At 26.1% G+C, this 102,234-nt stretch overlaps 16 protein-coding genes across 16 annotated transcripts; 7 read left to right on the top strand and 9 right to left on the bottom strand.

The window, feature by feature from the left end:
* Window positions 1-2,316: 2,316 nt before the first annotated feature.
* Window positions 2,317-5,795, top strand: OCT59_001463 (uncharacterized protein; the record flags this gene model as incomplete). The annotated part of the gene is made up of 11 exons (XM_066139591.1): window positions 2,317-2,720; window positions 2,805-2,951; window positions 3,030-3,410; window positions 3,483-3,787; window positions 3,863-4,228; window positions 4,294-4,317; window positions 4,398-4,751; window positions 4,819-4,919; window positions 4,985-5,094; window positions 5,189-5,483; window positions 5,559-5,795. 11 exons carry the CDS (start codon window positions 2,317-2,319, stop codon window positions 5,793-5,795), a joined length of 2,724 nt encoding a protein of 907 aa, XP_065988984.1.
* Window positions 5,796-6,417: 622 nt separating this feature from the next.
* OCT59_001462 (uncharacterized protein) lies at window positions 6,418-6,870 on the bottom strand (the record flags this gene model as incomplete). The annotated part of the gene is made up of 1 exon (XM_066139590.1): window positions 6,418-6,870. The coding sequence occupies one exon, from the start codon at window positions 6,868-6,870 to the stop codon at window positions 6,418-6,420; it is 453 nt and encodes a 150-aa protein (XP_065988983.1).
* Window positions 6,871-13,603: 6,733 nt separating this feature from the next.
* OCT59_001461 (uncharacterized protein) lies at window positions 13,604-17,129 on the bottom strand (the record flags this gene model as incomplete). The annotated part of the gene is made up of 12 exons (XM_066139589.1): window positions 13,604-13,610; window positions 13,703-13,797; window positions 13,868-14,162; window positions 14,240-14,349; window positions 14,426-14,526; window positions 14,607-14,960; window positions 15,042-15,065; window positions 15,144-15,503; window positions 15,585-15,919; window positions 15,997-16,395; window positions 16,466-16,612; window positions 16,696-17,129. The coding sequence occupies 12 exons, from the start codon at window positions 17,127-17,129 to the stop codon at window positions 13,604-13,606; spliced, it is 2,661 nt and encodes an 886-aa protein (XP_065988982.1).
* Window positions 17,130-30,326: 13,197 nt separating this feature from the next.
* On the top strand, window positions 30,327-33,490 carry OCT59_001460 (uncharacterized protein; the record flags this gene model as incomplete). The annotated part of the gene is made up of 3 exons (XM_066139587.1): window positions 30,327-30,454; window positions 30,586-32,009; window positions 32,301-33,490. The coding sequence occupies 3 exons, from the start codon at window positions 30,327-30,329 to the stop codon at window positions 33,488-33,490; spliced, it is 2,742 nt and encodes a 913-aa protein (XP_065988981.1).
* A 3,379-nt stretch (window positions 33,491-36,869) lies between these two features.
* OCT59_001459 (uncharacterized protein) lies at window positions 36,870-37,196 on the top strand (the record flags this gene model as incomplete). The annotated part of the gene is made up of 1 exon (XM_066139586.1): window positions 36,870-37,196. The coding sequence occupies one exon, from the start codon at window positions 36,870-36,872 to the stop codon at window positions 37,194-37,196; it is 327 nt and encodes a 108-aa protein (XP_065988980.1).
* A 245-nt stretch (window positions 37,197-37,441) lies between these two features.
* On the bottom strand, window positions 37,442-38,716 carry OCT59_001458 (uncharacterized protein; the record flags this gene model as incomplete). Its single annotated transcript, XM_066139585.1, has 1 exon — window positions 37,442-38,716. One exon carries the CDS (start codon window positions 38,714-38,716, stop codon window positions 37,442-37,444), a length of 1,275 nt encoding a protein of 424 aa, XP_065988979.1.
* A 4,197-nt stretch (window positions 38,717-42,913) lies between these two features.
* OCT59_001457 (uncharacterized protein) lies at window positions 42,914-45,241 on the bottom strand (the record flags this gene model as incomplete). The annotated part of the gene is made up of 4 exons (XM_066139584.1): window positions 42,914-43,488; window positions 43,601-44,356; window positions 44,489-45,001; window positions 45,103-45,241. 4 exons carry the CDS (start codon window positions 45,239-45,241, stop codon window positions 42,914-42,916), a joined length of 1,983 nt encoding a protein of 660 aa, XP_065988978.1.
* A 4,443-nt stretch (window positions 45,242-49,684) lies between these two features.
* On the bottom strand, window positions 49,685-50,182 carry OCT59_001456 (uncharacterized protein; the record flags this gene model as incomplete). The annotated part of the gene is made up of 1 exon (XM_066139583.1): window positions 49,685-50,182. The coding sequence occupies one exon, from the start codon at window positions 50,180-50,182 to the stop codon at window positions 49,685-49,687; it is 498 nt and encodes a 165-aa protein (XP_065988977.1).
* Window positions 50,183-58,630: 8,448 nt separating this feature from the next.
* Window positions 58,631-60,628, bottom strand: OCT59_001455 (uncharacterized protein). Its single transcript, XM_066139582.1, has 3 exons — window positions 59,879-60,628; window positions 59,319-59,776; window positions 58,631-59,218 (listed from the first exon to the last, which is right to left on the bottom strand). The coding sequence occupies exon 3, from the start codon at window positions 59,209-59,211 to the stop codon at window positions 58,936-58,938; it is 276 nt and encodes a 91-aa protein (XP_065988976.1). The 5' UTR covers window positions 59,212-59,218; window positions 59,319-59,776; window positions 59,879-60,628; the 3' UTR covers window positions 58,631-58,935.
* Window positions 60,629-61,446: 818 nt separating this feature from the next.
* OCT59_001454 (uncharacterized protein) lies at window positions 61,447-61,871 on the bottom strand (the record flags this gene model as incomplete). The annotated part of the gene is made up of 3 exons (XM_066139581.1): window positions 61,447-61,495; window positions 61,574-61,652; window positions 61,766-61,871. The coding sequence occupies 3 exons, from the start codon at window positions 61,869-61,871 to the stop codon at window positions 61,447-61,449; spliced, it is 234 nt and encodes a 77-aa protein (XP_065988975.1).
* Window positions 61,872-62,097: 226 nt separating this feature from the next.
* On the bottom strand, window positions 62,098-62,796 carry OCT59_001453 (uncharacterized protein; the record flags this gene model as incomplete). Its single annotated transcript, XM_066139580.1, has 2 exons — window positions 62,098-62,389; window positions 62,603-62,796. 2 exons carry the CDS (start codon window positions 62,794-62,796, stop codon window positions 62,098-62,100), a joined length of 486 nt encoding a protein of 161 aa, XP_065988974.1.
* A 4,903-nt stretch (window positions 62,797-67,699) lies between these two features.
* On the top strand, window positions 67,700-69,912 carry OCT59_001452 (uncharacterized protein; the record flags this gene model as incomplete). The annotated part of the gene is made up of 4 exons (XM_066139579.1): window positions 67,700-67,755; window positions 68,568-68,586; window positions 68,667-68,718; window positions 68,789-69,912. 4 exons carry the CDS (start codon window positions 67,700-67,702, stop codon window positions 69,046-69,048), a joined length of 387 nt encoding a protein of 128 aa, XP_065988973.1. The 3' UTR covers window positions 69,049-69,912.
* A 12,201-nt stretch (window positions 69,913-82,113) lies between these two features.
* Window positions 82,114-82,919, top strand: OCT59_001451 (uncharacterized protein; the record flags this gene model as incomplete). Its single annotated transcript, XM_066139578.1, has 2 exons — window positions 82,114-82,213; window positions 82,459-82,919. The coding sequence occupies 2 exons, from the start codon at window positions 82,114-82,116 to the stop codon at window positions 82,917-82,919; spliced, it is 561 nt and encodes a 186-aa protein (XP_065988972.1).
* Window positions 82,920-91,733: 8,814 nt separating this feature from the next.
* OCT59_001450 (uncharacterized protein) lies at window positions 91,734-93,621 on the bottom strand (the record flags this gene model as incomplete). The annotated part of the gene is made up of 6 exons (XM_066139577.1): window positions 91,734-91,902; window positions 92,159-92,182; window positions 92,260-92,480; window positions 92,546-92,644; window positions 92,787-93,400; window positions 93,471-93,621. The coding sequence occupies 6 exons, from the start codon at window positions 93,619-93,621 to the stop codon at window positions 91,734-91,736; spliced, it is 1,278 nt and encodes a 425-aa protein (XP_065988971.1).
* Window positions 93,622-94,521: 900 nt separating this feature from the next.
* On the top strand, window positions 94,522-94,785 carry OCT59_001449 (uncharacterized protein; the record flags this gene model as incomplete). The annotated part of the gene is made up of 1 exon (XM_025325239.2): window positions 94,522-94,785. One exon carries the CDS (start codon window positions 94,522-94,524, stop codon window positions 94,783-94,785), a length of 264 nt encoding a protein of 87 aa, XP_025182073.2.
* A 5,714-nt stretch (window positions 94,786-100,499) lies between these two features.
* Window positions 100,500-101,152, top strand: OCT59_001448 (uncharacterized protein; the record flags this gene model as incomplete). The annotated part of the gene is made up of 3 exons (XM_066139576.1): window positions 100,500-100,573; window positions 100,648-100,834; window positions 100,955-101,152. The coding sequence occupies 3 exons, from the start codon at window positions 100,500-100,502 to the stop codon at window positions 101,150-101,152; spliced, it is 459 nt and encodes a 152-aa protein (XP_065988970.1).
* Between the last annotated feature and the right edge of the window lie 1,082 nt (window positions 101,153-102,234).

The following is a 102,234-nucleotide window of genomic DNA, read 5'->3' as shown; positions in this document are numbered from 1 at the left end:
AGCATATGAAACGAAGGCAATAAGGAATTTAAAGGATGTGAAATTTGCGTTGAATATACTTAAGCTACTGGAATTATTGAATAAGATTTTAAAGTTTGAAGATCGGACTATAAACATTAGAACCTTATCTTAGACAGGTAAAATTAAATCTGCTGGTTAATTAACTTTTGTTGAATTCAGTAATTTAATTTACTTTAACACTTCGTGTCTCTTATGTCTTAATAGATCTATTCATTCTATTGTAGTGTGATGATAAGTATATAATACACAAATCAAACACACGAAAAAAATTACAACGGGATCACAAGACAAACTATTAAAATATGGTTGGCTGCTGATGAGAAATTCATAATTCTAATGCATATGCGACATTCCCAGCATTACATATGTCAATACCAATGGTAAAAGAATCTGAACGATTATTAAGCTTTAAGTAATACGAATTAACCTAATGATTCTTGTCGAAAAATAAAATTTTCGAATTAATGTGGATGAGTGGTTTTTTTCGATCAATTATTAAAATTATTAAAAAAAGATAAAAACATTAAAATTGTAACAATATAAATTTTTCTCACAATAATTACAAAATAGATTTATTGAGGAAGAATAATTAATTATATAAATAATAAATTATATAAAATTTTTTCGTCTAAGTAAAAATATTCCTTTAAAAAAAATGAATTACCTCCAATATTTAAACACTAAAATATTTTTAAATCTTACAGTGTACAAACTAATAATAAGAATATATGAACCACTAAAGAAGTTATAAAAACCTTTTACAGTTAGTATTAGGCATTATTAATAAATGCAAATTTACCAAAAAGATTATATATATATAAACTTACTTTACCTTAATTATTAGAATTGAAGTTGTATATTTTGTATTATGTGAAGCGTTAGGATCCGATTAGTACTTAGTACCAATCACAGTTTATGGTTATTGTTTACGAATGATTGTAATGATTGCAATTCTTCATTTTAAGATCCAGAAACTCAACATAACAAATATACCATTGACTCCTTCCTTATCAAATACAAATATGATTATTTTCTATCTTGTTAAGAAAAAAAATTCAGTTCGTCCAATATCCATGATCTGTAGCTATGCTAGTCGGCCTGCTTCTTATTCTGCTACTTTAAATTCTTAAAAAATTGGGCAAATAGGAGAGATATCAATTTCTTTTTGGAGATAACTTTAGTTACAATTTGATTGAGTCTTACTGACCTTCATTCTTCGTCCTTTGTTAGTGTATGATTTTAAACTTCCTTCTTTAATTTAATATGCTTAATTGATCAAATCCTTATTTCCTCCTTTAATCTATAATCTCTGTGATGAAGAAATCAAACATTATGAGTAAAATTTATTCATCTGCACATTCAAAACTAGAATTAATTACTTATTTCCGACTTAACCTTAATCTGCGCTCCCTTTTTTGTTAATAAAAACTTCTCCTTTTCTTTTTAAAAAAAAGGTGGAAGAACAATTCATAAATAAATAAATAAATAAATAAAATACATTTTTTTAAAATAAACAAATGATAAAATGAACATTTATCGAGTTCCACTGAAACATAAATATTAAACTACGTCAAATCATATTCTTTATAATTTATAATTTTACACATTTAAAAACAATTAATTTTTTAAATTATAGTATAATTTAAAATTTTTAACTTTGTTGTTTTTAATATGTAATATAAAAACTTTTTTAGCTTATTATTTACTATTTATAAATAATATAAAAATCGCTTAAATTTTTGTGATTTTTTTAAATTGTTTTGTAGTGATACTGTGATACATCTTCAAGTTTGTATTTTCGGTGTGAAACAACATCAATAGAAAGTATTATTATTATCATTCAAACAGTTTGAAAAAAAATATTAAGAATAATAGCGAACATAACAGCGAAGTAAATATTGTTTTTTTTTGGCATTAGCCGTCACAATCACGTGATTGGTGAGATATTTCACATAATGAAATTCTTTATAATCCTTTGTTATCGCTGCATATTAATAAAAATATTTTACTTCGTGATTAAGAAAGACTTGTGATCAAAGAAAGTTTCACATCCGAATATTAAATGGTTAAACCGATTTGGAAAGCTTATTCATTATCCTTTGACTTTTTTTTGCGTTACACAAGAAACACAGCTCAGGGTATCGTTTGGAAATGGTAAGTTTCATTCATGAAACATTCTTTGATGTACAACAAAGGCAATCTTACTACATACATTGTTTAACATCTTACACTAGTGTTACTACAAATTATATTTAAATTTGATTATTTTAGCTTTTTACTCTTAAAATCTAAAAAATGAATTTGTTGACAAATTTATTTTACTTTATCTTATTATTCATAAATCCGTTGACTGTATATTCTTATGATGTGATATTACATAATGAAACTGAACCTGGATTCAAAATCTATAAAGTACTTAGTTATAGAGATGGGATAACGGTTGTCCATTTAGTTAAACCAATAAATGAATCTTGTATTGAACCACGAATTGATCTTCGCATTTTACATCCAAATGGTACTATTGATAGTGCTAAAGTTGATTATCCGATCCCAGAATATAATTTTTGTCTTGGACCCCATAGATATTATTGGTTTGACATTAACCGTTCCCTTCCAAGATCTATAAATATACTTTATTTAGATATCGCTTCAGCAAGTTATTATGTATTATCTATTACTCGATCAGGATATGTTCTTAGGTTTGTTACGCATCCATGTATATTATGTTTTAAGTATATACTGATATATGTATATTAGCTTATTAAAATTTTTATATTGGCAAGCAATACATACGTGGCACCTATCTCTATAATAAATGGAAGTATATACGCCGACGGCTATCTCACAACTCACACAAGCGAAGAGTGCGGTTTTATGTTTGCTAATTATGAAACTGAGAATATTGTAATGTGGAAGTATTTCAGTAGACCGTATGCACTATGTTTATTTTAATAATTTTAATTGTAATAAAGTAAATATGAAAATTAATTAATCTTTTTGATTATTAGGGACGATAAAGGAAATTTTAGTCTATTAAACGAAGGAAGACATTATCTGCAAAGTTCATCTAATTATTATTTCATATTTCCCTCAATTGATGGAAATTTTGGTATTGTAAATGCAAATTCAACAGATATCAATATAAAATCTAATGAATTCATCAATCCGTCTAAATTTACATTTAAGGTTTATGTCAGTTTTATTAAACCTGTTATGGAGAGTGTGGATGGCCCTTTCTTAATTTACCAATCAGCGATACCTCATTTTGAACTGGATTTCTTTTGTGATACTGCTTTTTCAGGGATCGGCAATACTTGCCTTTTGATGTTTAACAGAGCAGAAGATAAAAATACGTCAGAAGTTATAAAGTTGTCATTTCAAACTTCGGGGTTCGTTATATTGTTTATAATATTTCTTATAACCTTAATTATATATCTAATGATTGGTTTTTTTATTCTTAGTTCTGTATTTGATATGAGAAAACTTGGTGATAAATTTGTTAATGCAGAAATAGTAACTTTTAATGGTTTATTTCAAGGAGGATATTTAATAACTTTACGTGATAATCAACGTAAGACTATTGAAGGAATAATACTTGATAATGATGGAAAATATAATGGCACTTGGGGATTTCCACCAGGTTTGAAATCATCTGGTTCTTTTGGAGTGACAGCCTCCCTAAATGGGTCACTGCGCTTAGTTACTTTCGAGAATGAAATGACTTTGAAAATTTCTTTTACAACTTTACCTAAATTTTTCTCTAATGGTAAGCATAATATAAGTTGTTATATGCAAATAATTATTTTTTTTAGTTAAAATTAATCTTTCTTTATTTCTTTAGATCAAGGATATGAGAATCCGCATATTAAATCAACTTATCCATCAATTGACTCAAGTATACCCTTATCAATCACAAACATAAATATTACATATCATTTGTCTGTAACGATATCAACCAACAACGTTTCAATTTATCAATATATTAATAATGACGATATTCCTATACTGCGTCAATTTGTTCCGGGAAATTCACCATATTTCTCGTATAGTTCTGATAAAAAGACAATAAATATGAAAGTTTTGGAAAGTACATTTAATCAACCAAACTCAAATTATTATATTGTTATTGATGGTAATATGGTCAGGGATTGGAAGTCAAATAATCCACTATTAGGTGTTGTAAGAAATCGTTGGAAATTTAATACAAGTAAGCATTTTTAATATCCTAAATTATACTGGTTCTTTATTAATACCAATTACAATTCCTTTTAGTAAATATCCAAGATAATTTTGCAGGTAAAAAAAATTTTTTTTAAAAAAAAATTATAATTAATCAAATTGATTAATATTCAATTTTAATGTTTCATCTTATTTAGAGGAATCTATTGGAAGATTTTCTTTAACGGAAGAAGGAACAAAATCTTTTGAGAAACTTTCATTGGATGGACGGAGAGGATTTTTATCACAATTAAGAATTGATTTAGCAAAATCAATACCTGTCGACATTAATAGATTAGATTATATAAAATGTTGTGAATATGATTATAGCCAAAAACCTCCAAGAATTCTTTTATCATTACCTATTAAATCGACAACAAGTCCACATGAAAGAAATGTTGATCATATTATAAAAGACTTAGATATTTTGATTAAACACAAAGAAGTAACTCCAATTTCATGGTTTGGTACAACAAATAATCTAGAAGCTAGCTTTGGATTTCGGAGATATAGTAAATATAATTATTATTATAAAAAATTTTTTATTATTTAAATTTTAATTCTTTCTTTATTATTTAGAAAATTTATTGGATGATTTTAAATTCCATTTAATTGGTATTGTCATTGGAATAGTAATTTTAGGATTCCTTTATTTTTATGCCAAGAAGAAATATCCTTTGGTAAAGTACATCATATACTTTTTATTATTATTATTCGTAACTAATAATATATTACTTATTTATAGGGTGAAAATATCGTAATATTTAAATTTCCTTTAATTATTTTAAATTTTATCATGAGTATTATGTTTATTTTGAATAATGGAAAAAATGTTCCACAATTATTTATTCCAAGGTATGATCCATCTTTTTCATCTTTATTTTCAAAAATTTTTTTATATTTTAAAAATTAGATTTTTTTTAATTTTTTGCAAAAATTTTTATTATAGCATAATTTTTTGCGTGATACCAACAATAATTAATTTTGTTATGGGTGTAATTATAATGCTTCAAGAAATTAAAAAAAACAGATATTTCTATGAATGGTTTAAAAACAATGTTGATATAGCATCATTATTTACTATATTATCTGGTGCTAACCTTGAAATGTTAAATATACTTTCTTCTCAAGTTGCTGGTATAATGTTATTCAATGCTCCTCTATCAGAAGTAATTCAATTTTATATTTTTTGGGGAAGTTTTATTGGATTTTTTATTAATGATGTCCCCCGATTTATTATTCAGGTTTGTGTAAAATTTTAACATTATTATACACTATTATATTAAACTAAAATATCATTGAATTTTAAATACATTTAGGTTTTCTACATAAAGTTAGTTGTTAATTATGATATAATTCCTTTTCTCACTCTTTCAACAAGTTCAATTATTTTAGCAAATAATATAATTTCAAAAATATATCATGCAATAATACATTTATATTCAAAAAAAAGGAAATCTATTATGATATTACAAAATAAAAAAATATCATGTAATCTAGCAAATGAAAATTCCAGTATTACAGTTCCACGAAAAATAAGAAAAACTGTTAAATAATTATCACAATGGTAAATAATATAGGTGTAAATAAATTTTAAAAAATTAAAAAATCAAACTTTTTGATGGGTTTTCAAAAAATAAATATATACTGCATATTTTTTTTAAAAAAAATTTTTTTTACAAATTTTTTAGTTGTATTATAATATATAGTAGCCTTTAAAAGAAACTAATCAAACCCTTTTAAAGTAAATAATTGCATATATTCTTGTAATTTTATTTTTTTTTTTTACAAGGTAGTACAATTTGTGAGTTTATTAATTATATAAAATACAGAAAGTTCTGTTATATATTCTTGTAATTTAAATACCAATTAAAACAAATTTAGAATGTAAATATTTTATTATTATATATACAATTTATTTATATATATAATAAGGTATCAAGATACTTAGCTAACATAAAATAATTTTAAAATATATATTTTTTTTTTTTTTTTTTTTTCTATGTAAAGGCGCGATCATGTTTATTGATAATAATGTTGAAGTAATACAATATATTTACAAAAGTTAAATAAACTAAAGTATTCTAAATAAATTTAAACATTATCAATACACTGCCCCTCCAAAAGGAAAAGACCGACCTGTCACCTTGAGGTCAAAGGTGACATGTCATGAAAGACCTAAAAATTTGACCAATGACCTCCTTTCTCAAAAACTAAGCTATTCCATAGCTCCCAACGTGAACTTACTATTTTATCTAATTTGTTAGCCACTAATTTAGACTTGTTGGCTGATTTTTTTATCTTAGCATTGATCCCTTTCTGATGTTCTAAATCAGCTAATTTAACATTTCTATACTCCCATATAAAAATTTTAAAGTCAAAAATTAATTTATTAACCAAACCATCTAATAACTTTGTCTTATCTTTATCTAATATTTTATAACTCTTAAATAAGTTAATCAGATCTATATGTATAAAACCTTTTGCTAGCATAGACAAATTATATGCTTTATTAAAGTCCCAAATCCTACAACGCAAGATTTCTTTAAAAATATCATCAGAATTTACATTTTCCACTTGACTATTAGCTAATATCAGTTCATGTAAGTGTTGCTGAAATTTACCTATCATATTCCGGTTTCAGTTACTTGTCCTAAATGTTCACATTTCCATAAATGTGTATATGTTTCTTTGTCTTTTAAACACATAGGACATTTTAAAATATATATAAGAATTTATAAATGCTTAATTACTAAATTTATTGTTTAATCAATAGTTTATTATATTTATAAAATGATCATTGCAGGTTGCAGAATAATACAGTTATTTGATAGGGTATTAAAATATCATTTAAACTGCTTCTCTATCAAATAACTAATATATATGCTATTACGCATCATGTGTAATTATGTATTATTGGAAAAAATCAGATTAGAAAGATCAGCAAAGTTTTATAATTTTGTAAATTTATGAGAGTTTATGATATAATATTTCAAAAAATTTTAAAATATTATATAAGTTTACAATTTCATAAAATTTATATAATATTATGATTAAAATATTACACAAGTTTTCAATAACATAAAATTTATGTAAAAATATTTTACAAATTGACGGTCATATAAACCTGCATAATATTACAGTTAAAATATTTCAAAAATTTACAGTTTTATAAACCTGCGTAATATTATAGTTAAAATATTTCAAAAATTACAAGACGATAAAAGGACCCCGAATATTACTAAAACAACTCAGATCCCGTATAACTAAAATTTCAAAATGCAATATCTCGGTCAATATTACACCTAAAAAGATGAATTATATATCAAAATGTTCGTCTCGTTGAGACGAATCTAACAAGCTAAAGATCATTAAAATCCTATCACTGGATCCCGAGATAGCAAAATTTGAGTCTAAAATCTACATATAACTTTATACATTTGGAACAGAAATTAATTATAAGGTTTATACAAATTCAGATCTGAGTTTTTTTAGTAATATTCGGGTCCTACTATAAACCTGCATAATATTATGATTAAAATTTCAAAAATTTATAATCTGTAAATTTGTGTAATATTATAGTTGAAATATTTTAAAATTTTACAAGACTGTAAATCTATAATATTATAGTTAAAATATTTTGAAAATTTATAAGACTGTAAACTTACATAATATTATTATTTGATTAAACAAACTTATAAAAACTGCAGTATACAGTAAAATATATAAAAAAGGTATATAATACTATTGAATAATCAAAAATGATATAAATACCTTTTTTTTTTAAGTTTAAAAAGTAAATTTATTTTTATTTTTTTTATTTAAAATGTATATAAATACAAGCGCTTTTAATTAAACTAAAGATTAAATAACTATTCATCACTCTATTTAGAAATTCCATATGACCATATTATTACTAACATCTATTATTTATTAATAAATAATTTAATCTCTTTTTATATTATAATACTAGTATTATGAAATAATAATCTTATTAAGATTATTACTGAAGAAACTAAAAGATTTCAGCAAATTGATAAAATGCTAAAATAGTGAAACTTTATTAAAATTATATTAAAAAATTGTTAAATTTTTGGAGAAAAGTAAAACCTGATAAAATTTATTATGAATGCTAAAACTGCTAAAATCTTGCCAAAACTATAATAAAATTATAGTAAAATTTTAGAAAAACTAATTATAGAATTTTGGTGAGATTTAAACAAGTAATTTTAGATTTCCTTAAATAATATGCAAGTAATAGTCATTTAAACAGAATAATAAATCTTTTAAAGGCTTTGTAAGAAATATTAAAAGAACATTAAAACTTTTTATTGAAATATGTGACTATACTGCTATACATATTAATTTACCATAATAACAATTTAACTATTTTAATCTTTTAATTTTCATAATTGGTGAAATCAAATTTATAACTTCATCATAATTAGACTGGTTTAATAACTGCACTTTTAAAACTGATTAGATCTAATAAATTTAAAAATATGCAAATATTAATTTTAATTATTTTTTATTTAATATTTTATTTTTTTATAACAGAATTAATATTAATAACTTCAAATAATAGTATAAATATAGTTATATCTTGTAGTAAATGTAAAATTATAACTGAAATTTATAAGTAATAAAATAACTTTAGAAAAACTTGATGAAATATTAAATTAAGTTGCATTATCAATCAATAATAAAATTGATTTATTTAACAATAATAATATTGAAGTCAATTTTGAAGATATTAATAAGATAGAATAAACTATAGAATTAGAAAAAGTGAATAATAATGAATTAGAAGTTGAAAATATTATTGATTTATCAATAAGTCTTCTATATAATAAATATGGTGAACAAAATAAAATAAGAATAATGGATTATAGAAATTTAAATTTTAATGTTAATTAATAAGTTTTTTATGTTTTTATTTATTTATTATTTTATAAAATTATTGAAATAAAATTTAGTATAACAAAAAATTATTGTAATAAAATATATAAAAATAATTTTTCAACAATAAAAAAATCAAATTAATAAATGGGATATAGGATGGGATATGAAAGATGAAAGATAGGATATGGATATAGGAAATGAGATTGGAATGGGATTATAGAAAATGGGATGGAATATGTAATAGAATGGGATGTAAGATTTTTTCAATTCCATTAATATGAATAGCAAGTATAATTACATTTATACATATGTATTTATTTAAATAATTATATAAAAATAATATTTAACCTTTAGCCAAACAAATTCTTTTAGTTTACCCTAATATAGAATCCATTTGTAACATATAATTTTTTCTTTGAGAAAACTATACCTGTTTTCCAATCATTTCATCTTTTTTGATCTTTATTCATTTCTAATATAAATAATATACTTTTATCTTGTGAAATATCAAATAAATTCATTAAGAAATAGAGTTTTTTATTATAAAGTATTTGGAAGCATGTGATTAATTGCATTTGATTTATAAATATATTTCAATTTGTTTATAACGTTTAAGCATTATCATTATTTCAAGTTTTTTCCTATTAAATTTGCATTTATAATCAAAGATGCCAATAATCAAAACAATCTGATTTAATAATTTAAACAAATGTGTAAAATTTCTTCCAATTTATTATTATTGCACAGTTGCAAAATTAGTAGTTAGCATCGCGTGGTGAGTCAAGAACAAACATTTACTGCACAGTTTACCAAACGGGATTACGCTGAAAAAAAATGGATAAATTGATTCATCAGGATCATCAAACGTCATGTTACTTTACAAAACTTCAGTGCATTATAGTCATACAAAAATGACCTAATAACTTGATATTCATAATATAAATGAGGATCAGCTTTGGAGTTTATTGGAACTTGTTAGGAAGAAGTCTGATTTCATTTGCTAGTAGATCTTAGGCTTTAAATCTAAACTCTGAAATTTTCTGATGCGATAATTATAATGAAACAGAAACTTTAAACAAAAAGGTAAACTTGGCATCTATGGCATTCTTTAAAAGCTGCTGTTTGCAATGCCTTACGAATATATAGTTGATAATGAATTCTTGAGAATGGATTACACCTACATATTACGTTTATGGTTGATATGATGATATCATTAGACAATCAAAATCAAATGATTGATGTGACAAAATGAATTTGGAAGAATGATAAATGAACAGGTTATTTCCAAACACTGATGTAATGGGATGTCATAAAATGAACGCAAGAAGTATTATGGATCAATACACGACAATTAAAGAACAATTCGATGAATTCAAAGACAACTTACTGGAATTGTCAGTAGTATACAATAACAGGACGGACATGCATTATATCACAATGTTGATCACTTACCGATCATGATATAAGTGATATTACGTTAAATTTAAAGCTTTATTCTAAGCAATAAATGTTCTGACAATTTATGTTAAATTATTTTATTTAATAGTTACATTTATCAATAATTTAATATAAAAGTATTGTGGAAAAATAAGGTGTGTTTCCAAAGTTAGATTTTACATCAAATTTTCAATAATTAATATATATGCTATATATATGCCGATTATCTGCTAATTTGACTTTAAAGCTTCGGGCGAAGCCACAGATCTTTGGGTGAAACTTGAAACTTTTACAGTATATTATTTAGATATTCAAGAATCAATGGCTAAAATAAACCTGGACAATTTTTGATAACCCAAAAGTTATCATTAAATAAATGTTTACAATTATTGTAAAATTAATATATGTTTAATATTTAACAAAATCTTTATGAATTATTTTAAGAACTAATTTATTAACAATAAATAAATAAAGTAAATAAAATTGAAATTTTATACATTATTATGTAGAATTTGTGAAAAAACTAATTCAACAGTATTTTTTTATGTGATAATATTGGGATGTTTGCCCTGTTGTATACAACTAACTTTAGCAAGCCTTTTATGACAATGTAGTCATTGATGATGATCTTATAAAGGATTGCTTCTTTCGTAAGTCAAGAAGGTAGGAAGATGGCGCAATTAAGCTGGTGATTCGTTAGCTATTTCATTTTAATTTTTTTCCTTTTTTATACAATTCGCAAACAATCTATGCAGCAATAAAAGTTGAAATATAATCTAATAATTGAAGATGAATAGTTATATAAAAGAATCTTAAAGATTTATTAGGTGAGAAAATTCATTATTTTGAAAGAATATTTTTATATTCTAATGAAAAAATTTTGTAGAATTTATTATTCTTCCTAATAAATTTATTTTGTAATTATTGTATGAGACAAATTATATATATTATTACTTGGTATTTTTATTTTTAATAATTGATCAAAGATCAAAAACAGCAATAAGTAATTTTCTGGTAATATATGAAAATCTACCTAGTATATACGAGCATAGCGAACATGCTTATTATCACATGCTGATCATTTGCCGATCATAATATATGTGACATCACATTAACTTTGAAGCATTATTTCAAACCATAAATATGTAAAAAAATCACATTAAATTATTTTATTTAATAGTTTAAAGTATTAACAGTTTAATATAAAAATTTTGTGCCAAAATAAAATGTAATGCCAAAGTTAGTTTTAGGCCAAATTTTTCAATTAATTAATATATGCTGATCATCTCCTAATCAGACTTTGAAGCTTTGGGCGAAGCCACAGAAGTTCGGGTGAAACTTGAAATTTTTATGAGTTATAGATTAATGTCTTTAAAATTAATGGCCGAAGTAACACAACATAATTTTAGGTAACACAAAAGTTATGGCCAAATTAATATTCGCAATTATTAATACTAATAATATTACTATTTAATTTAGTACAAAATTTTAAAATGCAATAACTTCGCCAATATGGATCTGATGGCAATGATTTTACTACCATTCGAATCCTCTCACTGAGACCAATCTAATAGTATATAATTCATTAGAATATGTTCACTGGATCTCAAGATTATAAAATTTGAATTTTCATTTTATTTATTAATTATAAAAATTTACATTTATTGATATAATTTCTGTTAATATTGATCAATTTTACCCTCAAAATTGTCAAATCAAACATCATTTCAGCTTTATATATTAACCAGATAGTATTTTTTTATGTGACAATATTGAAAAGATGATTAATAAATGATCGGCAAATGATCGGCAATAATGTGACAATATAAGGGATGTTCGCTATGCTGTATATACGTATAAAAAAAAATAACAAAAAAAAACAAATTTCCAATAATCGTAAATCAAAGGAAAATGATACGAACAAAGAATCTAGGAAATTAATTTCTTCTAACTGAAGATATCGGGAACTGATATAAGAAAGTAAGACATGATTTTGTTCATCTATCAAATGAGCAGTAGCCGATAGCCCGTACCAAAGAGGAATGGTAACGAAATATGGATCAAAGAAATGAGAATAAGTTCTTAACAGTTAAAGAAAGTTACTACAAATGATCGGGATATATTAAATAGTAATATAAAAACAGATTATATTTTCGGATGATATAATAGATCACGCCCAACAGATTACAAAAGCATCAATATGAAATGATGAATTTCATGCAAGGCCTTAATCTTGCAATTCGTTTGTGGGTAACATCCAAATATTATAAGTCTAAAATATAATTATTGAGAACAGTTGATGATATATACTCCAAAACTCGAAATTCCTTCCTTTTTTTGCGCTTACAACCTGAAGAAGACACAAAAGACAAAAGATCCGACTCTTAACTACATTTATTAATATCAATACTTTAGCATTAAAAAGCCCTTCAAAGGTTTTTTTGATTTGACTTCTTTACTTATATAATATTTATCAGCACCATCTAGAAGTACAGATGGTAAATGGTAAATGTATACCAATCTCCATATGGGACTCTCTTCCGTCATGATAATTTCGTATTTGGACAAGCTTACGCAGGAAACAACTAGGTAAGAGCCGCTAAGAGGTCATAACATTAATACGTATTTTGATCAATTAATCGATTAAATACGACTAATCAATTTTTGATCGATCATGGACCACTGAAACCAATCAATCAATCTATCAAGAGATTTGGGAATCAAATTCCCTAGATGAAATTATATTTAGATTATTTAGATTATGAACTACTTCGATGTTGGATATATTATTGATCTAATTAAAATTATTTTAAATTATTACTATTTACTCTCAGATTCTTTATATAACTTGTCATGATGTAGAAATTTATTTTCTTTTAAGAAGATAATATTATATTACAATTACATTTATTATTATTAATCAAAAGGTTTAGTAAGAAAAAAACAAACCAATTTTACTTTTCACATTATTTACATAGAATGTCTATAATACACTTTGGCTGCTTGCGGAACGGTTAAACCGTTCTCAATATCTGAATCAAATGTCATTTTTTGATCAATTGGCAATATCATAACGGATATTCTTTTTTTTGTATGTAAATGTACTATTATTATATGATATAACCTAGATATTATATTAATTGTCAAAACAATTGAACTTGTTAGAAGTGTAAGAAAAGGGATGAAATCATATGTAACTGTAAATTTCACGTAGAAAATCTAAAAGTGTTAAAAAGGTCAGTAAAGCTTTTTATTAGTCTTTTAAAGCAAAAAAATATTAATTACATACCTGAATAATAAATTGAGGAATATCTTCTATAAAAAGCCCAACAAGACTCCCCCAAAAAATATACAATTGAGTCTTTTCTGACATAGGAGCATTAAATAACTTAATACCACCGACTTGTGAGGAAAGCGTGTCTAATACTTCAAGATCAGCACTCGCTAATATAGTAAATAGTGCTGCTATATTCGTATTTAATTTAAACCAATTGTAGAAAGATTCATTTCGTGTGATCTCTTTAAGTATTATAATCATGCTCATTATGGAATTAGCCGCTATTGGTATTGAACAAAAAATAATACTGAAATACAAAAAAAAAAATTTAGTCTTAATAAATAGATATGTTACAATTAATAATAATTGATTAATTGATTATACCTGGGAATAAATAACTGTGGTACATTTCTCCCATTATTTAGAACAAACAATATATCCAATATAAAATCCATAATAATTAAAGAAATTTTAAAAACCATAATATTTTTACCCTACAAATCAAATAAATTAATGAATGGAAATCACAAATCATCGAAAACGTTATAAGATAAGCTTTGAATACTTTACTTTAGGATGTCTTCTCTTAGCATAAAAATATGATAATCCTAATATTATTATTCCTATAGCAATACCAACTAAATAAAATTTATATTCATCAAAGAGATTCCCTATACAATTAATAAATATGTAAATATTATATATACATATGTATATTTTTCTACGCACGAGGATTAGCGGTAAAACTTACTATTTTTCTGGAATCCAAAATTGGCATCTAAAAACATTGTTGTATTAAACCATGAAATTGGAGTAATGTCTTTTTCCTTGATCAAGATATTCAAATCTTTTATGATTCGATCAACGTTCCGTTCATTTGAATTTCTTGTCGATTTAATAAGTAATGATAAAAGAATTTTTGGAGGTCGTTGACTTTGATCAAACTTATAAAATTTAATATTGTCCAATCTATTAATATCAATGGGTATTGATTTTGCTAAATCAACCCTTAATTGTGATAAAAATCTTTTTTGATCGTAAGTCGAAAGGCCTTCATAATATTCTGTTCCTTCTGTAGTTAAAGAAAATCGACCAATCGCATCCTCTATATTTAAATTAATTATCAATATTATATTATCAACTAATAATTTGTTTAAAAAATATTAATCGATTAATATTTAATTACCTGCGAAGATATCTCGGTCATCAGCTATAAAGAAAAGAAGTTTGTGTAAAAATGTTAAAAAAATTTTAGTTTTTTTATTTACCACAGATATTATTTACTTACTAGTATTAAATGTCCAAATATTACTTTCTAAACCTAATAAAGGTTGATTTGTTTCCCAATCTTGAACAAAATTATCATCAATAACAATATAATACTTTGCATTTGGTTGATTAAATGTACTTTCCAAAACATTTAAAATTAAAGTTTGATTATCAGCACTATGGGAAAGAGATAGTGAACTACCTGGAACTGATTGTCTTAATATAGGATTTTCATTATTATGTTGATAAATAGAAATATTATTTGTGGATAACGTAATTGGTAATTTATAAGAGATATTAATATTAGTTGTTGAAAGTGATATAATAGAATTAATTAACGGAAAGGTAGATTGAATATATGGACTATCATAATCATTATCTAAAGATACAAAGAGAATGTAAGTAAGTTTAAAATATAACGAATAAAAATAATTTTAAAAACTATTCGGCATAATATTACCATAATAAACGAATTTTGGATATTCTTCCGAGTAAACCTTCCAAGTATATTCGTTTTCTTGTTGAGCGATAATAAAATTGCTATCTCGAAAACCCGGCATTGCGAGATAATTAGAGGCTTCCAAATTTTTTGGAAAGTCCAAAGTGTTGTTATAGAATCCATTATTATCAAGAATGATAGCTTGAACCGTTTTATGGTTATTTTCTGAGTTTTTGGAATAAAGTACTAAAAAGCCCCCATGATATAAACTTTCAAATATCGTAGTTTCCGATAAATTGTTATATAATTCAGTATATAGTTCGAGATTCGAAAATTTTTCAACATCAATAACTGAGCTATATTAATAAGGAAAAATACGAATCAATAATGACAATTATTAAATTTTATATAATTTTATATAGAAATTACGAACCCAGTATTTTGAAATGTTATTTTAATTAAATAATTTTTAGATTCTTCTTTAGGTTGCACTTCATTCATATTTAATATGCAAAAATAACCCATAGTCGTATAAATGGAATTACATTGAAATACTATCCGTAACGTCGGAATTGCGGTTTGATAAAGCAAGAAAGGTCCATCAACAGCATCTTCACTCGGCTTAATGAATGTTATATAAAGTCCAAACATAGGTTCGGTTGGGTTAATTAAATCAACATTTGGTTGAAGTTGGATTGAAGCGTTTGTATTATAATTACTAGTAACCAATCCAAAGGTTCCATCAATGGCGGCAAATATATTAAATCTGTCTAACGGATTTAATAATTCAAACTGATTACTATTTATTGGCTTAAAATTACCATCTGAATCACTAAAGACGATTAAAATATCATTAATATTAATTGATTTATAGAAACAAAAAATTTAATGCACGGACTTACGGTTTACTAAAGTAAATCCAACGTATTTTAGTTTCAGTTATGAAACTCCAGAAAAGAAAGCCATACTCTTCGTTAATGTGTGGTAGAATGTCTCCGGAGAAGGATAAAGTCCCATTGATTGTGGAAACGAGTGAGAGAAAAGTATTGCTTTAAATTAATGGATTATACGTAGTGTTAATTATGGTACAAATAAAATATTAACAATTAAGGGAAAAAAATATATATAAAACCTAATAACGTTTCCTGTGCGAGCATTAACAAGCAATGCATAAAAACTTGCCGAATTTATATTGGTAGAATTTTCATAAAGGATAATCACATTATCTTGCATATTACCAAAAAGTTTAATATGCAAAGACAAATTATTTGGCTTAAGACAAAAATTAAAATCTGGGATCGGATGGTGAACTTTAGTAATATCAACTGCGCCATCAGGTCTTATAATGCGAAAATCGATACTTGGTTCGTTGCAGGTTTCGTTTATAGGTTTGGTTAAATAGATGACTGATGTACCATCGTGATTGGTTAATATTTGATGTACTTGATATCCAGGTTCGCTCTCGTTATGAGATAAGATTTTATAAGAATGTATACCAAATGGATTTATAAATAAAATAAAAATTGCTACAAAGTATAAAAAAGAATTAGTTCCTGACCAATTCATCTTACAATTTTATCGAACTTTAAGAGCCAGCTAAAAATTATAGGGTGCATTTCAAGTGTGCTTTTATATACAATCCAGTAAACAATATTATTTAAATATATCGTTATAACAATGTAACTTTATTTAATAACAATATATAATACAATATATAAATAAATAAATAACAATATAATTTTTTGGTAAAACAATCTAAAAATAGAAACTATAATACTAATACCTTTACTGTACTAGGACTAGAAATACATAAAAAGGTAACAATCCAGGGGGTTCTACTGTACTACTGTAGTACTGTTTAAAACATTGTAAACATTGTGGAGATCACTGGCCATTAAATAAATTTCTTAATGGATCTAACCTATAAATGGTATCTCCGTATCTTAAATATATAGATAATCAAACCCTATTATTGAAATTAGAAATTGATTTTCATATTATACATCCAAAATCCAAATAATATCAATAGCTAAAGTTGATTATTCAATTCCAGAATACAATTTTTGTTATAGACTTTGAAGTAGAGTTTGGATCCACATATCCGTCTATCCATGGATATGTACTATAATAAAAATTCAATATCTGTAATAGGACCCCGAAGAATATATATAATACTGGAATCCAATTTTGTATAAATTTACTATGTAATTTCTTATGTTTGAAATTGTATAACCAAATAGCAGTTACACAAAAAGTCAGATTTTTATTTGTATAACAATAATGATTTTTACTATAAGTAAGGTTTTCATTTTGTATAACAGATATTAGAATTATTTTTATATACGTTTAAAATGTTTAAAATTTTTTAAAGTTTTTTTTTATTTTTTGTTTAAGATATTTTAAGATATTTTTTAATAAAGAGTTTTTTTATTTGTTTTAAAAAACACTTGAAATATTTTTTAATAGAAATTGTTTTTTGTTTAAAAAGTTTTTAGGGGTTCGTTTAAAGACATTTTTTTAATAGAAATTAAGAATTTTTTTTAAAATTCATTTACAAAATTAGTTTATTACATATCTCGGCATTCAGTAATTATAGAGACAAAATACAGCTTATTAGATTCGTCTCAATAAGACGAGTCGAATGGTGGTAGTTTCATATTTCTAGGTGTGATAGATGCCAAGTTATATGATAAAATGTAAAAATGTACAGTGAACGAAAATACAAAGTGTCAATGTATACTATAGCTTAACATAGAAACACAAAACTACTACCATTTGATTTGTCTTATCAAGACAAATCCAACAAGCTGTATTTCATCTTTTTACGATCACTGGGTGGTAAGATATATAACAAAATGTATTTTCTTTTATTTTGGTAATATACAGTACATCCAAATTTTTGCATAAAATTTACTATATTATACATATTGGGCATAGCATAGCAGACATGCTTTTATCACCTTGCCGATCATTTGTCATACAGTGGCTTACATAAGTAACTGACCAAACATTTTTTTAACTATTAATTTTATATATTGGACTTAAAATATATTTAATTAACATAAAATTTAAAATATAAATTATTTATTACTATATAACCTATTAAAATAATAAATTTTATACAAATTAGTTGATTAATTTTCCAAATATAATACATTTTATTAAAAAAGGATGGTCATTTACTTTTGTCACTTTTTGTATTTATAATAAATTAAAAATTTTGTAAAAATTAGTAATATGTTTATTATAAATTAAATAATAAAAAATATATTAAATAGTTTAAATTATTAATTAATTTAAAAAAACCAATAATTTTAATAGTTTATTAATTTTAAATTTATTTAAATAACAAATTTTATAGTGTTATGTATATATTTATAAATTAGTATTAATATTATTAATAGAAAATATATTTTAAAAAGGTTTTTATAATAAAATTATTAAATTTTTTTAACTGTTAATGAGGATCATTTTTTAAAAAAATTTCGTCATGATTGGTTAGGTAGATCTGAAATAATTAATTGTGTAATGATCATCATTCTCATATATTAAATAATGTTTTATTAGCTATCTCTGCATCCAGTGCTCACAAAAAGATGAAATACAGCTCATTGGAATCGTCTCACTGAGACGAATCCAATGGTGGTAAATTCATATTTTTAGGTACGATAGATGTAGAGTTATGAGCAAAAATGTAAAAAATCGTCATTCTTATTTTGGTAGTTACTGTATTACGCGAACATTTTGACATTTAACTCCGCATCTAGTGATTGTAGGAAAATGAAATACAGCCCATTGAAATCGTCTCACTGAGACGAATCTGATGGTGGTAATTTCATAGTTCTAGGTACGATAGATATGGAGTTAGACGCTAAAATGTTCGTGTAATACAATAACTACCAAAATAAGAATGACGATTTTTTACATTTTTGCTCATAACTCTACATCTATCGTACCTAAAAATATGAATTTACCACCATTGGATTCGTCTCAGTGAGACGATTCCAATGAGCTGTATTTCATCTTTTTGTGAGCACTGGATGCAGAGATAGCTAATAAAACATTATTTGATATATGAAGAATGATGATCGTTACACAATTAATTATTTCAGATCTACCTAACCAATCATGACGAAATTTTTTTAAAAATGATCCTCTTATTAACAGTTAAAAAGAATTTAATAATTTTATTATAAAAATCTTTTTAAAATATATTTTCTATTAATAATATTAATACTAATTTATAAATATATACATAACAATATAAAATTTGTTATTTAAATAAATTTAAAATTAATAAACTATTAAAATTATTGGTTTTTTTTAAATTAATTAATAATTTAAACAATTTAATATATTTTTTATTATTTAATTTATAATAAACATATTACTAAATTTTACAAAATTTTTAATTTATTATAAATACTAAAAAGTGACAAAAGTAAATAACCATTCTTTTTTAATAAAATGTATTATATTTGGAAAATTAATCAACCAATTTGTATAAAATTTATTATTTTAATAGGTTATATAGTAATAAATAATTTATATTTAAATTTTATGTTAATTAAATATATTTTAAGTCCAATATATAAAATTAATAGTTAAAAAAATGTTTGGTCAGTTATTTTTGTAAGCCACTGTATATTATATTACTTCTACTTTGAAAACATCGGGTAAAATCATAAATACTCAGGCAAATTATACTAATTATTTTTTTTGTCAGTTTAATTTATGAAAAATACATTATAAAATTAGAAAATTTCTAAGTTTACACGGGTGTTTGTTAAGGATGGTCATCGGTCCTACTGGTCCTACTCGGTCCTGGACCGGTCAGTCCCAGGACTTGTAGGACCAGACCGCGGTCTTGCATTTTTTTGATGGCCAAGCAAGAGGACTGTCCTCTTGTCCGACCAGTCCTCGTACCGGTCTTTATATAATAAATGATTTTTATATTGAATAAACCTATTAATCTGATAAAGGTCTTCATAAAATAATATAAAGACCGGCCATTTCCAAACCAATAAATAATGACAATCACTCTTCCCATTTGTAGAGTTGCTTGTCAAAACGCTGAAACTCTGATACTTCAAAAAAAGTTTAAGCGGAATATCTCGTCATCCAGTGATCGAAAAGGATGAAACACCACCATTCGAATCGTCTCAGCGAGACGCGTCGAATGGTGATAAATCAATGTTTCAGGATCGATAGATAGTCGGTAATTATTGAATTTATTATCAAATAATTTTGCCAACGTAATATTTTTTTTATTGATTATAAAATCATGATTTTGATACCATTCGACGCGCTGCAGCGAGACGATTCGAATGGTGGTAAAATCATCCTTTTACAATCACTGGATGGTGAGATATTGCGTTTTGAAGTATTTTTTCTCAAAGCTTTAAATTTTCGAAACTATGACTTCGAAAATTTCAAAAAAAAACTTTAAAACGTAATATCTCACCATCCAGTGATTATAAAAGGATGAATTTACCACCATTCAAATCGTCTTACTGAGACGTGTCGAATGGTATCAAAATCATGATTTTAGAATCGATAGAAAAACAATTACGTCGGCAAAACTATTTTATAACAAATTCAATAATTGTTGGTTATCTATTGATCCTGGAAATATGGTTTAGTCACCATTCGATGCGTCTCGCTGAGAGGATTCGAATGGTGGTGGTTTCATCCTTTTCTGATCACTGGATGACGAGATATTCCGCTTAAACGCTTTTTTTAAAGTTTGGAGTTTCAGTGTTTTGACAGGCAACTCTGCCCACTTACATGCTTATATTCTTTCAAAAAGAATTTCCTAATGCTAATTTATTAATTTTTAAGATTATTTGTTCATTCTGAAATTTAGTAATTTATTCATTTTTTATAAATGTTAATTTATTTTTAATGTTAATAATAAATACATATATTTTTAAAGAGAATACATAAAAAGTTAAAAAATTTATACAAAAAAAATAAAATAAAAGATTTTTTAATTATATGAAAGGATAAAATATCAAAATTTTTTAATATTTTATTCAATTTTTCCTTGTTCTAACCAAGATTTTAAGCATAAACATGCTCGTGCTGTATTAGCATCAATTCTGTTACGTGTTTGACTAAATTGGTTTCCTGCAATTGAAAAAAACTGTTCACAAGGAACAGACATTGGCATTATGGCTAAGTAGTCCTTTGCCATTTTTGATAATGTTGGGTATTCCATAGAATGGTTTTTCCACCATTCTAAAGGTACTATTTCATCACCTGGTGAGTTAGAAGTAAAATAAAGTTCCAATTCATTTAAAACAGGCTGCGGAGTTTGATTTGGTGCTATTAAATTGCGAAAAAAATTTCTTGTTTCAATTGCTGATAAATTCATTAAATGACGCTGAGAAGCCTGAATGGGTTGAGATGGTATATGAGTATCATCAGATTCTCTATAATTGGCCATTGCTCTACGAATTGGTTCAAAAATATTATTTTGAGACATATCACCATATGCTAATTTTTTATAACGGGAATCAAAAAAGGCTGGAACATGTAATGCCTCACTTATTTCATCAAAATAATTTGTAAAAACACGGTTCATTTCATCTACTTGGTCTTGTAAAATAAAATTTTCACCTCGAGATTGATTTAAATGCATTCTAATACCTTCAAAAAGTAATTTAACTTCACCAATAGTTGGATAACTAGAAGCAGATATCACTCTTGTTACTGATGCAAAAGGAGCTAATAAGTCTGCTAAAATAGTAAGTATATTCCATTCTTCTTCATTTGGCCAATTATTTGATAATGATGTAAGATTTGATACTAAATGAGCCAAAAGAGGTTTAATTTCTAATGCTCGATCTATCATGTAGAATGTATAGTTCCATCTTGTAGTACAATCTGGAAGTGGTACTTTAAATTTAATTTTTTCAACTTGAAAAAACTCCTTTAACTTATCCATTTGTTTAGGTGAATTTCTTACTGTACTAATAAATATACGCAACTTTTTGACACAATTAGGAACTATACTTGTATTAAGTGCTGCTTCAACAGCAAGGTTTAAAATATGTGCTGCACAGCGATAGTGGCAAAATTCTGATAAATTAAGATCTTCTTTAATCAGTCGAGTCGCAGCTAACATCTTTGCTTCATTGTCACTAGTAATTCCAATTAATCGATCTGCAATATTTAATTCTGAAACAATTTTAATAATAGAATCTTTAATTGCTAAAGCTGTGTGTGGTGAAGGAATATACAATACATCTAATACAAAGTGATCAAACTGCCAATCATCTTTTATAAAATGAATTGTTACTGCCAAAATACCTAATGAACTAATTGTTGTCCACATATCCATTGTTAACGAAATTTTGGAAGTTGAAAGTTGAAGGTAGTTTTTTATTTGAATTTGTGCATTTTCAAACTTTTTCATTATCATATCTTTTATTGTGTGTTGAGATGGAATTTTGTATTTTGGTTGAATAGATGCTATAAATTTTTTAAAACTTTGATTTTCAACAATGGTAAATGGTTGCTGGTCTGTGATAATCCAATTAACAAAAAGATTATGCTTTTCTTGTTGTATATCAACTGTCCAGGGTTTTGCATTAGATTCAACTTGACCTAAGTCTTTATATACATCAAAATGTTTAGCTTTTAAATGACGTTCAAGAGTTGTAGTAGAATTGCTTTGCAGAATAAAATGGCCTTCACAAATATGACATAAAATATAAGTTTCAGTTTGTTCATCATCTTTTTCAATTGTCTTTTTTTCAAAATGTTTCTAAACTCGAGCTTGTCTTAATTCTTTAGATCTAATACTAGAAGTTTCAGTTTCAGTTTCAGTAATTTCAGTTTCTCTTTCAGCCATTTCTGTTGTTATTTCACTATCTCTTTCTTCATATTCCTCATCCTCATAATCAATAAAAATTTGATCCTCTATAAAGGATTCATATGGAAAAGAGTTGTAATTATCCTCTTGTTCTTATTCTTCAGCCATAATTCAAAAAGAAAAAAAAAATTTAATAAAAAAAAAATTGCGATGGGAAAATTTTTTAACTACTGTGCAAGTTTGAACACAGTGATGCATTTTTGCATAAATACAACTAGTTTTATCATGCTTAACTCATATTTAGCTAAAAGGTTATGATTACCAAGTGTTTGATTAAACGAAAATGATCATATGATTGTCACTAATACAATAATAGTAAGTGCATGACGTATGTGATGATCATAAATCCAGGTGATTTGTAAAAAAAAAAATTTATATTAAAAATCATCCCAATTAGTGTTCATTTATAAAACAAGGCTATTCCTAATAAAGTTAAGGAAGAAAATCTTTTTTTATTTGCAAAAAAAGAAAAAAGACCGATCAATCTTAAAAAGACTGCGGTCCTTAAAAAGACCGACGGTCTTATTATATGTGATACAGGACCGAAAGACCGCGGTCCTACACTAAGACGGACTGGTCCGTCTTTTTATGGTGTAGGACCATAGGACTGTGGTCTTCTAGGACCGATGACCATCCTTAGTGTTTGTACACGGGTCATATAATTATAATTTTTAATAGACTAATTTTTTGTTTTTTAATTTGAAATTGAATGCTACCGACATTATACTCTTTGACTTTTTATTCTTATTATATTACAGATAAATATATGTATTTTTACCTGCTCTGCAAGTTTATTTAAGGCATTAAAGAAGGTTTTGAATGCCATTTTTAATCTACTAATATGACCCATGTTTAAACATTCTGTTCCGTATACAAATAGAAATTGCCATAAAATTATTATGGTAAAAAAAAATGTATTGCCAAGATTAGCCTTAAATCAAAATTTCCAATAATTTGATAATTGCCAATCATTTGCCAATCATCTGCTAACCTGATTTTGAAGTTTTGGGTGAAGCCACAGATTTATGGGTGAAACTTGAAATTTTTAAAATATATTATTTAGGCAGTATTGGGTTTTGGACTTGTCCAATTGGTTTTTTTAATTGGACAATTTTGGACTATCTAAAACCAGTTTTAGACATAGTTTTGGACATAGTTTTAGACAGTTTAAAACTGCTCAAGAGTTCTAATATTTATCAACTGAAACTAAAAATAAAATAAAAATATAATGTTAAAATTAAATATTTAATATAAATTAAATGATAAAAAATTAATATAAAATCAAATAATATTAAAAATTAATATTTAAAGATTTTTGAAGTAATTTAATAATTGAACTAAAATTAAAATTAGCCAAAATTAATCATAATTCTGGCCAAAATTAAATTTTTTGTCATGTAATCTGTCCAAAACCTGTCCAATGAAAAAAAGGTTTTAGTTTTGGACAAGTTTTGGATAGGTTTTGGACAAATGTCCAAAACATCCAATTGTCCAATTGCCTAACACTGATTTAGGTATTCAAGAATTAATGGCTAAAATAAATCAGCAGAATTTTAGATAAACCAAAAGTTATTATTAAAAGAATGTTTTAAAATATATATTAGGAAAAAATTTTGGCAAAATTTTATGAACTGTTTAAAGAATTTTTTTTGTTTTATTTATTTAAACAATAAATTTGATCATTAAAAATTATATTGTTCATTTTTTTATAAATAGTCTTTAAAATTTTGTGAAAAAATACTCATAAAAACACATTTTATTAGAATTTAAAAAGTTATTACTAGTAAAAGTTGCCCAATAATGATGCAATCTTGATAAAATTTAATATGTAGTAAACTTAAATAAATATTAAGCTGACTGTAAAATTTGAGTACATATTAATATGTAGAATTTTCAACTAAAGCCAATCAATTTAATTATAGTGAAGAGATAAAATTGAATAAATGATAAAATCCCAGACATCTCTTATAGAACTCACAACTGACTTATTGCCAAAAAAAACCCATTTGCTCTTTTTTTATTTTCTGTTTTTTGCGATTATCTCAGTATTCAGTAATCCAATTCATGCGGATTTTTTTTATTTTGTAGAGCTCAATGAGAGCTACAAAACAAAAAAAAGTTCGTACAAATTGGACTACTGGATGCTAAGATAATCGCAAAAAACTGATTTTTTTTGTGAAATTTAGGTCAATCTGCAAAAAAGTTGCCATTGAGTTGTATATGTAATGTCCGGGATTCTTAAATGATCGATAAATGATCATTAAAATTATTAGTGTTCAGACCCGTAAACCGTTATTAACGGGTTATAACGGATATCCGTTAATATCGGGTTGACAGTTTTAAATTTTAACTAACAGGTTCAACCCAGGTTTGAAAATTGACTATCGGGTACAACTGGTTTAACCCGCCAAATGATATCAGGTATCAGTTTTGTAACGGATTATTGGGTTAACGGTTTAAACGGGTTAGCTAAATGGGTTGGAGAATTTTCATGTGAATATGTGATCATTGTGATGTGTTTGTCTAATTGTCTATAACCTGATAGATCGGAATCATCGGAATCATCGGATCATCAGAAATCAGAATCATTAAATAAAAAAAAAATCGTCAAAAAAAAAAAATATTTTTTTTTAAATTTTTTTTATCTTACATTTTGTATTATCACACACATCAAATAAAAAAAATCGTCAAAAAAAATTGACTATTTTTTTTTAATTTTTTTTATTAATTTTATATTACGTTTTATATTAATATATTATCACACACATCGTTAATTCTTTATAATTATGAGTGATATCACTGATATAAGGCAAGATCATTCTCGTCCTTCAAATCCTGAAGAAGTGCCGCAATCAAAGAAAGCAAAAAGTAGTCGAAAAAAATCAAGTTGGACGTGGGAATATTTTGAAGAAGTAGATATTAATGAACAAACAAGTGATAAAGGAGAACCACTTAAGAGGTGTAAAGTTTTAAGTGCAGATGGAAAAAAATGTGAAGCTATTCATGTTAATGATGGTTCAACCGGTAACGTGATTAATCATTTATCATCGGAACATGATATAACAAATGATGATAGAATGAAGAATGTTGGTATTTTTCTTAATCTTTTATTATATGTGGATTATGTGCTGTTAAAACTAATTAATAATCTTATTATAATATAGAAAAATCAGTCAACAATTACATCTATTGTTCATACTTATAAGCATAAAGAAAGTCGGCAACGTAAACTTCGCCAATTTTTGACCAACTGGATAACTGAAGATCTTCAACCATTATACGTAGTACAAAGTCTTTCATTTCGTAAATTGATTAATGAATTAGATCCAGCTTTTATAATTCCAGATGAAAAAGGAATTAAGAGAATTATTTCGAAATCCTATAAATCCACATTGCCAATATTAATTGAAAAAATTAGGGTGGAAGCAAAGAGTGTATCATTAACCACAGATATGTGGATCGTGAAAAATGGGCAAGGTTATATTGGAGTAACTTGCACCTATATTGATTCCAATTTTGTACTTAATGAAATTACCTTAACAGTTAATCGTATTCGTTATCTCCATTGTACAGCATATTGCAGAAAGTTTAGAAGAAACATTAGAGGAATGGAAATTACGAGAAAAAGTCTTTGTAATCACCACTGATAATGCTGCCAATATGAAAAAAGCCATTTCGGATATGAATTCAATTAAATGGCAAGCATGTGGGGCACACACTTTACAACTAATAATTGGAAAAGGGCTAATCCCAGCAAAACCATTAATTTTACGAGTGAAAAGATTAATTGATTTTTTTATGCGTCCCAAACAATCTGAACGCCTAGAAGATATTCAAAAAAAATATCCAAATGCAAATAAAGATGAAAATTTAGAATCTAATGAACAAATTGTAAGTTTTAATAATAATTTATAAATTCTTATATATAATTATAATATTAAATTTTAATTTTTTTAGAGTGCCAAAGATACAGCCAAATATCTTCGATTAGTTAATGACGTGGCCACTCGTTGGAATTCAAGTTATCTTGCCTGGTCACGTTTAATATATTTGAAAGAATGGATTAAGCTTTTATCTAATACTCTTTCAATTAGTACAGATTTAGATACAAAAAAAGAAGCTAAAAGATTAAAGCAAATAATGATTACAGATGAGGAATGGGATTTTCTTGCTGATATAATAGAGGTATTATCAACATTTGCAGATGCAACAACGGAATTAGGAGGAAGTAAATATGTGACAAGCAGTTTACATTCACGATTAATAATAGAAATAATTAAAATACTTGAAACTGATTCACAAAATATTAATAGAGAAGAAACAGGTGATGCATTTGATGAGGAGAATCAAGATGAAATACCAAATGATGATATTAATAAATCAGTTAATACTTATGGTTTAATTAATGAAATTAAATCAATTTTATATACAAATTTAATTAAGTATTATCCTACAATTACTACTGATGCTTTAATTTCTTCAATACTTGATCCTAGATTTAAAAGTCTTGATTTTACTTCATCAATTCAAAAATCTCATACTGAGCAGCAGTTACGAACTCTATTTGAACAAGAAAAAAATAATCAAAAAAATACACCTGAAGCATCTGGTACATCTGATGCATCCAGTACATCTGGCTCATCCAGCACATTCAAAAGAAAATCACTAATGGAACGACTTATTAAAGATAATGTAATAGCTCTTGATGAAGTTGGGGAATATTTACAACTTAATGAAATTCCTTTTGCGTCAGATCCACTTGTATGGTGGAATGGAAAACAGGATAAATTTCCTATTTTACGTAACCTTGCACAAAAATATTTAGCAGTTTCTGCAACTTCAACTGCGAGTGAACGTCTTTTTTCTGATGCCAGAAATTTATTAACAAATAAAAGAACACGTATGAAACCAAGTTTATTCAAAAAAATCATGTTCTTAAAAAGAAATGCATCAAATTTTGATACAATTTATCCAACTGATGAATAGAAATTATATTCTATTGCAATATTACATTCATTGGATGTTTAAACTTAAATAAATAATAATAATAGTAATAAAAATATTAAAATAATAAATGATTTAAACGATAAAAATTTTGCTAAGAAACCATTATTAACCTGTTAAACCCTTTAAGTAACCCGCTATCCAACCATTAAAACCCGTTAAGCAACCCACTATTCATAAATTAGGTAAAAGCTTTGTCAAACCTAGTTAGCCAACCGTTAGTCGACCGGTTATCAACCTCGTTAACCGAACCGATAAAAGCAAAGGGTTAAACTTTCCTTAGCGAGGTACCAACCCGGGTTTTTATTTCTCTTAACAGGTCAACCCGTGTACCCGTTAAGAACCTGGGTCTGAACACTATCGCAAGCAGTGCCATGGAATAGGATCTAAAAAGAAAAGTGAATTGCTAGCCATATTACAAGAGGTACGAAATTTGCAGAGTATAGATAGTGAATTAGATGATATAGATGTAGTTTAGGCGAAAAAAATATATTTTTCAAATACAGAAATAAATTAGAAAAAATAATAAAATTATCTAAGTTTTATCATTTCGAACGATCAATGTAGCGATGTCAGTCATAGAATATTCTGATCAACATTCTTTGATCGGCATATACAAAAATGGTAAGATCACTACCAATCAAAATGCTTAAAAATGATTCCATTTATGATAAAATCCCAGACTGTAATAGTAATTTTTTTTTTTTTTTAGAAAAATAACTATTTATACAAATTATTTTAGTGTGTAAGATTTTTATATTATATATTTTTTTTCACGCCTGCAATATGTCGTATCTTCCTTTTTTGGTAATTTTATATATTAATTATATCGATCATTTTGATCACATGATTTCGTTAAGATTTTCCTTTTTTTAAAAATCCTGATGTGAGACCTTATGCACTTAACGCATGAGCATGTTATATCGCCATGCCGATCATTTTGCTGATCGTATATATTTTTCAAACTTCAATAAACAATATCTCGAAATTCAGTCATCCAATTTTGATAAAGTTGTGCTCATTGGATTCGCCTCATCGAGACGAGTCAAATGGTGGTATTTTCATTAATTTTGGATCACTAGATGCCAAGATATTCACGATTTTGTATTTCTATTATGAATTATCACATTATATAAAATCGGCCGATCTGGCTTGGCTACACCGATATACATTCGGCCGGGCTATAAAAATTGATAAATTTAAGTTTTTTAACGATATAGAATAAAATAATAAACCTTTTTCATTACTAAAATTGATATTTATTAATTTTATATATAAATTTTTAGTATTTAATTAGGAAATTTACTATTTTTAGACTTTAAAACTTTGTACAAAGCCACAGACTTTTAAGCCAACTCTGAAATTTTCATCATATATTTGTTAACCATTTAGAAATATATGGTGAAAAAATGGCATCCTAATTCGCTTGAAACCAAAAGTTACCTATATACTATATTTAGTCAATTTTAATAAATTTGCAATTTTTAGACTTCAAAGTTTTGTACAAAGCCACAGACTTTTAAGCCAACTTTGAAATTTTCATTATATATTTGTTAACCATTTAGAAATATATGGTAAAAAAATGGCATTCTAATTCGCTTGAAACCAAAACTTACTTATATGTTATATTTAGTCAATTTTAAGTAATATATGATTATTTGATTTTAAAACTTTATATATTTTCTAAAATTTATTTTTGTTTACTATTTTAAAAATATAAGATAAAATTAATTATTTTAAAAGTTTTCTATGTGTTATATTTAATCAGTTTTTTTATAAATAGACAAAAAAATTGCTTTAGCAAAATTAGAAAATCCAATCCAATTTAAAATAAAAAAACAATATTTTTTTAAATACTTTCATAATTTTTAATATAAAAAATGGATAACACTTCTACTTTTTCAAATATTTGCAATTTTGATTCCATTGAATGTAATGGAAGAATAAAGCCAATCACTTATAACACTAAAATACCAAAATCTACTGAATTAATTATTTCAGTTGGAATGTATTTATGCCAAATACATTACAATCAATTTATTTTAAATGAAACTAGAAATATTAATTATAATAAGAGTTGTGAGCATCCAAAACATGATGAATATAAAAATCAATCAAAAAATACAAAAAAAAATCAAGCAAACTTAATCTTAAAAAGGTTCCAAAAAGATTAATTGAAGTTTTAGAATTAAATGAATCTTCAGAAATTTGTAGTATGTGTAGAAATAAAACTGATAAAGATTCTGAATATTTACAAAATGAAAAATACAAAGCACCTATTCCAATTAAAAAAAACAATTTAAATGATAATGATAATTTACAAGATGAATCAATAGAAACTATACAAGATGAACTAATAGAGGCTATACAAGATGAATCAATAGAAGTTATACAAAATGAATCAATAGAAGTTATACAAAATGAATCAATAGAAACTAAACAAATAAAAACTTGTCAACATCCAAAACATGATGAATACTTAAATCAATCAAAAAATACAAGCAAACAATTTAGTCTTCAAAAAGTTCCAACAAGATTAATTAAAGTATTAGAATTAGATGAACTTGCAATGATTTGCAGTATGTGTAAAAAAAAAACTGATAAAGATTCTCAATATTTACAAACTGAAGAATATAAAGCACCAATTTCTAGAAAAAATAATAATGACAATATATCAAAAATAGGAAATCATACTTATTTATTTAGAAAAGATATCTTATATACTGGAGAAGAATTACAACAATTTGAATCAGATTATCAAGAAATTATGACACAATTAAAAATTTCAAGTGAAATTAAATTAAGTAGTAAAATAATAAAAATGTCTAATATTCTTTATAATAATCAACATAGATTAAATCTTAAACCTATTTATGATCCAATAGCTTTTAAAACTATGTTAGAAACAGCTGATAAAGATTTAATTGGATTTTTTGATGAATTATATGCTGGAACTAATCCTAATACTAAATCTGAAACAACAAATAATAACAACAAAAAAAAATTAGTTTCTTTATGTTATTTTTTAGCTAGCATTAATAATAAATATATTAATGGAATTAAAGTTGATATTGGATCATACTTGGAAACTTCTGGAGCTTCTTCTTCTTCTATTGATACATTGGCAAATATAGGAGTTTCAGTAACAAGAAAAACAGTAAATCGTAAAAAAAATTTTATTTCAAATGAACACCAACAAACTGTAGATAATTATTGTTTACAAAATATAGAAAATATGTTTATTCTTAATATAGATGATTACCATAATATTCATAGGCGTAATCAACCAACATTGTTACAAACTCACAATATTTATCATTTTGTAACAATATTATTGAATACAAATACTAAAATTCCAAAAATACCATTTTATTCATTAAATAATTTTTCAATACATAATCCTAAAGGAATTGATTCTGGATTAATTATTAATAACATTAAAAATAATTTTATGAATCAATTAGGTAAAAGTTATTATATGCAAAAAGAATTATGGAAAAATTTTTTAATTGAAGATTCTTATGAAAATAGAGTTGAACTACTTAATATTCATAATTATGATGGTAGAATTCAAAATTACCATGAATTAAGATCAATGTCTAATAGCAAATTAGTAGACTTTATTTTGCATCCTTTACATAGTACTAAGGATTATATTGAATGTTTAGATTATGTATTTAAAGCATTTGAAAGATTAGAAAATATTGAAGAAAATTATTTAAATAATTTTATCATTCCTGTAATTGCTGATTGGCCAGGACAAGTAAATATAAGAAGAGCTATAACACTTAGAATTAAGAAAGGCATTAATTCTGGAGTTCCAGAGCAAGTGTTAAATTTAATTCCTATGATAGGTCCACTTCATGTCTCTTTAAACAGCAGAGAAATACTATTTCAAACATATCATTTCTTTTTTGAGATGCTATATCATAACTTATTTGGAGATAAAAAAATATTATCTCAAAAACCAAAACAAACAGTAATCAATCTTATTTTACATTTAACTTATCATGGATGGAAAAATATTCGTGATATTGTTACAAAAAGATTTGGAAATTTAAAAGATGCAGAATATCAAATGATGATAGATTTATTAGATAATTCTATTCCACTTACTTTGGATATATATGCAATACTTTTTAGAAGTGGATTTTTTGAAGGATATTTAGAAAGTACTGTAAAAATTTGGATATTATTTCAAAGATTGAGAAGACATAATTATAATAAAGCACCACTTATGTTTTTAAGTGATGTATTTTATTGGACTTCAAAAAATCATCCAATAATTAATATTTTAAAAAATAATTTACCAATTTTTAATGATTATTTTGTTGAAAATTTTCATAGCTCTTTAAGGCATCAAACAGCAGAATCAAATTCAGAGTTACAAATTATACAAAAAGCAAAAATTATTGATGCTGAAAGAAATAATAATCCTTTTAAAAATTCTTTTGTTAATTTGAGAAATCCAGCTAAGTCTCAAATTAAAGAATTAAAATCTTTAGAAAAAAAGGTTTCATTATTTTTATTCTCAATATTTGATAAGATTCATCAGAATATAGGAAATACAAAACAAATTAATAATGATAGATATCCAAAATTTTATCTTCCAAGTTTTGATATTGAAGTGGATGTAAAGGTACTTCCTTTAGGCTGGAATACACAAAAAATACCAGCAGATGATAAATTTTGTGATGCAAATAATTGTTTATTATCAAATAGTATAGATTTATCTAATGGAATTGTTTTACTTTGTGGACACAGTTTTCATAAAGAATGTTTAAGTACTTTATATGATGATAAATGTAATTTTTGTTTTGATTATTTATCATCCGGAATTGAGAAAAATATTAAGAGTTTGGATCAAAGATTGTCGACATCATTAAAAGAAAATGAAATCCCTTTATTTGAAAAGGAAAATAATAATGATGATGAAAATGATGAAGAAGAGAATATTGAAAACATATTAGAAAGAACAGAATGTGATGTAGAAAATCAATATGATATAATGTATCAACAATGGTTAAATTATAATGATATATAATTAGTATTAATATAATAATTTTTATTAAATTGCAAAAGTCACTTTATTGAAATTTTTTAATAATAAAAATTAATATTTTATTTTGATTAATGAAAATTAATGAATTATAATTGTATAATTACTCCAACTAATAAGATAAATTATATAATAAAATAATTAGAAGATTCCGAATGCAAATATCTCAAGATATATAACTCCAAATTTTGTAAAATAAAGATGATCGGATTCATCAAGTTCTAAGTTTTCTAACAAGCTAAAAATCATAAAATTCTGATCACTGGATGCTGAGATAACTGAGATTAACTTTAAAAAAAATCTAATATTAAATGTGATATGATAAAATAGTGATCAACAAATGATCGGCAAATGATCGGCAAAATTGTGATAAAATAGGGATGTCCGCTATGCTATGCACTTACTACGTATTATAAGAAATCTTATACTATGCGTATTTTTGACCGCTCTATAATATAACAAAAGGGATTTAGAATGTTATTTTTGACTTTTATATGTAACATATTATAGGAGTGCGACATAACGCAGGTGCGATAAAAAACAAAACCCTTATAAAAATCTAAATTTAATTTTATTTTTTCGTTAAATTAATTTCTGGTACTATATATGATTATAAATCTATTAATGATTATATGGATTTTGGTTGATTCTTCAAATGTTAAAATATTAAATAATAACTAATAAAGTATATAATACAAGAATATAATAATATTAATAAATCAAATAATATTTCTATTTAAATATTAAATAATTACTTATTCTAAAAGATAAAAATATAGGAATCTTTCAAATATTTAGCTGTATTTTCTTATGATTTAAATATTAAATTTGATAAAAAAAGCTATAGCATCATCTTAATAATTTATAATTAATGCTAAAGTATTGAATTGATATTATACATTTATACATATTAAAAAATAAGCATCAGTCACAGCAGGATCTCAAAGAATATATATACAAATCAGATCCAGATCTAAAATTTTAATATAACTTTATACACCTAATTTTATTAGAAGTTTTATACAAAATCATCATATAAGTTCAAATTTTATTATAAATTATACAATTATCCCTTAAATGGTAAAACATTGCAAGCAAATTTGGCTGCAATTTTACTGAAAATTTAGTTTTCATCTAATTTTATGAAAAATGAAGTTATTTTAATGAAATTTTTTTTCACAAAGAACTTAAATCATAATTTATGTGACAATAATCATTATTTATTAATTATATATTATATAAAGATGGTTATCGGTCCTAGAAGACCGTGGTCCTATGGTCCTACATCATAAAAAGACGGACTGGTTCATCTTAGTGTAGGACTATGGTCTTTTAGTCTGTATCACATATAATAAGACCATCAGTCTTTTTAAGGATTGCAGTTTTTTTAAGACTGATCAGTCTTTTTTCTTTTTTTTGCAAATAAAAAAAGATTTTCTTCCTTAATTTTATTAGGAATAGCCTTGTTTTATAAATGAACACTAATTGGAATGATTTTTAATATAAATTTTTTTTTACAAATCACCTGGATTTATGATCATCACATATGTCATGCACTTACTATTATTGTATTAGTGACAATCATATGATCATTTTCGTTTAATCAAACACTTGGTAATCATAACCTTTTAGCTAAATATGAGTTAAGCATGATAAAACTAGTTGTATTTATGCAAAAATGCATCACTGTGTTTAAACTTGCACAGTAGTTAAAAAATTTTTCCCATCGCAATTTTTTTTATTAAATTTTTTTTTTCTTTTTTTGAATTATGGCTGAAGAGCAAGAATAAGAGGATAATTACAACTCTATTCCATATGAATCCTTTATAGAAGATCAAATTTTTATTGATTATGAAGATGAGAAATATGAAAAAAGAGATAGTGAAATGACAACAGAAATGGCTGAAAGAGGAACTGAAATTACTGAAACTGAAACTGAAACTTCTAGTATTAGATCTAAAGAATTAAGATAAGCTCGAATTTGGAAACATTTTGAAAAAAAGACAATTGAAAAAGATGATGAACAAACTGAAACTTATATTTTATATCATATTTGTGAAGGCCATTTCTCTGCAAACAATTCTACTACAACTCTCGAACATCATTTAAAAGCTAAACATTTTGATGTATATAAAGACTTAGGTCAAGTTGAATCTAATGCAAAACTCTGGACAGTTGATATACAACAAGAAAAGCATAATTTTTTGTTAATTGGATTATCACAGACCAGCAACCATTTACCATTGTTGAAAATCAAAGTTTTAAAAAATTTATAACATCTATTCAACTAAAATACAAAATTTCATCTCGACACATAATAAAAGATACTATGATAATTAAGGTTACTTGTCTAAACCTCTTCAAAATCCTACGATTAGTTTTGTCAAAATTTTACTATAGATTTATTATAGTTTTGTCAGAGTTTCAGCAGTTTTGGCATTTATAATAAGTTTCGGCAGTTTTGCCTTTCTCCAAAGTTTCGCCAGTTTTTTAATATAACTTTAATATAGTTTTGGCAGAATTTCGCTTTTCGGCAAAACGCCATCTTGCCTAAACCCCTAGGTTTCGGCAAGCAACCTTAATGATAATGAAAAAGTTTAAAAATGCACAAATTCAAATAAAAAACTACCTTCAACTTTCAACTTCCAAAATTTCGTTAACAATGGATATGTGGACAACAATTAGTTCATTAGGTATTTTGGCAGTAACAATTCATTTTATAAAAGATGATTGGCAGTTTGATTACTTTGTATTAGATGTATTGTATATTCCTTCACCACACACAGCTTTAGCAATTAAAGATTCTATTATCAAAATTGTTTCAGAATTAAATATTGCAAATCGATTAATTGGAATTACTAGTGACAATGAAGTAAAGATGTTAGCTGCGACTTGACTGATTAAAGAAAATCTTAATTTATCAGAATTTTGCCACTATCGCTGTACAACACATATTTTAAACTTTGCTGTTAAAGCAGCACTTAATACAAGTATAGTTCTTAATTGTGTCAAAAAATTGCATATATTTATTAGTACAGTAAGAAATTCACCTAAATAAATGGATAAATTAAAGGAGTTTTTTCAAGTTGAAAAAATTAAATTTAAAGTACCACTTCCAGATTGTACTACAAGATGGAACTATACATTCTATATAATAGATCGAGCATTAGAAATTAAACCTCTTTTGGCTCATTTAGTATCAAATCTTACATCATTATCAAATAATTGACCAAATGAAGAAGAATGGAATATACTTACCATTTTAGCAGACTTATTAGCTCCTTTTGCATCAGTAACAAGAGTGATATCTGCTTTTAGTTATCCAACTATTGGTGAAGTTAAATTATTTTTTAAAGGTATTAGAATGCATTTAAATCAATCTCGAGGTGAAAATTTTATTTTACAAGACCAAGTAGATGAAATGAACTATGTTTTTACAAATTATTTTGATGAAATAAGTAAGGTATTACATGTTCCAGCCTTTTTTGATTTCCATTATAAAAAATTAGCATATGGTGATATGTCTCAAAATAATATTTTTAAACCAATTCGTAGAGCAATAACCAATTATAGAGAATCTGATGATACTCATATACTATCTCAACCCATTCAGACTTCTCAGCGTCATTTAATGAATTTATCGGCAATTGAAACAAGAAATTTTTTTCGCAATTTAATAGCACCAAATTAAACTCCACAGCCTGTTTTAAATGAATTGGAACTTTTTTTTTTTTTTTTTTTTTTTTAAATAGTAACGCGTTTATTAATTATTTGAATTTATACAATAAATTACATAATTAAAAAGTAAACACCTAGAGCTTGAAAAATTCAAACCCTATAACTAAGTATTTATCGAACTATACCTAAATCACCTAAATCTATCGTAAAAATCATAATAAAAATTTCACGCTATATCTAAATATCGCTAAACTAAATCTAAACTAGAGCGTTCGTTAATTTAATTGTTGAATTCCAAGATTTAGCTATATTAATACCTTCTGTGATTAATCCTTTCAATTTGTCTAACGTTACTAAGCTAATTTGTCTATTTATATTTGTATTTTTTTCTTTTTTAACTAAATTTTCTTTTGTTTTTTGTTTTTTCATTTTTCCTGGTAATATATCCTTGTCGATTTCATCTTCTACTATATCATCGTTTGCGGCTCTTCTCCTTCTAAGATCTATTTTTTTAATTTGTTCTCTTTCTTCTAATCTTTTAATTTCTTCGCATCGTGGTATCCATATTCGTTTCTTAATCTCGTCATACGTGAACATCCAAAGCTTTTTGATTAGATCTTTAATTTTTTTCTCTTTAGATAAATCATTGAATTTATTATTATAAATCCCTCTTAGTAATTCCCATTTTCTGCTTTTCCCCAACAAAATATTTGAAGGACTTTCTATTATATTAATAAATTCACAATTGTAGTTTCTTAAGATATCTAGTTCTTCGGTTTGGTTAGAGTTATCCAAAACTTTTTCGAAATTATATGGTGATTCTCGTATGATTTCATCAATTGATATATCGTTATCTTCACATATCCATATGTGTTCCCAATCTTCTGTGAAGATTTTCCCACATCTTATACATTTATCTGTATCAATTTTGTTCGTGTTTTTTTTAAATAAAGTGTTATATGTGGGCAATTCTTTAAGTAAATTTTTGATTCTGTATGAGCGTTCAATTGTGTCTCTATCACCACATTGTCTTTGCGAAAATTTAACTCTATTACTAATAAATTCAAGACTTGCGATCCAGTCAAATTCGTTTCTATAATTGTACATAAATAGATCTTCTAACCTCTCGCTGTTTAAAATTTCATTTTTCCAAATTGCTAATGTCACTGCTTTCCTCCAAACTCGGAATCCTCCTGTTATTAATTTGTTATTCCAAATTAAATTATATTCATTCGTAATTAAACCTTCGTCTATTAATTCAAAATTATATTTTATCTTATCTACTATCTTATTGTTCTTTAACATTTCCTGCATCTCTTTTCTTTTTTCTTTTATGATTCTCTGTATTTTCTCTTTACCTTCGATTAATTCAATATTATTTGTTTCTAAAAAGTTTTCTAAAAATAAAAGCTCTAAATAGTAATCACTATCTATTTTCTTCCTATTACTAAAATTATTAGTAAATTCAATTATTAGTCTATTGACTTTCTCGTTTATTCCTAAAATTAATTCGCTATTCTCACTTATTATCATAATTCCTAGAATTATACATCTAAGAATAATTTTGAATTCGTTTTCGTAATTACATTCATAGCTCGCTAGTAGGATCACTTCCTCGCTCTCTTTTCCTTCGTAATTCAGTTCAAATATTTTCCATACTACATTATATCGATAAACTCTTTTACCTTTATTGTTAATTTCCCATTTCTTTTTGTTTGTATTAATTAGTAAACAAAATCTTCGTTTTGTAATCGAAATCAAATTATCTTCTTCTTCGAAAATACTGTTTTTGATTATATCCAGAAAATTTTTGTCATTCGTGTTAATTATTTTGTCGATTAATTCTATTTTTTTGTTAAATGACTCATCTTTTTTATCTTCTTTTGTATACGTTCGTAACCATTCATTCTTTTTTATAATATTATTTAGAGTTTCGTACGGTTTAATATAGTCTTCTTCTTTTCTTCTATCTAAATTTCTACAGATTTCGTTTTCTATGTATATTAGACATTCGTTGCTCCCCTTTTTTTTACTAATGTTTCTAAAACATCCTTGACATTTCTTCAGTTGAGGCGAATTGTTTAGATCATAACTATCTCCGTCTAGTTCTAAATGTATTCCTATTCTTTTGTATTTCTTACTCTGCGATTTTTTTTTATTAATACTAAATATCGGGTATTCTCCGTAGTCGTTCCAAGTTACAATACTATTTTTGTCCGATTTTTCATCTTCATCAAAATAGTTTATGTGAATATTTTCTTTTTGTGCTTGTCCTATAAACTCGTTTCTTATTTTTCTTACTTGTCCACTTTCGTCTGCTATTAGTTTCAATTCTAATTTTTTAAACCATTTAGGCGATTTTCCTTTCGTGTTCTTTCCTCTTTCTTTACATAAATGCTTCCATTTTAGTAAAGTGATACCGTCCGCCTCTAGGATGTCTTCTAAAAACATTATTTTTTTTGTTTTTCTTGATTGAGTACTTGTTATAAAATCCTTACACTCCATTAAATCAATTAGGTCAGTCTTTCCTCCTTTGATTCTATGGCTTTCTCTAAAATCTTTTATTTCATGATTACATATTTTAATTTTTTTCGTTATTTAACGCCTTTAGAGCTGATATGATCCAATTATTTTTCCTGTAATTTGTTATTTCTATTTCTCCGGGACATCTCGAAGTCCATATATTTTTCTGTTCTTGGATCATTTTGATTTTAAATAAAATTTGTAATTTGTAATTTCCATTCGCCTGATAAAGCAAATTCTTACATATCATTTCCATCTGTAAGTCGTAAATATGTTTTATACCTAAAATGTCTTTATCATAAATTATAAAATTTGGAGTTGATCTTGCTAGGCCAGCTCTTTTTTTGATTATCATATTTATTCTTGTCATCAATTTCTCACATTCCCATTTCTTTAGGACTATGGCTGCCAGCTGATACTCTATCCTTGGTATAATAACTATATTCCAAACCGCTATGATTTGTTTTTCGTTTAATCTTTTCCAATTAAATATATTGCAGGCGTTATTGATTATTGATGTTATTTTCTTTTTATATATTTCTCTTTTGTTGTCGTATCTAAAAAATATTCCTAAGTAACGATTACCTTCTTCACTATTTGTTTTTGTGATTGATTCTCCTTTAATTAAAAGTTCTTCTTTATCATTATTTATTTTTATAAGTTCATATTTCGATACGTTTGCTTTTATGTCATTTATATTAAAAAATTGATGACATATCTCAATCATTTTTTCTAATTGTTTTTTATTTTTGCTGATAAGCGTTGTATCGTCCATAAATGCCGTAACGTTAATCGATATTTCAAGTATTTCTTTATCTTTTTTATTATTATCGATTAATTTTTCCTCGTAAAAGTTGTAACCTGTCTCCTCTTTCATTTCATTTAATCTACTTAAAAGCGGGTCATAAAAAATTCTCCACAGTATCGGTGACCATACTTCGCCTTGGTCGATACCGTCTTCTACATGGTATTCATCTGTAAGTTCGTTGTTTACTAGCACCCTATTAAATCTATTTAAATTGACGTCCATAACTATGTTAATAAAATTTGGTGGCAGTTTAATTCTTTCCAGGCTTCTTTTTAGCATTGTTGTGTTTACTGAATCGTAAGCTTTGGATATATCCATCAATAGTATCCATGCTTCTTTTTTGTAATTATTAGCGTCTTCTATTATTGCTTGGATGATTTTTATTGGCTCTAGGGTGCTTTCGTTTTTTAGTGCTGCAAAATTCGTATTTGTCAAAATCTGTTCTTTTGTTAAAATTTCGCCTAATCTATTTACCAATATTTTAAACCAAATTTTTCTTGCCGTTTCTAAGAGCACTATCGGTCTCGTCAAGTTTAAATCTTGATTCCAATTTGAACGTGAAGTTTTATTTATCGGATATATAAATCCTTTTTTCCATTCATCCGTTACGTTCTCTTTGGCCATGCTGTCGTTAAAGATGTTTAATAATAAATTCCTCGTTAGGTTTCCGCTTTTCTTCCAAAAGTCGTAAGTTATACCACTTGATCCTGGTGCTTTATTTGTTTTTAGGTTTTGTAATACCCTTTCTAGTTCTTCCATCCTTATCGGTGTCATTAGATTTTTGTAAATATTTTCGTTTATATCTTCATTAGGTGTATAGATCTCTCTCCACTCCGGATCATATTCTAGTTCATCTAGGTCTATTTCTCTTTTCTTTGTCCAATCTTTGTTATGTTTTAATACTTTATCCTTTATCTTTTTTTTGTCTTTTTCTATCGTGATTCTTCCATTCTCTTTTATTACTAATCCTGTCATATTAATTTTCTCTCTCTTTTTTTCTAAAATTCTATTTAACATTTTTCCTATGTCTTCTTCTAGGTACGTTTCGCGTTTTCTTATGTTTATTTCTATGTTCAGGCTATTAATTTCCACATATAGGCTTCTCATAATTTCTGCTCTTTTTGTTCTTCTTTCTTTTAACTCTTTGCGGTTTCTATATTTTCTTAGTTTATCTATCGTGATTCCGTATTCAATGTTTTTTTCGAGTCTATCATGTATGTTGATTAATTTTCCTAGTTTTACCGCGTTGTGTTTACCTGTGTCCGTTGTTCCCCATTGCTCTATTATTATTGTTTCTTCGAATTCTTTGAAATTATATTTGTATTGAAAGGCTTTTCTATCTTGCCATAATTTCTTTATAACTTTATCTGTTATCTTACTGATTCCATGTTCTATCGTATCAATTTTTTCTAAGTTTTCGTATTCTGTGATTAATTCCTCTAATCTTTCTTCGTTTGTTTTCATTAAACTTTCGTCTCTTTCTTTTTTTGAATCTTCTTTTCTTTTTCTGATTTTAATTAGTTGTCTATTTTTTTCTTCGTCGTATATATCTACTATCGTTTTCCATATCATTTCTCGATTTAAATGTTGTGTTGTATTCTGGTCTAACGTTTCTAATCTTGTTTCTACTTCTTCTGCTATTTCTTTCCAATCTTCTTGTTCTAATTTTATGTGTCTTATTTCCTTTTTTATTTCTTTCATAAATCCGGGTTTGTTTATTCCTAATTTTTCTTTAATTTCTATTTTAACTGTTAGTGCTTTGTGATCTGTGTCGAAGTCTTCTATTTCTAGTATCTCATGACTTATAATACTTTCTTGAAAGCCTTCGCTTGCGAAAATAAAATCTATCCTGGATGAATTGTCTCCACTCTTCCAAGTGTCTAGTCTATCTTCCGCTACTGTTAAACTTTCGTGAATGTCTTGTAAGCCATGATTCTTGATTGTGTTTGTTAACGGTTTTAATTTTTTCTTGTTATTGGCTGATTCATTGAAATCTCCCAAAATTATCGTTTCATATTCTAGGTTTATTGCTTCGTTCATCCATTTTGCCAAATGTTTTTCTATGTTATTCGTAGTTGGTTTGTCGTTATTTGGATTATATATTCCTATGATTCTTATGTTTTTCTGATTTCCTTTGAATAATAAGTCGAATTTAATCACGTGACCGTTGATTGTTTCTATCTTATATCCTCTATCGTAGATATCTCTTCTTATCATTATTATTATTCCATTCTTGTTGTTTTCGTTGTTGTAGCTACTGTTAATGCATTTATATTTATCCCAGCCATTGTATATATATTTACCTTTTGCTTCTTTTAGTTTAGTTTCATTAATTATTGCTATATCCCAGTTTTCTTTTGATAAAAATTTTCTTATATCGCCTTGTTTTTTTGTATCGTTCATCCCCTTACGTTTATACAACCTATTTTTAGTTTGTTATGTTTTTCTTTTTTCTTATTATTTTCTTGTTGTTTTTGTTTTATGTAAGTTTTTCCTTTTTTTGTTTTATTTGTTGTGATGTTTTCCTCTTCGTTCTCTTTTAAATTTTCTTCACCTACGCCTCTTTTTTCTTCATTTTCTTCTTCTGTTGTTGTGTTTTGGTATAGTTGCCAGTCAATAGCGTCTAGCCATTCGACGCCTATCATTGGAACTGTTTCCTTCATTCCAATCTCTGTTGTATCCGTTGTAGTTGTTCTTTCCATTCTCGTTGTATCTCTCTGTGTTGTGACCGTTGTTGTTATGGTTATTGTATCCATTATATCTTTGTTGTTGGTGGTAAAAACTTTGTCGGTTTCCTCTAGTCTCATCTCTGCCATTTTCTCTGTTAATGTTGTCGTTGAATCTTCTTCTTGAGTGTATTTGTTTTCCTCTGTTGGTGTAGGCGTTGTATCTGTTGTCGTCGTGATCACTGAATTGTTGTTGTTGCGTGTCATATCTGAACTTTCCTTCATTGTCGTATCTACCTTTTCTATGTCTATATGTTTCATTCCAGTTGTCGTTCCAGTTTCTTCTGTTTTCATGTGTTCTGTTTCTATTGTTGAAATAACATTCGTCTGTGATGTGGTTATTCCTTTTGCATATATTACATCTGGATCTTCCGGTCTTTTTTCCATCGTACATTTCTTGTTGAAATCGTTTGCCAAATCCATTATCATTTCTTCTTTCATTACGAAAATTATTCTGTCTTCCCGGTCCAGTCCGAAAAAACCAAGTAAAAATCTTTCCGTCGATTTTGATTTTTTTGTTAATTGCTTGTTTTCTGTCTTCATCGTTGTTGAAGTATATCTTCATGTTATATGTTCCTTTCATCCTGTTGTTGGTTTTGAACCAATATCTTGCGTTGGTAGTTTTAAGTATTTTTGAGAATGTTGTTTCATCGATTTCGTTAGGTATATCGAGTATTTCCGCCATAATTCTTCCTCGTTGTTTGGTTATATGATGTTTGTAATTCATTGGTTCGATTTTTATCATTTTGTTTTTGACTAGGACTCCCCAGGTGTTAAATAGTTCGTCCTCTGTACATTTAATGTCCATTTCTAGTTTCATACTTATCCATTTTCCATTTCCTGTTTTTTGTGTTATGTTTTTGAGTTTACCTAATTTGTCTTCTATTGCTTGGATAACTTCGTTGATATCTGTGTTTTCTCCGTCTATTCCGGTTGCTGATATGATGATTGTTTTGTTCAATTTATTTAACCATTCTAGATCTCTGAATTTTCCTATCGTTCCCAATATTCTTCCGTCGTTTATAAAATCGTTTTTCGCTGCTTCTGTGAAAAAGCCTAAGTACGTGTATTCGTTGCCGTGATGAGTAGTTCTACCTAGTGTGTTCACGTGATATTCTAAAATTTTATTGGTGTTGAGATATTCTATTATCGATTGGTCAGTTTATCCATCCCTTATTTGGACTGTAAAAAGTCCTGCGAAATATTTCAGATCTTTTTCCGATTTTGGTTGATGCACGGACTCTTTACTTTTATTAGATTTTTCTCCCATGTTGTGATCGGCAGTGATCGCCATTGTTAATGATTGGTCTCTTGATTTTGTAAAATTTCTATTTTTATTCTCGACCTGCATTCTCGAAGTATTATTGGTGTTTTCATTTGTCTGGTGTGATGCATTGTTGTAAACGTGGTATTTTTGGTTCATTTTCCCTTCGTCCCATGATTCTTCACTGGGTGTGTTGCTTTCTATTTCCCACGTATGTTGAATTATCTCTTCGTCTTTGTCGCTGTTCTCGTCGAGGTTGTTCATAGTTATCTTTCTACATTCATTCATAATTTTCTCTTTTTCCTGTTTTTCTATCCTTATCCTGTCTTCATTATCTACCGCTCCTAGTTCGGTTTGTATTTGGTGCGCTTTTATCGATGTATTTTTGAAATAATATTCTTCTTTGATGTTCCATTGTTCTTCTTTTAGTCGGGCCCATTCGTTCATTTCTACAGTTTTTTGTTGTATCATATCGTTTGTTGCTGTCTTGTAATCTTCTATGTATTCGTTAAATTCTTTTGTTCTTTGGTTGTTAAAGTGTCTTAAGCATATCGTGATTATTCCCCTAATAAAACAACCTAGTATTTCGTCTTCGAACCCAAAAATTGTGCTATCTCTTTGTCGTTATCGGTTATTTCCATTCCCGCGTTTTGTATTATTGCTCTGCGCTCTTCTTCGCTTTTTTTTGCGTATCCTTCTAGGGCTACGAAGTCTTCTCTTGACGGTGTTATACCCATATTTCTAGTAAATTTTATTTTGCTGCGGATTCTTATGAAAATCGATTTATGCAGGAGAGAGTTTTTTTTTTCAAATGAATTGGAACTTTATTTTACTTCTAACTCACCAGGTGATGAAATAGTACCTTTAGAATGGTGGAAAACCCATTCTATTAAATACCCAACATTATCAAAAATGGCAAAGGACTACTTAGCTATAATGTCAACGTCTGTTCCTTACGAACAGTTTTTTTCAATTGCAGAAACCAATTTAGTCAAACACGTAACAGAATTGATGTTAATACAGCACGAGCGTGTTTATTAAAGCTCCGAATAGTTCGGGCTAAACCGGGGAACCGATCCGAAACTGGCTCAAAATTCGGTTCGGTTCGGTTCAGGTATTAGAACCAAAAAACCGGCAGTTCAGTTCGGTTTAATCCGATTTTTTATAAAATGCGAAAAATCGAATAGCCGCCCATCTAGTGATCGTACAAAGTCCAACCATATATCATTGGATTCGTCTCGACGAGACGCGTCGAATGGTGGTAAGATCATGTCTCTAGCATCGATAGATCACACGTTAACTCACGCTAAATGATTTATAAATAATTGGAATTAGCAGGCTATCTATCGGTGCTAGAGACATGATCTTAGCACCATTCGACGCGTCTCAGTGAGACGAATCCAATGAATATAAATTCGTTCGTGTACGACCACTGGATGGCGAATAATATCAAGTTTCGCATTTTTTTAAAATTTTTGAGCGTTAAAAATTAAAAATTCCGATACATGAATTTATTCGTCGTCCAATGGTCGTACAAATATGAATTAGGACTCATTAGATTCGTCTCGATGAGACGAGTCGAATGGTGGTGAGATCATGTCTCTAGCATTAATAGATCGTATTTTAATTCATGCTAAATAATTTATAAAAAATTGGCATTAGCAAGCTATCTATCGATGCTAGAGACGTGATCTTACCACCATTCGACTAGTCTCATCGAGACGAATCCAATGAGTCCTAATTCATATTTGTACGACCATTGGACGACGAATAAATTCATGTATCGGAATTTTTAATTTTTAATGCTCGAAAATTTTAAAAAAATGCGAAACTTGATATTATTCGCCATCCAGTGGTCGTACACGGACGAAGTTATATTCATTGGATTCGTCTCACTGAGACGCGTCGAATGGTGCTAAGATCATGCCTCTAGCACCGATAGATAGCTTGCTAATTCCAATTATTTATAAATCATTTAGCGTGAGTTAACGTGTGATCTATCGATGCTAGAGACATGATCTTACCACCATTCGACGCGTCTCAGTGAGACGAATCCAATGATATATGGCTCGACTTTGTACGATCACTAGATGGCTAGCTATTCGATTTTTCGCATTTTTATAAAAATCAGATTAAACCGAACCGAACTGCCAGTTTTTCGGTTCGGTTCTTACGGATTTCAGCTCTAATCCGAACCGTCTATAATCCGGACCAAACTGACCCATTCAGAGCTTTACCAATAGCATAGCGGACATCTTTATTTTATCACAATTTTTAGTGTTCAGACCCAGGTTCTTAACGGGTACACGGGTTGACCTGTTAAGAGAAATACAAACCCGGGTTGGTACCTGCTAAGGAAAGTTTAACCCAGTTTTTTATCGGTTGGTTAACAGGTTGATAACGGTTGACTAACGGTTGGCTAACGGTTTGATAAAGGGTTTTAACGGGTGAATAGCGGGTTGCTTAACGGGTTTTAACGGTTGGATAGCAGGTTACTTAAAGGGTTTAACAGGTTAATAATGGTTTCTTAGCAAAATTTTTATCGTTTAAATCATTTATTATTTTAATATTTTTATTACTATTATTATTATTTATTTAAGTTTAAACATCCAATGAATGTAATATTGCAATAGAATATAATTTCTATTCATCAGTTGGATAAATTGTATCAAAATTTGATGCATTTCTTTTTAAGAACATGATTTTTTTGAATAAACTTGGTTTCATATGTGTTCTTTTATTTGTTAATAAATTTCCGGCGTCAGAAAAAAGACGTTCACTCGCAGTTGAAGTTGCAGAAACTGCTAAATATTTTTGTGCAAGGTTACGTAAAATAGGAAATTTATCCTGTTTTCCATTCCACCATACAAGTGGATCTGACGCAAAAGGAATTTCATTAAGTTGTAAATATTCCCCAACTTCATCAAGAGCTACTACATTATCTTTAATAAGTCGTTCCATTAGTGATTTTCTTTTGAATGTGCTGGATGAGCCAGATGTACTGGATGCATCAGATGTACCAGATGCGTCAGGTGTATTTTTTTGATTATTTTTTTCTTGTTCAAATAGAGTTCGTAACTGCTGCTCAGTATGAGATTTTTGAATTGATGAAGTAAAATCAAGACTTTTAAATCTAGGATCAAGTATTGAAGAAATTAAAGCATCAGTAGTAATTGTAGGATAATACTTAATTAAATTTGTATATAAAATTGATTTAATTTCATTAATTAAACCATAAGTATTAACTGATTTATTAATATCATCATTTGGTATTTCATCTTGATTCTCCTCATCAAATGCATCACCTGTTTCTTCTCTATTAATATTTTGTGAATCAGTTTCAAGTATTTTAATTATTTCTATTATTATAGAGGTATTTTCAAAATTTTGTTATCTTACATACTTTATTTTTAACATAACTAGTGATTCGATTTTATAAAATATATATTATTAAATTCGTCTTGATGAAAGGATTCTAATGTCAAGCTTCAATAATGACAGAGTTATATTATAAAATGTATTTTTACTTTGGTACTTAAAGTTTATTTGTGAGTTATATTAGTATTATTTGAGGTCCTTTTATGCCATTATATTATATGGATTAAAAATAATGTGTTTATACACTAATTTGTTAACAAAAAAGTTCTATTTGATACTATAATATCAATGGTAAAGACAAGTATTTAAATTGCAATAGCTAAAAATATTATAGCAGAGCTAATGGAACTTCTTATAAAATTTAATATAAAATATTGCAATATTATTGGATTAGGTATTGAATGAAGCTACCAGTACTAAAACTGGATCAAGTAATAATAATTACTAGTAACTTTTAACTGATTTGAATTCTAGATATAATCTTACTAAAGTATCTAATCCAAAATACTATAAGCTAAAAGAATAATCAAAATGATTTAAATTATCAATAGAAGATAATACTACTATTTAATCTTCAGTTACAGTATATATAACTTGTAGCTATTGTTTAGGTAAAGGTTATAATATTTGCAGTTGTGTAAAATATAAAGCTAATAAAAAAAATAGTAATATTTTTAAAAATTAAATATTATGTATAAGCAAAATAATTTATATTAAAGTGCAATTTATTATTGCTTTTGGCTATAATATATAAGAAAAAAAGGCTATATTCGTGAAGAAAATCCATATTTAGCTTCAGCAGTCCTTGTAAAGTTTATATTTTGATGAAAATAATGGTGGTAATTATAAATATGATGATGATAATGATAATGATAATGATAACGATAACGATGGTGGTGATGGCGACAACAATAATGACTATACCCATAATTAAGTGGCGTGGTAGCAAAGAAGGCCGCCAAGTTAAAAAAATTTATGTTGGTTTAATGTGCCACATTTATTAATCCTATGATCATCTTATAAATAAAAAAATTATTGATTAAACAACGTCAAAAATGTCAATAATAATTATGCAATGGTAGTTTATTTATATGCTTAATAAAAAATGAAAAAAGCATGATCCTATTTGGCTGTAGAATAATTACTCATATTAATTTATCTGATTATATGTTAACCGATTTCAAAATTTTAACGATATTTAGATTGAATTATTATTTTATTTTAATACATATTGGAAAACATAATAATAAAAAATAAAATATTTTAATAAATTAAAAAGATTATTTTATATATAAATAAAAAATAATTATTATAAAGGACCGAACTTTACCCCACTATAACTAACAGCAACATTTAATAATGTAAATCTTCAGGGTCGCCAAGACGAATATTATTTGGTTCCAAAATTTCTAAATATGGTTTAGAATTATTATAAACTTTAATATCTAGCTGATCTATTTAATATTTCTAATAATTCTTTCGCATTTTCTAAACCTCGCTCATAATTTTCATTACAATCGTCATCAATAATTAAAATTAAAACTAATTTCTTCGAATTTTGACAACTACTTAGTAATGTTTCAAACTCAACAAAATGTAATTCTGTTGAGGAAAAATGAGCGATAATGCCTCAATAAGTGGGCATTTTTTTATTATGCTACTTATTAATAGCAGAGTATTTTTGGTGGAGTTTTCATCATCATCATTATTATTATAATAACCTTTATAATTTGACAATATCTCCCTGATATTACCACCGCTATTAGTGACTATATTAATCGCCACATTAATAGCAATATCGTCTATATGGAGTATTTCAGGTTATTATAATATATCGGCAATACTCTTTCACTTTCTAAGTAGTATTTGTTTAGTGTTAATGTTTTTAATTTTAGAAATTTTGGAAGAATGTCAAATAGTTTATGTTCATGACATTCTTCACAATTAAAAAATTGAAAATATAATATTAATAAGTGGAAGATCGTTTCTGATCTTTGTTGCAATGCGACCAACATCTCGTCATAAAGGTCGTATTCAATATTATATTCATCTTCAAAATCGTCTTTCCATTCAAAATATCTTAAATTTTTTTGAACATTAATAAGTTCAATTATCCTTCTATTAATTTCATTATTTTCATTGATAATGATCAATCTCTGTATATTTTGAATGACGAGTGCTAAATCACGAAAGAATGAAGGACAAGTAGATGTGCCACAAGTTAATTCGTAAAGTGATTCAAGAAGAGTTCTATTTTCTGGAAGACGGAATAGGGATATTTTGGGATCGATTGATATCATATTTAAATAATTCAACTTTGTACATTTATTTATTAAGAGATCGCGAATTTTTTGTGTTAGTAAAGAAGACTTAATCATAAAAGTTATATCTTTTATAATTTCTATATTAATGCTCTTGCAAAATGACATATAATCAAACGAACGTGAAGGTAATAAGTGACTTGGTAATAACATTTTAATATCTTGAGGTAATAGGAACAGATAATGTTGAGTAAAGAATTTTTATTACTATAATCAATTTTGTACTACCAGGGGTTTCTCCATAAAATAGAAATTGCCATTTCACAACAAAATCTATTTATTAATAAACACGAAAATAAAGCCATTGAATCATATTGAAGTTCTTCAAGTATATATAAAAGAATATCACTATTGTAATTAACCATTTTGATTTATCGGAAAAAAAAACGATTGATAAAAAGATTTTATAACGAGAAGATTTATAACGAGGAGATTTTATAACGAGAAGAATCTCACATATTCAATCCATAATTTGTTTCAAAAAATGGGATTGATTTCATAATTTGTTTCGAAAAATGGGATAGAATTTTCTTTTGACACGACATTAAATTATTACATAACATAAATCAAAATTTTTATTTTGTTAATCATATATAATAAACAAATTTTAATTTTTTGGTGACTAAATAAGAATAAAGGGCTTATACTAAATTTCATAATTTTTCAATTATGCGAGCTATAAAATCTACGTTCGGAATTATTTACCGATAGGAAAATATAATAATGCGTTCGTGTGTAATTAAATAAAAAACAATTTCACATTATTCAATTATTATTAGAACATTCATTGTAATATGTAAGGATTGTAAGGTCGACATCCATATTAGGGTATATTGGGGTATATTGGGGAATTTTGCCATGTATACGAGTTTGAAGAAGTCTTCGGCCGTGACTAGATATTGATAGCGGTATCATGTAATTTTATTGGTTCGAAAATCAAATTATAAAAAAAGACATTTCAAAACAATTACTATGTATAAATTGGGATAAATGAAATTACGTATCATAAATATGTATTACGTCTAAAATAAGAAATAATAAAATCGTCGTCATAAAGTATATGAGATTGATCATATACGGATTATACGGTAAATTGGTATATCGGAAAAAGGTTCAAACTATTTTTATTTTTGAATGATAATAAAATAAATAATCTACGGAAAGTGCTTTTAGGAATTCTTATTGCCATTTAAGCGCTGGCCCTGTAAATGTACAGCAAAACAACTTATTTTATCAAGAGACTGCTCAAATTAGTGTATTTATTGTACAACAAGATGGGGGTCATTGAGCATTCATTTGTATAACACTAAAAGTCATTGTTTAAAAAATCCTTGATGCAACATGATCCAAAACATTAAAATGAAACAAAAAAAAGAATAGAAATATTTTTTTTGTTTAACAAATTTCGAAACCTTCAACAAATATTTGTTTGATAATTTTCAAATAATGATATAAGTATGTTTCAATTTTTTGAAACTTCATGTCTGAAATAAGAAACAATGAAAATCGGGATAGAACGGATATTAGATTGTTCAACCAATAAAAATTTAATAAAATTGGAATAATTACGGCCGATAAATTATGGTAACAATATTGTTTTTATTTTTGTACGAGTTGATTAATTTTATTTCAAACGGAAAAAACGGAAATAGGTCTAAATCGATTATGCAAAGCTCTTGTTCCAATAAATCATTTGTCTTAATAACTTGCTAATTATGACTTCAACTAATCCTATAAAAAAATTCTGGAAAAAACTCCGATAAATGAACATTTTTCTAGAAGAAACCAGACACGGGATCATTTTTCTGAAATATTTTTTATAGGGTAAGTATTAATTTAAGTATATCGTTTGAAAAATATTATTATGTTTATTATGTTTTTAATAAATCATTATAAATGAAAAAAATCAAAGTCTTAAACCAATAAACTATACCACTTTATAATTTTTATAGCCATACCAAATTTTTCATTTTATCAATACACGATTATTTATCATATCATCTATCATTAACAATGGCATCATGATGATTTATGTTCATATATCTTTGTACTTCTTAACAATCATGATGGCCAATTTGGAAGTTTCCATTTAAGCATAGCCCAAAACAACGAATTATTTTGAGAGAATCATAATGTCCCTTTCACAATAGGATAAAGCGGTAATCATGCAAACCAAAAAAACGGTTACTCGGCTTGTATTAATGATTTGCTGAATGCATGTGCAAGCTCTAGCGAGAATTTACGTAAAAGATAATAAACGCATTTATTGAATAGGTGAATAAGTAAAATAACCAAGTTATTTTTCAATACTTTAATAAAAAAAATCTTTAAATAAATATGTTAATAAAATTTTGAAACATTATATTTTATTTTACATCATATGGTTACTATAATTAGCAAAATTAAAAAAAAAATTCGCTCCTTTTTTTTTGAACCATTTAATTTAATCAATTTAAATTTAAAATTCTTTATCCTTGAACGAATATCGCGCACATGATTGCTCATTAGTTGATGCACTAAAAGTCTTCAATAAAGAAAAATGGGAATTTACATCACTAATTAATGATAAAGAACATGATCACAGCTCGACATGTTATTTAACGAGATTTTTCTATTGTGAAACGATTTAGTGAATTTTTTTGTTAGTCAAAAATAGCATCAATTACATGAAAAGCCTAAAATAATTTGTTTACATAATTATCTGTGTTAATTTTCAAATCATACCCTATCAAGAATTCAAATATAGTAAAGATTGCTAAATGGTGTATTCTGGTTGGTTACAAATTAAATTTAAATTTGATCAGCTGAAACTCTTATTTGTCACAAAGTTTGTGGGGTCCAATTATTTCAGATCATTTGAACATTCCATTTTTTCTCAATTTGGTCATTTTCTAAGCACTAAATAAAAAATATTACCTTATTTATCTGAATGAATTATTAGACTTTGGTATTTATAAGATGCACAACTTGGGAAAAACATTTTTTCCGATTGAATTTTTTTCAAATTTGTAGTAATGATCAAAAATCTTATTTTTTCGTCAATTGTTTACATGTTACATTTTGAATCATAGAATGTATCAAATTTAACATTTAAATGAAAAAATAATGAATGCGAAATATAAAAATATCGCAATTTAGCAGTTAGGGGAAAAAAAAAAATCAAACAATCAATTTATTATTTTAAACATTATTTTTTACATTTTTTTCTAATACTATCAATACTTTCTCACTCTTAACTATTATACTCAAATGCCAAAAAATAGGCAAAGGGTAACGGTAGCGTGCAACTTGTGTCGGAAAATAAAAGCAAAATGTTCCGGCGAACCAGTCTGTACACAATGCCAAAAACATGACAAGGAATGCATTTTTGATAATCAAAAAAAAAAGCGAGGTCCGCCAAGAGGACTGAAAAAGTTGAAAAGGCAAAAAGAAGCTTTACCATTGATTTTAATTCGAAAAATGGAACAAACATATTATTGATGAATAGCAATTATATATTTAGCATATAATCTAAATATTTTAATGTTATAAATACATGTGGCAAAATTTGAGCTTGAATTTGTTTTTAATCTTCTGAAAATATAAAACATTTGTATCAAATCATATAGTAAATATGGTATGATAATGTTAATTACAATTAGGACAATGGACTTTATGGGAAATTAATCATAAACAAATATAAATAATGGAGGTAAAATAATTACACAAATAAAAATGACTTGGACATCAAAATTTTATTATTTGCAGCATTAGGATTGGTTTCAATTTTGGTAGGGCCAAGACGATATAAACGACTGATGAAATAAATTACTATCATACTGTATAGTGAGCACGAAGTTATAATATTTTTCATATAAATTTTTTAGCTTAAAAAAATTTGTAAAAACTTTATTCTGTGAATAAATACATTCTTTTCATCAAAATCATTCACTATTAATATTGTTTGATAAAGAATTAATAAATTAAAGTCAAATGATATGTTGAGTGAGAAGCCTGAAATTAAATATTTCATATTTTTACAAGCTTTAACATAATATACAGAAAATTATAAAGCAAAGGTTCAAAAATGTTGTGGTTGCAAGAATATTAAAATTTCTTAAAAATCAATTTAATTTAATAATCGACGTTTTAACATGAAGCTTCAGATCGTTCAGAATTTATAGATATTATTAAATAATTTAGAACGACAAATGAAAAAGTTTGTTAATGTAAGATCGCTCCAATTTTTTTTTTCATATACAAATTAAACATAAAACTGTATGATAGCCATTACTATTAATGCTGAAGAATTAGAATTTAAAATGATCTCAACTTTCACACTGATATATGAACATATTTGGATATCTTTAATAAATCAACCTTATAAAAAAAGTTCCTTAGGTCTACCACTCAAGTTAATTTTCGTTTAAATCGATTTTGATATACTTTTCCGATAAATCCGAGCGCGTGTTTAAAAAGCCCAATCAGGATTTTAAGATCAGGCTTAATAACAATATCGGTCAAAATACAAGCAAAATATAAGCATAAATAGTAGAAATATAAAGAATTAAAAGAAATAAAAGATAAAAGAAAAAAAATATAAAAATATAAAGAAATAAAAGAATAAAACGTATAAAATTTAAAAATAATAATAAAGACTTGACAAAAGAAAATAGTGGCGCGGGTACATTATTGAGTTTCTGATTGGTAGAAAATTCATCCAACATCCAAACAAATTTGTACGACAGATCGGATGATGGATGAGGCGAATGTGATAAAAAATAATCATATTATTTGTATAATTTGAAATAATATTTGATACTATAATAGAAATTCACAAATCAAAGTTTTTTGGAATTGAAAGATGTTCAACTAAATTCCTCAAATCAAATTAACTATTTGAACGTGAGATGACAGAAATTGACGTCTAAAATAATGTACTATTAATCTTTGTATTGTGTTACCCGTGTTACCTTTACATAGCGCGGCTTAGCTACTGTACATCACGCTTTTTTGTATACCGTTGCGAAGCAACGGGCTAACGGCTAGTTATAAAACAATAATGTTCATTATAAAGGAATGTATAAGTTATAGTACCAAAGTAGGAAAAAGAAAAAAATAATAAGATGTAACGGATAACGGATAGCAGTTTTATTGGTTGTAATTAAGATGTTTAGAATCTGTATATTTTTACGCTTGTGTTAAGATCTCTACTATATCATCACATGATTGACAATTACCAGGCGATAGACATGACACTAACGGAACTAAGCCATGATCTTCAATTTTATTATCTAGTGACTCCGGCTCATTATTAAGTATCAAATTTCTTTGTTTTTTTATGCATATTATTCATTTACTTAATTTCCTTAGCAATTCTTTATTAATAATTTGTTAAATCATAGATCAAAATAAATGAGAGTACGTCTATCCAATGGAGGGGTAATAAGTTACATATGTAGAACGGTTGTGATTACATAAACTTTAAAATAGTATTTTAAACTTATTATACACATATCTTTTTGTAGAAGGATATTCTTTTCAATGGTATAGATGAGTTGAGACGTATTGGAAATCTTCGTGATCCATTCGTAAGAATGGCTGAAATTCTTCCTCAATTAAGTGCTCATCAATTTTGTCATTATTGACATAACTATCTCGATCTTGAATGTGAGTAATTTATAGATAATTTTGATTAAACCTTTTTTTTAATCAAATAATTAAAAATTTCTTTTCTTATTATATCATCATACATTAGATGAGGAGGAAAAACAATTGAATTTCGTTCAATAGATCGAAACAATCGAATGGAATGATTTACGTCAATATTTAAAAAATCAATTTGGTTTTTTACGATCTGAGAATATGCTAAGAAAATATTGGTATTCAAAACAGACGTAAGCGAATCAAATTTTTTAATCAAATTCAAATATAATTAATATCATTAATTACATAATTGGAAATTTTCGATTCTAAATATCGTAAAGTTCTTTTAAAAATAATGGGTTTTCAATATTCGTATATTATCTAGAATTTTAATTTTAAAAAATAAAATTTTTGAAGGTTAATAACCTATTTAATAATTATACATATTTACTATATATATTATATCGAGATCACGTATAATTCTAATGTAATTCTTAATAAACGCATGTTAATAACGATAATCATAATGAAGATCCAATATAAATAACAAATTTAAAAGGTGTTAATAACGATAATCTGAATTTTCTTTCTAATACGTTGATAAATGTCAATATTTACTTGAAGCCCATTTAATTTTTTAATTTTGTGGCTGTGGGTTAATGATTTTGTTTTATTGTACAGCAATTTTTGGCTTGTGTGGTATTTTAATGTTATTCATACGTGGCAAAATTTCGGGTGTCCACACAAAAGAATTTATTATTTTAATATAAATAGATTGAGAATTTGCTGTTGTAAATGTATCCTTTTCTTTCTTTCTCTCCTTTTTTCCATTTATTTTCATGAAATACATATATTTTCATGGAAGACATATTTTATTATAATCAAAATCTAGAAGATATATTTTCCTGAGGGTAGACGAACCGATGGATTTTTTATTCATAACACATTAAAATTTATCACGCATTGGAAGCGAAGATTTATTATTATGGTTCCTAATGTAACGAATGAATATATCATTCGACAATGCATACATGGGAGATCATGTCACGGTATTACATCATGTGCCAAGATTATCACATGATTTGCAGATACCTAACGACGTTCCGGAGCATGTCAAGAACTCAAGATATACAGCCCAACAAGCTTTAAATTTTTCGAGCTCGTTTACCTACGAAATTAAATTTTCGATATCGTTCTTTTTATTTTACAAACACTTTCTAATATTCTTAAAGAAATATTAGACTACTTATTTGTAAAACATTTTAATTCAAAATTTTATAAATATTGTTTACAAACTGGTTGAAAGTCTTATTGAATTCAACACTGCTCCTTTATGAATGTCTTAAAATCTTAATTGTTTATATAGTTTTAATTTTATTAGTTTCATAATTTATATCTTAAGGAAGTAAAAGAAATCAAACAATCATAGTCGATTAAGATAGATTCATGCGATGCATCAAGATTTGATCCTTTTTATCTTAATGGATTAGTTACGGCTAGCTCTTCCAAGAAAAAAAGGTCGCGTCTGAAAATGTACTTTATGGATTCTTTCATTAAGAACTTTTCAGCATTAGATTATACATTCTCACAGAAATATATAGGACAAATAATAGTAACAATGAATTAACAAGTATTTCATGAGCAAGGACATTTGATAAGAAAGCATTTATAAAATTTATAAAATTCATTATAAGGAGATGAATCACATTTTTAATATTTTTCATAATTGGCTTAATTCTGATATGGAAAAAATTATAAAAACAACAAACTAAAATCAGGATTATAACCAAATTAGATTTGAGTTGGACTACAAAAGCCACAATAATTAAAAGAATATCCAATTTAAATTGAAAGAATTACAATAACAGCAAACTAAAATCAATATTTGTCAACTATAATATTATTATTATTGATTTCAAACTACTATATTAAGCCTCAGATGATAAAAATGACATTAGATGCTGAAAAACAAAATCCAGGTCAAGGATTATAGATAGAAATTTTTGACTCAAGTAATGATAATTACTTTTCATTATATTGTGATTAAATGGTTCTTTGGATAAATTTTTGAAAAGAAATTCCTAATCATGGATTAAACTTAAAAATTTGACAACAAACAATATAGAAAAATTTATTGAATTAATAATATATTAGAATTTAGAAAATAAAGAAAGTACTAAAAAATACTAGTACTATTTAATTAAAAAAAATGTCTTACACTCATTTTAAAAGAAAGTAGAAAGAAATTCACTTAGTTTATAGCTCTTGAAAAAAAATGAAAATTTCGTCAAAAATACTATACTACTTATTAAAGTTTAAGATTAATGTTATCTTTAAATATATAATATATATAGTTATATACAGTGTGTTGAAAAAAAAACTGGAAAACTGTTCACGTGATAAAATGCATGTTATACGCCCAAAATAAATTCAATTTACATTATGTAAATTGTATAATAAACCTGAGACCCAAGGCTACATTTTGATATCTTTTGAAGTTATAAACACTTCATTATCCTTTGAAAAAATCAGCAATAATTATTTATTTCAAATTAAAAAATATAACAGAAAATTAAATTACATTTATAAAACATTGGTGGATTAGATTTAATTTAAAATACTCAAATATTATTAAGAATAATGCCAAAAAATAAATATCAAAAAATTTGCAGTTACGGTCTTGGTAAAATGGATACCCTGTTATTGTCGATATCCTGCCTTTCATTTGTGAGTGTAAAGATCTGGAAGATGATTCTTCCCAGGTAATACTTGGAAATCTTATAATTGAACTGGGGTTTATTTCGAGTCCAACCATTATTAGATGTGGGGCTATATCGGTCACAAAGATCTTCATTGATTGGTAAAAATAGCTAACTACATGGCCCAATCATTCGGTCCTGTGACCAATATAGCTCCTCCATCAATAACTATTATTTATTTGTTGTTATTTACAGATTAAAGAATATTATGAACACAATAAACTTGAGATGGTTCTTTAATTCGACGAATACGCAGAGCATTTCACATAAGAGGGAACCACGGAGCTGATTTCCAGGAGGGGATTAAAATTGGTAATGATGCTTTTTAGCGTATTGTCTTCGCTAAAATTAGAAACCAGGGTGGATGTGCCCACAGTTCCATCTTGTGACAAGGCTGTACTGCGCGTTTATAGCCGTTGCATATGGGTCCAAATATTTCGGAAGTTGAGTATTCAGACGGTTCGTGAAAAGGTCTCTCCACAGCAGATTTGAAATTGAAAAATGACCGGATTCAGTTTCCAATTGTTCTGATCTACCCTTGTTTGAGACACTTGGTCGTCTGAGATGTTCAATATCTCTGCAACATGTTCCGCCCGTAGTTGTGTTTTCCTTTTCAGACATCATTTATCTACTAAATAATTACAGTAACATTAATAAATTAATAAATATTATTTAAAACTATTAAAAAAATAAATGGAGTCCTTTCAATATTCTTATGATTTAAGTATTACCTTAAATTAGATGTAAAAAGTTCTTGTTGCATAATTATCCATCGTGGCGAGTATTTAGTTTGGAAAACTAGATTTAACTGATACCATGCCCAAATGCTAAGGTGAGCGCCAGTCATAACACGACTTAATACTTGTTCGTTTAAACAAAGCGATTCCAGAGCGCTATCGTCTGTTTTGGCTCTGGTTCGGGTACATCAGGAATCGGAGCAGTCAAAGGCTGTGATGGTTGTTTTTCTTGACGTACATAACTTTCTTGGTTGTACTTATTGGACGACTTTAGAATTGATTTTAAGGGTTTAATAGCCTCTTTGTAACCTTACTTTCTTTTTTGACATTGACGGTTTGCTAGCAAAACGCATGCGGCGCCCTCGTCCTTTCCTGTTTTGCATCCACTTTCGCCCGGGCTTACGCGGTCTGGACTTACGGAGCCATTATTATTTCTTCGCTAAATTCATTAACTGGCACATCATTAGCGTTGAACATGTGGAAAAATGTTATTATTTGGTATACTCACTATTTAGATAAAGCTAAACATCAATAAATTAATTTATTTTACTTGCCAACGGATTGCTTCATACTCTCGTCCAACTAAATAATAGGTTTCGCAATGAGATTTGTGACGGTGTACAGAATTTATAGAAGTTAGATAAAAAAAAGTCCCATTTCTGGCAATGGTTTCTGACTAAAGGTGTTCTGACATTATTCAGAGAGAACATCTAGTAACAGACTTTTATTATATTATTTATTTTTAAAATGTAGAATGACGGGAGCCATACAACAAGTTTGTGGGATGAGTCCTTACAAAAGGAAACTACTACCGCTAAACACTGTAGTTACTATCTGTTATGTAATAATCGCGTCTGACATTCTGTGCGGACCAATCAGAAATGACGCGTGCGGACAAATGAACTTCGCCACGTGATCCAATATGTCATTAAGGTTCATAAACATCTATAGTCCGGGGCGAAGCGAAGGACAATAAACCGGCTAACATATTTTGTGAACGATTATATAAAATTAAACTTAAAATTAAACTTAAAATTAAACGATTTGTTCGATTACATCCAGTGATTCCTGTTTTTTTTTCACGTAATATTTCTTGATGAGTTCTAATAGTTTCAGCTGTGATTTCATAATTTCATTTATTTCTTTAATTTCCTTTTCGACTGATCAATTTCTCTTTTTTTACTTTCCAATAGGTATCTTTCTTTAATCTTTCTGGTTGTGCCATCTTTTTTAATTTTAAAACTTATTTATGTAAAAAAGTAGGCTTTGGTGGCGTGGAGACCCTTCGAGTACCTCAAATGATTCTCTATAATGTCACTTAATTGGAATTAAAGGTTCCATCTTCCATCACAGATATTGAGGTTTTTTTATCAACTTTGTAATAGTATTCATAATGTATCCATTAGTTACTTCAATTTCAGTCATAATTCCAAATTGATTCATTAGTCCTCTTATGTTTGCATTGTACTATCGTCTTAACTTTCGTACATCATCCAAAGATTCTTCATATCCATCAACATATAATCTTTGATCAAAATTTTCTATATTTAAATTATTTAAATTAATTTGCGGGGTATACTCTATAACAGTTTTTCCGTAAAATCTGGGAATTTACTAGCACGAAGTACAGGTGGAATTTCTGGTGGCGTTCCCGTTTTAGAAATCTGTGGCATCAGAATGTAATTATACAAGACGTTTACATTGCCTATGTAATGCACCAACTTCGAAAAAATCTGCTTTTGCTAATGAGCGTTCTTGATCATACCAAAGTTGTCGGAAAAGATATAATTTACGAAAAATGTTTTGATATCTTTCATCGTTACATTTCCAACCATTCTTGATTTTTGAGCCTCATAATTCATAGTACACTAAATTAAATTTTTTTTTTTTTTTTCCTAAAAAAAAAATTGTCAATAACTTAAACAACTTAAAACTTTAAAGTTTTAAACAATGAGAAATAAAGATACATACGTGAAATCATCACCATCTAAATAACAATAAATTTGATTCTCCTGTAAAATTTCGGTAACATCCAAGACGCCTAATAAGAATGCCCCTTTATCAACGCGAATTTTTGACTTTTCTTAATGTCTCCTAACATCAAATAATGAAATAAAATTCATCAAATAATGATCATTATTTCTGCTTTAACAAGATCAACAAGTTTTTTTCTAAAAAAAAAAAATTGTCAATAACTTAAACAACTTAAATACTTAAAATTTTAAACAATGAGAAATAAAGATACACACGTGAAATCATCACCATCTAAATCGCTACCGCTAACAATAAATTTGATTCTCTCGTAAAATTTTGGCAACATCCAAGACGCTTAATAAGAATGCCTCTTTATCAACGCGAATTTTTGCCTTTTTCTTAAATGTCTCCTCCTAACATCATGATACGAAATAATGAAATAAAATTCATTAAATAACGATAATTACTTCTTAAAAATCCCGCTTTAACAAGACCAGCAAGTGAGATTGAAATTCCATATTCATCAACATTCCTTTGTAAAAAATCCAACGCCGTATGTTCACTTTCAAGCATTTTATCCTTTCAAGCATTTATTCAATTCCCTAACTCGTAAATCTTTTAATTCAATAAATACTTCATCGGGAATTCCTAATGCGGACAATAATTTAATCGCCTGACGATTGAGATATGGTGAGATGAATGTAGATCCTCTGATAACTTCCAACACAAATTGGCTGACATAAAACACCCTTAATCCAATTCATAAGCAATCTTCTTGCTAATGAGAAAGAGATATTCCCTACAAAGTGAAACCATTTCTAACTATATCAGGAATTTCTATGATGTCATCAATAGGTAGCTTTTGAATAGCACGAGTACTTGAAAACACTGGCCCATTCAGGCACATTTTGCTATGTACACTTTTATTTGTTGAAAAATTCACCATCCAATCTCTAACCTTAATCAGCAGTTGAATTGCCAGTTGGTGAAAAAACCAACAACTATGATCTCTTAATTGACTAGCAGAGAAAGTCAAGAATTCGTAGTGCCTATCATCAATAGTGATACCATCACGTAATGTACAATAAACTCTGTCATATAATATGGTTTATTATCCATTTATATTTTGAATTCTCCAATATCAATATCATCCTTTACTCGAATTTTATAACAATGCTTAATGAAAGTAATAGGAAAGTTACTAATGTCGTTATTTGAAAGGTCCATGTTTTCAATTTCAATATTACTCATTAAAATCATCTCTTTTTCAAAAAAAAACAAATAAATGAGTTTTTCAACTCAACTGATATATAAGACATGGCGGCAATTCTGAACGTAAATATGTTAAAGGCTCATAGATCTTTTTCTTCCTTGAATAAAAAATACCTTCCAAAATATCAAGAGAGACTCCAGTATGTTGTTGAGATAATAGAGAAAGGAATTCTTCACAAAGGTTATACTCTTTAAGGTAATTAAAAGAAATATTACATTCGACCATTTCAAAGTTTTAACATTGAACGGTTCACAAAATGTTTACGTAAATCCATGGAAAATTACTAATGCTTGAAGTTCTAGGAGCAAAAATCAACTGTTTGGAGAGGATTTTCTCGCGCTTTTATCCATTTTTTAAAGAAGTGGGAAAAGTTTTTTTTTTGCAGGGATATTGAAGATCCCGATTTATAATCACAAATGTTAGAAATTATATTTCAAACAAGAATTCAGGGAGCTTGGTATGGTTTTAAAAGATCTTATAGAAAGTTATTGATCTCTCTTTTATAAATAGGCTTCGTTAAAATAAATAAATCTAGCTTTTTCTAAATAAAATGAATAAACAAATGATGTTTTTTCTATTTATAATGAGTAAATTAAGTATAGAGATGGTTTATTATAAGTTTATATAGAGTAAATTTATTGATCGGCTGACAGCTGATTTTTTTAATTTAGTTGATCGGCTAAACTTAAAATTTTATCGCAAAAGATATTTTTTAAAAAAAATTTTTTTTTGCAAAAATAATCTTATCTAATGAAATTTTATTTGCAAATATTAAAATTTAAGTCACACATTTATGATTTTAAAGAAAAAAATCACTGTATTTTTAATGAAGTGATACAATAAATAAAAAGATAAGTAAATTACAATGATCAAGGAGAAAGATGCTAATAAAAAAATGAAATAACAATGGAGTAATGGAAAGTAATAGAAGTTGAAAGAGAGTAATGATAGGAAACAAAAAGGAGAAATAGGACATGATGGGAGATGAAGAGAAATGATGGGAGATGAAAAGGATTGATGGGAAGATGAAGAGGAGTAATGGGAGACAAAAAAGATGAAAAGGAGCGATGAGAAGATGAAGAGGAGTTATGGAAAGATGAAGAGGAGTGATGGGAGACGAAAAGGAATGATGGGAGATTAATCAACAATAATATTGATTAGAAAATTAGATAAGGTTCACAAACGTTTTATAGGCGAAAACATATTCTTGCATCCTTGTGAAAAGCTTTAAAAGTAGGTGGAAGTTGACTAACAAGGGAATGCCAGAAATTTGAGAATTTTACTGAAGAAAAATTTCAAAGTTTTTCAGCTGATTGTCAGCAAGAGTCTGATTGGCTAAAAATTAATACTAAGGTAAATAAAAATATAAACTAAGTTATAAATATTATCTTTAAATTTATTAAATAATATTCTGGCTATTCCAGAAAAAGCCAACTATGATTTAAGTCTTATTATTCAAATTATCTTCTTCTTGATTAGAGTATAACGGTATATCAATCACCAACATGTGACAAATTCATTAGAAAGCCAACTCTGACATTGAACTTGTTTATGAAAGATTAATTATGAGTTAGAGTGGGATGATCTGCCAATACAGAGATATTCACTTGAAATTAATTGGAAGTTCATAACCAATCAAAATTTTTCCAACCTTTCCAAAATTTGTCAAAATATCCTTAAATTAGAGATGTTATTGTGGTAAAGATAAAGATAAAAAGTCCTTAATATGGCTTTTCTAATATAGACAGTCTGTTCTATAAACTAGCCACCCAAAAGTTTTTCTCATCTTTCTACGAACTATGTGTGTCTTTTTATTTTTTATTTGATTAATTTTATTGTAGTTTTTGTTTCTGGATTTTAATAATGTGAAAGATACCTGCACATTATTAAGTAATGTGATCAGAGAAAAAGGTCTAATATTAAAAAATTCAAAATTGAAGAAAGACCGCCTTAAAAAAGAGAATAATACCAAATTCGCAGAATTACGTCAGTTAAGTAAAATGTAAACAATAAGGATTGGTAAAAAACAAAAAAAAAAATAGAACTAAATAGCAGATCCGACCAAGAACTTGATGAATTGGCTAGCCTAAATGGTACATATGAGAGAATTTAGTCAAACCTTCTTCTATATGCATTTTTTTTTATTCTATTTTTTTTTATTTGTTTGTTTATTTATTTTTTATTTACTTATTTTCAAATTCCAAATTTTTTTTTATTCACTTAAAATTACCTTATTCTCTAAAATCACAGAATATTTTTTGCAATTTAACCAACACTTACTAATATAATTAGGACTGAATATGAAATGAAATTAAGAAAAAGCAAAAATGATGACAAAAAGATCTAAGTTTTTTTTAAAAACTTGAAGTTCATAATTGGAATTTAAAAGATACATAAAGATTTAAAATAATGGATCATGTACATCCAGTTGATCTGAGAATTGTTAAATAAATAAATGATCTGGAAATTTTTTTTAAAAATTCTTATTAAAGATTGTTCTTTGAGAAATCATCTGTAAATGAAAAATAAGTGGTTCAATAAAAATAATTTGAATTTTCATAAAACTGAAATTATAATTAATAAATGCATAAGATCATTTAAAGTAATTTACTAATTCTATATCAAATTTTCTTTTATCATTACTATTTATTACTATTTACTTATATTTTATATGGAATGATTAGACATCTATAATTATAATAGATATTGATTAATCAATTGCAATGGAATCAGCTAATAGTATAGTAAAAGTAAAGGGATATTATAAGTTAATTGAATTTTATTTTAGATAGGTATTAATTTCCAATGCTGAATTGATTGTATGGATTTATTAAAAAGAAAGTAAATTATTTTAGAAAAATTTTCAAATTTTTGCTCAAGAAAAAACAATTTTAAAAATTCTTTTTTTTTTTATTTTTAGTTATGAATCTATATTGAAATGTCATGTTAACATAATTCATAAATTAGAGATTTCTAATAATATTAAATATTTATTTTGGAATAATTTCCAAGAGTTTCATAGGAATAAAAAGAAGTTCATAATGGGTTATAACTTATAAATCACTTATATTTAGCAACAGTTAAAATAAAGTTATAAATTTTTGGGATATTTGAAGGAAGTAATTTTGGTTAAAACTTTTTGATATATTATGAAAAAATTTTTTAAACTTAAAATTCTTAAGTTTTTTTACTAGTTATGGGAATATTGTTAGAAAGAATTATTTATACTGATAAATAAGGCCAAAGAAATAAAATTATTTGTTTCTCATGAAAAAAAATTGCTAAATTTGATCTGGCTACTCAGAAAAAAAATTATTTTTCAAAAAAAATTTAATCGATTCCTAGAAGATGATTGGTTGATTTAATAAATTTTTTGCCTAGGTCACCAGATGGAAAAAAAAATTTATTTTTTTATGATTATAATTGATCAAAACTAAAATTACTTGACTAAATAAAATAAATTTTTTTATTTTTTTATAACATTTACATGATTCGTCCGGTCATGAAAAATGAATAATTTTATTTATTTGGCCTAATAATAAATTAATTTTATTTGTAAAAATTACCACTGTCACATATATTATTAATAATCTATATTTGAGCATATAAAATTCGCACAAATTTTTGTATATGAAACTTTGTATATATTTCTGTCTATTATATATATAGATATTTATTTGATAAAGCATTTAATTATTAATGCAAAATACTATACAGTCAACCCTTGTTATAACGAACCCTAGGTTCCAGACCTCAACTTCGCTATAGGGCTATAGTGAAGATTTTAAGAGATTTGATTGGTTAATTCGTTATAGCAAGGGGAAATTTATTATAGTTGTCTGAAAAATTCACTATATCAAGGGTTCGCTATATCAAGGTTTGACTGTAATAATGATGCTTTATTTACAATTTTTAAACTTTTTTTTTTTTAAAAAAAAATCAATTAGAACTAATTAATTCTGCATATAAAATTTCAAATAATACTAATACAACTATTTTAAATATGGTGCCGGAAGTCTATACTCGACAATAAAAATGTAACACTTAAAAATCTTTCAACTCCTTAAAAAAAATACAATTTAAAAAAAATAAACTGGTAATTTTATTCTTTGAGGTAAGCTCTATCAAATTACCGGTCACATTTTTAAAAGAAGATCTACATAAAAAGTTATAAGCATTTGAAATTGCATGATTTTCATATGATCAGCCCAAATTTGAAACAAAATATGTTGGCCAGAACTTACGATAATTTGGGCCGATTCCATGCATTGTGATAATGCCAGCCTGAATTATCATAATATGAATCAAATGTAATTTTTTTAAAAAAAAAATTTTTTTATCAATATATAACTTTTATGAAATGGTAGTTGCAATTTACTACTGAAATCTACTTTTTCTTATATTTTATCTTGTTTGTAATAAATAAATTTTCAAAAACCGCATTTTATTAGAAATTCTGGTTTTTTATTGGCTGAATTCCGGATCACATGATATAGAATCGGCTCAGAAAATTGAAACAAAATCACGTGATTGTCGAGTATAGACTTCCAGCACCATACCAAAGTAAAAATACATTTTATGACATACTCTATTAATATTGAAGCTAGAAATGTGATTTTACTATCATTATTAGAATCCTCTTATTAAGATGAATTCAATGATATAAATTTTATTAAAATCAAATTACTAGTTATATTAAAAATAGGGGGTGTGTAGGATAACAAAATTTTGCCCTGTAATATGCAACTTTTGAAAAATTTTAATATAAACTTTAGCAAACTCAAATGTGAGTTGTATTAGTATTGTTTAAGATCCTCTTACTTCTCTGTATATCTGCCAATCTTAATGCCTTAAAGAACTGCTATTACAAAACTATTTGGCAAATATTAACAATAAAATATTGTGAATAGATCAAATAATGGGCAATAGATATATTATTAAGAATTCAGAATAATAGAATAAGTAGTGATATATTAATGTAATTAAATTTAAAATAAAATTATAATAAGTATTTTAGTTAAGTTTGATTCTCAATAATTGGGATTTGCACATAATATGTAAAATCCTAAGGTGGAATAAGACCACTGGTTCAATTACAGATAAATTCCATGTTTAACAAGGCAAAAAGATGTGTGATATTAGCAAAAATATTTCATTTATCGTAACTTCACTATCATCTTCAAGGTTGATGATTGTAATGAACTAATTATATTATCAAGAAAGGTAATTATTTATTTTATTTTATTTTTTTTTAAAAAAAAATAAAATATTCCATAAAATCTGATTATAATTCATTCAAATATCTATTAGTAGAGAAAGAAGTAAATATATTCATTAAAAAAGACATTCTATGAACTGCTCAAAGTCAATAAACATAGAGAATTCTATAACAGATAACTCACAAGGACTTTTGAAGCCCAGTAAAATTTAATAGTAATCTGTTATTTGTTTTTTAAATAAAATTATTATTAATTAGGAATCAAATAATTTTACTGAATATTTGTTGATTATCTCAATTTCGCATTATGAAAAATTATAAAAATTACCATTTTAGTCAAATTCTAAAATTATTAGAGCTTTAATATGTAAATCAGCCTCACTTTTTAATTTAACCATTAATAAAACGTGGAAGGATCATCAAAGTACTTTCTACTTCACAGACTGCACGTACTTTTTGGCAACGTTCTGTTTAGTTTCCAGAACTTGATATGGCTATGCAGATTTGAACTTAGCTAGTGGAGTCCTTTAACTGATGGAATGTTACAATAAAAAGGGTTAGAACTTGCCAAAGGTTAAATATTGAAAGCCAATTAAAGTTGTGCTAATGGCTGGGTGTATAGATTTAAAATACGTAATAGTCTTCAAAAAATTCGTTTCAGGGAAAGCTAAAAGTTTTTCAGAGGAACGTATACGTATATATATATATTTTATGTGCACTTTTAACTAAATATGAAGAGACAGGCCTTTTTTTGAATGGAACCAAATTAAACACTTAGTACTGCTGAACGTAAAAAGGTAAGAATATTTTAATTTTATATTATAAAATATAATAAAAAAATTAATTTATTATTATTTATTATTTAATTATAATTCAGCAAATTGAGAGCGAACAATCCAAATGGATTAATAATGTGTTAAACAGAAATCGTAAATCCACTCCCATTGACCGCCTACTAAAGCACACCCCACTGGGGAACAGAGTTGTTGATTTCACCAGACGACATATCGGAACACGCAACATCTACATACTCGCACCAGTTTAGGAAAAGAGATATTAGTTTCTCATCTATTCATGATATGTCACCTTTTTGGCAAAAAATTTATGAACCAATGACTCAGAATGAACAGGCCTTCAATGAAGTGCTCAACGATATTGATGACAAGGAATGGGATACAATTTTGAATAGTGTAAACGAAAAATCAGCCGCAGGAGTTACTGGAATTAACTATACCATGATTAAGAAATTGCCCACATAGCTTCAAAGGTTAATTAGAGATGCTTTTAATCTGGTGCTGATAACAGGTCATATACCTTCCAAATGGAAATCATCAACTATTATCCCGATTCTTAAACCAGAAAAATTTAACTATAATATGGATAATTTTGACAAAAGCGTCTAGGAAAAATCTTTACAGAACATAACAGTATCCTATACCAACAAAATTATTGTGGGCTTCCGGGCGACTCCACATCCACTCCGATACAGATTATTAACAATTTTTAATTGAAGACGCGAAAACTAATAATAAGCAGCTTTGGATTATGTTTCAAGACATATCCGACAGGTCTGAAGATAGCACTCCAACGTCTGAGTTTACCAAACCGGTTAATAGACTTAGTCATTAGGATATTTACTAATAGAAATGCTCAGATTCTCACGGCCTTTGGACCCACACCGTCTTTCATAGCAGGCGATAGAGTAGATCAAGGGGATAGTCTATCTCCATTAATTTGGCGGTTCTATTACGATCCCCTGATTAAAGCATTAACCACAAGAGGCACGCCAAAACCAAAGCCATGATGAGGTAGCGCAAGGAGCTGCATTTATCGAAATCACAACTTCAACGAGGCGGAAATATATGCAATTCTACTAGCTCTGCTCACCTGTTCAAATGGTTCGAAAATTCACATATATACGGATAGCGCAGCTGCGATACATGAAATTTTAAATGCCAAATTGAAGACCGTTTTAGATAGAAATAATTTTTTATTATTGTATAGAATTTTTAGAGTAGTTAGGGAGAATAATTTAGAACTAGAACTTCATAAAGTAAAAGGACACAGTGGGGATGAGTGGAATGACAAAGTAGATGTATTAGCTAAGCAGGCCGATTCTAGCCCATCAGTCAACCAGAAACAAATGCATCACTTTTTGCACCAAATTATTAACAAATAGGCACCTGAGCTTGCTAATATTGAACTTGTTTACCTTCCACCAAATACAACAACTCATCTTCAACCTATGGATGCGGGTATTATTCATAGTTTTAAAGTCAAGTACAAGCAGAAGTTTTGTAAATATTTAATTCATCAATTTGATTCATGAATGGATTATGTAAAGTAAGTTATAAAACTATTTTATTTTTTTTATTTTCTATTAATAAAATATTAATTAATCTTAATTATTATATTTTTTATTTACCGATACAGATTCTGCACTTGACACAGAGGATCAGTGGCAATTCCAGTTCACGAATCTGATATATTTCAAATGCTTCCTTTCCTCTATAATTCAGAATCACGTTTAAAACTTTATAATGATCGAACGAAAGGGGACGAGTCTGTTGAGCAAGTTAGCAATGTTAAATCAAACAAAGATATTGATACACTTAGAAACAATGGGATTACTTAGATCCTTTGCCCCAAAATAATATCATATTACCATTGAATAAATTTCTAAGAATGGCAACACTTGATTATATGAAATTTTTCATTCGTATCACGCCATTTTGGATTATAGATATGGCAAATCTTTTAATCAAAGTAAAAGTTAAGGATTATAAGCACAAAATACAAATTTTGGAAGGAGAAATTTATAAATTAATTCTTAGTAAATGTATAAATGTTAAACATTTTTCTTGGGAAACCGAAAAAAACTTTTGTGAATATCCAAACGCAAGATCTTTTTGTAAAGATAAAGATAAGAAGTCCTTAATTAACTTTATTAAAAATCAAAACAATCTGCAGTCTTTGTTTCTGGATTTTAATAATGTGAAAGATACCTGAAAATTATTAAGTAATGTGATCAGAGAAAAAGGTCCAACATTAAAAAATATTATTTTACAACCAACACTCAGATGTGTTTCGCCTATATTTATTCAGTCTTTAGAGAAAATATTAGAAATAACTCTTAATAATAAATTAAATAGATATATAGACTGGCAAGAATGGGAAAAGTGTTTGAATATTAAAAAATTTCACACCTTGGAAAATCTGGTGGAAAATATTAGAGATTGATTCACGTCAATCACAGATTATACAACTGAAAATAAAAATTTAATTATAACGATATCAAAAAACTGCCATCTATTAACGAGGTTAATCATAGATGTTGACCATAAAAACTTAAGTGAATTAAGCATGATGTTCTCAAATTGTAAACAAACACTGGAGATGAATTATTGAGCATTATAAAATATAAATTTTCTTTCAAAAACAAATTTTACGTAATATTATATATATTATTTGGATTTGTCGATTACAATTAATACGTCTATTTTTAAGGAGTAAGAACCCTTTTTATTTGAATTTCTTAGCGAAATTACAAAAGAAAAAAAAAAATTTCAAAAATAACAAATACGCAAATCCATACAAAATATTCATTCTCGTCTTTAAACTACAAAATTTCCTTACCTATATTAAATTAAATTCAAAAAATTCAAAAATATTAGAACACGAATCAACAATATTTTTTATGGAGACAAATTATTTATGTAAATTATATAAATGAAAATTATATTAAAATTAATCTGAATTCATTAAAAATAAATTCGAAGAAAACCCATAATCATTCTCACCTATCGCTTTTACATTAGAAGTATCATTCTAATCCTTCATAGATATCAACAAAATGTGTCTAAAATAGTTAATTGCAAAAAAAGGAATTTATGAATTGTAAGAAGTCTTTTAAATAAAAATCGCTAAAGTAAAATTTTTGAAATAATAAAATTATGTAAAAAAAAAAAATAGAAAGAAAAATGATTAGTCAGATAAAAAAACTCGAAAATTCTGTTTCGAATGTGAATAAACTTAAATTATGGCTTCGCTATGCGGTTCTGAATAAATAAATAAATAATTATAGTGTATGAAATCTATTTGCGGAATTTGCGGATCGCAACCTACTTTTTAATTTCCGCAAATTATACATAACTAAGTAATTAGGTGTGAAAATTGCATGTGACTTTTTGTTGCGCGTAAAAATAAAATAAAATAAAATTTCATACTTGTGATACAAGTATATCAACGTACTGTAAATAATACTATAGTTATTTGATTATTGTGAAACGGTTTCTCCTGCAAAATATGAACGGGTCAATAATAAAGATCTAATTTCATATAATACTGTAATACTGAAAATAAGCCATTACAATTCCGGTAAAGATCATAATAATGCAGGAAAAAAAACCCTAATGCGGGCCGAAACTTCCAATTTCCTTTTTGGTTTATAATGAGGATATAGTAAAGAGATTAAATAAATTTGTCCTAGGCGTCTATAAACAATTACGCAAATATGCAAAGGAGAACAATAGGCTTGGTTGAAATGATATCATATGCAATGTATTATGATAATAAAGTTCTGGATCAAAAATTTATTTTTATGTTGTTATTATAAAAATATTATATATTTTTAAATCAAATTACGATGCAAACATATGTGTAACATTACAGGATTATATTGCATAATTTTATAAATTATTTCGCATACACAAAAAAAAAAAAATTGGCATGAGAACTCTTTAAATTTTTTTTTTTAACTAATTCCGAATGATAATTTATTAATAATTTAAAAAAATATGTACATTCGGAAACTCTAATGAATGCATATTGGCGTTATGTCAACCAATATTCTTCTATTATTTCTATTTTAAATATATATATATATATATTATAATTTTTTAAGAAGACTTGCCCAAATGTAGTTTATAAATTAATAATCAAAAACAATCAAAATTTAGGTAAATTATTCTTTCTTTTATCTCAGAAAAAAAAGCTTATCGCGACAAAAATATTTTTTTTAAATATCGTGAAATTTCTTTTATGTTAATATATTATGATTGTCGAATAAATAATAAAAACTTTCACATGGGATACAAATTGATCTACTACATGCATATTAAAAACATGATGTCAGATGAGGAATTCGAGATGTCGATAAGATGATTTAATACTTACATTTTTTTTATATATATTTTCCTTCATCTGATAAAAATGTCATACTATAAATAATAAAAATACATACAAACATATATATATTATTTGTAAATTCAAAGTTTGAACCCATTCCATTGATGTGATATAATCTAAAACGTGTAATCCGTGTGAATTCGTGAATTAAAAATGTTATTTCTGGAAAAAACTTACCTGTGAGGCTGTGACACCTGCAGTTAAAATAACTTGCTCGTCATTAAATTTATAATAGATCGAATAAAAATAATTCAAAAATTTTTTGTTTGAGCGATAAATGATTATATATATATTACACATAATAAATAAATGCAATATAAAATTCAATTGCCACACGAAATTTACAAATAAAATGCCAAGAAATATATCGTATGATTTCTATATATTATTTATTTGGCAAGTATCAAATTCTAAATGATAATTTATTTAAAAATCTTATTGTCCTATAAAAGGTTAGTTGTCGTTTTAAACATGACTTTTATCTAGAGTCGCATCTTAGATTGTTTGGATGTATTACAACATTTATAGTATTCTTAGAACTTTTTTAACCATTATTACTTGCATATTGAATAACCCTGAAGGTTTGTGATTATCAATAAAATTGTTAACAATACTAATACAACTCACATATAAGGTTGAGTTTGATATTAAAATTTTTCAAAAGTTGTGTATTATAGAGGTATTTTCAAAATTTCATCATCTTACATACTCCCAATGAGAGGATTCTAATGATAGTAAAATCGCATTTCTAATTTTAATATTGATGGAGTTATATCATAAAATGTATTTTTACTTTGGTATAATTTTCCGTTTGATATTCGAATAGAAAAAATTACGAAGATTATTCTACTCTTTTATATTTAATTATATACATTTAATAATATTAAATAATTATTTTTTTGCATTATTTAACTAATTATTCGTCATTTATTTGCTTTTGATATAAATAAATATATATATATATATATATATATTGAAAAACAAACTCCTAATCATAATTGGTCAAATATTGCTTACTGTATCTTACGAAATCTGAAAATCCAAAAAAAAATTATTTATTTCAATACAATCAATACAATAAAATAATATGATTCCAAGTATAGAATAAGAACGTAAAGAATCGTGAATCTACTGTACGAAGCAATAGGTGATTATTAATCAGCCAATTCTTTGTTACATTCATTACAGTATACTTTTTAATCCAGTCATTTGTTTGCATGAATAGAACAATCAAAAATTATTTGTTTTGATCACAGAACATGTAACAATTCAGTGAGAATTTTCTTTATCGTGGTTATTTTAAAAAAACAAACCCCTCAAACCGTAAATCAAAATTATTCGGTGCAAACTTTATATCCAATAATATATGTTTATTTATCAATAATCTCATTCGTAGAAATTTTAACTGTAAACGTTTAATAATTCAATTATTTAATCTTTAGGACCAGTTACATTCATTATAGTATGAACAGAGAATACAATTATCCAATCTTTCGCGCATCTGATCTTCCCCTTTATAGGTCAGGTCATGTAACTGATTGTATCACATTGCTAGCTAATTAATAAAGTATTTCTAATGTCAAAAAACTTATAAATAAAGATCTAAAATTCCATTCTTTCCTTATATCCTAAAATATTATACTGCTTAACATCAAACCCGAATCCCAATTAATTGGAGAAACAAATCCTTCCTCTCCAGTCTTTAACGTGCAGTACAATTAGGCCGGGAGGCAAGAAAAAAACACGTCCATTTCTCCATCCACCACCTCCGCGCCCACTACTGTCATTTTTTTTTTTTTAAATCATGACAATCATGAAAAATTAAGAAGAAATTAAGATATTAATAAGCTTTTTTTGGTCCATGATTCTCGTTTGTTTAATGATTGTAAAAATTCGACATCATAAAATCGTAATTAAATTAAAATTAATATTTGTTATATTTATTTCGTTTTTTTTTCGGTTTAACGTTAGTAACGTTCGATTTAATATTTTTTATTTCGATTATTTTTTTTTCTTCCATTTGTAAGACTATTTAATATAGAAATCGGGAAATTTCGAAATCGTTTATTTTAATTATTATCCTAAAATTCTTAATTAATACAAATAAATTTAATTTTCATAAATCTGTATGTATAAAACTATAAAACTAGTAAAAAATGTGTCAGAAGAAAAAAAAATTCTCTAAAGTCTTATTAACCAAATTGTTTTACAGTACTTCAGGTCTTCAGCCTAAACTCGCGATATAGTAAGACCGTATTTCCTTTTTTCAGTTTTTAACATGGTAAAGTAAAGAGGTTCCAACCTAAACCCAGATCCTGGTCTATAAATTTTCCCAAAAGTTCAACCTCATGCCAATGCAGGTCTCCGTCGGTCGTATATAACCAAGAATTTAATTTTAATTTGGTTAGTATAGTTCCTAATAAATGTATTTTATATTTTTCCCAACGTTTTTATAACACTCCTAAAACTATAAACTTTTTTAATGAAATCACCAATCACAACAATGAGTTAAATATATAAATAAATCATTTGACGTAAATCATTTAAATCAGTATCACCAAGTTATTAGTTTATTTGTATAGGATGTTAACTTATTCGACGCAAATTAAAAAGAAAATTTTCCTTTTTTATGAGGAATTAATAATGGTTTTAATCTGGGAGAAATAAATATGCATAAAGTCAAAGCACACTGATTATGCTTATGTGTTCGGCTAAGTATCTGTAAATTTTGAATTTGTTATTCTGAAAAAAAAAACTTGCTTAAATCATATTATAATAAATAGTATCCTGACTTTTCGCCGCCGAAGTTTATTTCACCGAAACACATTTTGCCGAAGCCATTTCGCCGAAGAGATATTTCATCGAATATATATTTCATCGAATAGACATTTCACCGAATGGACATTTCGCTGAAGGTCTTTTGCCAAAAGTCATTCGCCTCAAATTTCAAATCATATTTTCCAAAATATCCGTCCATAAGTATGATATTTACAAAAATTTTGTTACTAAAAAGATTTATAGTTCGGGTATTAGATTGAAATTTTAATCAATCGCTAACATTTTCGGCGGAATGTCCTATTCGATGAAGTAGACTTTAGTGAAATGGATGATTCGGAGAAAAGGATTCGGCAAATGTTTATTCAGCGAAAATTCCATTCGGCGAAATGTCCCTTCGGCGAAATACCTTTTAATGAAATGGCATCGGCGAAAAGTTCTCCGGCGAAATGGACTTAGGCGAAACGTACCGTAACCACGCATGAATTCTCACAATATGTTACAATTAGGAAATGAATTATTTAACATTACAGAGTAATTTTATAAAGGATCTAACGTCCACAAATGAGATAAAATTTGTTTAATTTGTTTGAAAAATTTCCCAATGTATTATTATACATATATAGACTAATTGACCATGATCACTGGGTACCATTAAAATGAACTAGTTTAAATTAAAAAAGTTTCATTTTTCATCCCCCAAAACGCTTAATTAAATTTAGGTTAAGCTTTTATCGATCTATTACTCTTTTGGAATAAAAGAGTAATGGAAAGAAATATCAAAAATATACATTTCAATAAATATTCAAAGTACGCGTATTCTAAATTTCGAATTTCACTTTAATTGTAATTGAAAATGGGGTGAGTTATGTGGCTAATTATAAACGTAGAATTACAAAATTACAGAATGTTTAGAACCTTGAATGTTTACATGGGCCATCAGAAAAGCCTCTTTTTAACAAGTTTAGGTCAAGATCTTTATTTAAAACAATTAGATCATTTTCAGTCATGTTTCGGAATTACTCACAATTTAAAAAATGATACTTCACCAAAACAAGTTTTGAATGATACAAAAAATATTTACTCAAATAGGTAAATAAAATTCTAATCCAAATGAAAAAATTAATTTAAAAATAATAGTAATTTACGAAGAAAATATATAACAATAAATAATTATCCGATGTTTTAACAGCTGTTTTATGTGCTGTTAAAACAATGGAAAAACTTTATAATAGTACAAATGATGCAAGGTTTCACACGAGTGAATAAATTTCAAACATATCAACAATACTAATTAATTAACAATCAACGGATTTTTATTGAGAGATGTAATTCATAAATCAATTATGAGCGCCTTTTTATCGCATATGATATCATTTTACTAAGAGAGAAGAAAAATGAAAGATTTTTAAAATAAGAATTATTATGTTTTATAAAGAATTTTTTTTTTTGTTTCATATCTGGCAAGTTATTATTAATATTATGGCATGGAAAATATAATGGCACTTGCGCTTAGTTACTTTCGAGAATGAAATGACTTTGAAAATTTCTTTTACAACTTTACCTAAATTTTCCTCGGATGGTAAGCATATTAAATATAAGTTGTTATATGTAAATAATTATTTTTTAGTTAAATTGATCTTTTTTTTTATTTCATTAGTTCCACGAAAGATAAGAAAACCTGTTAGGCATTCAATGTAAATAAATGCATGATTTTCAAAATTAAAAAAATCATACCAAATAAGTCAAAATTGACATATTTCCAAAAAATATGAACGCTCATCTAAATTCTAAATAAATTTAAATATAGTTTAATGTTTTTATTATTTGCTCTTGCAAATGTACTTCAATTTTAAAAAGGGAATTTTTTTTTTAAAGACTCCGTTTTTGATTTTCATGAACATTCTTTATTCGTCGATGTAAAAGTTTCGCTCTTTCGCAGCCTCATCAGCCTCATTGATTCATTTCCGGAATTTCTATTCATATCTCCATATTTAGCAAACACTGTTTTTGATTTTCATGTACAATTTGATGTAAAAGTTTCGCAGCCTCATCAGTCATCAGCCTCATTGATTCATTTCTCCAAGTTGATATTTCCATATTTAATGAATAAAAGACTTTCATTTCTAAAAAGACTCTAACGCGGATAAGCGGACATAAGCCATCTTTCATAAAGAAATTCTAAAATGACTTATCATTTTATCATTGATTGAGGTCGTGCGGTTAATTTATTCGCTATATAAACAGGTTGGGGCCTATCATGGCATTACTGAAAATGAAAGACTATCCACTTTTTTAAATAAATACACGTTATACAAGTTTCTTCTGGTAAGAGAAGGATAAATCATGCTGATTATAACTAATTTTGATTATTAATTAACTTATTTTATTTTTTTGATTACCAGGCTAACACTAAGTATTGACCATAAAGGGAATGGGGAATCATTATCGAATTTTAACATAGGTATGTTAATCATTAATCCTGTTTACCTGTTATGAATAAATCACAAATTTAAGTTAAACCGTTCCATACTAATTTTTTTTTTTTATTAACCAGTTTATCATAACCTAAAGTTATTTTTTCACAGCTGAAAAATCAAATAAAGTGTATTGGGGTTAAATCCGGAGGTAAATCTGGGGGAAAATTGTCGTTTCCCCTGCAACGATGATCCAATTGGCGGATTTACACGAAACACCATGTGATGATATAATAACACTTACCCAGCATAGCGGACATGCTCATATCACCTTGCCGATCATTTGCTGATCACTAATTCCGGATTTTAAAAACTTATTGCAAAATCACAAATATTTTTCAAATAATGTGGCAAAAAAATAATGGAATCTAAGTAAAAACACTAAATTATTATATGATTTTAATTATATAATTATTAGCACAATTTTTAATAATATTATAAATATATTATTTGTTTATGATAATTCACTAATTATTGCCGATCATCAGACAAAAATTAAAGTGCGAAGATGAATATGCGAGTGCGAAACTTAAGAATTTGCACAAATATTCTTTATATTATGTAGAATCTATAAAAAAAATAATGCAGTGATCTGATTCATAATGCAGGTTTTTTATTAGTAACATAATTAGTGAATAATTTCGTAAAATGAATAAATATATGCCAAATAATAATAAAAGCTAAAAAGTTTCTAATGAAATTTAATACACAATAAATTAAAACTAAATTTAAGTTATTTGTGAAATTTAAGCATATATTATTATGTAAATTTTTTTAGCAACGGTATTTATATTATGTGATAATTGAATAAATGATCGGCAAATGATCGACAACAGTATTGTGATAAAATAGGGATGTCCGCTATGCTCACTTACCCTGACTTAATAACAAAGAGATGAGATTTTCATTAATATAAGATTCTAATTCAGTTATTCAGATACTGATATATTTTAATTTATTTGAATAATGTAAAATACTAGTACATTACAATTCAGATAATATATTTTTGAAAGAACAAAAACAGTGGATAGTCTTTACCAAATTTACAATAATTATTCATGTAAAAATTTTTATATAATCATTCCTCAAGAAATATTAGATTAAATACTATGGTAATATAATTAGATTAATTTAATCATTCACACACAAATACATCAATACATCCATAGGAACAATAACTTTATGGATAATAAAAAGGACATGAAATGATAAATAGATGTCACAAAAAAAGACGAATACTGTGATATAAAGAATTATTATTTACAGCAGACTACTTGCCAATCAAGATTGGACTATTTTTTTATTAATTAAAGGTTGAAATCAATAATTTTCTCCTTTATCATTAGGCATCTAAAAACTAATAATCTGATGAATGATCAAAGTTTTATAGAGAAGTAGTGGCTAATCAACATAATATTAATTATCTTACTATTGATCATAATAATAGAATTCAATTATATTACAAAATTTATGACAGGTTCATTTTCCTAAATTAGAATATTTAACAAATTCTATTCCAAAAAAGAAAATTTTGAATTCTGTTTATATAAATGCATGGAATTTTATGGAATCAAAAATAAAATTGTACTGGCAATATACATTTTTATTTATATATTCATATTTATTGGATTTATTAGATTTATTAGAATAAATGATATTAGAATTTTATACATTATATTTATTGAAATTTAGCAGTTTTATTTTCTTTTGTTTATTATATCAATTTAGTAGTTTCTTTTTTTTTTATATCATTTTAGTAGTTTCTTTTTTTTATATCAATTTAGTAATTTCTTTTTCTCTTATATCAATTTAGTAGTTTTTTTTTTCTTATATTAATTTAGTAGTTTCTTTTTCTCTTATATTAATTTAGTAGTTTTTCTTTTATATCAATTTAATGGTTTCTTTTTCTCTTATATCAATTTAGTAGTTTCTTTTTCTTTTATATTAATTTAGTGGTTTCTTTTTCTCTTATATTAATTTAGTAGTTTTTTTTTCTCTTATATCAATTTAGTAGTTTTTTTTCCTCTTATATTAATTTAGTAGGTTTTTTTTCTTCTTATATTAATTTAGTAGTTTTTTTTTTCTCTTATATCAATTTAGTAGTTTCTTTTCTTCTTATATTAATTTAGTAGTTTTTTTTCTTTTATATCAAATTTCAATTTTTTTTTTAATAATAAAAAACTTTTTTGAAAACAAATAATATGATACATATTTATAATAGAAATAATGTATTCACCGCACCCTGCGTTACAAATTTATATATATTTTTATGTTTATCATTTGCCATTTTAAGGGGGATGCGGTGTATAAACTAAAGATCAATATAAATAATTTACAAAAAAGGAAGGATGCTTTGTAACGCAGGGTGCGGTAAATAAATTCACTCTTTATAATATATTAATTTTAAGTAAATATTAAAATTTATTACTTATATAATTAACAATTCATCTATTAAATATTAAACAAATTTCATTAGCAAATTATAAGAAAAATATATATTATATATTTATTTTTGCAAATCATTTATATTACAATTTTCATTAAACTATTCTTTTTCTTTTTTTTTATAGGTTCAGTGTTTTGAAAGGGCTTCCAAAGAATAGAAAAACCCAAAGATTCATAAGTACGAATCTTTATTTTTTTATTTTTTTTTAATATTATGAATTATTACTAATAACTATTCTTTTCTTTTTTTAAAAAATTTGGAGGACTCTTGAGTTTTAAAGAACAAAAAACTAAGATTTATAAGTAAGTACAAATCTTGGTTTTATTTTTTAAAAATTTTTTAATTTATATGAAGTATTTATATATATATTATGTAATTTTATTAAAAAGTTATATAAAAAAAATTTATAAATATAATTTTTAAAAAAATATGCAGTATGTATATATATTTTTGTTTAAAACTGAAACCAGTTTTATCAGTTTATAAATGAAAAATAATTGTTAGTTATAAAGATAGATTAAGAAACCAACATGTAAATAAGAAATAGTTGTAAAATAAAATAGATAAATTAGATTATTTTTAAGATACTTTTAATTTTAAAATATAAATTTAAGATAAAAATTTTACAGTTTTGAACTTTTAGTTTTTTTTGACTCAATAAAATATTAATTATAAATTATAAAAAGTATACTTATTATTTATTTAAGCTATAATCAATATTTATTTTTATGATAAAATATGAAAAAAAAATTTTGAAGTTGTATTAGTATTAATTTGATTTGGTTTATTTTATTATTAATTTGATTTGATTGATTTTTGCTACTAATATTTTATTTTAATAAAAATAATTTGATATAATAATGTTTTGAAAGTTTTACTATTCTTAGGTTTAAATAAATTTCTGAGTTCTAAAGAACAGAAAAACCAAAATTTGTAAGTAAATACAAATCTTAATTTTATTTATCACCTGCAAATGTAATTATTTTGAAAGCAAGTGGAAATCCAAATAATAATAATGATATTGCAAAAGCATGTAATTAATATTTTGTTGATTTAAATATTAATAATGATAAAAGTATTAATGTATGTTGTGATAAAGCAATTTTTAATAAGTAATGTAATATCATTAAAGTAATTAAAAATTTGCCTCTTATTAGACCATTAATATACTAATAAAACATGTGTAGTGTATTAGTTATTTTTTCAAATTATGGAATTTACTATAGGAACAGTTGGTTGTATATTGAATATTTATGCAAAAAAAAATAATTTTTCTTTTAAATAATAATAATAATTTATTATTAGAAGTTTGGTATTATTTTTTTAGTAAATGGAAAAGTTATTGAAAAGAATATAGAGTAGAAATTTGTACTGGAAATTCTTTATTTCAAATTCAATGTTTTGCTGCTTTTGCTTCTTTATTTTCTTTAGCTAGAAAAATGAATTATATGAAATCAACTGTAAATTATCTTGCAATATTAGCCAAATATTCTAAACTTTGTACACTTTTAGAATTTGCTCTTTCAGTTAATATTAATTGTAAAGGGTATTTTTTATGCATTTGATGAGGCACTTGAAACCTTTGGCATTAAATTTATAAAAGAAAATATTACAGGAAATGTTTATAAAAATGAGAATCTTAAAAGACAAATCAATTCAAGTAGAATGAGAAAGAATGGATTTACTTTTCAATGAATTTATAGGTTATATAGCAGCATCTAAAAAAGATTGAGCAGTTGATGGAAGATGTGAATTATTTTGAGCTCTTGTTAATTCTTTATTAGTTGCATTTAAATCATTAAATTCAACAAATCATCCTTTATTTCAAAATTGCATAGAATTAACTGATAGTAGTTATACCAAACTCTTTTCATATTATGATAAAGGAAAAGAAAGACTTAATCAAATTTACAGGCAAGAGGTATTGAGAATTGACCCCATTAATACAAAAGGAAGAAGAGCCAAAGAAGTAGTTATAACTAAAACAAAAGATATAAAAAATGCTGAATGTACGTCTAAAAAATGTCCAACTCAGTCTGAAGCAGGACTATCCACCACCATCACCACTACAACTACAACCACAACCACTACAACCATCACTACTACAAAACCCAAAAAACCATGGCATGTAACAACAGAAGAAGAAAAGTCTATTCTGAAGCCTTATTTTAAAAGTCCAAAACCTAGCAACAAAGAAATTGAAAAGGTGTTAGATTCACTTTTAAAATTATCACCAAATTATTGAACAAAGAAGAAAGTTAAAGCTGCATGGGGATATGCACAAAAAAAAAAATAGTTGATTGAGTTTTTTTTAGTAATAAATATTTTATTTATATCAATGAAAATTTTTATAATATAACAGGTAATTAAATAAATTAAATAAAATAACGTCACTACTACCATAAAGAATCACAAATCTATTATTACTAGTTGCTAGTAAGATCTTTAAGTTTAGCACTATGATATATAGTCAATTTCACATTACAGCTTAGCCCTGATCCATCAATTTTCGCAGTCTGAAAGTAAGGACGAAAAAACAAAACGAAAGTAAGTAGAAAAAATAAAAAGGAAAAAGATGTAAAAAGTTTAAATATGATTTACATTTTAGTTGTAATTCCCACGGAATTTCTGATTTTGACGAAAATGGATGAAGATTTGATATAAAATAACCAGGGTATATTACTTCTGGTGCATGATCATGAACTGCCATTCCTAACTATAACCTAAAATAAAGAGAAAGAATGAAAGTGAGAAAGTAGACAAAAATTAAAATAAATGAATAAATAAAAAACGAAAAAACAAAAGAGAAAAAAAGAATCAAGAAAAGTATGTTTTAAACTCACCATGATCATAACCGCCACTTCAATCAGGACCGGCCCAAAATATGCTGTCCGTCTCGTTAGTTCAAGAATTTTTATCCGTTTTTCCTTCTTCACTCAATCAATTTTTTTTTCATATTCTTTTTGATTCATTAATTCCCAGAAAGTGAATATGTCTTAAATTCACTTTGATCGTGAACCACCATTCTGAACTAAATTGTAGTCTAAAATAAAAAAAAATCAAAATCAAAAAGTAAGTAGACGAATTAAAAATTAAATAAAAAAAATAAAAATAAAAGGTATTGAACTTACCCAGATTATAGCCTAAAAATAAAAAAAAAGAACGAAAAATAAAAGGAGATTTTTTCTTTTATTTCGTTTATTTACTTTAATTTTTTTATTTATCCTTTGTCTTATTCTAGATCACTCCGATCCATGAACTCCCATTTCGAATTGACACAGTAAAAATTAATATAAAAAATCAAAAAAGTTTAACTCAACCAATGGAATGAATAAGTCGGTAGTTTAAATAAATGCTTACTGTTATTCCTTTTCCTTAACTGAAAAACCCAAACTGAGAGTATAATGACAAAAAATAAGAAAAAGAAAATTAGTAATAAATATAGACCGAAAGACCGAAAGTACTATTAAATTTAACAAATATAGTTTAAAAGAGTTATATATACAAGAATATATTGATAATTAATAAGGATAAACGTATACACTTTTTTGAAAAAGCTTCTTTTTATAGTGAAAATTCGATTTTTTGCATTTTACGCAAAAACTGTCCGAGTAACCAATTACAAGCTTAGAAAATCTTTTTCTTCTCGTAAAATTACATATATATCTGTTGCTAAAACCATATTTTCTTTCTTATTCTTAAAAGGATCTAAAAAAAACGCCTTTTTTAAGACGAATTTCTTGTAAATGCAAAAAAAAAAATTGCGAAAAAAGTTTATTTTGTAAAACTAGTAGGTCACATGATGATCTACCAAATTACTTAATCGGTATGGGGCTATGCCCGCTATGGGCGTAGTATATTTAAAATTGACGTTTAATCAGAATTCATAACTCAATTATGGTTACACAAATTTTCGTTAAATATGATTTACATATTACATGCGCGGTTACTCATGTTTATTATTTCATTTTCATTTTAAAACATCGAAAAATATGACATCACTACCTATTATATAAATACGAAAAATATATCACTGCCTACTATATAAATACATCGAAAAATATATCACTGCCTATACCATCGAAAAATATGACATCATGCCTATTATATAAATACAAAAAGACGACGATTTTTTGTAATTCCGGTTTTTTTATTCGCTTTTTTTTTCGAGAAAAAGAGGAGGTAAAAATTGGTAAAAATCCTAAAGATTGTAAAAAAAAGATTATTTTCATCATGATTGTGATTTGATTAATTCATTTTAAATAGTCATACTTTTTTTTTCCTTTACCTTATTATTATTTTGTTTATTGCTTATTTATATTATAATACATGCTTATTTATAATTCCTTATTATGAGGCCTATTTTGACCGAGACTATATTATGGTTGCTTTTATATTTAATTTTTAAACCTTGCGCAGCATCATACAAACGAAGAACAACGCGTTCATTTCAATATATTGGCGTAATAACATGCATGAAAATGATTAAATGATTTCAAATCGCGGAAATATCGCATCATTTCAACATTTTTGTGTAAATCATGGGATAAAACAACAAGAATAACAAATATGAATCATTTAGCTTGTGATCTAAATAATAATGCCTTTATGTTACCCTTCAAAGAAAGATAATGCATGTGTTTTCAAGATTATAAGATACAGAGTAGAGACGGAAGTCAAAGTTTAAAGATTCAGTTAACATAAATAAGTCATATTTAGATATATTGAATTTTATCGCAAATAGAATAAATTATTCAAGGGGCATAATTTAAAGTAATAATAGTCATTAATTAAATTAATTATAAAAATAAATAAATAATATATATGTATAATATATATATACATATACAGTATGTAATATATACATACAACTTTATTTAAAAAACAAAAAAATTAAAGTGGCTAATTATTTTATTGATGTATAACATGTCGATCAGCGATCCCTTGAATTAACGAATTGAACAAAGGTCATGAACCATATGCATATGTTGAAAGTTTTAAACATATGATAAAATTCAAAAAATAAACTTTAATGACCTTGACAAAAAAGTCAATGTATTGTCATTTTTGACGCCAGCAGAGTATTGATTATTATGTAATTATCGCTGCACTATTTATAAATCTTTCTATATTAATTTCGTGTCAAATTGATTTTTTTTTATTTGATTGTTGAAATTTTTTTCTTAATACTTTGTTACGAAATGCATTTCATTTCATTTATATTTCGATAAAATTGATTTCATTGATTAACTTAATTTTCAACTAAATTTTAAATTAAAAAAAAATTAAATTATTTAAATTATTTAAATTCGGATTACATTAAAATTTAAGGTTCATAATATAAAATTATAGTTTCGTTATTTTATTTTGTTCTATAAATGCCATATATGCAATAGATGTTGATTTACCTGCTAAATTAAAAGTTTATTAAGTTGTAGATAAATTTGTAAAATAAATAAATATATTGTAATTTTTGAATATCATCATTTAGAGTTGCGGCACAGTAATTTTCTTAATTTTTTTTTTTTCTCGTTTAAGAAGTTGAAATTTCAAATTTCAAAGGGCGGGATAGAATTTCCTTATATAAACATGTGATTTCAATAATAAAGATATCTGATATTCTAAATTATATATATTATGATTATTATGATTACAATAAAACCTTATTTCATGCTGTAAATTCAGGAAATTCGGAGAAAAGTAAAAAATTTTTTGTACCATCTTGTACCACCGACAAGCATTATAATTCCGCCCAAGATCGCCAAAGATCATCATAATGCAGGCCAAAAATCATAATTTCTGATGTCCTATTCGGTTTAAAACGAGGTTAAAGTAAAGACTTTCGTTTAGTTTGTTCTTGGCGTATATAAACAGTTACGCAATTATGCAAAGGAGAACAATACTATCGAACGAAATGATATTATATGCAATTAATTATATAATTAAAGTTTCGCAAAAAGAACAAAGAACATGGATCAAAAGACTATTTTTGTGTTCGTTATTATAAAAGTTTATGATGTATTCTTAATTTTTTAAATCAAACACAGAATTAAATTAATTTCAATGGTGCAAACATATGTGAAACATTATAAAAAAATATATTGCATAATATTACAAATTATTTTTCACATGGATAAAAGAAAATTATCATGAGAACCCTTGAGAACTTTAATTTTATTTTTTTATTATTATTATTAATTATATTAATTATAGCTAATTCCTAATGATAATTTATTACTAATGATTCTAAAAATATATTACATTAGAAAATTCCAATGAATGCATATTGGCGTTTATTTATCTGCCATCCTTTGTTGTTTAAATGAATTTTTTATTTTTTTTAAAAAATACAAAATTTTATTATCTCAATAAAAGAAAGTCTCTTATCATAGTAAATGAATGAAATGAATGACAAACAACCGAATTTAGGTAAATTATTAAACTTTTATTTTTATTTCCCCCAAAAAAAACGAGTTTGTTATAAAAAAAAAGAATTTTAGAAGCTGTATTGTGAAATTCAAATTTTCTTCTCGATATATTGAAGTATTCGTTACGATCGTCAAATAAAAATTATTATCCGCCTACAGTATTTTGTCACACATATAGAGATCTTACTACTTTCATAATTTTTTTTTACATACTTTATTAAATAAAAATATTCTAGAAAAAAAATTTTTATTATTTTTTTATGAATGCATCTTTTTGAAACAAGTGAATGAATTTCAAAATAGTATTGATTATTTGGGTACAAATCTAAAATAGCACAAACATTTTTTTTTTTCTGTGAATAAAGTTTGTTGAATAAAACAAAAAAAATGATTCGTTCTAATTATTCTACTAATTACAGAAACTTAGTTGTCGTGACACTGATTATGATCGATTAGGACGTGTATGAATTTATGAATTATAAAAAAAAACTTGTGATACAATTAAGATGTGTAGTTATAATAACTTCCCCATAAAGGGAAAATATTCCTTATCTCCTTAGAATCATTCTTCTAAGCAATTATCATACGATTGAAAAATAAAAACAACCAATATACTTGTTTGGATACGTGTAGTTCATGTAAAAGAAAACAATATCGTGAGAATTTTCTTTATTGCTAAATAAACTCCCCAACCATTTATTGTGCATATCAAATAGATATTGTATAAAAAATCAATAAATAAATTTCAGTTATCGGTATATATCATTCTCTATTCGTATAAGTTACTTAATTAATAATAAGGACCACTCATATTTATTATATTATGAATTACCAAATCGTTCGTGTGACTCAGAGATATTTTATATAATATTAAAACAAGGTATTTCTTTTAAATGTAACTTTGATTAGTGTTTTACGCCCCACTCGGATGAAATCCGTCAGTGAATCTGGGTTACTGCTAAAAATGTAGTATAGGCTAAAAATTTGTGGTGCAGACCCCGAACTTTTCTAATGCAGAATAAAGTTTTTACATAAAAATTTTGCTACGTCAATTTGGTAATATTGGGCAGTACTATAAACTTGATTTTTAATAATTTATTTAAAATAATTATACAACAGCTATTTAATAATATTATTAGATATTCCCCCTTATTTATTGATCAAAGATATCATCAAAGGCGTCGTCAGAGATAGTGTAGTCGCGCGTTGATCAATGCATCTATTGTACATTGAATTAGGTAGTTCGTCTGCTTCTAATAACCTACATGTTAATACTTTTTTCAACAGGGTTTCTTTTTATTAACCCCTCCTTATTATGTTGTTAGAAGTATTTCATAAAAAAAAAGAATAATTATTAACATGATATACAGTCGGCTCGCGTTATAACGAATTTCGATATAACGAATTGTTTAGTACAACGGATTTTCACTGTGGTACGGATTTTTGACAAAAAAAATCTTACTATACCGAATTTTACTAATTAAATGCTGTATACTGTACGCTGAAATGGTAAGTTTCGCAACAGATGGTTTGAAACCTCAAATTACTATATATTATTTTTGTAGGGTTTCGTCTTTTAGTTGATTAGGGAAAGTGAAAGGGTTAGTTTTGTGTTCGTTACAAAACTTATTTTTTTGTGATCTTATTTATAACTGACATTTTTATATAATTTTTTTTTTTGTAGGTTTTGTATTTGGACACTGGAAACATCAGAATGGTAAGTTTTGCAATGGATGTTTCAAAGAAGTGGTTTCTAACGCTTTCTTTCATTTTTTTTTGTATGGTGCCGGAAGTCTATACTCGACAATCACGTGATTTTGTTTCAATTTTCTGGGCTGATTCTATATCATGTGATCCGAAATTCAGCCAATAAAAAACCGGAATTTCTTGTACTAATAAAATGCGGTCTTTGAAAATTTATTATGATGTTACAAACAAGATAAAACATAAGAAAAAGTAGATTACCATTTCATAAACATCATAAATTGATAAAAATTTTTTTTTAAAAAAAATTACATTTGATTCATATTATAATAATTCAGGCTGGCATTATCACAATGCATGGAGTCGGCCCAATTTATCATAAGTTCTGGCTTATCTGGCTAACATATTTTGTTTCAAATTTGGGCCAATTATATGAAAATCATGCAATTTCAAATGCTTATAACTTTTCTTCTTTTAATTTTTTTAAAAATCTGACTGGTAATTTGATAAAGCTTACCTCAAAAAATAAAGTTACCAGTTTATTTTTTCTAAATTGTATTTTTTTTAAGGAGTTGGAAGTTTTTTAAATGTTACATTTTTATTGTTGAGTATAGACTTTTGATACCATAGGCTTCAGAATTTTGGTCTAGAATATTGGATATGGTATATATATTCCATAATTACAAAATTTTTTTAAATTTGAAATGTTTTCTAACATTTCTCTTCTTTTTTTCTTGTAGTTTTTGGACTTTAGGTTCAACTGTAATGAGCATCTAATGTTTTTTTTATTTGATATTTTTTGGATAATTAGATTAACATAGATTTTTTAATATAGATTTTAATATATAGTGCATAAAAAAAATAATTATAATAAAAATTATATGTTAAAAATCTTTAATAATTCCTGCAATATACATCTATTTGGCAAATAATTTTACCTGATTACACAGTAAATATATATATATATACTGATTATTTTTTGTTTACATGTTCATTTATGATTAGTTATGTTTTACCCATAGTAAAATGGCATATAAAATGATAGTCACTATAAAATGTAAAACGATACCCACAACGCACATCGCAGACTAGCGTTGCTTGTCTAAACCTCTTCAAAATCCTACGATTAGTTTCGTCAAAATTTTACTATAGATTTATTATAGTTTCGGCAGAGTTTCGGCAGTTTCGGCATTTATAATAAGTTTCGGCAGTTTCGCCTTTCTTCAAAGTTTCGCCAGTTTTTTAATATAACTTTAATATAGTTTCGGCAGAATTTCGCTTTTTGGCAAAACGCCATCTTGTCTAAACCCTTGGGTTTCGGCAAGCAACCTTATGCAGGACCCTGCTTACTTATAAGATAGGTCACTCTCAAGCCTAAGGTAAAAATCATATATAAAATTCTTTGCAGATCCTACTATAAAAGGAAATTTTATGTTATATTGTTATAATTTTTTTTCCCTTTTAGCTAATTAACCAATAGAATTTAAGAAAAAAGTAAAATAAAAACTATTAGTAAAAGGCCAATTTTCTACAGTGACCTTTATTATAAGTAAGCGGAATCCTTAATTATCCTAGTTCTATTTTTCAGCAAGATGGAACATCATGTCATACATCTTTTTACAACGTCTGGTGGATGTCAAGTCATAACATTCCAGTTTTAGATTGGGTGACACAAAGTCCAGATCTTAACCTGATCGAGAATTTGTGAAACCATTTGGACTACCAAGTACGTAAAAGGAAGCTTCTACCTAAATCTAAACAGGAATTAATAAATGTAGTACAAGAGAAATGAAGGAAGATTAACTTCGAAAGCAGTACGTCGCTTGATTTTTAAGTTTCTCAAATGCGCGTTAAAACAGGTAAGGTAAGATTAAAGGAGGACATACTAAATATTAATTATATCAAGTTGAATTTTTCTAATAATAAATTTCATACATTGTATTTTCTTTGAGAAAAAATTTTTTGTCAATTAATAAGTACAAAAAAATTTTTTTTCATACCATATATAAATTTAAATTTTATATAAAATTTCAAAAATCTGGTAATTTAATGTAAGCTTGTATATAATTTTAAACTTTTTTTTCTGAAGTAAAATACTTTTTTTATTTTTAAAGATAGTTAAATTTATACAATTAATTCTCTATAAATGCATTACTTATAATATATTTTCTTCCTAAATATACACTTTAGTTCAGTTTTAAGTATACTATATAACCTTTAATTATTTACTTTTTATCCTTTATAATTACATATTTTGCTTTTTAATAAAATATTTGCTATAATAAAAAAACTTATTGTTAATAAAAAATAATATTAGATTGCTATTTGTATTGACCTCATCGGGAAATTTTTTGGGAAGCAGATCTGCGTAGATTTTTAGAAATTATATTTACACAGATCTTATACCCTGGTGCAAAACATTAGAGGAAAATTCTAATAAAAAACTGCGCAGATTTTATAAATAGCAAAGTTCTGCGTGGATTTTTAAATAAAAAACCTTTGAAATAAATCAAAATATAAAATACAATTAATATATGATAATTTATAGTCCATTTATATTAATTAATCATAATCAATTCTTTATTTCTACCAAAAAAAGCAACGTAAAATTTCACGCAAAAATACGAATTATAAAAATTAAAGTATTTCAAAGAAATACAATTAAAAAATATAAAATTACGAATGATAAAAAAAAATTAGTATTTCAAAGAAATACGATTAAAAAATATAAAAAAATTATATAAAAAATTATATTTCAAAGAAATACAATTGGTTTTTACTATTTCAAATCACCGGGGGGTGATCATCACCGTTGGCCAGAATTATCAATTTTTACCAGCACTATATTTTTTTAATGCTGGTCGATTGTAATAATTTCAGTCACCGGTGATCATCACCCCGGTAATAGTTAGAAAAATTCAATACAATTAATCATCATAATTTTTATTTTTTACCGATTCGCTGCTCTCTTCTGCGACTGCTGACTCGTATTGATCAGTTCTTTGACTAACTTCTTTCACTTCTCGTTCAGCCAATTCCTTCATTATACGTAGAGCTCCTAATGAGTCGAGTTGAGTCGAGTTACAAGTCAAAAACCTTAATTTTAAAGTACTTTTTATTAAGTTAGAATATAATTAAACAAAATTTTACAATTATGCAAGTCAAAAATGCGAGTTTATGCGGATCATTTTCAGAGCTCTAATTATACAAGGAGTTATTTGCGTTTTATTTCTAAACGCTTGCTGTTAATTAATTATAGATTAATATCTGTAAAATATTAAAAGATTAAAAAAACTGCGAAAATTTGTGAAAATTATTTACTAAAAAAAATTTGACTCTTTTCGTAACAGACTTGTCATTACACTTAATACTATAGCTATTGGGATTTAACAAGATGTCACATATTGATAGAATATACGCACAATGCGTAAAAGGAAATTCTTTATCCTATACTGTTTGAAAATCGAATGGCCAATTTTCGTTAAAATATTGTGATTTTTGAAAAGTTCATAAAATGCATTATGCGTTTTTTGATTTTGTTTCCATTCAGCGATCTTCATAGAAGAAGAATTGTTATTTATGCATTCCAATCGCTGTTCTCCAAAGACAGAAAACATGGCACTCCTGATACTTGTGGCAAAATCATTTCTCCTGCTTCTGCATTTAGTTTTTATCTAAAAAAAAGTTAAATAAATATAAAAAAATACCTTTTTTTAACGATTATTAATATTTCACATACCTCTGCCAACAACTTATCTGAAAATAAAGAAATCCACGCATTTTGCCCAATATTTTTAATATAATGATCTGCATGTTTAGATAAATATGTTTCTAAAGCCTTTCAGTACTCTATATCCGAAGGATATAAAGTTGTTAGAATAAGTTCTTTAGCTACATTTTTATAAACGCGCTGTGAAGATATTTGGTTATTATAAGTATCTTTAGATTAAAATCAAGTTGATAATTTTTAATTAACTTACATTCCAGAAATCATCGCTTAATACATCACTTTTTGCAACATTTTGCGTATCTTGAATACTTTTTTGTTGCTGATCTCTAATATATCGACACAGTTTGTAGATGGCGTTTACCTTTCCATCTAATGCATTCATGGTGTAATTAAACTCTTTCACCATTAAGTAACATTCATCCTCTACAATATGTGATTTTGGTAAAGGCTCACAGTTATCACTTTTATCATGGTTATCACTTTTATCACGGTTATCATTATGTTCTTCGTTATCATCATCATCGTCATCATCGTCATCATTATCGTTATAATAATCAATTTCTTTATCAAGGTCAATTTGCATTGATTTAAGTATGGGAGTTGGCATCCTCAAAGTTTTTTCATAACTTATAGGAGTTACAGATGACGTAAATGTAGTTAAAATAGAAGTTTCAGTATGTGCAGTCCTGACTAAAGAATTCTCGCGATTTGTTGAGGATTTCTCACAATTTGCTAGAATAAAAGAAACAGATTTAACTAAAGATCTTCCACGATCTACATCAAATGGAGTAACAAGTATGAAAGGACTAGTAGGTGATTTTTCACGATCTGTGCACGGATCTTTAGGAATTTCTGAAGATTCTACTGTTGGTGTTTAGCAAAAGTTAATTATAATGTTAAATTGCAAAATATCAGTATCTTGACGACTAACTACCTGATAACATTTGTGCAAATATATTTTGTTGGCTTTCATTCTGTCCTTCAGGAACGTCAAGTGCTTGTTTTCTTCTTTGTCCTTCAAGAATGTCAAGTGCTTGCTTTCTTTTTTTTGAGTTTTTTGCATTTTTTAACTTTTTAGACGCCATAATCACTTAAATTCTAAATTCGTAAAATTTGTATAGGAAAAATATTGCGGAGAAAAATTCAAACAACAATTAATTCGAAAAATTGAAAAAAAAATGTTAAGATTCATATAAATGTAAAAATATGCGACGATTCAGCCAACCGAAAAAAAATGAAAAAATTCTTACATTATAAATAATTGAAAAATTAGGTAAGGTTAAAAGTTTTACCAGAATTTTTTAAAAAAATCAGTTACTCCTGAATTAAAATATATTTAAGGATCAGTAAATTAAATAAATTAATTATTGTGACGATTCAGCCAACCGAAAAAAAATAAAAAAATTCTTATATTATAAATAATTGAAAAATTGTGTAAAGTTAAAAGTTTTGCCAGAATTTTTTTAAAAAATCAGTTACTCCTGAATTAAAATATATTTAAGGATCAGTAAATTAAATAAATTAATTGTTAATGAATTGGTAAAAAAATCAGTTACTCCTGAATTAAAAATATCAGTAAATGAAAAAAATTAATTACTAATCAGTAAATAAATTAATTATCTTTCAGTAAACAAAAATAATCAATTATCAGTAAAATTTATATTCACTTGATAATCAGTAAAAAAAAAATATACTAAAAGTAAATCTTCATAAATATTTTTCGCGTGAAACTAATCGAAAAAATTTTCCTGTGTTAATTTCTAAACTCGCATTGATTTCTAAAGAAAAATGGTCAGATATAAATGTCAAATTTGCAAGAGATATTTTTCAACTCCCAGCGGTTTGAGACAGCACGCTAATACCAAACACTATGGAAGAATAACAACTTTTTGACCAAGTGAACTAAGTGAACATGTTCAAAGATTCTCGTAACAACCATCAAGAATAGCGGTTATGCCAGAACATAATGGAACACACCCATTACAATGCCAGATACATTTACTTCGCATAAAAAATCCACATACCAAGATGATAATATTAGTGAGATGGAGGATATAATAATCAACAAAATTCCAACTCAAAATGCAGATAATTTAGAATCTGAACCACGTTATAATCTGCGAAAAAAATTAAAATCAGAAAATATAGAAGAGAGAGCTGAAGAAAATTTTGAAGAAAATTTTGAAGAGTTGGGAACAGAAATACCAGTAAATCTCGACAATATTGATCTAGATTCTGAAGATCTTTAAGAAGCATCGTTAGATGATGCTTTAGATGCTATTGAAGGAAAAAATCTACCAGAACGCGTAGCAAAGTGGCCAAATAATGCATACAGAGATTTCATGAGATTAATTGTAAAGGGTAATATATCTAACAAAATTGGAGATCAAATAATTAAATTCTTTAATAAATATACCCTATAAAAAATATGTATACGGTTTTTATACTGTATATACGTATTTTTGATACAGTTTGCATTTTTACATACGGCATATCAGTATAATGTATACTGTTCGCAAAATGTGCTTAGTAAAAAATACAATAAAGTATATGGTAAACATACTGTGTGATACGGTATATTAAATTCATACGTCTATAACGTATATCATTTCTACTGTATATCAGTATTTTGTATACGGTTCACAAAAATATTGTAAATAAAGGATAGTACGGTATACGTATTATTCTACAGTATATTAAAATTCATACGTTTATAACGTATTTTCTACAGATATATACAGGTCAAATAAATAAAAATCAGATTTTTGCCCTTTTTAATATGGCTGTCTGATTTTTTGGCAATTTTAATATAATATTTCCGATTTTAATAAATATTTCTGATTTTAATATAATATTTCTGATTTTTAACATGAAATTGCCGATTTTTGGTTATTTGTAATAGGATTTTTCGATTTTAATATATGTGATTATGTATTACGGTTTAATATTTATTTATTAACTTAGATTTTTTTTTTTATTTCAGTTATAATTATTTTTTTGCCTTAAAAACTTTACTAAAATACTTTTTAAATACTTTATAAAATAGAATTAAAATATTTTTTTTCTTAAATATAAATACATTTAAATTAAATAACTCATAATTTAAAATATAAACAAATATTATATTTTTTTTACATATATTTCAAAGTATGGTTTGAGCATTTTGGCTGAAGTAAATCTTATTCTTTTAATTAAAAGTAGTTTAGTAAGTTTAAAACTGTTAAGATCATAAAAGTACAGTTAATATTTTTGGAATTATTTACATTTTTAATATTATACAGTAGTATTAAGTTACAAATTTTTTTACCTTCAGAGCGTATTTTGAGATCTTTAGCCAAAGTAAATCAACTTCTTATATTAATTGTAAGTTGTTCGGCAGGTTAAAATCTACTTGGATATTAATTTTCACGAAGGTACAGTTAATACTTGATGAGTTATTTACAATTTTCACAACAGTACTCATTCATGACTTTTATTTTTTTTATTTTGTCACTTCAGAGCGTATTTTGAGCACTTTATCCAAAGTAACCCAACTTCTTATATTAATTGAAAGTTGTTTAGCATGTCAAAATCTACTTGAATATTAATTTTCAAGAAGGTACAGTTAATACTTGATGAGTTATTCACGATTTTCACAATGGTACTCATTTACGAATTTTATTTTTTTCCGTTTTGTCACTTCAGAGCGTATTTTGAGCACTTTAGTCAAAGTAAATCGACTTCTTTTATTAATTGAAGTTGTTTAGCATGTCAAAATCTACTTGAATATTAATTTTCACGAAGGTACAGTTAATACGTGATGAGTTATTCACGATTTTCACAACAGTACTCATTTACGAATTTTATTTTTTTCCGTTTTGTCACTTCAGAGCGTATTTTGAGCACTTTAGTCAAAGTAAATCGACTTCTTTTATTAATTGAAAGTTGTTTAGCATGTCAAAATCTACTTGGATATTAATTTTTACGAAGGTACAGTTAATACTTGATGAGTTATTCACGATTTTCACAACAGTACTCATTTACGAATTTTATTTTTTTCCGTTTTGTCACTTCAGAGCGTATTTTGAGCACTTTAGTCAAAGTAAATCGACTTCTTTTATTAATTGAAAGTTGTTTAGCAGGTCAAAATCTACTTGGATATTAATTTCTACGAAGGTACAGTTAATACTTGATGAGTTATTCACGATTTTCACAACGGTACTCATTTACGAATTTTATTTTTTCCATTTTGTTACTTCAGAGCGTATTTTAAGCACTTTAGCCAAAGTAAATCGACTTCTTTTATTAATTAAAAATTGTTCAGCAGCTTAGAATCTACTTGAATATTTATTTTAATGAAGGCGCAGTTAATATTTGTGGAGTTATTAATTTTTTATAATTGTGCGTATTACATTAAATTACAAGTAAATTTATATTCTTAATGTATTTTGTTTAAAATTTAATTATTTAAGATTAGTTTTTTATTTAATATTGCTTAATAAAATATTTTTTAAATTTTAATTCAATATTACAATATAATTTTTTATAAAAATATATATTTCATAATGTATATACAATTTTTTTGTATAGTGAAAAAACTGAAAAATGTGGTTAAGAATTGGTAATACGGCTGTAAAAAGTCACAAATCGGACAAATATAGCTAAAATCAGCCAATTTTTATTTATTTGACGTGTGATAGAGTAAGTTTTTCTACACTTTAAAGCATCAAACAATACTAGTATCTGCTAATATGTACTACCCAAAAACTCACTGATGTAAAATCACAATTATTAAAAAATTCACAAGAATTTTTGTTAATACTGTTTAATTTTTAAGTTCAAAGTCCGATTGATAATACTAAATTCAAAACTCAATTATAAATCATTTTTATAAATTATAATTTAAAAATTAAGCAGTATTAAGGAAAATTCTCATGAATTTTTCTTAATACTACTTAATTCTAATTTAACTAATTTAGTATTAAGGTTTTAATTTAAAAATTAAGCAGTATCAAGGAAAATTCTTGCGAATTTTTCTTAATACTGCTTAATTCTAATTTAACTAATTTAGTATTAAGGTTTTAATTTAAAAATTAAGCAGTATCAAGGAAAATTCTTGCGAATTTTTCTTAATACTGCTTATATCTGCCAATTCGTGAAATTAGCCAAACATAAAGATTTGCACATTTTAACAAGAATTATGTTTCACAAGCTTAAATTGTATGTGTTACATAATCAGATGATCTAAATCTATCAAAAAATAAAAAAAAATTTTTTAACGTTTATTCAAAAATAACAATGGCAACTACTTTCTTTTTCAATCACTTTTCAATCACTTTTCAATCAGATTTTTGGTAGGTGACTTAGAAAAGTTTATAGGCATATATAGCAGGTTTTTTTAATCAGTAAGTAAGAAAACAAATATTAATAATTTTTATTAATAAGAAAAATCTTTTTTCATTTATTTTTAACCTTATTTCCTTCTTTTTTTTAGTAAAAATATATACAAAATAAAAATGTGAGTTATGATTTAGAGTTTTTGAGATGTTTTTTTTTGTTTTTTACTATACTAATTTTATTCTACTTGTTAATTACTTTTTAAAATTGATTTTATTAATTTATTCAATTTAAAACAGAAATGGCAAATAAAAACTTGTTAAGTAAAGTAAAAAGAGCCCAATAATACCTGTAAAGATCATCTTTTGGTAAGAATTATAATTTTAAAAATTTTTGTGTCAGAGTTTTATTCAATTAACAAAATCGTTAATATCTCAGCGTACATGTATTCTAAACACATATATTTATATTCATATGAAAGCCCAGAATCTACTCTACCTGAACGAAAAAAGATTATTCAAATCGAATTACTAGATGTGAAGATATTAACGATCAAAGTCAAAGGTTAAAAATAAATATATTGAACGTAATTATTCAGCAACTTGTGATCCAATTCATGTGATATTTGGTTTATGGATAGCTCTTGATTACCTCTTTCTAATGAATATAAATTCATTCGTCTAGCACACATACACGTTAAGTTATTCAATATTTTGTCATGACAATTATATTTAAATTTTTTAATTTTAATGATATTATTAAAAAAATCAAAAAATAATATAATCAAATCAATTTTATTTATATCAGCGGTGTGAATCTATCATTTTCATGTAAATTGTATTAGCATTTTCTTAATAAAGTTAGTTTTTTGAATATAAAAACTTAATTCCATAAATCAGCCCATATGTTAATTCTAATTTAACTAATTTAGTAGTATTAAGGCTTTAATTTAAAAATTAAGCAGTATCAAGGAAAATTCTTGCGAATTTTTCTTAATACTGCTTAATTCTAATTTAACTAATTTAATATTAAAGCTTTAATTTAAAAATTAAGCAGTATCAAAGAAAATTCTCACAAAATTTTCTTAATTCTAATTTAGCTAATTTAGTATTAAGGCTTTAATTTAAAAATTAAGCAGTATTAAGAAAAATTTTTACAAATTTTCTTATTAAAAAAAAGAACTTTTAAATTACTAATTAAACTTTAAAAACAATCTGTATGATTTAAATTTTAAAAAAAATACTTCTGCTTTTTAATTTTCGCATTTCTATATTTAACCAATTAAAATTCAGCTGATCGCCGATCACATGCATTAATAACACGTTATTGTTTATTTTTTGTTTATTTTTTCAAAAATATTCTTTTCTCTTCTTTTTTTTTAGAAAAAAAAAGACAATAAAAATGAATACCAAAATTATTTTAACATATAATAATAAAAATTAAATAAAAAACTTATTTTGATAATATATAATATATATATTTGTACCAAACTACTAATTATACAAAAAGTGATATGCACGTATATCAATTAACAATTACTTTCACTAATATCTCTGGAATTGTAATGGTGAATTTTAACAATATTAATTAAACAACTATATGTACACCGTTTTATGTTTTTATTTTTATATTAATATTATATGTTAACATATATTAATTATATTTTTTTTTTTACTTTTATGTATTTTATTTAATTTTTTTAATATATTACTAACATTACTACTATCGTTTTATTACTTTTTTATATCTAACTAATATATTAATAATATTACTAACTTTTTATTATTTCTTTTTTATATTTAAAATAATGATAATATTACTAGAAAAAATGTATTTGTAACAGCCTGTTACATATCTTATTTGTAACATCCTTTTTTTATTTTTTTTTAATAATAAATTTAATGTGTGTTTCACAAATAAAAATTTTATATGCAAAATTTAATTTGGAAAACTTTTACTTAATGTATTTAAGACAGTTTCATAGACAAAATTTTAAGTTATAAGCAGTTTCTTGAAATTTTTTAAAAAATTCTTTTGTCTTAGTTACACGACTGATCTTTTGTTTTTGTTTACATTACGCCTGATCTTAAATTTTAATTGGATAAAATTGGGGGTTGTTACAAATAAGACGCGTAACAGGCTGTTACAATTAGATTTATCCATATTACTAATTAAATTTCTTTTTTTTTACTAACCTTTTATTATTCCTTTTTTATATTTAAAATAATGATAATATTACTAATTAAATTTCTTTTTTTTTTGTTTATATTTTGCTAATATTATTTTTTTTACAAATAGTATATTATTTTATACTAGTTTTTTATTTATATTATTATAAAAAAATATTTGTATATTTAATATTATTTAATAAAAATTTTATTGATTATAAATGCATTTTAAATTCTGTTTGCAAATATAAAATATACGATTTAATTGAATAATATATACTATTTATCAGTACAAAATATGCAGTTTAAACTGGAAAAAAGTACTGTTTATCAGTATAAAATATACGGTTTATCCTGGAAAAGTATACTGTTCGCAATATAAAATATAAAACAATATACTGTTTATTGGTATAAAACATACGGTTTTTCTACTGTTTACAAGTATAAAACATACGGGTGAAACTGGAAAAATATACTGTATGCAAATCGTATATATGATACAGTGTGCAGAATACCGAATATATACAGTATGTGAAAATACTGTAATTATACGGTAATAATACTATAAATATACTGTTCGCAAAATACGAAAATACAGTATACTAACCGTATATATATTTTTTATAGGGATAACAATCTGAAAGAATCTCCATTACCGAAATCAACCAAAAATGGCAAAGACTATCTTAATCAAATAACTTCACCTTCATTAGACTTCAAAAAAAAAGTTGTTTCAACCTACAGCGGTATTGACATTACACTCTATTATCATCCTATATTTTGCGCTATTCAAGCTCTTCTGCAACGACCAGAAGTAGCTAATAATTTTGTCTATAAGGAAATTCTAAAGAAAAAAAAGATAAATTTAATAATTATGAATAACTAAAAGAAACTGAAGATCATCACTCAGATTTTTGGTTGTTTATATTCTTAGGATGATGGAAGCGAAACAAAAGTATTTGGTGAGCCATATAAAGGCGACTGGTGGCTGAAAACGGAGAAGATTCTTTCACCATTAAATCACTTATTGTTTATCATCTTATATTCAGATGGGACTACTTTCGATGGACTGGGCAAGACATCAGGCCATCCAGTATTTTTAACGCTTGAAAATGTTCCAAATTGGGTTTGAAACCTACCAGAATCTAAAATACTTTTAGGTTTTTTGCCTAAAGTTCAAGATTTAGGCATTAAAACTACTGAAGTCTTTTGAAGTTTGCAGCGTGAAATATTTCACAAATGCTTTAATATCATGCTTTGATCTTTACTGGAGAAATCTGATACGTTATGTTTTGGGATTAATGGACAAGCGAAAACATTTGCTGCACGAATTTCTTTTTTTTTGCGGATATGCTTGAAGCAGATAATGTGACCACTACATATAAAGGAGCGTGATGTAAAATACCATGCCATACTTGTATGGTTCTGCAAAATAACTTAAACAATATAAAACTTACACAAGAAGATATACTTTCCAGAACTCATGAAAATATAAAGGAAATGGTTAGCACTGGACAGGAAAGGAGTATTATATACATTACGTCAAAAATGCCTTCTGGGAATTTCTGTAAATATTACTAAATTTTATAAGTAATGATGACATTGTAAAAATTTTTTTACATATATAAAATTTTTTACAGAAATCTGAATATTTACGAAGCATGCGTTCCCAACCGTATGCATCATATCAACCTTGGACTTTTTAAATATCAACTGGAGTTTACGCAAGAAATCTTAAAAAAGGTCAAAGGGTTGGAATTACAGAAGATTTTCGATGAACATCTTTGATAAATTCTACATTTTTCAGACCTTAAATTGTTAAGTAAAGTAGGTCAACTAAAAGTAATGACAGCATCAGACTATTGTCATATTATGAAGATAGCGATTTTTGCTTTAGATGAAATTTTCAGCGAAGAAAATGAAATAACTTGTAAAGAACTTTGTGAACTTTACACAAAGTTTAATAAAATGTATACTATGAGCAGACAAGAATCATATACCGAAAATGAACTGAATATCTTTGAAGTAAAAAGAAAAAATTAAAAAAATTAACTTTCTTTAAAAGTTAATAGATGATCTAATTACTAATTAAAATAAGAAGCAATTATTGATTGGTGCATCGAGTTTAAAACTGAAGGATATTCTCTCCATTATTTACTACAGTAGATTGCAAGTTTGCCTAAAAATTTCATAGTTGGCGTTATCGTGCAGGTA

Source organism: Rhizophagus irregularis, chromosome 1, assembly GCF_026210795.1.
Source record: "Rhizophagus irregularis chromosome 1, complete sequence".
NCBI classification, from domain to species: domain Eukaryota; kingdom Fungi; phylum Glomeromycota; class Glomeromycetes; order Glomerales; family Glomeraceae; genus Rhizophagus; species Rhizophagus irregularis.
This window is presented reverse-complemented; position numbering and strand designations above follow the sequence as displayed.

Bases quoted from the DNA above. Each gene is read 5' to 3' on its own strand.
- OCT59_001455 (XM_066139582.1), bottom strand. From the start codon at position 59,211: ATGATGTCTGAAAAGGAAAACACAACTACGGGCGGAACATGTTGCAGA.